Source organism: Ovis canadensis, chromosome 17 (genome assembly GCF_042477335.2).
Source record: "Ovis canadensis isolate MfBH-ARS-UI-01 breed Bighorn chromosome 17, ARS-UI_OviCan_v2, whole genome shotgun sequence".
NCBI lineage: Eukaryota > Metazoa > Chordata > Mammalia > Artiodactyla > Bovidae > Ovis > Ovis canadensis.
Window position 1 is genome coordinate 54,024,785 of NC_091261.1, and position 144,179 is coordinate 54,168,963.

The 144,179-nt window shown below is 41.1% G+C and overlaps 1 protein-coding gene across 6 annotated transcripts; it reads right to left on the bottom strand.

The window, feature by feature from the left end:
* Positions 1-16,704: 16,704 nt before the first annotated feature.
* GUCY1A1 (guanylate cyclase 1 soluble subunit alpha 1) lies at positions 16,705-82,668 on the bottom strand. Of its 6 annotated transcripts, none has more exons than XM_069557325.1 (9): positions 82,389-82,668; positions 51,009-51,400; positions 44,019-44,080; positions 39,688-39,746; positions 37,669-38,378; positions 35,170-35,655; positions 31,330-31,473; positions 26,579-26,733; positions 16,705-20,305 (listed from the first exon to the last, which is right to left on the bottom strand). In XM_069557325.1, exons 2-9 carry the CDS (start codon positions 51,264-51,266, stop codon positions 20,104-20,106), a joined length of 2,076 nt encoding a protein of 691 aa, XP_069413426.1. In that variant the 5' UTR covers positions 51,267-51,400; positions 82,389-82,668; the 3' UTR covers positions 16,705-20,103. The 6 variants fall into 6 exon arrangements, with proteins under 6 accessions (XP_069413426.1, XP_069413431.1, XP_069413427.1 ...); XM_069557330.1 differs by having other exon boundaries at positions 51,009-51,359; positions 82,389-82,639; XM_069557326.1 differs by lacking the exon at positions 82,389-82,668 and adding an exon at positions 81,952-82,352.
* Between the last annotated feature and the right edge of the window lie 61,511 nt (positions 82,669-144,179).

Here is a 144,179-nt window from a genome sequence, read left to right on the forward strand (position 1 = left end):
TTTATGTGTAATTCTACTCATTTCCTCCAAGAAAAGTGACCCAAAAGAGTTAGTTGTGTTGCATCGGTTACATAAGTATGTGAATTTGGTGGGGGGAGGGGGTGACTTCTTTCAAGACATAACCTTATTTAATATTGGGGTCTCTTTGTGTTGCTAAGTGCATTACAGCATCTACAGTATTTTCCTGCCTATCTTTCTACAGTTAGAAACCCTCCTTCCATCACCATCAAAATCCTTGTCTGTTTCCCAACACTAATTTTTTTTCTTTTTTTCTCATCACATTTGAACATCAGGAATATGTAAAGGGAGGTGGTTCATCCCAGGAGTTGAGAATGTGGTCTGAGAATAAGCCAGCGGTGAAGCTCGGAGGCTGGGAAAAAAGAAGAGGAGAATCAGATGAAACTCTTCATCTTAGAGGCAGAGAAAAAACCCAAAGGAAATGAGTCACATTTCAGAGATGAGCCTGGGAATACAAATCAAAACTGTGATTTATCACGGATTGTGCTGAAGATACTGATTGTACAACTGAGCACAAATGCAGGAAAACCCCAGCGGGCCCCTGGGCTGGCATTTCTAGACTGATTCTCCTTCTTCATTTTTGGTTTGTGGCTGAGTGGCCTCTCTATGGCACAGATTCTTAGTGACTGTCATTTTCTGTTCCTGATGGTGCATGGTCCACCATGGACAGTCTATTTCATTTGCTCTAGACTCAGGGGGCTGGAGCAGGAATATCAACTCTCTAACCTATCTAGCCTGGGAGATGGGCCCAGGAAGCTTGAGGTTCTTTTCACTTCTGTGAGTGTGGCTGTGGTCCAAGAAGTAGGGAGCTGTGGGTTTCAACGCTTACCTAGCAATCCACACGGCTGTAGCAGTGTCTGCAGTTAGCAGACTCTGCCATCCAGTGGGGAAACATTAACAGAGTTACCCAGCCTTTCGAAGGGGACTAGAGTAGGCTCCTGGAATTGAAAACTCTGATTAAAACCTCTTGAGGCATTTTTTACAGTGCAGCTTTCTGGGCCTTGACCCTATCATTCTAATTGATGAGTCTGTGGTGGTTTGCAGGAATCTGCAACTTTAACAAGCACCCCCTTCCTCCACTGATTCTACAAAAGGGGGTCCACGTTCAGACACCCCTGTCCAGTCCCCAGGGTAAGTCACATGCTCAGCCCTCCCAGCTCCCCTCCCTTGCTGTCCAGGTTGGAAAATGAACAACAGGAACTCCAGGTGGAAAACTTCAAGAGGTTCTCAAAGCAGACTGCAGCAGCTACAAGGAAGTTCTGCACAGATGACGTCCAGCCCTGGCAGTAATGAGCTTCTGTTAGCAGTCCCTTGGCAGTGTTCTTAGTGCACTTAGTCCCTGCTCTTAGTGCAAAATCCATCTGGGAAGACGCCGCCTTCCATGTGCAGCTGGCAGGTGGGAAGCCCCCAGCAGGCAAGCCCTGATTGTCCAGAGCATCTGGTTACGAGAGACCGCACCCCTCCGGGGTCCCTTTACAACCTGTACTGCAGCAGGTGGACGTGACTGTACACAGCCTGTCCGTGAGAGATGTTTCCTGCCTTTGCAAGGTGATGACAAGCTCTTTGTTTGGTTATGTCCTCCCGAGGGTGCCCTACCCCCAAACTGGGAACCACCAGGCTTATAATAGATGTGTTTCATCTCTCCCTAGAGGGTTCTGGGCTCTGGTCCAGTAGGTTCCAGAGATGATGGACACAGTCCAGAGAGCACCATCTGTGGTTGTCCTAACTCGGAAGAGGCAAAGGGACATCCGACTCCCTTTGGGGAGGATCTGGTGGGTTTTGCCACATCATGATTCTCCCCCACTGTCTCCTACTCCCAAGGTTACACTGCTTCTGGCAGCATGGATGATGAGCCTGATCTGGGCAAATCACTCAATTTCCTGGTTCTTTGGAACTTCCAGATACTATGTGGTGCGGGGTGTGGACAGGTACTGCCTGGTACCCTGGGGGGCCACAGTGAATGCTTGTGCCAGAGCTCACACTGATTACCCAAGGACCCCGCTTCTTCCTAATGTCTCTTGCAGTGAGGCTGGCCACATCCTGGAGTTCCAGCCCCATAAGAGATGTGCTCACCTCCCAGCCTGGACATAACCCACCTCACGGACTTTCCCATTTTCATTCCCATCTCCTCGATGGGAGGAGGGGACCCTCTCCCCAGGGTACATCATGGAGGAGACAGCTTTGTCTGTCAGGCCCTGAATGACTGGTTATGTGAGAAATAAATTGCTCATGTGGGCACCAAAACTCAGAGTCTGTTTGAGGATTAGCTATGTTAACACAGTACCAGCTGGCAGCCTTGCAAATGGCTCACCCTAGTGATGCCACTATTTTCTGTGCCATATACAGCCTTCCCAGGGCAGGAAGCTGAAGAAACTATTTTCCCTGTACCCTGTCCATCCAAACGGAGTGGACCTGTGCTTTGCCCTCTTGTTAGGAATCCAGATTACAAACAAGATGGCTACTCCTTCTGTAAACAGAAAGCAAAGGTGTGAGTTGGAACTTTGTCTGGTCTTACAGTCATCAAGTAGATTACTCACAGTAATCAAGCTGTTGATACAAGTACCTGAGAACTGAACTCAGGGCTGTTAGAGCCTGTACTTCAGCTAGTTTTAGGATGCAAACTGGCCACCACCATGTCATCTCCAAGAGAGATACATGCAGCTATCTCCGACCAATATTATAGCAGAATTGTATCAAAGAAAACCTCACACGCTGGTAAAGCTCAAAATTCTCCAAGCCAGGCTTCAGCAATACGTGAACTGTGAACTTCCAGATGTTCAAGCTGGTTTTAGAAAAGGCAGAGGAACCAGAGATCAAATTGCCAACATCCGCTGGATCATCGAAAAAGCAAGAGAGTTCCAGAAAAACATCTATTTCTGCTTTATTGACTATGCCAAGCATTCAACTGTGTGGATCACAATAAACTGTGGGAAATTCTGAAAGAGATGGGAATACCAGACCACCTGACCTGCCTCTTGGGAAACCTATATGCAGGTCAGGAAGCAACAGTTAGAACTGGACATGGAACAACAGACTGGTTCCAAATAGGAAAAGGAGTACGTCAAGGCTGTATATTGTCACCCTGCTTATTTAGCTTCTATGCAGAGGACATCATGAGAAACGCTGGGCTGGAAGAAGAACAAGCTAGAATTCAGATTGCCAGGAGAAATGTCAATAACCTCAGATATGCAGATGACACCACCCTTATGGCAGAAAGTGAAGAAAAACTAAAAGGCCTCATGATGAAAGTGAAAGAGGAGAGTGAAAAAATTAGCTTAAAGCTCAACATTCAGAAAACGAAGATCATGGCATCTGGTCCCATCACTTCATGGCAAATAGATGGGGAAACAGTGGAAACAGTGTCAGACTTTATTTTGGAGGGGCTCCAAAATCACTGCAGATGGTGATTGCAGCCATAGAATTAAAAGACGCTTACTCTTTGGAAGAAAAGTTATGACCAACCTAGGTAGCATATTAAAAACAGAGACATTGCTTTGCCAACAAAGGTCTGTCTAGTCAAGGCTATGGTTTTTCCAGTAGTCATGTATGGATGTGAGAGTTGGACTGTGAAGAAAGCTGAGAGCCAAAGAATTGATGCTTTTGAACTGTGGTGTTGGAGAAGACTCTTGAGAGTCCCTTGGACTGCAAGGAGATCCAACCAGTCCATTCTAAAGATCAGTCCTGGGTGTTCTTTGGAAGGACTGATGCTAAAGCTGAAACTCTAATACTTCGGCCACCTCACGTGAAGAGTTGACTCATTGGAAAGGACTCTGATGCTGGGAGGGATTGTGGGAAGGAGGAGAAGGGGATGACAGAGGATGAGATGGTTGGATGGCATCATCGACTCGATGGACATGAGTTTGAGTGAACTCCGGGAGTTCGTGATGGACAGGGAGGCCTGGTGTGCTGCAGTTCATGGGGTTGCAAAGAGTCAGACACGACTGAGCGACTGAACTGAACTGAACTGAAACCTCACTTTATAGAACCTGTGTTCTTGACAACTACACACAGTTGTCAAGACCATGAATCAAGTCATATTTAGATGTAACAAGGGAAGAAATTTAATGCAAAAGTCCTATAGTTCATGGTAGGAATGCATTATATTTCATTGTCTTGAGAACTGAGTGTAGTTGTCAAGAACACAGGTTCTGTAAAGTGAGGTTTTCTTTGATACAATTCTGCCATAGTACTGGCCACAGATAGCTGTGTGTGTCTCTCTTGCAGATATAAGAGATGTGAGATCCCCTGGAGTAGAAAATGGCAATCCACTTCAGTATTCTTGCCTGGAAAATTCCATGGACAGAGGAGCCTGGTGGGCTACAGTCCATGGGGTCACAAAGAGTTGACTCTGACTGAGCGACTGAACACACACACATACACAATATGGGAGTCTCTAGAGGAAGACTTTTGACACAGTGAACAATCCTTTTATCATAATTTTCATAGAGCAGGTTTTGCTATACTAAAGAGGTATTCAAGAATCACAGCTCTAAAACCCACAGAGCTGAAGTGATGAGGCAGTTTGGGTAGGTTTGTTACCCAATCTGAGCTCATACTGTTGGTCACATGACAGGCCAATAAATCAAGAGACAAATTGTTGCAGTGAGGAATAGTGACTTTATTTGGAAAGCCAGCAAACCCAAGGAGGTGGTGGACTCATGTCCTAAGAAACATCTTAACCTAAGTTAGAATTCAGGCTTCTTTTATACTAAAATGGTAGGGGGTGTGGTTGGTTGTTGCAAACTTCTTGGTGTGGGAATCCCTTATTCTTGCAGCTGTTCCCTCTAGGTCAGATCACAGTGTTCCTGTAAACCTCCAACAATACAAATGCTATTCTTTGTTTTGCAACATTTAAAATAAAAGGGAGTGTTGGGAAATGCAGTGTACTGGTGAAGATTTATCAGCCCAAATGATACTGTTGTGACTCAGGGACCGACATTCTTTGATGGGACAGTGATGCCAAATGTACCGAAATTCCCTAGTGATAGCTTTGCTCTAGATTATTATGCAAAATAGAAATAAAATAGTCTGATTTTTTAAAGTTAGCATCCTATGCTAACCACATCCACCTTGCAAACCAACAAGTTAGCCTGCTGCCATCTCAAGAATGCTGATGGAAGACATGAGACTCCTGGGATAGTGGTGAGGACCACAGGTTCCTCACATCAATAGCAGTAGCCAGAGTGGCCAGTTACCCAAGTCCCAATTCTCACAGGGGGATACAAGGAGGGCCACACCATGGCTGTGCATGTAGTAAGCTGACTTATACGCAAGAGTCCTGGAGCTGAATCCTTTCTGCTAGATGGTCGGCATGCCTCCCTTTGCTTCAGAGGGAGGTGCTGTCTCTATTTCTAAGGCAGCTAACCATGTATACATCCCTGGAAAGACAGTGTGGACCAAAGGTAGTCAGAGACTCTGGTCATGAGATGGGCACAAATATGAGGGGACATAGAGAATTGTCTCCCAACAAAATCTACCCGTAGTTCTACACTATCCTGGCATTTGGTTTATTTTACAAATGTAGCACTTGGATTAATCTGATTGAAAACTGTGCCCTAATCTTTTCAGTTTGGCTTAAGCTTCAAGTTCATCTCAGTCATGTGCCCCCATGGACTGTAGCCCACCAGTCTCCTCTGTCCATGGGATTTCTCAGGCAAGAATATTGAAGTGGTTTGCCCTTTCCTCCTCCAGGGGATCTTCCCAACCCAGGGATCAAACCAGGGTCTCCTGCCTTGGTAGGCAAATTGTTTACCATCTGACTCCAAGTGGCAGTGAAACCACCCTGCAGGATTGACCCTAACCATGCCTGACCCCCAGGACTCTGGACCCAGCCAGCATTACAAGTCCATCAACCACCAGGCCTGTCTTACAGAGCCCAGCCCTCTTCAAACTGGTCCTGTTAGTGATGGCTCAGTCTCCACCACGACCTCAAGGAGAAAATCCAGGCAATTTTATCATCATTCCTAAGGTCCCTGAACACTGAGCTGAGTCTGAGTGCAGTGTCTTCAGGACCTGGGTGGTGTCTCTGACTTCAGCAGCCAAAGGCATCCATTCTGCACAAGAAAAGGCTAAGGAGCCACTACAGGAGAGAGTGGGAAGACAGGCAGTTGTGCAGGAGTTGCAGGAGCTGGAGCCAGGCCCTGCGGTGCTGATGGAATCAGTCAGTTTAAGGGAAACAGTGATTAGATCACAGTCAGGGTTGTCTGGCAGGAAATGGCAGGCCCAAGAATCAATACAATTTAAGGCATTTAAAACAGTTTGGAGGGCTGCACACACGGGGCCTGTTCCTTCATGAGAAAGGTTCTGGCATCTCTGGTGGACAAAGACCAAGAATATTCTTCCTCTGCTGATCTGTGGTCAAGGTGGCCCCTCCCTAGGGACCAGGATCATGGCCCCCTTCTACCATCATGAACCTATGACCTATTTCAATAGCTATGACTTCAGCCTTTTCCCAGTTCTCTCCTAATTTAGCCCATACCATTCATCTGGAAAACTCAGGTACAGGAAGGACAAAGGTATGTTTTTTAATAAAACTTAGAGACATGAGTTCTATTCCCCACTCAGGCCTGGGTGAGCCACTGAGCAGGGAATGGACCAGAAGATGCTCCACCAAAAGCTCTTCATCCCTGTGATCTGGAACCTGTCACTCTGGCAAGGGGACCCAAGCAGCTGAACCAAAGCTAAAATTGAACTTTCTAGGTCTTCTTGTTAATATCTGGGCTGCCAACAGATTGAAGTATAGTAGATTTACAATGCTGTGTTAGTTTCAGCATTGCGTGTGTACAGCGCAGTGATTCAGATACATACACACATATATTCCTTTTTCAGATTGTTTTCCCTTGTAGTTTACTGCGGAATACTGAGTATAGTTCCCTGTGCTATACAGTTCAGTTCAGTTCAGTCGCTCAGTTGTGTCCGACTCTTTGCGACCCCATGAATCACAGCACGCCAGGCCTCCCTGTCCATCACCAGCTCCCAGAGTTCACTCAGACTCACGTCCATCGAGTCCATGATGCCATCCAGCTATCTCATCCTCTGTCGTCCCCTTCTCCTCCTGCCCTCAATCTCTCCTAGCATCAGAGTCTTTTCCAATGAGTCAACTCTTCGCATGAGGTGGCCAAAGTACTGGAGCTTCAGCTTTAGCATCATTTCTTCCAAAGAAATCCCAGGGCTGATCTCCTTCAGAATGGACTGGTTGGATCTCCTTGCAGTCCAAGGGACTCTCAAGAGTCTTCTCCAACACCACACACAGTAGGTCCTTATTATTTATCTGTTTACATACAGTAGTGTGTATCTGCTAATCCCAATCTCCTCATTTATCCCTCCCCAACCCCCTTTCCCCTTTGGTAACCACAGATCTGTTCTCTAGATCTGTGAGTCAGTTTCTGTTTCATAGGTAAGTTCATTTGTGTCATATTTGAGAATCCATATATAAGTGATATCATATGATATTTGTCATTCTCTTCCTGACTTACTTCACTTAGTATGATAATCTCTTGGTCCATCCATGTTGCCATAAATGACATTATTTCATTCTTTTTGTGGCTGAGTAATATCCCATTGTATAAATATGCCATCTCTTCTTTATTCATTCATTTGTCTATGGACATTTAGGTGGCTTCCATGTCTTGGCTATTGTAAACCATGCTGCTGTGAACATTGGGATGCAGATGCATGTATATTTTTGGAGTATGGTCTTCTCCAGATATATGCCCAGGAGTGGGATTATATGGTAGCTCTACTTTTAGTTATTCTTTTCATCCTATTCATTACCCAGGAAGCAGCCCAGAGGAGGTGATTACTTTCTTTAACCAACTGAAGTCAGTAACATACTTCTTTATTAAGGTGTGTAAATCAGGAGAGGTGATGGGGGTGGAGCCAACAGAAATTTTAGTCTATTTTTGAGAAGCCCGCTCTCATGGTCTGCAGTCCTAGGTGTTTGTGGGTGACAGGAAGCATGGAAAGTCAGCTAAATAACTTGACACAATTCTGCAATAAAACTACACCATTGTTAGATTATAAATGTTCCCCAAGCCTGAAAACAGAATATAGCTTCTTTTCAAGGGCTATAATAACATGACTTCAGTGAGCTGATCTGCTTGGAACTTCAGGATCATGACCTAAAAAGTTGTCAGCACTGGTGGTGTCAAAGTCTGATGTGGCCTGTCTGCCAGGACTGGGGGAGGGGTGATGCTCTGAGCCAGTAGGCAGTCTCACCAGGAGACACGTGGGTCTACCTTTGGCAGGAATCCCAAGCCTAGCAGGTGGGGGGAATCTCTGAATCTGAGCTGTGCTGGGGCCTGACCTACAATAGCGACTATGTTGTGTTCAGTACAATGACACATCCAAGTGGTAATGGTGGGAATCTGAGTGATCCAGACTCATTCATCCCCAGGAGTCCTGTCACTGTCCTTGGAAAGCAGGTCCTTAGTGTAGGCATTTACACGAACATCAACAATTCATTTCCACAGTCAGGAAACAACATCATGATTCATTTCCACAGTCAGGACCCCAAATAAAGGGGTGTATAGCCTGTGGGTGTATAGTTTTTGAAGGACATAGGACATTAGTATAACCCAAGAATAAGCAAAAATAGAGTAGGACCCTGGGTTTCAGCTCGGCCAATCTGTCAGCAAACCAGGCCCAGACAAGTTAGAGGTCTCTGTGCACCAAGGGCTCCGCTGAGCCAGTAGCTTTGGGGGGAATAATGATGCCCCCAATTCTACAGCTGCTGCCTTTTCCTGTGAAGCTGAGATGATGCAGGGTTAGGCAACTGCATTCTTAAACCGTTTCCACTTACTGAGTGAGGCTGTGGGTGCTTCCCACCTCGTTAATCATTGAGACTGAGTCAGGCTGTCCCCAGATGGAAGAGCAGGCTGGAGAGACCAGCACAGTCCTTCTGGTCAGGCATTCGGTTTTGACCAAAGTCTCAGAACAGCCAGTTAGGCTAGACGGTGGTGGGGTAAGGAGGGTGGTGGGAGAAGGTGTTCATCACTGTGAGGGAGGTGACAGGTCTAAACCCCAAGAGGGACCTCTGGTGAAGGCTGATTCCCTCTGCCAGGGGCTCTAGTCACCAAAATGATCAGCCCAGAGTCCTGCAGCCTGAAGACTTCAGCTCCTGGGGTCGTGGGTGCCTGTTTGGTCAGGAGCATCTCCTCAACACCAGGAATCAAGGAAGTGGGAAAACAGAAAGGTCACTTCCAAGTGGACACTCAGTTGTAACAACAGTAGTGAATTAGCCTGCTGCTGCTGCTGCTAAGTCGCTTCAGTCGTGTCCGACTCTGTGTGACCCCATAGACGGCAGCCCACCAGGCTCCCCTGTCCCTGGGATTCTCCAGGCAAGAACATTGGAGTGGGTTGCCATTTCCTTCCCCAATGCATGAAAGTGAAAAGTGAAAGTAAAGTCGCTCAGTCATGTCTGACTCTTAGTGACTCCATGGACTGCAGCCTACCAGGCTCCTCCGTCCATGGGATGTGGATTAGCCTAAAAGGTCCCAAACACATTGCTTCCCTTGTCCACTATGCGCGTGTGTGTGTGCTAAATCGCTCTCATGTCCAACTCTTTGCGACCCTATGGGCTTAGCCCGTCAGGCTCCTCTGGTCATGGGATTTTCCAGGCAAGAATACTGGAGTGGGTTGCCATGCTCTCCTCCAGGGGATCTTCCCGACCCAGGGATCAAACCTATATCTCCCATATCTCCTGCATTGGCAGGCGGGTTCTTTACCACTAGCGCCACCTAGCCTAAATCCCATTAATGTAATTCACATGCCCCATCTCACCAGGGAATGAGCTAGGATGTGACTTGTAAACATAATATTTCAGTTCCCTCCTCCCTTCCCACTCCTCCTACCCAATATTCAGGTGAGTGCTCATGACCTGTGATCCCATCCCAGACAGAGAGACCTTGACCTCATCCCTGTCTTTCTCCTTAAAGCCGCTGAGGCCTGAGTAGGAGCGGTCAGGAAATGCAGGGTAGGGGGCAGGTGAGCACACTCCACTGGCTAAGTGAGGAGCCTTCACATTTAATTTGGAGGCAGCTCATGGCTCAGCAAAGTGAACGTCCAATGTTGGGGCCCAACACCCTGGGGCAGAAGTTGGGGTCCTTGAACTCACACTGTCCATCTCAGCCTGGGGACCGTGGGCTTGGCAGCCTTTGCAACATTGAATTCCAGCTGGGGGTGTGGGGCTCACTCACTCCAGCTGATGAGAGCACCACTTGCAAAGCAGCAACTTCTTTTTAAGGAGATTACTTTAATCTAGGGCATGTGTTGCCCTGTTTCCAAGAAAATGTCCTTAAATTCTTGCCCAGCTGACATGTGAGGCCTAGAGTGTCTTCCAGGGTGTGAGTGCCCCTTCCATCACTTGTCGGCGTCAGTCTCTCCAGTCACATTAATCAGCACTGTAACCCAATTGAGGGCCCCAAAGTTTCAAACACACGCCCAAGGCCACTTGAGTTTTCTGGGGCTGCTGCCAAAACAAGTATCCAGGTGCTTAACAGCAGAGATTTACTGTCTCCCAGCCCAGGAGATGAGAAGTCCAAGACCAAGGTGTCAGCAGCTTGGTTCCTGCTGACAGCTGTGAGAACTACCTGTTCCCGTGCCTCTCACATAGCCTCTGTGATTCTGGCAATAATCTGTAGTCTTTGACTTGTAAAAGCATCACTTCAATCTCTGCTTTCATACTCATATGGGTTCTCCTAGTGTCTCTCTGTCCAGATTTCTCCTTTCTCTAAGAATACCAGTCCTGTTGGATTAGGGGTCTAGTCTATCTGCCCCATGTGACCTCATCACAGCTAGTTACACCTGCTCTGACCCTATTCCCAAATAGGGACCAGGGACTTCAACATATGGATTTTGGGAGGACACAGTTCACCCCACAGCAATGCCTTCTCGGTGGTTTCCATGCGAGTTTGTGTGGTTTCCATGAGATTTCTCAGGGAAATCTCCCCCAAAGAACCAAGCTCACTTGTGGCAGCCAGGACTACTGAAAAATTTCATCAAAACCCTGATTGCCATTTCTGCAAAGATCTGAGGTTCAAGTGAAAGTCTGTCAGGAGAGCTAAGCCTAGGAGTTCCCAGGAGTTGCATTCTTCCCTAACAGGCACGATGCTTCCAACATAGCACAGGCACCTCACAAGTGAAATAGCCAGTGTTTCAGGGATTCATCTGGTTTCCCCTCACAGGGCATGTGGATGGTCTTCCTTTGTGTTGAGTGTGAACGTCCATTTCCATGAATGTGGTCTGAAGAAGCTGGAACCTTGCTCTAGTCCAGCACTGTTCTTAGTACTGGTTATGGTGACCATGTGGATTTGAGCTGGCAGCCTGACTGGGCAGAAAGTTCCCACCCAGAGGACTGTTGCAACAACCAAGTCACTGTTGAGAGAACTGAACTTGAACCTCCTGCCTGGTACTTGACATGAAACTCCCCATGAGCCTTCCTCACTAGCTGACAAAACAAACACTTATCACCTTGTGGGACATACAACTTGGTCACCATCATTGCTACCACATCCCACGGACTCTCCCTTCAACCCCATTGAGCAGCCCATAAGACCCTCATCTACCCTCTTCCAGGAAGCCACATTTTCCATCAGCCTCACTGCCAAACTGTCAAGACTACAAAGAGTGAGATTTTACTCTACTTGTGAGTTAACAGGTTAAACTGCCATAGTTTCATGAATTCTGGAAGAAGACACATGCATTCTCTGGGTCAGGGACAGAAGACTTCATGGCTCACAGCGATGCCAGCAGACAAAGAGAATCAGAGTGTCTTGTACTGGCTTCCTGCCCCCAACCCCATTTCCACAAGACAATGTGATCTCTGCATACAGTGGTTTGAGTTATAGGACAGAAACCGCAGCTTAGGAACACAAATGTTTTATAATGGGTAGTAACTGTGCCTGCCTTTTGCTCTGCAGGAAGGCACTATTGCTATTTTCTAAGGCGCTTGTTGTACAAACATCCTTGAAAAGGTCATGTAGAATGAAGGCAGTCAGTCCTATTTCTCTACAAAATGCAAGAGAGTGATGGAAAAACATCTAGCGGCATGCGGCCAGGACAAACTGACCCAGAGCTGGTGCTACTAACCGTTACATTGCACTTGAATAAGCTGAGCATAGTTCTAGTCTTAAATTTAAGGTTTTTCTCTTTTAAAAAAATATTTTATTTGTGATTTGAAAAACTTGAATATGAGTTTTGTCAGAAATAGGAGTTTTACATACCTAAAGAAATATATTTCAGTCATACTAGTAGTATCGGGGGGGGGGGGGGTTCCTCTGTCTGAAACGGCAAGACCCACAAGAAAACAAAAGTATTAAATATTGTTTTTGCTTAAATCGACAGTTCATTTTCTTTTTAAACAGAACTCATTTAACATTTTAAGATTTTTATTTAACACTTTTATTACAATATTTATGTGGCAGCAATATTTAACAAGCTTCTGAGACACAGGATAAATTTCTGATAGATTTTGCAACTCTGCCAGAAGTAGAACTCAAAATAAATGCGTTATTTAAAACAACTGTGAAAGTAATAATAAAAGAAGTGTTGTTAGTATTAAGGAGGTTTTCAGTGCAAGGCTCAGTGGCTCTCCTATTTCACATAGAGGAACAATGAAAAGAAATACTTAATCCTGAAAAAAATTGCTAGATACTTAGAGCAATGCAGTTACCAAAAGCTTGAGAAAATACACTGAGAGATATGTTTAATATTTGCTAAGAAGAAAACTTTAGTTGCTCATATGTGAAGCCCCACGAATCATTCCACAGAACCAGGAGTGAAAGAACTTATTCCCTTTGTACTTCACAAATCAACTGGTCACATCTAAGCCAAAATTCACAGACTTCTGATTCTTCATTCTCCTCTCATTCCAAATAGGACTTGCTGTTTCCTCCCTTCTAGGTAACAAGTTCTTGGTCTGAGGGTCTCTGCTACCCCACTGGGGTGGCCCAGGAGTAGATTCCAAGGAATCCCCAAACCTCTGGAAATTCGTATCAGTCTTGGGGCATAAGAGCATGCGCATATGCTTGGGAGGGTGATGGTCTTATCTTTTATCTTTTATCCAGTTCTCAAAGTGATCTGCGACTCAAAGTGGAGACCCACCAGTCTGTTTTAACAGTTTCCAGAGTAAAATATAAAGACAATTCACTAGGGTAAGTGAAGAAAATACTATAATTTCTATTTATTTTCATGCTCTCTTAAAGATAAGCTTCTTACTATATTGTAGTATATCAGATTGAAAATAGCATATTATATTAATCATAAATAATAATACATATATGATAACATGTATTTTATGGATTCATAACATATTGTCAGTTTACTAAAAATTTTATTACTACTAATGGTGTGCAGAATCCAGAAGGTTGGAGAACACTGCTTGAAATTAGTGGTTATCAAGCTGTGTCATAGGATTCTGCAGGGCATCTTTAACTTACATGTGGGAGGAGGTGAAGAAACAGAACATTCTCAAATACTAATATATTTTTATCCACTTCAATTTTCCAAGATACAATTTATTTGGGGAAGCAGGCAGCTCACTGTGATTGAACAACTTCACCGGCTACCAGTGCTTCCAGAGGCACAGAATTTCTTGAGCGTCATCTCTGTGACTTCCCAAAAGCCTTCAGCTTTACCTTCTTCTTGGGTATGTAATGTGTTGGAGTGTCCAACTTCTACAACAGCATCTTTGTTTTGCTTTGCTTTGTTTTAGTTTCCCTCAAGACTACCTCACTGCTCTTTCTTCAGTACAGATGGGTTTGGCAACATTTCAGACTAAACAAACATCTTAGCTGCCAGTTTAAGATTTGGGCATTATGCAAAGTCCTTTTTTGCCAAGTGATTTTCTTCCCAATCTATAAGGTTTAGTTGCAATTTAATATTTTCACATGAAATACTTGAAAAAAACTGAAAGGCAGCAGACCTTTATCGCAAATCTTCTACCAAAATTTCTGAGATTAAGTCCTAGACCTGCAACTTAAATGTCATCCCAATTTCTATCCCATCTTCCTGACACTACATTTATTATGATGAAAAAGAATTTGCATTGATAAAAAAAGAAGACTGGCTTTTAGGATATCTTTTTTTTTTTTCTTTTGCTTAGGTTTGTGTTTTTTTTTTTTTAATTTGGAATCTATGGATTTATGAAACCTATTTTTTGCAGGCACTGAATGCAAGAAGAATAGTTTTAGAGGTAAGAGTGTGTGGATTGTGTGAGCTGGTCAAAACAGATGCATGTGTGACAGGTCAAGGGCAAAGCTGCTTCAGGAGAAATATAGGTGGCACGAAAATGTAGAATGTTGCAAGAGTGCACGTCACCAAGTCAGTGCACATCACCAACACCATAAAAGAAGTATTTAAAGGGAGCCACACTTCGCCTACAATCTGGAACCAAACACGCAAAGAGCAGAAGGAAACTGAAGGCAACCGGCCTGCAAAGGGCTAATCACTTCCAGAAGCTGCCTGCCTCTCACACTGGGAGGGATCCTCCCCCTTCTCAGGAGAGAACAGTTTTCCCAGGATTGGAGCCGAATTCCAACAGAGACTGTACACTGCGACACTATAAAGTCTGCTGAATAAAGCAAGCTGTCCCTGCTTTTAGCCTGTGTTTAGACCCAGGGGATTGCACTTCCCTAGCATCTCTGCGGCAGTCTCTGCAGGTTTGGTTTTGCAGGAGATGATAAGTCCTTCTTGACAGGCTTTGCAAGGCCTCTGGCCAGACTCCCCCCATCCACCGCCCTCCCCCTTCACGTGCGCCACATCTGTCATCCTTTACCCTGCGAACCCTCCTTTACCTAACTGTCCCCGAGGGAAACGCACCCAGGCCCACAATCAGACACACAAGCTCCTTGTTTCATGGTTCAGGGAAGGGCAGTGCCCTGTGACGCCACCCTGACAAATACCCCTGAGAGTCCTTTCCTCTGAGGAATAAATAACAACTTATCCAGGTAAAACCCACGCACTTACAGCCAGGATAATCCACTAACCCATTCTCTTTGGGATGGTTACCTGTCACTTTAGCAGAGACGTGAACATGTCTTTCGAGCATTACATAGCCTAGACAGCATTCAGGCTTTGCTCTAGTACTCTCAGGGTGGGGATGGGGGCGTGCGTGCCCCACAGTCACTCCTCCCTTCATTCCCCCTTACCTTGCCCAGCAGCCTACCCTGTGTCCACAACTGCTCCTCACCTCACCATAGCTGCCCCGGAGGGTCTGGCCAAGTCACGGATGGGTAATTTGGAGAAAAGGTTAGTAGTGAAAAAAAACAACTACTGGAGCAACCATTTCTTCTTTCCCACCAAAGGGTGTGAAGGACAAGTGAGTGTGACATGAAATTTCCAGGCCAGGCATCCCAGCTTTGCGTCCATACTTATTGTCCTGCATCATTTTCTTCTGAGACACAGATGGATGCTCATTTAGTCATCTGCACAGGTAAATTCCATCCTCATCCACGCTGCTCTTGGCATGCTTGCACAGACTCACATCTCAGCATCACACTCCTTCCTTTTGCACTTGAAGTGGTTTGAAAACTGTTGGGGAGGGAGGCAGAAGCCAACGGTCTGCTTGTTTTGCTTCTTTCTTTCCTTTTTAAGCCATTTTGAACAAAGGGCTCCATGGAAATGAATAATAACTAATGATAACAATGATTAACAATCATAGTCACTCTGACAAATGGCCTTTCTGTCCTTTTTCTCCTCCCCCCACCACCGCTCATTCCAGGCACCTGAGGATGCAGAGTGCATCCTGCACCCCAAGCCTCTGTGTCTGTGTGCACAGATACACTTGCCTGGCAGTCCTTCCCCTTGGCCTGATGAGCTACTTCCTCGAAGACTAAGACCCTTCTGCAGGCACTCCACCTTCAGGTTCCACGGCATTTTGTGATTATCTTTCTTACGTTCACCTTCCAATTTTCTTTCTTAATAAAAGAGGCCTTACTTAGAATTCCAAAAACAGCATTATATGTTTCTGGCACATAGTAGTCATTCAGTAAAAGATGAACAAACACATGAAATGAGTTTCTTCAGTGCTAGGTCAAAAACTTTGTATTTTCTTACGAAGTCCAGATGGAAGTAGAAAGAGAAGGGAAAACGGGAACAGATCTTTGAACTCTATGCATTTCACTTTGCAGATATCTCTGGGAGACTTCAAGGGAACTCTATGCTCACTTGAGAACTATATGTGACAAGTGAATTTATTCTGTGTACTGGACTCAAAATAATGGGACAAGAAGTCATGGAAACAACAGAACAGAAGAACAGCTTCTGGAATTCTCAGGAGGAATAGGCATCTGGGGACTCAAATTGTATTACAGAACAGCTGACTTGGCGGTAAGATTCAGCCCTCAACCCTGTCAGAGACCTTCTGTGTCCACTCTTTCTCCATTCTCAACTCCACGCCAGTCTCAAGCCTCTGTCTTGGTCCTTCACTTTCCTTGTGAACTTACCCTCAGGCTCTGTCCCTGGGCACCTTCAGTGACCCAGACCTGAATGTGTCTCTGACAAGTACATACTCTAGAATTGATAAGGCAGAGATGAGAAAGGGATTCCTCCAAGTGTTTAGCATCCAAGTTGCAGATTTTGAGTGCATTCCATCATGGAAATGTTGTGTGTCCATCTGGTTATGTAGCATCCCATAGTTAAGAAGCCTTTGCACACTGGGCTAGGTAATCTATAACAAGTGATTGAATATTTTTGAGAAAACATATTTTAATAACTTTTTCTTTGGATAAAACATCAAACTTATGGAAAGATTGCAGGAATAGTACAAGGAATTCCCATGTAGCTTTCACTCAGATTGCTTACATTTCCCTCAGATTGTTTCCAACAGAGTCTGGTCAACAGAAAATGCTGGTCATAGCAAATACCCTCATCCAACAACACAAGAGACAACTCTATACTTGGACATCACCAGATGGTAAATACCGCAATCAGATTGAGTATATTCTTTGCAGCCAAAGATGAAGAAGCTCTGTAACAGTCAGCAAAGACAAGAAAGACCTTGGGCTGTTTGTGGCTCAGATCATGAGCTCCATATTGCAAAATTCAGTCATAAACTGAAGAAAGTAGGGAAAACCACTAGGCCATTCAGGTATGACCTAAATCAAATCCTTTATGATGAAACAGTGGAGGTGATGAATAGATTCAAGAGATTAGACCTGGTAGACAGAGTACCTAAAGAACTGTGGATGGAAGTTTGTAACGTTGTAGAGGAGGCAGTGACCAAAATCATCCCAAAGAAAAGGAAATGCAAGCAGACAAAGTGGTTGTCTGAGGATTCTTTACAAAAATAGCTGAGGAAACAAGAGAAGCAAATAGCAAGGGAGAAAGGGAAAGATATTCCCAATTGAATGCAGAGTTTCAGAGGATAGCAAGGAGAGATAAGAAGGCCTATTTAAATGAACAATGCAAAGAAATAGAGGAAAACAATAGAGTAGGAAAGACTAGAGATCTCTTCAAGAAAATTAGAGATATCAAGGAAACATTTCATGCAAGGATGGGCACAATAAAAGACAGAAACAGTAAGGACCTAACAGAAGCATAAGAGATTAAGAAGAGGTAGCAAAAATACACAGGAAAACTATGCAAAAAAAAAAAAGATCTTAATGACTCAGATAACCATGATGGTGGGGTCACTCACCTAGAGTCAGACATCCTGGAGTGTGAAGTCAAGTGGGACTTAGGAAGTAATAGTACGAACAAAGCTAGTAGAGGTGATGGAATTCCAGCTGAACGTTTCAAATCCTAAAAGATGTTGCTGTGAAAATGCTGCGCTCAATATGTCAGTAAATTTGGAAAACTCAGCAGTAGCCACAGGACTGGAAAAGGTCAGTTCTCATTCCAATCCCAAAGAAAGGCAATGCCAAAGAATGTTCAAAGCTATGATGGTGAAGCTGAAGCTGAAGCTCCAATACTTTGGCCACCTGATGCAATAAGCCGACTCATTGGAAAAGACCCTACTGCTGGGAAAGATTGAAGGCAAAAGGAGAAGAGGGCAGCAGAGGATGAGATGATTGGAGAGCATCACTGACTCAATGAACATGAATTTGAGCAAATTCCAGGAGATAATGGAGGACAGAGGAACGTGGCATGTTGCAGTCCATGGGGCTGTAAAGAGTTGGACATGACTTTGCGACTGAACAACAGATTGTTTATATTTTCCTTCGCTGGTTCTGTGTGTGTACATGTATTTATACACACACAGAGAGAATATTTTTTGAATTCCAATTAACTTACAACTTTTGGAACGTAAATTATTAGCAAATTTGGGTCTGCTTAAACAGATGATAAATAACACACATTTTATGCTTTTTAATTTTCCTTAATTTCTAATATTTTCCTTGTAATAAGGGCTCAGTTCCAGAAAGAAAAATATATTTAAGTCTTTATTTTACTTTTAAATTCTTTTATTAATTTCATATACTTGAAAGATTATAACTATATTTTTCCAAGTCCTGTGGTAGTCCCCAATAATAGGATTGGCATTTAATGAGCCACATCAGTGCTTCAAGACACAGGATCATTATTGAGTAAATAATAATTATTGTAATATATATAGTAATACACAGGGATGCTAAGAGACCTATCAGAAATTACTGGTATTCCTGAGGTCACCATGGACTAGCCTGGGGACCAATGGATGTAATTTTTAAATTTTTAAGCTGAATTACTTCTCAGATCCACAAATAAGAGTTTGCTGTATCTATAACTCTGCTAATAGTGACTTAAACACTTTTATGTTCCTCTTCTCTAGCTTTGAAGCTGTATTCATTTAAAAATCAGATCTTATCTCCAACCAAACTCTGTATGTTATTTAGTTCAGCAGAGATCTTAGACTAACATCACTAAAAATAAAAGTTTATGTTCCAGAAAAATGTTTTGAAAGTTCCAGAATGAAATCACAGCATCATTTTCTTCATCGACATTAACATTCCCTTTAAAAATATCATTGAGTTATTTCACTAGAATAAAATATTCACAGATGTGTACTTAAGACAAAAGCTTGATTCTGAGGACATATATACACACCAAAGTGCTCAACACAAATACTTAAAAATAAGCTATCAGCAAAAAGAACAAGTCTTATTTCCGACTACTGAACTTAGATTTTCCTAATGCAACTTTCTGTGGCTCAGCCTGGCAATGGAGGGTGTCTGCTGAAATAGGTCCAAGTTACTCCTGTGTGTGTAAGCACTTCACTTCTGACTTCAGGGCTCGCTTCCTGAATGCTGCCTTTACTCCATGTTGCTTCAGTTAAAGTAAATCATAATGATATTATTGCATTTTAATATAGGCCATAACCCTCTTTTACCCTGAAGATGACACAAAAATGAATTAATAGAAATGAAATTGCTATTATGAATTAAAAGAGCCTTTACCATGTATAGACTTTTACAAATGTCAAAAAAGGAAATACTTATTTTTATGACATATTATGTTGCAGAGAATATTTTTATAAAATCATCTTGATATTTACAGGAGAACTACTTTAGATTCATATTGCATCTAACCCATAATGGCTTATTTTCTTTAAGAAAAGGAAAGAGAAAAAAGTGCAACAGGAAAAAAAAAACAAAACCTCAGTCTATCTTATTATATAGGCTAACTGTTAAATGAGGAAACGTAACAAAATGTACAGTTGAAAGGTTCAAAGAACTTATGGTTTCAAGACTATCGTTTCTATTCAAAAAGCATTTTTAAGGCAATCAACACTACCACAAGCACTTTGATAACCAGGGCATTCAGCCAGGGCAGAGTACGCAGACAGCTCACCAGGTGGTACAGGTCACTACATTACCTGATTTATGTACAAGGTGCTGAGTTCTGAGTACAGGTAATAAGTGATTCTTATATAACAGAAATATCCCCTCAAAGTCACTTTTTGAGGTTTCTTTGTTTTTCACTGAAAAATTGAATATTGAAGTGAATACATTTTTGTCATGTTAAGTGGAAGAAAAAGTAGATGGTGACTTGGCTCCTGAAATGTTAGTACTGATCCTCAGCTCACCACCATGCCAGTGTGCTCTCAGAGGGTCCACTCACGTTCCAAGGAGTCAAACCCCAAAGGCTAACAATCAGGTGTGTGTTTGGTTAATCTATTCCTGAGGCTTTGCCTAAAAAATTGGCATTGGCTTCCTCAACATCTCTTTTCTGGAACCATGGCTTTGAAGTTGTTCCTTGCTGATACGCTTCCAGAAAATGACAGATCCCAGGAATGTCACTAGGAAAGTTTGGTGGAAGTTCTTCCCTTGATCGAGGTGTAAACACAAAACCAGGACAGTCCTTGAGTAATCTGGAAAGATTAAAAGGCAGATATTGATCATAAAACTCAACATTGACGTAACTGTCTAGTCAAGAAAAGGCAACATAACTAAGGGAACATTCCTGAGAATGTTGATAAACCCACCATCTTCAGTGTGATTGACAGAAAAATCCTAATGATATTTACAAACACATTGTTCTTCACAGAAGAACAATGAAGAATCAATTCACAATAACAGAAAGTTCCACCAGATAAAAGATTTCACTCATATTGGGAAAAATTACTATAAAATATTTTTGTAAAGATATCATCCATAATCTATACAACAGTGCAATTCATAGTAGTGGAAAAAACCCAAATGATGCAAAGTCTAATAATATAAGAAAATAATATTACAGAACTGAAGGAGTTGAAAGATATAAGACACTATATCCATTCATTTTGTAAATATTACCGAGAAATAATCATGGGCAAGAACTTTTGAAAGAAAAGTTCTATATAATATATACACACACATATATATATATGAAAGTGAAAGTCGCTCAGTTGTGTCCACCTCTTTGTGATCCCATGAACTATACAGTTCATGGAATTTTCCAAGCCAGAATAGTGGAGCAGGTAGCTGTTCCCTTCTCCAGGGGATCTTCCCAACCCAAGAATCGAACCAGGATCTCCTGCATTGCAGGCAGATTCTTTACCAGCTTAGCTACCAGGGAAGCCCTATCTATCTATCTATCTATCTATCTATCTATCTATATATATATATATATGTATATATATATATGTATACATACAGACATACAGACATACATACACACACATATAATGTGAGAATGGGGCTTTCCCAGGGACTCAGTGGTAAAGAATCTGCCTGCAATGCAGGAGATGCAGGTTCAGTCCTTGGTCTGGGAAGATCCCTTGGAGGAGGGCATGACAACCCACTCCAGTATTCCTGCCAGAAATACTCCATGGAGAGAGGAGCCTGGTGGCCTACGGTCCACGGAGTCACAAAGAGTCAGGCACAACCAAAGCAACTGAGTGCACACACAAAATGGGGAAATAACTTTGGGATCTCTTTGGATAAAGTTTTTATGAATTCTAGGTTAGTAGGACTAAAGTGCGGTTTAGTTGCATACATGGATACTCTACTTACTATCTGATATTTGCAATATGTTTTCTTCTTAAATTCTTAAGAATTAAATTTCCTCTTAAATTCAGATGTTCTACCAGCTTTTATTATTTGCTTCATTGGTCCATGAGGATAAACTTATTTTAAATTCTAATCACGCTGATTAAGTTACTGGCTCCTCTTCCCATTTGCTTCCCGAGGTCTCTGTCAAATGTAAACTTAATAAGCATCTCTCTGATCTATTATTCAGGCCATGGATGAGAACAAGCTCTAAACCAGCTTCTACAGAAAATTACTCATATCTTCCCTTCCACTCCCTAGCTTGCAATGGGACATCTAAATGAAAAGAGTGATGATATCATGCTAAAGTTCAGAACTGTGATGCTCTATATGTACTGAGGAAACTGCTATATAGACATGAAGATCTCAAGGATTACAGACCTCAGACAGAATACACAAGAGTGTTCAATTAACTAATTTTATAAGCGTATCAATAAATATCTGGTCTGCAAAAGAATAAAACAAGTGAAATGATGTTTTAGTCATGGATTTGTAAATATTTCAAGTACCTATTATTTATAAGGCATAGTAGTTGGTAATATATAGTGAAACATTACAGAATTCCACAGTATTGAAAGTGTAAGCTTCAAAGTGTGGTAGATCTAAGTTTGAATAACAGCAAAGATGTCAGATTTCTAGCCTTTGAAAAGGAACTATAATAATACACAGGGCTTCTCTCGTGGCTCAAATGGTAAAGAATTCGCCTGCAATGCAGGAGACCTGGGTTCAGTCCCTGGGTTGAGAAGATCCCCTGGAGATGGAACCCCATCTCTAGCTTCCTCTCTTCCATCCTTTGGAGAAGGGCATGGCAACCCACTCCAGTATTCTTGCCTGGATAATTCCATGGACAGAGGAGCCTGGCAGGCTACCATCCATGGGGTTGCAAAGAGTCAAACACGACTGAGTGACTAACACTTTCACTTTCACTTTCATAATAATACAGGTCTCTTAGGACAGTTATGAAGATTAAATAAATTGTTTAAACAAGATTCACTAATCATCAATTGGATGTCACATAACACCTGCCATATTGGTAACAATAAATTTGATAATATCAGGCATTGGGAAATAGAAACCTTCAGACACAATGGAACACAGATGGGTTTGGACAGCTGAGTGATGCTGTGTAAAGCTGAAACTGAGTAATGAAGCTCACGATCTGGGAATATCATTCATAGGTATGTTATCTAGAGACATGTATATAAGTATATTTATCAAATCACTTTGCATAATAATGAAAAACTGGCTATCCTGAAATTAACCATGGAGAGAAAACAGAGTGGCTTACTTATATCCTAGAATACATATTATATCACAGTGACATGTTAGATTTATCTCTGACCTGCCTGGGAGAACCAACTGTTAGATACTCAGGAATCTGCAAGCCAATTAAACCATGGATAGGCTGAAACCAGCCACAGTGTAGTGTTTATACTTTAGAAATGGTAAATGCTAGAAGTCAGGGAGTATCTACTTCACTCCCCAAGCTGGTTGACCAGCTTACCACTGCATTTGGAATACTTTAACTAAGTGAACTAGATTTATATGAACTGGATTTACATTTTATCAAGAAAAAAAATCTCAAAAACATAATATTGAATGGATTCAAGGCAAGTGGCCAAAGAATATGGACAGGTTGAGTGGGAGTCTATTTTTCTCTGGTTTTATTTTTGTATCTGGCGCATTTAGAAGTGGCTTTAAAGCAAATCATTAGAACGTATTAAGAGCCTTTCTTAAGATCACACAGCTGGTAAGCCCTGTACTGGGGACCCATAAGACATGTCTTCTGACTACAAATCCCATGCTTTTTGAAGAAACTTACAGATAAACACAGTGTCATGGAATTAGAAATGTTCATTAAATCATCTTTTTTAAAAGATCCAGACTTATAAGAAAAACAGGTTGGAAATATAAAGCCATTTAGACAAAAACTTGAGGGGAGAAAGATCCAAGATTAGCAGCAACAGTCCCAGGGCGGATGCTCACATGCAGAAGGCGGTTTTCTTACTCCCCCAGACTGGACACCATGTCCTCCAAGCGGCTGCATCAACTCTCTTAATTCCGTCATCTGCCTTTTACGCTCCTTGTTCCCTCATGGAATCCAAGTCCTGCTTCCGTGTCACCTCAGGAGTTCCTAGGTCAACCTTTCCACCCACAGGGGTGGCTCCATTATGCCCCATCTGCCAGTTTTGTCTGTAATGATCTTGGATCATCACACACCCTTCTCGTCAATCCACTGAACCAAAACTCAAACAATACCAAACCTAGTCTCTGTGAGTTCTCTGCACTTCCGTAAAAACAAATAAAAATGCAGAATATTGTCCCCGAGAATAAAACTCCGCATGACATTTAAAAGAAAGGAATGTATAACTGCTATTACATTGCTACTTTCTAAATTACTGATTAGAATTTGGAAACAGAAGTTTGAAGGTAGTGGATATTTTGGGCTGTGGGGATGTAGTCTGCATCCTAACTGTACATGTTTCATAAATATTTCAAGGAAGGTAAGCTTCCTAATATTATTGTGTTGAGAAATACCATTCCAGGATTTAACATTCGATCATTAAAGCTCTGCAAAGAAACAATCACCTTTTATATCTGCATAAATTCTCATAAAATCTACCCTTGTCCTGAACTTAACCATTTCAGGCACAGGGATGAGCTGAGATGACCACGCGAGGCTATGTCCAGGGCAGGTGAGGAATGTGTCCCTGAAGAGGAGACATCTGACTTAAGGTCAGATCACGAGAAGGAGGAAAACAGGAGATGACCCAGGAGAGAAAGGGAAAGCAGTCATCCTCCATTCAGGAATCAGTTTAGCAAGTCTGATGGATAAAAATGAGGCTGGGGTTGCAGGATCCATGAAATAAGGAGAAAGTGGAAGAAAATGAGGTGGTAAGAGCTGATGTGACTATGACCAGAGATACCACTTGAGTCTGTGGTTACGAGTCTGATTTTACCCTGGTGGCAGTGGAGGCCACTGGAGGGCTTGTAGGGCAGGGATGACAGATCTGCTTATGCTTTAGGAAGAGAACTTGGCTCTTGTGTGGAGGATGAGCCAAGGAGGAGGCACACGAGATACAAGAGTGAGGGTGATGCTGGGCTGGGGTGGTAGCACTGGAGGAGGTGAGAAAGGCTATGTGCAGGACACACATGTGGAGGCAGGGCTGGGGCATGATGGGGAGAAGGGACGGATCACCAGGTCCCTGGTTTGAGTAACTAGGTAGACACTGCTGCTCTTTAAAGAGACTGATGGAGTTTCGCTGGGTGGAAAGTAGATTTTATCCACATGGAAAGTAGAATTTGAAATCAGTTGTTCTAATATGATCACATTAGCCATCTAATAGGTCAATTAGTCATCCGAGGAGAAATACAGGACAGAGTTATATGAGTCTAGCTCAGTGGAGAATCATGGGTCAGGCTAGAGATAAAAGTGGTAAACCATAAAATTTTGGAAAAGTGAGAATACAGACATGGCCCTGGGCAGGACAATTTTCCAAAGTTTGGTGGTTTTGAGACAGCCTGGGACCTGGGGATCCTTTGCTGCGATGCTTGCACCTGGACAAACTTCTCCTCCAGCAACGAAACACAAAGAAACTGTGGGAGTGGAAATAATTATGTGCATAAGCAGCTGGAGCAAATTTTGGACCAAAAAATACAAAAAGACTAAAAACCCAACTGCCACTTCTGAGGAGCAAAAGCAGGGGATTGGAAGCAAAAGTAGGGTACTGCACAGGCCCCCGCACTCAACACCACCAGAGGGATGGGGAATCCACCTAAGCCACACCTTCAGCCAGACCCCTGGACACACCCTACCCTCACCCCATCAAAGCAACTAGCTTATCCTCCACTCCAGGAGCAAGCAAGGGAAACTTGTTGTTACTTGTTCTCACTCCCTCCTGCTGCAGCAGGGGCCCCAATAAAGCCTTGCCTAAATTTTCTATCTGGCCTCTAGTCAGTTTCTACTGATTAAGGATGCCAATAACCTGGCGGGGAACGGTTTTGTGGAGACAGCAGCAACCAAGACAAGGAGAAGGCGCAGCCACAAGGGAACCTGGTGAATCCATTGTCACAAAAGCCTGAAGAAGAAGATATTCAAAACATCCTGAGATGGTGAGGAAGTAAGGCGAGAGAACTGACCCTGAGTTTAGCAAGAGGTGCCCATGACCCTGCTGGGATCCACTGGAGTGGCCTGTGAGGGACAAACACTGACCAGAGTGAGCTGAAGAGCAAGGGAGGCCCTGAGCATAGACGACCTGTGTGCAGAGTTTTTCTAGAACACAAGGAGACAGCAGAGATAGTATTGGAAACAAAACAAAGATGTTACCTTTAAAGAGGTAAGTAAACAGATATGGCTGTATTTTAATGGGAAGAATCATTTCATTGGAGGAACTGATCATAGAGCAGGCTGATATTTTCAAAAGAAAATGTTTGAAAGGACAGCAAATCCAGAGCAGGGCTGTCGGTCCCCAGGACAAGAACCACACACAGTTAAGGGTGCCAGGGAGCCAGGTGCACTGGATCTGAGCATGAAGCTGGCGTGGTTCTTAGCAGGTTTCAACCTTTCTTGTGCAAAACAAAGCAAGGTTTTCAACTTAGAATCAGGGCTGGAAAGGAAAGTTGTTTGGAGTAGAAAGAAGATGCTATGAAACCATCATAGCAGTTCACTTGCTTAGATCTGGAAAACCTTTTTGTTCTTCAAGGATTTCCATTATAATTTGATTTTTCAAAGCAGATAAAATGTATACACACCTGGCACATGAATTAAGGGCATTCTTTTCAGGGACCATGCCCATCAACTTGTGTGGTCTCTGTAACTCTGGTCAGTGTTAGAATACCTTCCAAGCCCGTGAGAAGGAATACATTATTACCCTTTGCTTAAAGGGTAGTAATGGGGGAGACAGGATATACATTGAGGATGTCAGCCAGGCTACAGGTATCTCAGGAGGGTCATTCCCATAGACTAACAAGTAGTTTAAAAACAGTTAAAATGAGGATGACACAATTATGGCTTTTCTCTAATATTATCTAAGCAAGAAAATGTTACAAAGAATGAGACAAATCAATGAACAAAAATAACAAGAGTACATTTCAGGCGCTCAGTGGGGTCATACCTGTAAGTGGTTGGGCTGACGTTGATTTTCCGGGGGACACTGCACGATTCAAATTTGTTAGCCAGGGTGACATTGTTTCCAAAAAGGCAGTAGCGAGGCATTTTAACTCCAACAACTCCAGCAAAAACTGACCCAGAATGCAGCCCAATGCGCATCTGAAAGCGAAAAGTCAGTCAGTGTTCTCGCCACTGGAAAACCACTCCTGCTTGTCAGTGCTGTTTGTGGACCTGTTGAAATTATTATACTCTTCGCTCTTCCCACACCTCCTCCTTCCTCCAAACCTCCAGCTGATGCTCCTCTACTCCTCCCTTCCAAGGAAGAACCACTAGTGGGGCATCAGTCACCCCTCTTCGCTTCTCCATGGATGCACTTGGGTTTATCACACAATGTGTATTTCACCCGTCTTTCCAATCTGAATCAAAGCCCCCCACGAACCTACCACAGTCGCCACGGTGACCAGACGAAGTCTCTGCAGGCTATGTGAACCTGCTCTGTCCACTGGGTGAGAGAGACAGGACTTCTGGAGCCCAGAAGCTGTTTCCCAAAACATGGTCACTTCTCAGGATATAAAGTGTGGGTGTTTAGGTATTTTGCTCACAAGAACTTTATGCCAGACACTGCCTCACTATTCAAATGACCAACCCGAGGAGACAAAGGATTGTAATATTGAAGCAGAAAATGACAGAGGAAGCAGAAAGCTGGCATTGCTGAGCCTGGATCGCAGCGACTATAAACACTTCAGTCAACAACATCTGGATCCATGGAAAATAAGAGTCGTGCCATATCTGGGTACAAGAGGCAGTCAGCATACACTGAGGTGAATGTTTAGGAATTCTGAAAGCTATCGATAATTTGGAGAGCAGTTAAGACAATGTTTTAAACTGGGATCTTTTAGACTGAAAACTGGCTGATCTTAGAGGAGGCACAGATTTTTAAATCACTGCTACAATGAAGCAAGTGAGAGTAAGGATGTTTAAGATGACAATCAGACACCATGTTTGCTATTTTCAAATTCTATGTTCAGTTGACCATTTAAAACAAGTTCCATTAGATCCCTGTATTGTACACAGAGGCTAAGGACTTAGTCACTTAGACGTAATTTAGAATACAGGAGACTCCAGACTTCCCAAGTTTTATGGCTAATTTCAGACCTCTTCTAGAAACTTCTGAGAATCATTTGTTAAACCATGTATTCTGCAACATTTTTAAACAAAAGCACTACATCATAAATCAGGGGATTTGTATTAGAAACCAAAATTCTGCTAATAGCTAGCAGTCTGACTTTTTTAATCGAAGTATACTTGACTTACGTTATTATTTTCAGATGTACAATATAATTGTTCAAGATTTTACAGATCATGCCCCACACAAAGTTATTATAGAATGTTAGCTCCTTTTCCTGCACTGTACATTACATCCTGTAACTTATTTCATGCCTAGTGGTCTGCATCTCTGACCCCCACTCCCTGCCCTCTCCCTCTACCTGCTTCTCACTGGTGACCACTGGCTTGTTCTCTGCGTCTGGTTGTCTGACTTTCTCTAAATCTCCACATTTCCCTTGAACTCTTTCCTCACCTAAAAAATTCAAGATTGGATTACTTTTAAAGCCTCTTCTTCATCAGTTTTACTTTAAGCACAAAAACAAATTTCTATTGCATCCGGCTCTTTCTTCCTTAGGAGAATATGGTTCTATACATAAACAATTAACAAAGAACAATTTAAACAAACCAAGAAAAGGTGACAAAAGGCTATCTTCTGCTTATAAATACCAGGCATATTTTCATAAGTTTTTATTTTCTTTGGGCACTCTTCTCACTAAACCAGTTTCTCCCTTGTACCTAGTTATTCTAGCTTTTAATAGGACAAGCTCATTATAGGACAAGAAACACACAGCTTCAAATCCAGTAGAGTCTTGACTGCCCTTGTCTATCACTGAATTGTGGATTCCTCAACAATGTGGTTCATGTAACTATACGTTACATATACTATATATATACTAAGCAAAATGTTTAAGTCACAACTGCTCCCGTGACACACATTAGTGTTTTTTTCTCACTACTAAAAACAGTCTGCACTTTTGTTAATTCATGAGTAACCCCTAAGGCCATCAGAAGTTTCCTAGGTCAGTACAAATAAAAAGGCATGTTTAAACTTGAATTTATAGGTCAGTAAAACTTGCCTGGAGAATCCCAGGGACAGAGGAGCCTGATGGGCTACTGTCTATGGGGTCACTCAGAGTCAGACATGACTGAAGCGACTTAGCAGCAGCAGCAGCAGCAGCAAAGCTAAATTATTATCACCTGGGTAACCATCTTTGAAATTAGCTATAAAAAATTCTTGCAATTGCAATACTGTAAAAGTACATTTCTACAAATGTCAAAAATCATGGCATTAAACCCCTTCCCCAAACATACGCATCTTAATTATAGAACCCATTTAAGTGGAGATCACTGGGTTTATTATTAATCCGGATATTTTATGTATTCACTTTGATGCCATGAGATTCCTCATCAAAAAAATGAAACAAAATATAATTATTTTCTAAAAAATTATAGAAATTAACCATCTGGAAAATTCAGACACTGTGATGCTTTTAAAACACTGTGGAGAATTGTTTCACACTCTTCCTGTTGTGACCTGGCATCTATGTCTTCTCCCTTCTGGGCAGGCTTAAGGTTGGTTTGACCAATACAATGGACGTGTCACCATGTATCTCTTAAGGCCAAGGTATAAAAGGCCATGCAGCAGATACCAACTTTTTTCAGTGGACACCCACCCCCAGGAAAGAAGTGTGACTATCCCAAGGCTGTCCAGACGGAGCAGGACGTGTAAGCACTGGGCTGACAATCTCAGCTTGGGTCCACCCTCTGCCATGCCCAACCATAACCAGGCAGGTGAGGCATCTTGAAATGGTGCTCTGGTTCAAGTGATGTAATCCCAGCTACTCTGCATGCCCTCAACCACTGAGATTTCCCAGTGGAGGCACCAGATACTGTGAGAAATGACAAGGTATTCGTGCTACGCCTCATCCAAATTCCACTGCACAGAATCAATGCATCACAAAAGCTCTGTGGTTTTACACCACTAACTTTAGGGAAGCATGTCATACATCACTATATAACTAGGACAACCATTCTCTTAAAAAATAGTTGTGAAGGCTTACACATACAGCTTCTATTAATATTAACATTGGAGAGAAAAAGAAAGTGAAAGTTAATGGCTCAGTCATGTCTGACTCTTTGTGACACCATGGACTGTAGCCTGCCAGGCTCCTCTGTCCTTCACATTCTCCAGGCACGATGCTGGAGTGGGTAGCCGTTCCCTTCTCCAGAGGATCTTTCCAACTGAGGGACTGAACCTGGGTCTCCTGCATTGCAGGCAGGTTCTTTATGGTATAAGCAAGAGCTCTGGCTAAACTTCTTTTTCTTCCTTCTCTCTGTATTTTATACCATGCCAGATAGGATTCCATATTATTTCAAAGGCCCATTTCTGAAGGTCATCAATTGAGGACTGTTCTATAAAAGTTAAGTGACTGATTCACTTCAAGTGGGACAAATAAAGATATCTGTTCATGTGTTATCTATTAAATCTAAGCCAGGCACGTGAATTTTATTTTATCATCTGCAATAAGATATTATTATTCTGGGATCTGGCTTATTTAGAAATTTTGGAATTTTATGTGTCCCGGAAAATATTACTAGATTACCAGTCCACATTCATTCGGGTTAAATTCCTCCCCTGCCAGGCTCAGAAAACCCAAACCTACATTTTTCAAACTCCCTTGAAGTTTCTAGATGTACTGAGGTTTTGGTGAATCAGACGCCCTTGCATGAGCTCTGGGAACCTGGATTTCTGCCTACAACTTCCCTTGTGAGCACAGCAGAAGCCCGCGTGCTCCCTCTCCCAGGCTGAGCAGGGAGCGCGGTTTCCAGTCATTCAATCTGTGAGAGTCATGATGCAGTATTTCCACGTTGCTGATGCAATTACAGTGGGTGCAACTCTGCTGTGCAGCCAGTAGTGGAGACAGCTACTTTCTGAGCACAATGGTTTCCTGCCTGGCTGTGGCTATGTGGTTCTAGAACCAGCTTCCAGATCACAGAGGAAGCCATGGTTCTAAGGCATGGCTTTAGGATCCACTCTTGGAGAGCTCAAGTCATGGATGGCTTTCTTGGTCCTAGTGATCTGTAAGCCACTTACAGATCTTCTGCTGCTTCAACGAGCTGGAGATCTACTCTATGCAACTAAACCCTGATGGATGTACCATTCTACTGAAAACTAACTGTAGGGAAAAAGCTAATTAGCCAAGCTGGTGGTAGCGGTCAGGCTCTCTCACCCCATGGCCTCTCACTCTGGCCCCATGTGTTGTAAATACGTGCTTATGTAACAGCTGAGCTAACTTATAGCACTGTGCATGCATCTCATAATGTACCCACTTGGGCATGGGCCACTTCTGTTCTGTAAACATATAGAAGTCCCACCTGAAAAACCCTTGAGGCCGCATTATGGCTACGGTTATGGCTGCGTCCACTGGGTCAACCATGAGAAAATACAGCTTATCCGCTGCTACGGCTGCTGTGCCAGTCAGGAGAGAATAAACATGTCTGCAGTTCCTACAGCTCCTTGCCTTTTCTTCCAGCTTTCCCGCTGGCACCTTGCCTACCCTGGGTTCGGAGAACACTGAGATACAGCAAGACTAACTAACCAGCATTTACTCTCATGACATCTCCTGAACAACACATAAACAGCCTCACCTTGATGGGTTCTCCGTGGGGAGACACGACTTCATGAGAGAGCTCCATCATCTTGAGGGCCATCAGCGCGATCTGAACAGCGTGGGTGTCACTCTCTTTGTGTAAACCCCCAGCCACACAGTACGCATCGCCAATCGTCTCCACCTATGCACAACAGATTCTCCACATTACACACACACAAAAAAAAACAAAAGCCCAAGAAGCACCACAGTGTACATCATAGAGCAGAAATTACATCATTAAGCAGAAATCTCACCTTCATGGGCCAATGGAACATCAGAGTCAATCACAGACTCTTGGAAAAGGTTTTTCTTTCCAGGAAACTCACAAAGTTTCTAAGCTGAGAGGTAGCACCCTGCTGTGAATAGTGTCAGGAGGGGTGTCTGCTCCCAGACTTGCCACTGATTCCCCCGCATCATTGCACCTCTTTCTTCCTGCACCATGTAAAATGGACTTTGTAGAAGCAAATGACGTACTTTGAATCTATTATAATATGTTTGAGATATTGGGTGATATAATCTCTCAGCATAAAATACAGTGCTTTGAACAAAGTCACTATTGAATCAAGGTCCTATGAATACATTTAAGGTTAAAACTGACATTGCAACTTTTCAAAGAACTTTTGGTGCTGCCATAGCAATGATAAACTGTCTACATGAATATTAACCATAAAGTACAGAGACTAAGATGTCAAGTGGGAGGCAGAGACAATGGTGATTGGAAAGCTATCGGAAATCAGTCTCTTCTGTGAATTTCATGTATTGATCAGTTATTATCATTGTCATGATTGCTGTTGTTACGAGTGATTTTCATTTGTCATGCTGAATATAGAAAGCTAACAGTTCATTTAAATCCACAAATAAGCTACCAAACTGTAATAGGTGCATTTTTCTCCTCCAAATTCTTATTGTAACCTAGATCATATCACTGTTCTGATCCAAAGCTGGCAATCTGGAGGGCTGAAGGTGGGAGAGACGAGAAAGGGGGACAGCATCAGCAATTGCTTATTTCACTCAGAATAAATGCCAGAGCCCTTAAGCTGCCCCAAAGTTCTTGTCCTGCCTTTCTGCTGCCCCTGATCCTAATCCTTCTCCTTATTCTCTTTCTTGCTCACTTTGTCACAAGCTGCTGGCCTCCTGTTTTCCCTCAAACATAGCAAACGTTTGTTATTCCTTTGTCTGGATCAGTATTCCTGCAGGTGACCACTAGGCACGTCCTTGGTTTCCTCAGGCTTTGCTAAAACTCACCTTGCAAGGAAGGTGATTCCGGCCACTTCTGTGAAATCCCCTCACCTGGCTCTCCTGCACCTGCTCTATTTCCTTCCAGAGAGAGCACACCAACTGGGGTGCTGTGAATTCATGCTTTTGTTGTCTGTTTTCCTGGTGGAAAGCAAGCTCCCTGAGTCTGCTGTCTCATTAACTCCTCCATCACTGGGGCCCAGGATATTCACCAGTGAGCGAGCATGGCACCCGACAGCATCACCTCGGCCACGCACACGGAGATGCACTCAGCCTAGGGGCTAACCTGTCACAGGGCTCAAAGAGCTACTCAGTAGGGGGAGAGGCCCCTCAGCCCTGCTGGCAAGCGTGGCATGCCGTCCCCGGTGTCACAGGGAGTCTATCCTGTCCTCTGTCTGTGTGTCCCACCCTTGCCCTCTCCTTGCTCTGGGACGCTTATCACAGGGACTGGACTCCACCCCCCACCATGCTGGCAAACTCTGGAGGACCAGTAAGGATATGCTAAACCACTAGATAAATAATCAAACAAGCAGGAAAATGACCAAAAGAATGAAAGAGAGGAAATGAAACCGAATGGGGTCCTGGTCCAATTGGGGACTGGGATAAACAAGCCATGCTGTTCCCCAGAAGCCAGCTAGGCACAGGTGAGCCGGTGATGGAACACGCTCTGTATCGTAAGTGTATTCTGAGGGGAGGCCCCCTCCCTGTTTATTCACAGAATCTCCAGTGTTTCCACACAGCGTCGATGTGAACAGCAGGTGAAACGAGGACACAGACTCACTGGCTGGGACAGCAGCTGGGTCCCCAGGGGACTCTGCGCCCCATCCTCGCCATGAGGAGTAAGGTTCTAAACGCTAGAGAGGAGTGACATTTTTAAACATTTCAGCAGGGAGCACCGTGCAGCAGTGGGCAGCTTCTGGGAGCCGCTGGGCAGTTTGCAGAGGAGAGCGAGACCTCCTCACAGTTCTGAGAGGAGAACTTCTCAAGACATCAGCTGTCTACAAATAAATACACTGAATTCCACAAGAGGCCATCAGGCTTAACCTAACTGAAGCCAATTATTTTATCTGTAATTATACATGGACCTCTTTTTTCCCAAGGGAAACACAGCTCTGTCTGGAATTTCCTGTTAGAAATGTTTTAAAGAGAAAGTTTCACCATGAGCATCTAGACTGGAACCAAGCAGGGCTTATGTTGTCCCATAAATAATTTTTGTTTCCTCTTTAATCATTTATTTATTTCATGTTAGGTTAAGCTCTGAAATGTCAGTTTTTTTATGTGGCAAATTAAAGCATGATTCAAGCCACATAAATGAGAAGCATGCTTTATTCTTCAAGCCAATGCTGAGAACTATGTAAAAAACATTAAATCAGTAAGAAAATGTTTTACTTCTAAAGAAACAGGCAGAATCTATTCATTGATTCTCTTATTAACAATGCGTGCTAAGTCACTTCAGTCGAGTCCAACTCTGTGAGACCCCATGGACTGTAGCCCGCCAGGCTCCTCTGTCTATGGGATTCTCCAGGCAAGAATACTAGAGTGGGTTGCCATTTCCTCCTCCAGAGGATCTTCCCAACCCAGGGATCAAACCTGCATCTCTTATGTCTCCTGCATTGGCAAGCAGGTTCTTTACCACTAGCGCCATCTGGGAAGCCCTTTATTAACAATAGTTACACTACAAATAGTTTATTATGTTTCAGGGACAATCTCTGTGCATCCCCAGAGCCTAGAATGATGCCTGGTACCCTTCAGGCACTCAGTAAACCCTGCTAACTGATGAATAACAGATATTTTTTTTACCGTAATCTTTATAAGAGCTCCGTTCATGAAGATTACAGGACATAAAGCATGTTATTCATGCATATAAACTCTGTGAATGGATATTATATCCTCTGTTTCAGAAATGGGAAAGATTGTTTAACTTTCTCTGCTTACAAAGCAAACAAGGCAGAAAACGAGATTTGAAGATAGGCCGTCTCCTGCCCTTGGTCACCAGACAAGCAGTTGGGTTTCTATTCCCTGGCCGTTAAAAGCATCCTGTTACTCTATACTGAATGAATCTGTTGTAAGACAATTCATGTAATCCTCCTGCTTCTTTACTTTTGCAGATGGAAAGGCTACATCCTCCCTCTTTGAAACATCTCAGGCTTAACAGTCCGTCTTGGTATTTCCCTGGTGGTCTACTGGCTATGACTCCAAGTTCCCAATCCAGGGGGCTCAGGTTCAATCCCTGATCAGGGAACTAGATCCCGCATGCTGCAAATAAGATCCAGAGCAGCCAAAAAAAAAAAAAAAAAAATCAATACTTAAAAAAAAAAAAAAAAAACAGAAAACAAAACCCAAACCAATTCATCTCAGTTTTCACAGTCCAAGTGTCAGGCTCACTGACTAAAATGTCACCTTTCTGAGGGTCTGGCAGCCCACTCCCTTGCTGTCACCCTGCATTCTGTGAAAAGACACAGTGGCTGTCCTTTCTGGAATAATCATCTCTGAGCAGATTCAGAGCCAGAAGACACCCATACAACGAAGGCAAGATGCCTGCTCCCAGGACAGGCTCCTGGCCCACTGCCCAACTTTTCCCGTCCAAGGCCTGGCCCCCTACCTTGTAGACATCCAGTTCTCCACACTGCCGGTCAAAGCGGGTGTAGAGTGCATTGAGCATGGTGATGACCTGCAGCGGGGAGCACTGGGAACAGATGGCCGTGAACCCCACGATGTCCGAGAAGAGCATGGTGACATTGCCAAAGCGCTTGGCCTGCACGGCATGGCCCTGCCACAGCTGCCGCGCCACCTCGCTGGGGAAAATGGAACAGAGTAGGTCCACCGTCTTCCGCTTCTCCTCCTCCAGGGCCTGGTGGGCCTGCTCCAGCGTGGCCTTCAGCTTGCCCAGCCTCTTCTTCAGGCCGTCCTGGGCCCTGGCCTGCTCCCCGATCAGCACCACATCCCGCAGTGCGTTGTGGATGGGGATGTCAGAGAGGTACAGCCCTCGGCCCGTGAAGTCTTCCAGTCTGTCTACGCAGGGCGAGCCCAGGAACAGGATGGAGCTGGACTCCACCATGTAGATCATCTGGCCTTTGAGGTCCATCACCTGTGTAAAAGGAGGACCAAGCTTTGTGGCTTATTCACGTTCCCAACAGACAAAAAGTGAGGAAACAGGTACAGTGATAATCCTTTTTTTTTTAAACAAGTCACCACCTTGCAGGATCTTAGTCCCCCCACCCCACCTTTGTCTTTAAACTTGAGCTCTTTCTACTTGTCGACGAAAACAATTGGCTCTCTTATGGTTTCAATTTACTATGAGCTCTAAAATGCATGCATACATCTGGCGAATATACTGGAGAATTGTTGCTGTTCAGCTGCTAAGCCGTGTCCAACTCTTTGTGACCCCCTGGACTGCAGCACACCAGGCTTCCTTGTCCTCTACTGTCTCCTAGAGTTTGGTCAAACTCACGTCTACTGAGTTGGTGATGCCTTCCAACCATCTCATCCTCTGTTGCCCCCTTCTTCTCCTGCCCTAAATATTTCCCAGGATCATAGGTTACACAGAAATCATGATTTTTCAATCAACAACACCCCAAATTCTTGCTTCAAGGCTTTCTCACTGCGTGCTACACTGATGCTTCTGCTCCAACATTCTCTCAGCAGCAGCCATCAGCAGAAGGGTGCACAGGACCCCTGGGCGAGGGGGCTTCACATGTTCATTCCGGGTCACAAGCTCACGTGGGTGAAGGAGACAGATATGTACATACGTGTTAACGAAACAGAGCCACAAAAGCAGCCTGGACGTCCTTCAACAGTGAATGGTTAACCAAAGTACAGGACAACCACACAATGGGATATGACATGGCCTTATCCCATCATGAAAGAGACCAGTGTCTAATGACATGGAAGGACACACACAGATATCATTTACTGATAAAAAAGAACTGTAACAAGTAGCTTTTTTGTTTTAAACAAAAATGTACATAATGTTTTTGATTTTGCAATGGACATCTTAAAGTAGCACCTTTTTAAAAACATTTAGTTGTACTGTGTTTATGATAAAAAGTAATAAAGCTGTTTCCATCTGGGAGGACAGATAGTTTGTCTTCTGGGTTAACTTGTCCAGAAGAGAGGTGCATTGTGAGCCTTTCTATGAGGTCAGCTATACTACTGACTGTGGTTTTCAAACTTCTTTTCTCAATCATGCACGGTTCTGTACTATGAGATGAGAGCAGAACACTTTCCCCCACATTTTCCAACAGTTAATCAAACAAGTTATTGATTTTTTCCAAATCTATTAAATATTGACTTAAGAATCCATTTAGTTGCCTCCTCTAAGAAACAAGTCATTTTGTTTCTTTGTTGTATAATTCCTCTTATTATCCAAATTAAGTCAGCTATTTCATGATGATCGAAGCCATATTTTTACATAAGTATTTTTGTAATTCAGCTATAAAATACTCCATAAATATTTTCCAGGTGACGCTAGTGGTAAAAAACCAACCTACCAACACAGGAGATGTAAGAGACGTGGGTTCCATCCCTGGGTCGGGAAGATCCCGTTGGAGGAGGGCACGGCAACCCACTCCAGTACTCTCGCTTGGAGAATCTCATGGAGAGAGGAGCCTGGCAGGGTACAGTCTATAGGGTTGCAAAGAGTCGGACACGACTGAAATGACTTAGCACAGGAAAGCACACAAAGATTTTAAAATGTAGACTGCATTCAAAAAATATTTGTGAAGTAATGCCTTAAGTGAGCAAGCAAATGAATGCACAAAGAATCTTGTTTTAACCCTTCCAAGTATTTTGGAATTATTTTAAACAGAAATATTTTATTAAAAATTCTGGGGACTTCCCTGGCAGTCCAGTGGTTAAGACTCGGCAAATTTGACCCCTGGTCAGGGAACTAAGATCCCACATTCCCTTCACACAAAAAGCCAAAAAACAAAAAGTAGAAGCAACACTGTAACAAATTCAATAAAGACTTTAAAAATGGTCCACATTAAAAAATGTTTAAAATATTCTGAAGTGATACAGTATATTTTTACATTTTTCACACCCAGTCTTTAAAAGTGAAATTATTGATTCCATATCACAACAGGACAACTGTTCTTCTTACCCTGGAAGATTTCTTCGCGGAGTTGTCCCACCTCCTCACTCGCACCAGGAACTGCATGTTCAGCATGGTCATAATGCCGCTGAACGTCTGGCTGATTTTGGGGGTCAGGATCTCAAAGTACTCGTCAAAATGAGGCTTCCCTTGCACGTCTCTCCTGCTCATCAGCCGCCTGATGCCATGGCCGAGCTGCAGGATGCTCATATCTCTGTCCAGCATAAAGTGGAAAGGGAAGGTCTTGCAGAAGAGCGAGGCGGGGATGACCAGCGAGGACACGGGTTTCCCAGGGGGCGGGTGCGGCCGGGCGCTCCTGACGTGGATGGAGTAGAGTTCGCAGGGCTGGTCCACGAACTCACGGCAGTCCTGGTGGAAGCGAGACGGCGTCGAGGAAACCTCCACTTCTGTCTCATACAGTATGCGAGCAGCTGCCTTAATGATGCCAGGGAGAATCAGGGAAGTGATCCTCTTGGGGAAGAAATAGTAAACATATAAGACATCGGGATCTTTATCCAGGCATAGGATGGACGCGTCCTCAAACCTGCCCTTCTTTTCTGCTTCTTGACAGTGGCTGCTCTGTTTCAGGAGGGTGCTGAAGCTATTTAAAAAATCTTTCAGGGTTCCTCCAACCACACCTAGGATGTATTCATCTTCTTCATAACATATTTTAAAAAGCTCCTCACCAAGAGATTCTTTGATGATCTCCACTGGAACACCTGAAAGCACAGAACACATCTTCTGCCGTATCATATGCATCATCTTGGCAGAGCTGTATTTTACCTTATCTGACAATTTAGCTTGCTTTATATCTGCTAATAAGAGTTCCAACCAAAATTAATCATTTTTGTTCAAATTATCTGCATAAATTCATTTCTAAAATTCAAGTAACTCCAAATATAAACCCAAATTAGGTAATTATGAAAGAATGATCAATTGAGTATAAGATGTGACATTTTATCACCCTGAAACTTAACTATAAAAGAGCAATTGGAATCACAGGGTTAAGTCTCTTTCAAAAGAAGTTTTCCCACCTGGTTAACATCAGAAACAGTGGCACATGTTGTGAAGGGGTACTAGCTAGCCCCCTTGGAATATAAGCATCAGATATAGAATTAATTTATATCACTAGCGGTAAAATTCAATTTTGTCATTTTTCCTGAGGTGATATAAAGTAATATAATAGTAGTAAATATTATTTTTTTTGAACAAAATAGCATTCTTGTTGTTTAATGTTACCTGAAGGAAAATGTGTTGGGAATTTATCATTTACTTTCCACAACTTTTCCTTCACTAGTCTCCTTTATTCTTTAAACTCTTTGTAGCACATTCTTCTCATCTATAACTTAGGAGAAAGGTGGATGCCCTGTTCACAGCACTTCTGTGGTGTTTGTGGGCCATGTTAGAATTGTGCCTGACCCAGAGAGAGGGTTCAGTGCAAGTCAGCCAGCAGCAGCAGCAGCAGCAGAAGCAAAGTCTTCAAATCTTCTACTTCAAAAAAAACCTCACCAGTTGGTCCATGTACTCAAACTTTGAAAAGGACAGTATGACAAAGTCACTCATCTGCTTGATTCTTCCAAACTAAGTATTAATATGTGAGCACTGCTCACACATTTCTCATAATTGCTTTCAACCTTTAAAAAATTACTTATGTTACTATGTTGAGTAGAACTTTTCATGCATAAATGAAGGACACTTAGTTACTAAGTTCAAGACCAAAGCATATGAATGTCTATGAATCAGCCTGCCAGGTAGCTTTACCTGCTTCTCAGCAAATAAACATTGTAAGAAGAAACGTTTGAGGTCAAACAAAGGTATAAGTATGAAAAAGAGTTATTCTTTACATTAACAAAAAAACATGGTATTTAACATTTCACATTGGATGTTACCAACAAATAAACATGAATATTTTTAAGAAAATATTAGTTCTCCAGGTAAATATTTTCTAGGAATAGAAAATTTTACTTTACAGGTAAAATAGTTCTATAAGCAAATTATTTTCTAATTTCATATACTTAATTCTATTACCTGCTGCAATTGCTTGGTCTGCAATTATTTTTTCGAAGTCTTCTCTTTCCAAAGATTTCCTGAAATTATTTCAACATCTTAAATTATAAACTGACAAATGAATGCTAAAATTTCAGATTATAACATATAGAAATGATGACAAAAAATAATTTAAATTACCTTCTCTATAGAGGCAAATCTTGACTGTCGAGTTTAAAGGAAAGGAGCAGTGACATGTACAAACCAAATCAATGTTGGAAAACCCCCAAATATACATGACCTAGACTATTTCATCACTTTTCATAAAGTATATCTACCTTTGAAACTAACTTCATATAAGCTAATAGTACAGAGGTTTGTACTGGCAGAAAACCCAATGGTACAAAATGGCCAAGGATGATAATAAATCAGGATGGGCTTTTCTGATAAACCAGCCAAGAAGAAAAACCTACCTACTGATGGATTTCACTTCTAAGTAAGTCCTTATTTATTTTCTAAAGCAAATAAACAGTATATGCTACTTTTAGGTTTTAGGTTCTATATATTTAACTATCAGGCATCATCACATTAAACTTTTATCCTTCATCTAATATAAAATTTATTCCTTATTCAATTACTGAACTGCTTTAAGTAACACATAAGTTTATAATATACTTATATATTAATAATTAACATAATTTAATATATATGATTAATTATATGATAACAGCATACATTTTGACTGATAGAAAGTTGTAATTTCAGCTGGACAACTTGTTGATTCATGTTTGCTTAATTGTTTTTTTGATGATTTCTGATAGTGATAACTGATTAAAATCAAATTTACAAAACTACTAAAGCATATTAAAAGATATCCAAGTTATTTTGTGGTTCAGTTTGCTATTAGACAAGCCAAGATCACAAATAGGCATAAGTTGAAAATACTATATCAAACAGATTTTAATAAAGCATGATACATGTAGAGAAATTTCAAAAGAAAAAATTCTTGACAAGGAAAATCACCCCACTGGCTACTTGATCACATAGAGGCATACTGCTTATAACATGGGACAACAGACTGTTCAAAATTGGGAAACAAGTATCTCAAGGCTGTATGTTGTCACCCTGCTTATTTAACTTATGTGTAGAGTACAACATGTGAAATGCTGGGCTGGATGAATCACAAGCTGGAATCAAGATTGCTGGGAGAAATATCAACAACCTCCAATATGCAAATGATACCACTCCATGGTGGAAAGTAAAGAGGAACTAAAGAGCCTCTTGATTAGGGTGAAAGAGGAAAGTGAAAAATCTGGCTTAAAACTCAACATTCAAAAAACTAATATCATAACATCTAGTTCCATCACTTCATGGCAAATAGATGGGGGAAAAGTGAAAACAATGGCAAATTTTATTTTCTTGGGCTCCAAAATCACTGCAGATAGTGAATGCAGCCATGAAATTAAAAGATGCTTGCTCCTTGAAAGAAAAGTCATGACAAACCTAGACAACATGCTAAAAAGCAGAGACATCACTTTGCCGACAAAGATCCATATGGTCAAAGCTATGGTTTTTCCAGTAGTCATGTTTGGATATGAGAGTTTCACCATAAAGAAGGCTGAGCACCAAAGAATTAATGCATTCAAATTGTGGTGCTGGTGAAGATTCTTGAGAGTCCCTTGGACTACAAGGAGATCAAACCAGTCAATCCTAAAGGAAATCAACCTTAGATATTCATTGGAAGGACTGATGCTGAAGTTGAAGCTCCAATACTTTGGCCACTTGATGCAAAGAGCCAACTCATTGGAATAAGACTCTGATGCTGGGAAAGATTGAGGGCAGGAGGAGAAGGTGGGCAACAGAGGATGAGATGGTTGGATGGCATCACCGACTCAATGGACATGAGTTTGAGCAAAGTCTGGGAGATAGTGAGGGAGAGGGAAGCTTGGAGTGCTTCAGTCCATGGGGTCACAGAGAGTTGGATATGACTTAGCAACTGAACAACAACAGTCAGAAATATACTTATCTAAATAACTTGGAGATCAGGCTATGATATTACACCTAGTTTGAATTAGATACCCTCAACCCCTTGTAATATACTATATTAGTCGGTCTTCAGATTTGTTCCTTCTTCTCATTTAAGCAATTTCTTTTTTTTTTTTTTTGAAGGATTAACCCAAAGCTGCTCAGAGGATTCTTCTGCCACTTCCCACTAAAGCTTAGCTAAATCAAACACCACACAGTGCCATTCAAAATAAGTTCCCTAACTTTACCTTCAAAAAATTTAAAAATAAGGTATATGTCTGCATGTGCACCAGCAAATGTAAGTGTGTTATACACACAGGCACACATACACCAGCCATGAATTCACACATGATGTGATCAAAAGGTCCTAGGAAAAGATAAAAGCAAAAGCTCAAAACCAACCCCAAAGGGTATCATAATGACTGTATAAAACTCATTCACTTAAAAACGGTGGTGGGTATGCTGTATGACTCAGGGAACTCAAATCAGGGCTCTGTAACAACTTAAAGGGGTGGGATAGGGAGGAAGATGGTTCAAGATGGAGGGGACATATGTATACCTATGGCTAATACATGTTGTTTGGCAGAAACCAACACAATTCTGTAAAGCAGTTATTCTTCAATTTAAAGATAAATAAATTTAAAATTTTAAAAATGGTGGTGGGTGGGGAAGTGAAGTTCCCCTCAGCAGTCAGCACACTGACCTCAGTAGAAATGGCAGCTGACCTGCCAGAAAGATGGGGGGAAAGGCCCAGCATAGCCAAGAACTAAAGAAACAAAGCAGAGAAAAGCCATTTGGCAGTATCAGCAGGCAGTCTCATAAGAGAAAAAGTCCCTCTTCTTATTTCAACAGTGGTATAATCATTAGGACAGTTTAACAGTATGATCAGCTCTTTAAGAAGTCAAAGAAGAGGTTAAAAGATTTTTCAAAATTTCAAATAAAATCATTTTTTTAAGTTTTGAGTTTTTGGTTTTTTTTTTAAGAGTTCCATATCTGGGAACACATCCTAATTGAATATCAGCATTGAGCTTAGGCATATTTCAGGACACCAAGCCCTGGGAATAAATTCTGAGTCAACTGGCTGCCAAGGCCTCAGGCAGACAGACACAGTAGCACAGCTCCAGGACTTGCTGGCTATCTTATCAGCCGGACTGAGAATTAAGGTCAGAGGCTTCTGGAATGCTGTCCATATCACTCTGCAAACACAGCTTCTGTCAGACACACAGATTCACACTCTCTTTTTGGACCTGTCTCTGACCCCTTCTTGGCTTGCCTGCTGCCTGCAGCCTGGGACCAGTTAGTCAGCGAGTGAAATTAAGCCCAGAAAACGCACAGAGCAGATGTTCCCCTCCTGAGCAGCAGACAGATGGATGAATGTATAAAATATTCCCGACAAGGGTACTGGTTTGCAAAAGTTGCAAATTCAATTCTGAAATTTGAACGCAAGTGTTTATTGTAGTATTTACACAGCAAATAATCCTTCAATTTCCGGGAAACCAAAACAAAGCCAAATCAAGTTGTCCACCAGCAGTAAATGTGCCAAGATGTATTTGTAAAATGAACTCTAAAAACCAGGGTTTGTTTGGGTTTTTTCAATTCACCTTATATATGAAACTGCTACAGAAAGCTTTCTTAAAGAAAGTTTCAAAGACAGAGTAGAAGAGAAAGTATGAATGGAACAGGTATTTGAATATCAGTATAATCAGTATAACCAAGCTAGTTAGGAAAATACCAAAACACCTCCCTAAGGACTGATCCAGCTGCTGCCCCACTCCTGAGTTGCCCACCTCTTGCTCCCACATCCTTCCTTCCTGATGCGGGAGCTAAAAATTTAACCTGTGCAATATTGTAAAGTAATCAATTTTAAAAAACTGGGGCTCAGGCTGGGGCAAAGGGACAGGCAGGCTGCACTGGGACCTAGCCCCAGATTCTTGGCACTGTTCTTCAAGCAGGAGTTTGCTCTGATCTATGCCTTAACTTTGTTAAGTATTTCAGAAATTACACCCTAGCAGAAAAGAATAGGCCTTTTGGGAGTTTACTAAATGGAGAAGCACAGAGTAATAGGGTTAAAATCATGGGCTCTGAAAACCCAGGCTTGAAACTCCATTCTGCCATTTCCTAAACAGCTATAAAATTCTAGACATTTTATAGAAACCTGAGCTTAGTGACATATGAAATGTGAAAAATGAACACACTTCCTTTCAGATTCGTGGCAGCTAAACTGCTTAGCCCAATTCCTGGCATAGCAAAGTGATTCATATATGCAAGACACCACTAAGCGCTGGTTATTAGTAGCTGTGTCAGTGATCGTAGCAGGAGATTCATGCAACTGAAATGATTCAATTTACCTGTCTTCCTTTATTTTGTGTTTTGCCAATGTTCTCTGAAGGGCAAGGTTCAGACGCTCAAACTGAAAATTGAAAAGAAAAAGTTTTAAACACTCACTTAAATAATCATTTTCTTGAAGATACGTACTTCACAAAAATTTCTTCTGAGTGCTTGTCAGGAAGTAGCAGAAGCATTGCTACTTTAATGACAAGCGTGGTTGAACTACCCCTGGGGAAAAGAGGACTGATTTTCAACGGCTCTCACATTTGGGAAGAAGCCAAGCACTCAGACTGACTTGAATCTGGATGTGGGCTGTGTCCCTGGTGGGTGGCTCCGACAGCCACCAAGCTGGAATCACACAAGAGACTCAGTTTGGTGAAGTCAGGCACCCCTTCCTCCAGGTCAGGAAATCCCTTGAATGTGCAGCCAGGACGTCAGTCTCAACGGGGCTCAAGCCAGGAGACCCTCATTCCTTCCACAGACCCATTGCAGCCCCCTACCCCGCGCTGAGATCCTCCACCCTCCCACAATCTCACATTCTGCTCATGTATCATTTGTCTCTTCCTGCTTTAGAAACTCCGAGCATCTGTCTCTTCCCTTTCTCTTATCCCTTAAATCCAATCTGTCACCGAGTTCAGTTGATTACTGATTGAAACAAATCTTGGATTTCCCCAAACTTGTACTCATTTCTTTTCTTGAACAAACAATCTTCATAAAATACTTACAGTGTACTTCTCTTTTACTGATTTCTGAGTATCTCATGAATCTTCCTAGATTGCAAAATACTTGTATGTAAGCCTGCATAGTTTTAAATATTGGTTGACAATTAATATCTCTTAGCAGCTTGCTCTCCCTAACCAATTAATAAGTGGAAAGTAAATCATTGGTAACTTCTTTACATTCCATAAAAAAAAAAAATTCTATGTATCTGCATGTGTATACAGCCGCCTTCTGTAGTTTATCCAGAGGACAGTGGAGAATTCTCTGGCTCTGTCCCAAGTTGTGAAATTCCTTTTTCCTTAAGAACTATTTATATCCCTCTTGGACTTTCCACTGATCAAGTAAGACAGTAAAGTTAAGCAAAATCGACCAAGCTTCTGTTTTAATGAAATTATGAAAAGAACTTTCAGTTTCTAAAGAGCATATATTAATAGAACTTAAATGTGAAATTTCTTGAAAGACAATACAAGTGCTGAAAAGAAATAAAATAGAACTTAAATTTACCCATATAACAATTTTTCTGATGGTTTAGATAAGGTGAGAGAGAAAGAAGGGCTGGAGGGTGCCGGGCCAGCAGGCAGATTCTGAGCAAGGGCCCAGCACCCTGTGGCAAAGGGTGATTGCCTGGCAGGCAGAGAGCAGGTTTAGGAAAGGAAATGCAGGCATGTTCTTTTAAATCAGGGAAGGAAGAAGGAAACGTTAGACTTGAGACCCTAAAGGAGGCAGGAGAGGACAGCCTAGTGTGCTTAAGAAGGCTTCAATATCTCAAGGGCATTTTTTTGTTGTTTTTTTCTTATTCTTATGTATTGCTTTTTATTTCTACAGGTTATATTCTTTTAAGTGGAATCCTTAAAATCTATGGATTTTCAGTAGCTCAATTTTCAGTAGCTCTTTCGAGATCAATTTCATAAAAGTTTGTAGCCATTGGCACTCCCATCAGTTATATATAAGACTGCCAGTATCAGCTTCACCCCATCAAGGGTCTTTGACTTCATAGAGAGTGACTCTGGAATCACAAACACCAGCAAGTCTTTGTGGATGAAAACCCATGAAACTCTGGGTTGCTGGGAGTTTTGTCCTTCTCTAAAACCTATTCAGACAGAAAGTGCATGCGTGCGTGCTCAGTCGCATCTGACTCTTTGCGACCCGACGGACTGTAGCCGGGCAGGTTCCTCTGTCCATGAGATTTCCCAAGAAAGAATACTGGAGTGGGTTGCCACCTCCTCCTCCAGGGGATCTTCCCCACCCAGGGATAGAAGCTGTGTCTCCCACAACTCTCGCGATGGCAGGCAGATTTTTTACAACCGAGCCACCTAGAAGAGGGGACATCAGTGGCATGATGGCCACCGCCTGCACAGAAGATCTTGATTGTCCTTCAAGCATTTGCATCCTGACATTTTTTTTTCTTTATTTTCTGTCTTCTCCGCTAGAACAGAGACTCCAAAAGGGCAAGGAAGATCTGTTTAGCTCACCACCGCATGTCAGGCACCTAGAAAATACCTGGTCACAGGAGATGCTACCTACATACTGATGGAATGAAGGAAGAAAGGAGCGAAGGCACATCATCTCCCCTGCCAGCCGTTCCAAGTCCTGAAGGCTTAGTCTGTGACATCCGCATCAGTGAAGCAATGCAACTCAGTACAGAGATGCTACCAGTGCAGCTTGCTCAAAAACACAATTTATATTATTTCCAAGTTAAAATAATTCAAATTACATTTGCCTATGTATGGCTCTGACCAGGAACTTGGGATGGGCAACAAGGAAAGAAAATCCATCCATTTCTGCCCCTGAAGACTTTCTCCTTCCTCACCTCGAGTACTGGTGGAAATACCACCATCCTCTCTCCTCTTGACCTTTTGGTTAAACACTAGCTCATGTTTTTACCATTCTCAGTCTGTATTCTTCCTGGTCTTTCATTTCCTTCCCACTGCCACCAGGAGCTTCTTTTTCTTGTCCTTTCCTCCTAACATATATGCTGTCATTGTAAGAAAGGACAAATGGTCCCTCTCTCATTGCTGGAGTTCCTAGAACAGGTGTCTTCCTGACCTTCTATGCTGAATCAGAACTTAGGACCCACTGTAGAGCTTAGGGCCCTCTACTCATATTCTGTAATAGCCTATAAGGGAAAAGAATCTGAAAAAAGAATGAATATGAGTATATGTATAACTGACTCACTTTTCTATACCATCTGAAACTAGCACAACATTGTAAGTCAACTCTACTCCAACAAAACTTTTTTAAAAAAAGAATTTGCTCTTTTTAAGTAAAAAGTTCTGAAGTCCTAGCCAAGCTGTAGCAGCATACGTTAGTGATACTACAGCTTAACAGGCTTTGGTGTCTGCTTTCATCATACACCATTGCTCCTCTGGAAAACTGTTATAAATTCAAAACAAGACAAAACAAAACCCACAAGTTTTTCAGACAAAACATTTATTGGTAAAGGCTGCCGGTGCCTAGAGCTTCCTACCTTGGCGCTAAGGCTTCTCGAACACATCCTGAGCCTACACCCTGAGACGATGCAGATCACAAGAAAGTCAGGAGCAGGACTCAACTTCCCTGAGATCTCACGCCTTATGACACGGAATCAACGACTGCAGGATGGCCCTGGAGGATACCAGTATATTAACACAACTGCCGCTTGATCCAGTATTGCTGGGAACACTCTGAATGGAATTTCATAGGTCTGGTTTATGGATTAGTTGCTATTTCAGATGATTTTTAACTTTTCTGCATTTTTTCTTTTTGCCTAGAGGCTACATTAAGAAAGTTTATTTTTATGTAAGAGCAAAGAAAAGTCATTGAAAGGTTTTAAGTCTGGCAGGACCTGGGATGGGATGTTTTCTATAGTTCTTCATGTTCTTCTAGACCAAGGAAATTTTAGCTCATAAGGATAATGGAATACTACTTCTTTTTTCCTTCTTGCAACCCAATATTCCACAACACATTCAGAGACTTCAGGAGTTCCTTCAGATCCCTTTAATCTCACAAGGTGTTTGATTTGGGATAATATCCTTCATATAAGCGTGTGCTGCTGTGTGTTGTGCTGTTGCTGCAGCCACGTGTCTGACTCTTTGCGACCCTATGAACTGCAGCCCATCAGGCTCCTCTGTCCATGGGATTCTCCAGGCAAGAACACTAGAGTGGGTTAGCCATGTTCTCCTCCAGGGGATCTTCCCAACCCAGGGATCGAACCCGCATCTGTTATGTGTCCTGCACTGGCAGGTGGGTTCTCTATCACTAGTGCCACCTGAGAAGCCCTCATATAAGCAAATGTGACTCGATTTAGTTCAGGAAATGGGTTCTGATTTGCTACAACTATAGCTAAGCATGATGCAGTTATTTTAAAAACACTCTGCTTGAGGAGCTTACAGGATTATTGGGGAGAATTTCCATGAAAAATCAGCTAATAATATAATAGAAGAGCAACAGATTATGAATGAGGTGCAGAGACCTTTCCATCTCCCCTAGTTATCTTAAAGCAAGTGATCTAAATTTTATGTGTCTTAATTTCTTCAAACAAATGAAAAGTTTGCACTGGATGAGCTAGAAGACCTTTGTAACCTACGATTCCACAACTCTGGAATGCCATCTCCCACTCTAAATCTGCTAAGGATAATGAACTATAATACTTGTCCCCCATAAAACAGAACTGGAGTTTACATCTAATTATCAAAAACAAGAATGAGCATGCCATCAAATGTTATCTGGAGTCTCTTCTTTGGGGCTACCGATGGGACTGAAACTGAACAGTAGGCTAAGCATTAAATCTGTCCACTTAAAAAAGATCAGTTTTTTAAAAAGCCCTATTTAATCAAAGACATCTCGATGTTTGAATAGTTGATGAAGTAATCTAGTTTGGTTGCTATTCAGCATGAATGTATCCAGCCCTGGGATGTTCACTAAAATGTGAATGAAAATGGCCTCAGTTGTGGGAAAGAGTCCTGGTTCTTCAGGTCAAGGGCAGCCCTCTTGCCTCCTGGAACTCCTCAGCCTGGCTTTCTCTATTCCGTGACAGCACACTCAAAGCTATGAGCCCACAAACAACCAACACAGATTATCCTAAATAAGGGAAAATAAGAACGCATATATTTGATATTCTGAATGTTTTTAAAAGAGATTCCAATATGTGCATGACTTCCATTGTAGGAATTCAGAATTTATCAAACAAAATAATGAAGCCAACAGGGTAATGACAGGACCTGGGGAAAGCATGGCCGCTCTCCAGCTTCCCAGCCTCACCATCTGCTCATCCATGTGCTCTGCCCTTGGAAATGAGGGTGCCAACCACTTCCCAGATTGACACCAACCAACTGCCTGGGAAGAGTTGCATCCCTCATCCTAGCCAATGCTGGCCACTGGTGACTGGAGCAGGGAGACAGTAATTAAATATTTCCATCTCAAAGGCCACTAGCCAGTCTACTACTGTGCTTATCTTATATTTGAAATAAGTTCCCTCAACTTCCTGCCAATTCTAATTTATCCATTCTTCAAGCTTCAAGTCTCTTCTTTGCCAGTTGAGCCCATATTGCTGGCAGCAGTAATTGCTATATCCTTCAAAAGCTGTGTGACTTTGGCCAAGTCACTTAGCCTCTCAGGTCCTTCTTGGGAATGAAACAAGGTTACCTCTGAAGTTCCTTCCAGTCCTAAAAGTCAGCAGCCTGTGGTCCTTCAGTGTTTCTCACAAGGCAAAGGGTTGGTGTGGAGTCAATTAAAAATCATCAATAAATTATGAGAGCCAGAATCTGATTTTTTCAATGCCCAATCTTCTAGGCTAAGTGAATCTGCATAAAACTGTGAATACTAACAGAAGGAGGAAGACACGCCATGAAGACTTTCAGCGGCTCTTCTCTTAGGCCCATGGGGTGAGGAGCTCTCCACATGCCCTGTCTATTCCAAACATAGTTTACCTAATTAGCTCTATGGCCTGTCCCCAGCGTTCTGTTTTCTCTTTTTCCCCCAGTTTTATTGAGAAATAATTGACATACATCACTGTTTAAGTTTACGCATACAGCATGACACCTTGATTTATATATAGTGTGAAATGATGGCCCCAATCGGCTCAGCTAACATCCATCTTCTCATACAGATGCAGCACAAAGAAAAGAAAGGAAAACAAAAAGCTTTCTCTTTGTGATGAGAACCCAGAGGATGTACCTGGTAACTTTCCTACACACCACACAGGATGGCAGGGTCACCATGAGTTACACCCATGGTACTCATTTATCTTATCTTCCAGCATCTCTGGACCACCTTCCTCTAATCCCCTTCCCCACCCTCTGCCTCTGGGGACCATATGTATGATCTCTTTTTCTATGAGTTGTTATTTTTTAATAATCCACATATGAGACCATACAGTGTTTGTCCTTCCTGAATCCCTTTAAGGGTGGTGCTCCAGATTCCAAAACAGCATTAGGCTGTGCACCCCACAGGCCAAGACATGTCCAAACTGATGACAGGGGTGTCACGAACAGGCCTGTGACCCTGACCAACCCAGCAGAATAAGGAGGAGGGGGTGGTCTTCCCACCTCAGCAAGTTGGCAGGAACAGATGATGCTCTTAGGAACTACATGAGGGAAACCCAGCAGAGAATAAGTTATTCTCCAAGGAACTTAGCTCTAAACAAATAGCTAATGAATCCATAAAAAAAAAAAAATAGCTTGCCATCCATAAGTAACTAATGGGTCCTGGTGGGTGGTGAGAGCTGTGGATTAGTTCACCTAATGCTTGTGCAGAGCTTCCCTGGTGGCTCAGTGGGTAAAGCATCTGCCTCCAATGTGGGAGACCTGGGTTCGATCCCTGGGTTGGGAAGATCCCCTGGAGAAAGAAATGGCACTCCACTCCAGTACTCTTGCCTGGAAAATCCCATGGACTGAGAAGCCTGGTAGGCTATAGTCCGTGGGGTCGCAAAGAGTCGGACACGACTGAGCGACTTCACTTCACTTCACTTCAATGCTTGTGCAAACTCTAGGGACCCAGGACTGTGAGCATGTCTATTTTCAGATAAGGATGCTGAGGCCAAGAGGATGAAACAGCTGCTCAAAGTCATAAAGCTTGTCAGAGTGCAGGATGCTTTGGAAAAGAATGCAAGACTAAACATTTTAAGATTAAACACAATTTAAGAAAATGATTGCTTTTTAAAAATGTTTTTAAACGTTTTCAGAAAATTGTCAAATTGTCTACATCTACTATAGCCTTGAAAGTGAGAAAGCGAGTGTTCACATTTTCCTTAGGAAAACACCCTATTGCCATTTTCAAAATGTCAGTAAGATCTTGAAAGGGCAGGCACTCACCTCTGGGAAAATCAGTTTGCAAATACTCTCTGCCAAAGTGTGAAGATAGACTCGGCTGCGGCTGGTCTTCCTCCGGGGAAGCCTTCCAGGCGGGTTCTTGTCAGGGACACCTGGACAGACGCTCGGCTGCCCTGGGGTAGCTGCTGGCCCACTCCCTGTGGCTTCCCCCAAGGGCTCTCTGGGGACCTGCCCCGGGGCCAGCAGGGAGAAGGGGCAGTCCCCCGTGATCTGCAGGTCCTTCAGCTTCGCGCAGAACATGGTGATCGCTCCTGGGCTTGGTTCTTCTTACCAGGATGGACACACAGAAGCCACTAGTGGACCAGAGATGCTGGTGACCAGGGAGTCCAGGGGCTGCAGAAGGTCAGAGGAGAAAGAGGAGTGACTCCGTATTTCTATGGAAAGAGAAAAATACAGGTATGAGAAAGTGAAGACCATACAGTCCTATGTCATTTTCAAGTAAAAAAAAGAAAATCTGGTGCAAATGTCCATTATAAAATGGATGGAACGTTTAGTAAAGATCTTATTTTCTATGTGTGCATTCTAGTATACTAGAAAAATACTTGCTTTTAGTATTTTAATATTTTTCAAATGGAATATAATTTTCTCCAAAATGTCTTTAGCACAAACTACTGATTCCCATTTTTATAGCCCATTTGGTCTTATTTGATTCCACAAGGGTGAAATATTGTGGTTTTATGACAGAAGCTGGGTCTCAAACTATGTCTCATTAGTCTGTATTTTCTAAAAAATCAGAATAGCATGCATAATGTCTCCTAAACATACCCAAAGAAAAGATATTTATAGAATGGTGCCCAAGTATACGTTGTTAGATCTGCAACATTGTCTTTTACATGAAAAAAATTAATTGAAATGATTATTGCCAAAGAGACTTATCTCTATAAATAGTAAAATATGTTTAAAATATCACCAAAATGAAAAACAAATAATATTTTTTAAAAAGACTCCTGATTCCTAAGAATAGGCCATTGGATTTACTGGAGACTTTGAATCCAAATCCAGATGACACTGGAGTAATCCAAGAAGGCCTCTCTTCCTAGGAGTCCCCAAAGTTAGGAGCATGACCCTTCTGGCCAATTTTCCCCAGCACTTTTGTTTTTGTTGATATTGTAATGGAGTCTTCACACAATTCACAACCCATGTCTCATTAGTTAACTTTTCAGTGGAACCATCTGGTTGTAAATTCAGCTTGTCAGCAATACAATGATGTTGATTAACTGGATCCACCAAGTATTTCCATACTTGGAAAATCAAAAAAGAGGGGAAAAGAACACATGGTCTGGTACAGTGCTAAGAGCCCTGTATTTACATTTAAGCTTCACAGCAACCACTTGAAATAGGTATTCTTATCACCAGTGGGTCAGAGGCTCAACGTTTGTGTCATCTTTGATTTGAAATGCTAAAAGTGCAAGAGCTATGGTTCAAACATAGGTCCATCTGATTCCACAGCCAATGGGTTTCAATTAACTCAAATTCATATATTACCAAATTACACTTGTTTCTAAACAATCAGGCTTAGTTTATACACTGGAATTAATTTATCTTGAAGATATGGTTTATAAGTTTACATTAGAAAGCAAACAAGAATGTAATTATCCTGCTCGCTGGCTGGTGGTACTTGAATCATCCAGGATAAAGGATTATAGTTCAGTCTTTGGAATTGGAGTTCAATTACTTTGTGTCTTTTCTATGCACCTCTGTGCTCTCAGTATGTTTCTAATGTATATAACATCAGCTTATAATTTGTCACAGATAAATTACTGATAGGCTTAGAACAATGGACAGTTCATTTTCCAAACTGGGACAAACAAGGAAGCTGAATTCACACCTGACAGCCCCTGGGGTGTTGCTGGGTTACCAGGTTTGGGGAAGATGATAGATGCTGACACGCCAGAAGAAACTGCTGGAACTCTCTGTTTCTTTTTATTTTTTAATTTTTATTTTATATTGGAGTACAGTTGATTTACAATGTTGTGTTAGTTTCAGGTGTACAGCAAAATAGTTCAGTTTTACATATACATGTATCTATTCTTTTTCAGATTCTTTTCCCTTAGTGTGTATCTTTTTTTTTAATTTTATTTTTTTAATTGAAGCATAGATGCTTTACAGAATTTTGTTGTTTTTTGTCAAATCTCAACATGAATCAGCTATAGGTATACATTTAATCCAAACTCCTAATTTATCCCTCCCCCTTTACCCCTTGGTAACCATAAGTTTGTTTTCTATGTCTGTGAGTCTGTTTCTGTTTTGTAAATAAGTTCATTTGTGTCATTTTCAAAGATTTCACCTACGTGACTCTGTTTCTTAAAGTCAAACCCCAAATCTGTGTTCATACATAATTTATGAATATTTAGGAAGGTACAAAGGGAGATCCTTTCAGCATTAAGGAGCAGAAACCATATTCTGCCAGCAGAGAAGAGGGCACGGTCTGTCTCAGAGGCTGCTGGGTGCCTAGAGGTGATCTGGTGATAGAGGACCGGTTCCTGGATTCTGAAAGACCTGCAGATCTATAGCTCTCCTCCAAGATCTGTTTAAGATTCAGTTCTACAAGTAGCTGTTTCTTAGTCTTTAATGTTTCTCAACAACACTATTGAGCATGCATGCTAAGTCCTGTCCGAGTCTTTGTGACCCTATGGACTGTAGCCTGCCAGGCTTCTTTGTCTTTGAGATTCTCCAGCCAAGAATACTGGAGTCGATTGCCATTTCTTACTTGAGGGGATCTTCCTGTCTAGGGATCAAACCCACGTCTCATATGTTTCCTGCATTGGCAGGAGCGCCACCTATTACTATTTATTAACTCCTGTCCTCTGGCATGGTGTAGATCAGGGGTCCAACCTCCCCATAAAGGCAGAGTGGGTCACTTCAGCATGTGGTCAATGCCTCAACTCTGCCACTGCAGCAGATACACAGAGGAGAGAGCATGGACATGGTCCCATGAAAACAGGCTGCGCAGGCCATAGTACTGACTCGTGTTTGCAAAAAGCTAAGCAAATTAGATGAAGCATTTTAATACAAATATAATTTTAACCATGGGGTTAGAGTTACTTCCTCATCACCTCTTCCCACTCCCAAAATAGAGAACCTCTCTGTATTCGGTTTTGCACAACTTGAAAGTAATTAAGAAGAGTCTAGTAGATAATTCTGAAAAAATATTTATTAATAAAAATCAAAATGCCATTATTTTATGTGAATTTTTAGGAAGAAAAATTGTATTAATTGAATTTCATAGTTTCAGTTACATAAAAATATGATACAATAACTAGAAAAGAGGGCACTTTAAAAAAAGGCCATAAAAATAGAAGATTATATGTTGGAGCTGATGCAGATCTGGAATTTCTTCCTAAAATCAGTTATTCTGGTACATATTATAATTTTAGTATTGAACCACAGGATTCCAATATAATGTAGTTTATGAAAATTCTTCCATTATGCTTAATCTTCTATTTAAATTGGATTTCAACCCTTGTTCTCAAACCCAATATTTTATCCTCTTCTCTTTAATCTCATTAGAGCAGGACACAACTGACCAGTCAGACTTCCTGGAAATTCTTTTTTCTCCAAGATGACACAGTGCTCTAATTTCCAGCCAATGTGCCTAACATGTTTGTTGTTTTTTTTTTTTAATTAAAGTAAAAACAGCAACAGGAAACAAACTCTGCCTACTTCAAGATCAGTTAAGTGTTTAGTCTCATTAAATCACATATGTATCAACAAACTAATTAGCATCCCTCGTCTGTGCAGCTGATGAAATTACACTACGAACAGATGCAGCCGATGCCAACACCTTGGAAACTCGTGTTTGTCAGTCATTTGCCAGGTTGCCAGGAAGAGAGACTATGCTCTTCAAGGGAACCGGCGATGATTCTTTCGTATAACATCAGCAGCAACTTCAGAAATGGTTGGGTCAGTTCCTGAATGCAGAACAGAGCTGGGTGTAGATGTGGTAGTGACATGAGAGGGAAAAAACAAGTGAATTGAAGTGATAAATTTGGTGACAAGGCCTTGGCAGGCAGTGGGAGAGATATTCTCAGAAATTCAAAGAGGTATTTGCCATCCCCCAGGCTGATGATTAAACAGCCTCCAAATCGACTGAATGCTTTCTCCCTTTACTGGTAAGTGATTAATTCCTCTAGAGTGACAATAAAGACTCATCTATTGACCTCATCGGAGAAGGCAATGGCACCTCACTCCAGTACTCTTGCCTGGAAAATCCCATGGACGGAGGAGCCTGGTAGGGTGCAGTCCATGGGGTCGCGAAGAGTTAGACATGACTGAGCAAATTCACTTTCACTTTTTACTTTCATACATTGGAGAAGGAAATGGCAACCCACTCCAGTGTTCTTGCCTGAAGAATCCCAGGGATGGGGGAATCTGGCGGGCTTCCATCTATGGGGTCGCACAGAGTCGGACACGACTGAAGCGACTTAGCAGCAGCAGCAGCAGCACTGACCTCATATCAATAACCAGGATGCAAAAACAGTATATCTATGTATATGCATAACTGTTCACTGGCTGTACACCTGAAACTAACACAGCATTATAAATCAACTATACTCCAATATAAAAAATTTTAAAGTAACCAGGATGCATTGCTGTGTAGTTAATGAGATACTCCATCGTTAATCTCTAAGGAAAGAATTAAGCACAAACCCTTGTTTTCCACATGTGGAAATCCTGGGGAGGGGGGATAGGAAAGCACCTCATACGTACTCTCTCACACAGAAAGCCTGTTTTACAATAGCAGGTCACATGCCAGGCTTAGCACCCAGCCATACCGAAATCTGTGATTCAAGAAATATGTATTTTAAGATTAAATTCCAAAGTCCACATTTAGAAGAGTAGCTGAAAGAAGAGAGAACTTCAAAACAAACTCCATCCATAGGGATAAAGTGTGCATGCCCCACCCAAATTGTAACAATCATCTTCATAAACAAATGTCAAGAAGGCAGCTTAACATTCAGAACATCAAACGTTTTCATTCCTCCAAAGCTGAAAAATTGTTCAATAAAATTTCAAAAATCAGGCCTTGAAGATGTGTTTCTTTTCACTTGGCAGGAAGCAATATTTACAGAACAGTCCCCTGGGACAGACCAGGGAAGCTGGACAAAGTAGTAGAAAAACTGTGCCTCCCTGAGTGGAGGGAAAGGGCAAGGGAGGGCTGGCTTCCTTCATGACGCCCCTGCTCCCAGCTCCAATGCCAGCTCTGCTTCTTTTTGCAGTCACAGCCCCGTGCAGCACTCAGCCCGTTTACACAAGATGTATTCTTTCACCGACCAGGCTCTGGCTTTGCTTTCACAGTGTCACCCAAACCTCCTTGCTAAATTCAGCCATGAGCTCCTGAAAGTTAAAGCTCCAAACACACCTGAACTTCCCCTGGCATTTTGCTTTTCGTAAGCTCCATTCCCACAGATTCTCTGATGCACTGGCTTGCATCTTGCTTCCTGCTTCATCCCTTCATTTGCTCACATTCCAGTCTACTCAACAAGCATTTATGAGTGGCCTACTGTATGTGGGACATTCTTCCAGGTGCAAGGGCAGAGCCATGGGCAAAAGTCATCATAGTCAGGCGGAGCTTACAATCTAACAGGAAGATTAGACTATTTTTAATTTTTTACTCCTAACTTATCCCCCCTCCCATCCTTTTTCCCCTTTGGCAGTGATAAGTCTGTTCTCTATGTCTGTGAGTCTGTTTCTGCTTTGCAAATAAGTTCATGTGTATCATATTGTAGGTTCCACATATAAGTGATATCATATGGTATTTGTCTTTCTCTGACTTACTTCACTTAGTATCATAATATCTAGGTCCATCCATGTTGCTGCGAATGAAATTATCTCATTCCTTTTTATGGCCAAGTAATATGCCATTGTATAAAAGCACATTTCTTTTATCCATTCTTTGGTTGATGGACATTTAGGTTGTTTCCATGTCCTGGCTATTGTAAAGAGTGCTGCTGTGAATAACTGGGAGGCATGATCTTTTTGAATTATGGTTTTCCCCAGATATATGCCCAGAAGTGGGGTTACTAGATCATATGGTACTTCTATTTTTAGTTTTTAAAGGAAGCATCTCTACTCTGTTCATAGTGGCTGTCCATAGTGGCTGTCCCAGTTGAAATTCCTAGCAACAGTGTAAGAGGATTCCTTTAGGAAAACTACTTCTGACACGCAGCTCCAAGTGTGACGTGTGCTATCAAAGGGGGTGCACAGTGCACTCCAAGAGTGACACCAGGGACCCCAATCCAGCCCCAGGAGGAAGAGACAACCAAGCTGAATGGTGACCGTGAGCTGAGAGAAGCCAGCCCCAGAGAAAACAGCAAGTATGCTTGGAGGCGAGGACAGACCAGGGCACATCCCAGGAAATGAACGGGCCCAGCCTGGCTAGAGCATTCGGCCAGCAAGAACCTGGGGAGGGTGATGCAGATGAGCCAGTGGAGGTCAGGACGTACAGATTGGGGGGCATGTAAACCATGCTACCTAAGCCACCACTCTCTTCTAAAGGCTGGGTGACTAAGAAGTGAGAATACCATTGCATTTTCAAGAGATTATCTGAAATGCAGGATGAGGGACAGGTCGGAGTTGGACAGGCGGCTGATCTGGGTTGGGTCAGAGAGTGGCCCTGCGGATAAAAAGCAGATCAATCCTGAAGCATCTCCGAGAGAGAACCCACAGGCTTCGTCTCCTAGTGGGACGTGAGGCTGAAGGAAAGGGAGCCCACAGGCTCCCGACTCACCTTATCAATAAACCATAGCCCAGGGGAGGCCAGGATCCAGAAGAGCACCCTTTAAATTTGTCCACAGCTCACTTTCCAAGACCAGGTTATTCAGTCATAACCAAGCCCAGATGTGGGGTTTGCAATATTACATGACCATTCATGGGGACTGGGCTGCTCCAATTCTCCTCTGAAGCCTTCTTTAAGGCAGCAGCTCCTCCTTATTCCAAAGCCCAGACATGGGCAAGCCGACAGCAGTTCAGATTCCAGGCCGGCTACTGATCTCCACAGTGCAAGGCAGTTTCAGCTCTCTGCACAAGCGGAAGATGCTTAATTTAAATTTTTGTTACTAAGAGCCCATGCTGGTCACCCTCCACAGAACAAGGAAGTTACCTCTAAAGGTCATGGCAACCTCAGTCCTGGGGACCCAAAACACAAGGAACTCTCTCCTTTTCCTGAAAATAACTGCCTTGCTAAAGCTACAGCACAGGGCACAAATGCTTAACACACTACGTTAATTCTTTCTTAAAAAATAAGGTGGGCGTGATCCATACCTTTCTTAGATTCAGCAGGCAATTCAGTGACAACTTTGAAATAAGAGCAATGTTGATACTTTAGAGCTGGGAGATTTTAACTTTAAGAATTATTACTTTTTGATTCTCAATTTTTATAGCAAACTGTTACAGGATGCTTTATGACTAATTAAAGAGCAAAACTTTGGGAACTATAAATTCTAAATATCTGTGCTTTTAAACCTCTCTACCAGGATTATCACTGAAATCTGAGTGCATACAGTTAGTATCTCCTCAAATTAAATATCATTCCCTCTTAATGGCAGGTCACAAGGAAATCAGATAAATATTTCAATATTTTGTTCCAGAAATATGTGGAATACTTTCCAGCTCTTCCTAGAATCCACATCACATTTATACTGCTCAAATAGTTCCTTACAATGACTTCATCTTTTTATGAATATATTTACGGAAAATATGGTGATTCTTCTGCAGAGTTACAAGAGACAAGTGATTCCTTTTTATCCTATAAAAAGCCATTTCATTTTCATCTACTTGCAGATAAATACTGTGTATTTCTGTGATGTGGTTTGGCTCATATTCGCTAATGGAAGATAATGTCAGTGTAAAATAGGGGTCACCTAGACCCCCATTCACCCCTGCAAGTCCGCTCAGCTCAGCATGAATACAAGCCCTGTCTTGTTACAGTTTCCTTGTTTACTTCCCTTTCTCAATAACTCATCAGGCTCTTTACTTTCCTATAGTTCCTTCCCGTCAAGCTACCTCTTCCCCTTAAACCAGTCCTATAATTACTGTAGTGCGGTATTCATCAGAATTCAGCTTGTCTTTTTAACTAAGCTTATATGTTTGTTAGGACTGTTATAGCTTTAGCTAGTGCCGTAAGTGTTGATTGGTTTCACTTCAACACGTTTTCTTCCCATAAGTCCGTTTATTTTTAGTGCATAATTTTGTAGCATACAGAGATTTTTAGGAACACTTGTATCATGTTGTATGAGAAATGCCTGTATTTCAACAGTGTTTGATTGAAATTTACAAGTAAGGTGAAATCCTACTTAATTACTTAGGGAAAAAAACAATAAAGTCACATTCTCTAAGACTATATATAGATTTCATTACTATTTAGGTAGTAAACACTGATGAAACTTTCAAAACGGACCAGGTGTGTGGACCCAAGTCAGGTTCCAGGACCAAAGGCTGAGTTAGGTTCTGGCACCAAAGGCTGTGTGTTTACCTCTTGACTCTACCCTTTATCAATTCTGTGATTTTAGTCAAATTCCTAAGCTAATTCACCCCAACTCTCTCCATATGGAAATAGGAATCCTAATAACTATTTCCTTCATGTGCTGTGAAGTCAACCATCCCAATTACTTCTCAGCAATAGAGTGATATTGAATCATTTTCTTCACTTCACTGAGCTTCTGTCACCTTGCCCCAAAAATGATGAGGAAACAGGGGTATATGAATGATTAGGGAAAAGTTACACAAAGGCATTCCACAGGACAGTCAGGCTCACAGAAGTAACTAAATAAATGATTGACAAATGTATTCTATCTTCTCAGAAAGACAGGTAATATGTTAAACCTATGCCACTTTTAATCATCACTTTTCAAAGCCAAGTAAACTCATTTATAGCAGATGCTTGCTGCTGCTGCTGCTGCTGCTGCTACTAAGTCGCTTCAGTCGTGTCTGACCCTGTGCGACCCCACAGACGGCAGTCCACCAGGATCCCCCCTCCCTGGGATTCTCCAGGCAAGAACGCTGGAGTGGGTTGCCATTTCCTCCTCCAATGCATGAAAGTGAAAAGTGAAAGTGAAGTCGCTCAGTCGTGTCCAACTCTTAGCAACCCCATGGACTGCAGCCTACCAGGCTCCTCCGTCCATGGGATTTTCCAGGCAAGAGTACTGGAGTGGGGTGCCATTGCCTTCTTCATAGCAGGTACTTAGTGTACCACAAATACAGAAAACATTCTCCACTTGAAGAACATTACAGCATACCAAGAAAGTCGTATCTATGTCAATAGTTAGGGTTCTGTTTATTGAATTACAACATAATGGAGTATACAGCATAACCCAGAGCATTAAGATTCTATTTTGGTTTCATCTTATGTAATTCTATTAACTAATAAGTTGCATGCCAAATTTCTTTAATAAAATATTAGAATAAACATTGAAGAACTATGCTAGATTTTAAATCTCTTTTTCCACTCATTAAACCAAACTTGTTATATCAATCAAGCAAATCTTATGTCATTGCAGTGCATACTACTTTCAATAAATCCAAATTATTTCCAATGTGGAACATTTTAAAATTAAAACCAAGCTAAAACAGGAATCCCATGGTATCTGATTTTCTTTTCCTAGAATGCTAGATTGACAAATGGTTCATGTTTATTATACAAAGAATCTTACTATACAAAAGAATCTTATTATACAAAGTCCATCTCCGGCTTTTGCTTTTATAAGTTTACCTGTTCTTCTCAAAATTGATTCAGTGGTAACCCTTTTATCTATTTACCTCTCAAAGTTTGTTTATTTTGTAGAAAGGTTTAGGTGATGAGGAGGGAGAGGTGAGACACTTAGGAAAATGTTTAAGATACTTGTGAAATCAAGATAAGCCACCCAACATCTGACTAAAATGGGTTTCTGAGAAGAGTAAAGTCAATTCTGGTATTGACTGTCACATCTGTGGAGCATCTGATTTAATATTTTGAACAATGAGGAGGCATCCAAGTGACTTCTTGATGGGAAAGAAGAGTGACCTCATGAGCATGGATTCACTCTACAGTGGAAAAAGTCAAATTATCTGAGCTGTAACCTATCACATTTGGAAGGAAGATTCTGGAAGAAGACACAATAGTGAGTCTTGATTCTTCTAGTCCAGCCCTTGGAACTTTTACCAAGATCCTTGAGAAAAAAGGACCACAAACTAACAGTCATAAAAACCTAAGACTTGTACGCTCTGCTGGAGACGGAACCTTCTCCAGCCTAACCAAGAACAAATTAATCAAGACATATAGGCCTGGCCACGTGGAAACCAGCAAAGAGCAAAACAAGGAGACCAGGAAGAAATGCATCATGACAGAGGTGTGCGTGGTGGAGGAGATGCTGGTCCTGGAATAGTGCAAGGGTCAGAGGAAGGTAAACCAGCCCCGAGGAAGACCCGGAAACTCAGGGGGCTGGCAGACCATGGCCTGTGGGTCAAATCCAGCTTGATGCCTGTTTTTGTCCAGCCCTTGTGCTGAGAATGGTCTTCATATGCTGAAGTGAAGGAAAACCAAAAGAATATTTCATGATAAATGAGCACAACATGAAATTCAAATTTCCATGTCCATAAATACAGTCTCACTGGAACACGGCCATGTTGTGCCATAATAAGAAATATATATCTGGTCTCTGCCCACTCTTGCTCTTTTCTGTTTCCTGGCACACAGCTCCCGAAACCCTCGGAATCTCCAGAGTGATGGTCTTTTTTTAATGCTAATGAGGTAGCTGGTGGCCAGGGCCCCTGGGTCGCTTAGGACACAGCAAGCAACCTGGGATTAGAGGGTTGGAACTTTACATCCCACCCAGATCTCTGGTGGGTAGGGGAAGGAGAGGCTGAAGTTTGAGTTAATCACTAATAGCCAATGCTTTTTCTTTTTTTGCGCTTTTATTTTTTGATTAATTTTTATTGGGGTATAGTTGCTTTACAATGTTGTGTTAGTTTCTGCTGTACAGCAAAGTGAATCAGCCATATCTATACGTACATCCTCCATTTTTGGATTTGCTTCCCATTTTGGTCACCACAGAGCACTGAGTTCCCCATGCTATACAGTAGGTTCCAATTTGTTATCTATTCTATACACAGTAGTGTGCATATGTCAATCTCAATCTCCCAGTTCATCCCACCCACCCCTACCCCTTGGTATCCACGTGTGTCTCTCTTTGTGCTTTGCAAACAGGTTGATTTGTACCATTGTTCTAGATCCCATGTATAAGTAATATTACATCGTATTTGTTTTACTCTGACTTATTTCACTCTGTGTGGGTCTCTAAGTCCATCCATGTCTCTGCAAATGATGACCAATGATTTAACCATCATGCCTACATAATGAAGCCTCCATAGAAAACCCCAACTGTGGTGGCAAGCTCCTGGGCTGGGGAACATGTGGAGGTGCTAGGAGGGTGGGGCGCCCAGAGCCCATGAAGTTCCAGGTCCTTCCCCACACCTTCCCTGTGTGTCTCTTCCATCTGACTGTTCTTGAATTGTATCCTTTTATAATAAACGCGTATACAGTAAGCAAGCTATTTTCCTGAATTCTGTGAGCTCATCTAGCTATTATAGAACACAAAGAGGGGAGATGTGAGGACCTTTCATTCATGGTTAGTTGGTCAGAAGCACCAGAGGCATGAATGTGAGATTAGGATCTGAAGCTGGGGCAGTCTTGTGGGACTGTGCCCTCAACCTAAGAGATCTAACACTAACTCTAGGGATATGGTCTCAGAACTGAATTAAACTGTAGGACACCCAGCTGGTGTCACAATTTCTGGGGAGAGGAAACACACACATTCAGTGTTGGAAGTGAAGTACTGATAATACAGGGGAAACAGGGGTTTTCATGTTTACAAGTTCATTCATTTATACATGGCCTAAGGCTGCAACTTTGGAACAACAGTGGCAGAACCAAGTAACTGCAAGAGACCCCCAAGGCCACCAAAGCCTACACTATTTACTGTCTGATCATTTATAGAATCAGTTTGCTGATCTTATAAAACACCATATAAATTGTCTCCTTGAATCATCACTACCATCCTATGGGGAGTGTGCATTTATATCTTTTACATAAAAGGAATCTAAAACAGATTATTTATCCTTGATCATTGCTAGTGAGTGGCAGAAACAGGAAGTGAACCCAGGCCCATCTGATTATAAACCCAATGTGCTAGGGTGCCTTTGATAAATGGGGGACCTTTTCTATACCACAGGGATTATTCCTCAAATTCCTCCACCAGTACATACAGTACATACAGTCTCCACCAGTACATACCTGCCATTGGGCCTCTGGACTGAAGGAATGAAGCCGGGACATCCCAGAAATGCAAGTGTGAGATGCCCTTTCAGGGCCCCGTGAACTCTCATGAGACCCCCTTGTGCAAAATTTTACTCTTATCTCTATGGTTTGGGGAAGCAAGTAGAGTCAGAAGACAACTAGAAAGTCTGTGGGTGTCTCTGACACACTCAAGGGGTCTTTATAGTAAAGCAGAGGAATAAATTATGGGAAAGTATATTTTTCTGAGAAATTTTCCTTTAAAATCCTAAGGAAAAGACTAAAAAAAGGTGAAAAAATAGAGGTGGATTGGAGTAACACTGACACAGAAGAGAGGTTTTGAGTAAGACTCCCTCCCCTTCCCTACCATTCAACCAGGGCTCTGTCCTGGCAACACTGGAGGAGAGTCTCTCTGGTAGGTCCACGGGGCACAGGCCACCGACTGTTTAGAGGCCACTGGGCAGGAAGGGGCCTTCTCAAGTGTTCTGTTCAGCTCTTTCTTAGTCTTGAGACAGAAAACAGTCTTTTGTCATTGACACTGACACGCAGTGCTTGAAGCTTATGCTGGAACCAGGTCAGCCAAAGAAATGCAGCAAATTCCAACCGAAATTCAATTCTTTCTGAATTTTTACATTATGATTGAAAGTGTTAGACAGCTCAGCTGTGTCTGACTCTTTGAGACCCCATGGACTATCACCCACCAGGCTCATCCGTCCATGGGATTCTCCAGGCAAGAATACTGGAGTGGCTTGCCATGCCCTCCTCCAGGAGATCTTCCCGACCCAGGGATCAAACCTGGGTCTCCTGCATTGCAGGGAGATTCTCTGTGACCATCTGAGCCACATTGGTTCAAAAGAAATCATTACCAGAAATGACACTTGGCTTCTGAGCATGGGTTGGCAGGTATATATCTGGATACTGCAAAGGACATGTTGAGAGAGTGAGTCCTTTTCCATTAAATCCAAAACCACAACAACATTGTTCTAAGGCCTTCTCATCTCTAACTGCCTGCAAACAGGGAAAGTTCCAAGAAACTTTCCTGTTCACAGTGAACCCAAACAATGCTTCTCCTTCATTTCTGTATCGTTTACACAAAGACACAGCATTTACATAACACGAGCTCAGAGCCTGAAGAGACATTAGAGATTATTTACTGCAATCCTTCCCACTCACAGATGGCAGAACTGAAATCCAGATTCTTGTGACTTGGCCCAGACCCAAAGCTGCTGAGGGTCAGAGGTTACTCTTAAAGGGAAGCTATTTGACCTGGAGTCCAGAGTTCACTCCCATGCACTCTGATCGCCTCCTCAACTGAAAGGCTGGGAAGCCCCCGCTTTCTGTGGGCCCCCCACCACAGCTGCAATGGCTTCAAGAACTTCACACTTGGTACTCTGAGCTCAAGTTTCACACCTGAAAGTTACTGTACACGCTACACTTCATCTTCATACCACACCAATATGAACGCACACTATAAAACTGTTTTGGCATCTACAGCTTCTAAAACATTTCCCCAGGCTCTTTTTCATGATTTTCTCATCACCTTTTGCACTTTCTCAAGAAGCTATCTTTAGTCTTTCTTTAATTCTCCAAACATATTTTCTAAATAGCCTGACTTATTCATTACCCTGTCTCTGCCACTTAATTGAAAGTTAAGTATGTTTCCAGCCTTAATCTAACAAGCCAGTGCAGGTCACAATTTATCCAGCTGTAGGCTTCTAGTAAGTTATTTTATGCTGAAATTAAAAGACAAGACTATCAGCTTGGAGTCATCTGGTATAAACATGGAAGGGATATAGAGGTATTAAGTCCGTATTATATGGGTGACTCCATCTTTTCCCTTTATTTTCCCTAGGTCCTTCTGGACATGCAACTCAAACACAAATATGTAACAACTGGAGAAGAAATTATTTTGAAAATGTTTTCCTATATATTTTCCTTTCCTATTTTATTGTTTTGTATGAGCTGTCCTATTCATTTTTATTATATTTGTCAATTATCTTCCTTTTCCGTTTTATTATTTAATGTCTACCTTTTGGGGAAGGGAAAAAAATCTCACTGCACATAGAAATGCATGAAGTTCACTAAGGTCATTTGAAACTGACGAGAGATTGGACGTGAAGTCCTGAGCAGAAGGGCATGCTGCGGAAGGACAGTGTGGGTGAACGGAGGGGATACAGGAAGTTGCGGGGAGTGCAGGAAAGGACGGTGCCAGAGATAGTCCAAAATTAAAGTTGGCATCAGTGGCAACTGACTAGGTCCGAGGAGCAGGATGACTCAAGTTCTGCCTGGGAGGATGATGTGCCATGAATAGAAACTGGCAGCAGAAGCCAGGTTGAGAGAAGGATGGTCCACTGTGTTTTGTACACATGGATCGTGAACTGTTAAGTGGGACATATGGATAGAGATACATCTAAAAATTCAAGTCTTTAATTAAATAGCGTAAAACAGATTAAAGATATGAATCTGTGGTTCTCCACACACAGGAAGTCATTCAAATCAGGACTTTAACTCAAACTGTTCAATGTTAAAGGGCAACAAAAGAAATAGAGAAGAGCCAAATGGAAGATTCTAGGGAATATTCATACTTAAGGGTGTTATGGTTCAGATGGAGAAGCAGAAATAAGAAAAGTGTGCTGAGAAGGAAAAAGAAGAGGGCACTATACAAAAAGAGGTGTTGAGTGTCTGAAGACAGTCACAGTATGGTGGTCAGACAGGCTGCCATAACACAGCACCATACTGGGTAACTGGGTGGCCTGAGCAATATTAACACATTTTCTCAGGTTCTACACATGTGAGACCAACGTCATGGCGTGAGCATGGATGAGTTTTGGTGAAAGCTGTCTTTTTGGCTTGCAGATGCCTACCTTCTCACAGTGCCTTCACAAGAAGGGGAGAGAAAGAGAGACAGAGAGAATGATAATTCTTGGGTGTCTCTTGTTAAAAGGGCACCAACCCTATCACAAGTTACTGTAACAGGGAAGAACACATCTGACTCCATATTGGAACTGCTTCTTTTTCTCTACCCTTTGTGTTCTATTGCTTTTGCTACAAATGAATTACTAAAGAGATGGAAGTGTACAGTAGCTGGAATATCTATTCTAATAGCTGGAAGTGTACAAAATGGACTCTCTCTGGGAACAATGCTTCCCATGCCTGAGCATTAAGTTAAAATACCTTTGTTCAACTCACAAGAAACATTCTGAGGAGGCCCACATGTGAATGGCTGCAAGAAAGAAAAAGTTACCCATCTTCTCCAGGGTCTGGCTGGAACCACAAAATATTTGGAATAATTTATTAATCGTGTCCAACTCTTTGCAACCCCATGAATCACAGCACGCGAGGCCTCCCTGTCCATCACCAACTCCCGGAGTTCACTCAGACTCACGGCCATCGAGTCAGTGATGCCATCCAGCCATCTCATCCTCTGTCGTCTCCTTCTTCTCCTGCCCCCAATCCCTCCCAGCATCAGAGTCTTTTCCAATGAGTCAACTCTTCGCATGAGGTGGCCAAAGGACTGGAGTTTCAGCTTTAGCATCATTCCTTCCAAAGAAATCCCAGGACTGATCTCCTTCAGAATGGACTGGTTGGATCTCCTTGCAGTCCATGAAATAGTCGCATCACTTCATGGCAAATAGATGGAGAAACAATGGAAACAGTGACAGACTTTATTTTTTTGGGCTCCAAAATCACTGCGGATGGTGACTGCAGCCATGAAATTAAAAGACACTTGTTTCTTGGAAGAAAAGCTATGACAAATTCAGACAGTGTATTAAAAAACAGAGACATTACTTTGCCAACAAAGGTCCATATAGTCAAAGCTATGGTTTTTCTAGTAATCATGTATGGATATGAGAGTTAGACCACAAAGAAGGCTGAGCACCAAAGAATTGATGCTTTCAAACTGTGGTGTTGGAGAAGACTCTTGAGAGTCCCTTGGACAGCAAGGAGATCAAACCAAACAATCCTAAAGGAAACCAATCCTGAATATTCATTGGAAGGACTGATGATGAAGCTGAAGCTCCAATACTTTGGCCACAGACTTATTCTATTCTATTAGAATAGACCTTGATGCTTGAAAAGATTGAAGGCAGGAAGAGAAGGGGATGACAAGAGGATGAGATGGTTGGATGGCATCATGGACTCAATGGACACATTGGAGCAAACTCCAGGAGATGGTGAAAGATAGGGAAACCTGGCATGCTGCAACCCATGAGGTCGCAAACAGTAGGACATGACTAAGCAACTGAATAACAACAACAACAACAAAAATCACGCTTTATACCTTACTGCCTCACCTCCCTTTCTTTGCTTTACGAAAGAAACTAGAATCCAAACCCAGGGAAGATGGTTCTTTGAATCCACCATCTTCTTGATGTGGTCGCTTTCTGAATAAAGCCAATATTCCTCGTCCCAACAACTCATCACTGGATTTATTGGCCTGTCATGCAGCAAGCTGTATGAGCTTGTACTCCCACACTATGATCTCACCTAAACCTAATACTAACCAATAAACATCTCTTTATGTCAATAATATTAGTCATGAGACAAAAACCCATTAGAATGTATAAAATTTAAAAGTGACAATGTAAAGATTTTATGATGATACGAAATAACTGGAATTTTTCATAAACTGCTGGTGGGAATGAAAAAATGAACAACCACTTTGGAAAGTAGTTTGGTTGTTTCTGAAAATGCTGACATAACCTATCATGCTGCTGCTGCTGCTGCTGCTAAGTCGCTTCAGTCGTGTCCGACTCTGTGCGACCCCATAGATGGCAGCCCGTCAGGCTCCCTCTTTCCTGGGATTCTCCAGGCAAGAACACTGGAGTGGGTTGCCATTTCCTTCTTCAATCATACCACCCAGCTATTCCATTTCTAGGTAATTACTCATGAGGAAGGTAAATATATATACAAACAAAGGCTTGAACACAGATATTCATGAAGCAGCTTTACTTGCAATAGTCAAACACTGGAAACAATTGAGATGTCTTGAAGCACGGGAGTGAATGAAAAAGATGCTGAATAGCCATACAGTGAAAAGGACTACTATCCAGAAGACACATACAACAAAGATAAATCTCAAAACCATTATGTGAGTGAATGGGACTGCACACATGCGTCCACACTGAAATATTACTTTGTATAAAATCTAAGCCCTGCAAGCAAACCTATACCTACAGACAATGATTTCCTGCAAATAGAGGACAGGGTGCTGATTGGAAAAGGACACAGGAGAAATGACAGAAGTGATTTTTATCTGGATTGTGGTGGTGGTTTCATGCGTGTGTACAGCTGTCAAATCTTATCTAATTGTTGTCTGTTTTTTGTATTTGAGGTTGTTTGTATTAATATATGTTGTACCTTAGCCAAGTTTAAGGGAAAAAAAACTCAGTGGAGGACTACAAGAAACCTAAATGAACTAAATTCCAAAGTAAATAGACAAGAAGCCCCAGGAGAGATGAGACCTGTGCTATTTTCATCCCAGAAGAAGTAGTGGAAGATGCAAAATCTCCCAAAGGTCAGAGGCTTTTTATCAGACTTTTAGCAGCTGCAGGAGAGACCAGAACACCAAGAACCCCTCAGCTAAGATGCATATGTGGTATATGACACACACACCTGATACATGACGTGAGGAGAGGAAGAAAAAAGTGACCCACAACCAAGAGAAAACAGTCAACAGAAAGAGACCGAGAAACGGCCCAGATGTTGTTATCAGACAGAACTTTAAAACAATCATGAGAAATATACATTAGAATCCAGTGGTATAGTTGAATAGCAGCCATAAGAGGGGTTTCCATTAAGAAACAGAATGCAAAGAAAAAGAAACAATTGGAAATGCTAAAAATCACAGAAATAAAGAATTCCATTTAACATCAAAGGAAAGGATCAGTGAACATGAAGTCAAGTTAACAGAAATAACTCCAACAAAGCCACAAAGAGAACAAAGAGTGATCAAATAGATCTGAAATCTGTAAGACAACATCTAAAGGCCTAACATATATGCATTTAGAGTCCAGAAAAAAAAGAGAGGAAATGGAAGTAGAAAAAAATTTGAACAAATAATGGCTGGAAACATTCCTTATTTAATGATAGTATCAAACACAGATCCAAGAAGTTCATTAAAACCCACACATGATAAACACAAAGAAAACTACACCTAGACATAATGGTATCAGCCCTCTGAAATTCAAAGATAAAAAGAAAACTTTAAAAAAAAATATCCAGAGGTTAAAAAAGAAACAGAGAGGAAATGATATGATCTGAACTTACTTTTCACTAAAGCAATAAAGACTAGCAGATAGTGCAACAAAAATGTATGGGCTGAAAGAAGAAAAAACTCTTTACCTTAAGTTGTAAATCCAACAAAATATTCTTTAAGAGTTACTATGAAAACAATTTCCTGAACATCACAGTCATAACTTTAGACTGGTGAAGAATTTAATGATACTTTTATTTTAATTAAACAATATTTCTATCATTTGTATTAAATGTATTAATTTTTCTTGTCTTATGTATTTTATTTGGAAGTTCATAAACCATCAAAATCCAACTCTAAAGCTCATTATGCTACAGAGTCTAATCTGACTATTTTAAAAACAAACACTATTGATTATATGCAAGCCATCAGAAACACTTATATGTAAGTAGTTAAGGTGGTAAACATAGTTTTTAAAAGATGCTTGGCTAAAAAGACTGGTTCCACCACTAATTTGATGTATGATATTTAGGCAAATTACTTTTCTGCTCTTGACTTTGCTTCCGCATCTTAAATTAAATGATGAGGGTAGAACAATTCCTGAGGGGTTCAAGAAGGGTAATTCGGTTTTACCAGTGCTTGGAATATAGTATGTACTTAATGAATGTTGACTATTATTGCCTGAAATTAGGTTTACATCTTTCTAGCCCCTTGATGTTTCTTTGTTCAAGGCTTGGTTACCAAAGCAGTAGTTGTCAAAGTGTGCAAAGTTCTGCACACCCTGGGGGAAGTCTCAAGAGTCACTCACAGAACATGCACAGCTGCCTTCATGCCAGCGCTCAGATACCCTGTGTCCTTCTCATTCTCATTCTCTCCCAAGGGCACTGTGCAGCTTCCTGGAAGTCACATGACAGCTGCAATGCCATCATTCTACAACTAATGAAATGCCGCCTGTGTAGACTTTTCTAGGGTAGGAGCTTTAAGGTATGAATGTTATAAATGTATGTATTTGGGGGAGGTAAACTTGGTTTGTTCTCAGAACTTCTACTGTGCTCTTTCTCCCTATCATTGGCTGTACTTGCTCTGATCTCTGTTAACTTCATTATTATCCAATAAATCATTATTCTGAAATTCCCGAGTTGTTCTTACACCTACATGTAAACACAAGAAGTAACCACTCTTGTGGGTTTTGTTTTGCAGTGATGTTAAATTATAGTAACTTTTCTTAATTTGAAATTTTCAGCTTAACAGTTATTATTCTAAAATTTAATAATATTTATTCTAATTTAAAGAATAATTTATTTATAGTTTTCCTCTATTTAAGGACAGATTTTTGGCTTGAAAAGAGAGAACTGGAAAACTTCCTCAACCCACAGCTGCACCGTGTACATCTACCATGGTTGTTGGACAGCTTCCCAATACTTCAAGTTTTCTTGATGAGATCATGGTGATATTAATTAATGTGATTATTCTCCTATTCTATAATAAAGTGTAGTTTGTCAACATCTGGAAGATCTGCAAAACAAGGGACCAGAATTTTCCAGTGACCATGATGTTCCAAACTCATGCAGGAATAAAGGCTCCATTCACAGAAGGATGGATTTTAATGGCTTCAGATCCCATATGACAAGCAACCTTTATGAAATGATCACTCTTCAAATTTCAAAAATTTTATACCAAAAGAGTATCTATAGCTGTATTAAGACACATGAAACCACTCCTCTCTTATCAGTTGTGCTTCAGGGTAAGGCTGGATTTTTTCATACACTTCAACTGGAACAACCTGAATGTGTTAAATATTGAAAATATATTCCTTTTTAGTTCAAACAATTATATACTGATTGTGAGTTATTTTACCAAATGCATAGTTACTGCTCACAGATGAAAAACCTGAAGTCTCACTAACTGTGTGGCTATACCACCACTTTACCCTCATCTTACACTCACTCTCCATCGACCAAGGATGCACGCTTCTCTCCAATCCTGGACGAGACTCTAACTTTCCTCTTAAAGCTCATATTCTGCCCTGGAATTCATCACAAGTGCCTTCTTTGTGTTCAGTCATTCAGTTGTGTCCAACTCTTTGTGGCCCTATGGACTGTAGCCCACCAGGCTCCTCTGTCCATAGCATTTTCCAAGCAAGAATACTGGAGTGGTTGCCTTTTCCTACTCTAGGGGATCTTCCAGACCCAGGGAACAAACCTGCGTCTCTTGCATCTCCTGCTTTGGCAGGCAGATTCTTTACTACTGAGCCCCCTGGGGAGCCCATGCTTTCTTTAAGACCTTTCTTTATAATTATTCTACCTACATAAAATCTTTAATCTTTCTGTCTCTCTGAACTCCTGGATTTACCCATCCATCGAACCATTCATTTATTCATTTGTTCATACATCCTGCAAGTTATTTATTAAGCACCTATTATTGCATTCTAAAGGAATTTCAGGAATTAAAAACAAAACCAAACGAAAACAAGCCAACACTAGATCATAAAGGAGAGCCTCATGTAGGAGTATGGACAGAATAAAAACACAAATTTAGTGAAGTGTGCTCTATTATGAGGTGTTCTGTGCCATGGGGACACAGAAAAGCCTGTTTTAACCCAGACACAGTACTTTGGTAAGTGCTTCCTCAAAGAAATGACTTAAGATGAGCCTTGTTGAGTAAGTAAGAACAAAGCATAGGAAACAAGAAAAAGGATTCCAAGGAGCAGAAAAATTTGTGCAAAGGAAAAAGGCAAGACAAGAAAGAGTCTGGTGACAAACTGCAGCTAAGACAATATAGCTGTAACACAAATTCAAGTAGGAACATGATTGAAGCATGGGACCAGAGTTAGTTGTAAACTGTGCTGTCAGATTATCCACTTGATGCTCTGAGCGCCACGGGGTTTCTACACCACTTAAAAGGGTGTGTGACACCTACCATGCAGCAAAAATTCTTGGTACTCATGCAATGACCAGTGTTTTTTATCAAGGACAGCTACTGCAAAAAAAAAAAAAAAAAAGCCAAATGCCATTTTACTGTGTGTAAAACACATTGACAGCACCCCAGCTCCCAACATCTACCATGCACTGAAACAGAGCCAATATTAAGACAAGAAGAACTAAACAGATTTTACTTGGTTTGATTTAGATAGATAATCAAAGCAGGTGAGCAAAAATGTTCTAGCCACCTCCAGTTAGGACATTCCTTCGCCAGCAAAGAAGAAAACTAATAGGGAAGAAAGATATAGAACAGTTACCCTGTGTCCACTCCAAAGGAATGGATCAATCCAAAAGAGTTGACCGTGGGGCAGGACCAATAGTAGAGAAACTTTTGTAGAGTGTGACCTTATGACACCTGTGATAGCCAGCCTTCTTGTTCCTGGACAAGCCGTCAGGTGAGTTGTAGGGATAATCCAGCCTAAGTAAAATAAACTAGGACAGAGGTGGAGAGAGATAGTGACTTCAGCTAGGATGGCCTGCTACCCTCAGACTCTATCCAAAACTATCACATCTTGCTCCAGTGGGAAAATTCTTTAGCATAAGATGACACAGTAAGAGCTTAAGAACATTATTCTAAACAGTCCCCACAAAAAAGACCCAGAAATAGAGGCTGTGGCATATTAAACTGTTATTTGCTGTGGAGATAAACAAAGAATGTTAATTATCATTAGTGACTGCAAATATTTTAAGACATTGAAAAAAATGAATTTTTCCCCAGAATTTTCATGGTGAGGACTGCCTTTTGCTGATCACACTTGGAAACATACAGTGCTAATCCAGCATAAAAATCTGTTGCCTCAAATCTTGACACATCAAGTCTCAATAGTGTTAGTATATTTATCCAAGTGTCTTCCACATTACATTTGTAATCCATGGTGAAGAATTAACCGAGATGGCTGGATGGCATCACCGACTCGATGGACGTGAGTTTGAGTGAACTACAGGAGTTGGTGATGGACAGGGAGGCCTGGCGTGCTGCAGTTCATGGGATTGTAGAGTCGGACACGACTTAGCGACTGAACTGAACTGAACTGAAGCTTTATATTCACAAACACATCACTTAAAAGTTCATATTATACTAATGAAACAGTGAAATTGTGTCCCATGTTTACTTAATCATATGAGCTACATATCATTTAACTACTTATAATTGAGCATATCTAAAGTTGCAAAATGGTTGAAAATTGAGAATAAGGAGCTAACAATTCCAGTGCATACATATAAAATTAGACTAGTAACACAACAAAGCTAATAAAAATACACAGCACTAGAACTTTGCTGGTGGTCCAGGGGTTAAGAATCCGCCTTGCAATGCAGGGCACACAGGTTTGATCCCTTGTTGGGAAATGAGGAACCCCCATACTAAGCCCATGCGCCAAAGTTAGAGAGTCTGTGCACTGCAACAAAAGATACGATGCAGCCAAGTAAGTAAACAAATCTTTTTAAAAGACAGAGTATTAAAGTTCTAAGCTTTGTCAACCTCATGGATGGAAACACCCGGTGCAAGGTGAGGAGCCACCCAATTTCCTTGTTACGTCTAGAGATGCATTCCAAACTCTGAAGTGTTCAAACTGATATATGAAAGTCTAATTAAAAGTGGTGTCTAAGCCACACAGCCCTTCCTCAAAACTTAAAAAAAAACCCAAAATGGTTTCACATAACCTAAGAAAGAAAGGTTCAGTGTCTATCCTGATCTTGTAACCTAACCCCATTTTACTGTAAATCTTGTTACCAATATTCTCCAACACTCACTGCTCCCAGCTGCCCATTTCACATCATACAACTTCAATCGAATGTTCATGATTTCTGGAGCACTTCTATTACATGTCTGTGAACAGAATGGGAACTAACCTGAGATGGTAACTCCTCCCACTGTAGACAGTTCAGGAAGCCATTGCAGCAGAGGATGAGACAGAGAAACACAAACGCCATATGACATTGTTTATACGTGAGATCTAAAAATGGTGCAAATGAACTTGTTTACAAAACAGAAACAGACCCGCAGACATAGAAAACAAACTTATGGCTACCAAAGGGGAAAGGGAGGGAGAGATAAATCAGGAGTTTGGGATGAACATAAACACACTATTATATATAAAATAGATAAACAAGGACCTACTGTATAGCACAGGGAACTATACTCAATATTTTGTAATAATGTATAAGGGTGAAGAATCTGAAAAGAATAGATATATGTGTATGTATATGTATAACCGATTCGCTTTCCTGTATACCTAAAACTAACACACCATGTAAATCAACTATAGTCTAATAAATAAATTATTGCAGAGAATAATGATAGGATGGGGAGTGAACAGGGAGGTGCAGAGAAACATAACAAGCTCTTGTAGATGTGGAAGAGCAACTAAGGTTCTGGGAAGCAGAGCCCAGACTGAGATGTAAAGGCTGAGTAGGTACCAGCCCCCCTGAAACCCAGAGAGGGGCAGGGAATCTAGAAAAGGATGGGATATCATCCTGTTTCCTGCAAAGGGGCACTACAGAGCTGCAGGGTGTGAAGAACTGCCTATGCAGTTCTCCACCCATAAATGGTTTCACACATTCACATTCACAGCCTCACACACCCTCTCACACTCACACACCTACACTGCCACACACCCGCTCACCCACACACCCTCTCACCCTAACATACTCTCACCCTCGTATATCCTCACACACACACACATACCTTCACACACTCTCATCCACACATACCTCACACACTCACACACACTTGCACACCTCTCACACCTACACACTCAGCTGCATCCTGCATGGCCCCTTCCTTTCGTCTGCCTCCGACGCTCTAAATCCTCCCATATATTTATACTCCACAGGTCCTCCAACATCCAGCAACCTCATCCTGCTGTAAAGCCTCCCCTAAGCACCAGCCCTTGCCCAGAAAGCCTTCTTCAGCACCTCCCTCCTGTGGGACTATGGCTTCTGAGGTTCTTGAGAACTTACACAGCTGCAGCACAAATATCAGTCTCCCGGTCGAGTGCTGCTGTGTAATTCTGGGACTGTTCTGGTGCTGGTATATTCCACACACAGACTTTAATTTCCGGCAGGCAGGACTGCCATAAACTTTGCATCCTCCTCAGTGACATACATACTCCATAATACACTTCATCGTGGGGTACAAAAGAGTGGCTAACCTCTGAAAAGTGTGTCCTAAAACATAAAGTAAGCTGAAGCTTTCGAAAAATCATGTGTTTTGAAAAATCACAAATTCAAAATATGTTCTTTCAATTCTTATTCTTATTGCCAGATACAGAAGTGCTAACCGTGTTCTTTAGCTGTGGGAAGAGCACACTGATTGCTGGTGGCAAAGATATGCAAACGATGCTACCTGACTGGACAGGCAGAACTACCAGACGCTGGTATAGTCTCATCTCAGCTCTTCAAGAAAATAGCATGATCTTGGCAAAAGCAAGACAAAAACCTAAGTAACAAATTTAAGGTCCAAGCAAGAGTATGAAGTTAAATATTCCAAAAGAGTTTAAATCCATTAATTTGGAAAAATCTCACCACAAAGTACTGAGAGCATGTGTGGATGTGTACAGTTAAAATCATCTTTTAAAACATTATGATGAAGAGAGCAAGGAATCTGGCCATGGTCTCAGTTCTCAAAACACAGAAGGTGGATTCCACCAACTTTATAGTCAAGAGCACTTGACACTGATTCCAGGCTCTACTCCCACGAGATTCTCAACATTATGGTCTGTACACACTCAAAATGTGAAGCATCGTTACCTACCAGCTAGGGAGACACAGGAACCCATCATTACAGAGGAGCCTAGGATTATTTCCTTCTGTTTTTACAGGTTTACTTGATAGCTAGTCTGCAGAAAGTGGAAATGCATACAGGAATCTGATCAAGTCTGTCACAGAATATACCCACTCGGGCCACACAAAGGAATGTAAACTCTGAGGAATGAGTTACTTGACCATAACACAACATGAACAGCCTTCTAAAGATGGCTGATTAATTCAGGGACTCGTGAGGGGAGGCATCTGGGGTTAAATGTTCTGCCCATTCTCCATTCTGTACAGGTATTGGAAGAACGTATTAATTGATCCTGATTAAATCTGCTCATGCCTCTAAATGAAGAATAGGTAGCCTGTCTCATTGAATTAAAATCTGAAAATATCCTGACCCTCTGGAACAATAGGCTAACTAAAGGTAAAGATTATATTTAGTTCCAGTAAGTATTTTTTAAAGTCCCACATTTAGTGGCTAAACGTGCAAACTGAGGAAAAGAAGTATACTTGCAGAGGAGAATGCAAAACGATGCCTAATTAAACAGTGTATTATGGATGCAAAACATACAGTGGAATAGAGGGCAGATTTGATTTTAGGATGATTTACCATATGGTATTCAGAGGAGATTAATTATGTTAGTCCTTTCCTCTTGCTTCAGCTCTCAGGACCACACTTTCAGAAAAACAGGAATGCATCCAAAAGAGAAATTCCCTAATGATAATAAGATACTCAAACTATGCCAATTAAGGGTGAGTTGAAGAAAATGAACATTACCATAGAGATCTCATGTCCGATTCTTTGTGACCCCATGGACTATACAATCCATGGAATGCTCCAGGCCAGAATACTGTTCCCTTCTCTAGGGGATCTTCCCAACCCAGGTCTCCCACATTGCAGGTGGATTCTTTTGCCATCTGAGCCACCAGGGAAGCCCAGGAATACTGGAGTGGGTAGCCTATCCCTTCTCCAGCAGATCTTCCTGGCCCATGAATTGAACCAGGGTCTTCTGCATTGCAGGCGGATTCTTTACCAACTGAGTTATCAGAGAAGCCATACATGTCTCAAATATTATACATAAAAGCTTTCTGTATAAGTACTCCAAAAGGTAAAAATTTGGATATGAATATCATAAAGGCAAATAGTATTGCTCAATATAAGAAAAGAATTATTATGCTCAGAACAGGTCACATAAAGGAATGCCTTCCACATTCAAGATAAATTTTGGTAAGTAGCTTACTAAATCAATCTTAATATTCACCTTGAATTTGGAAATAAGGTCACCTGCTAAGAATGGAAAAACTAAAGATAATTTGGACTGGAAAACTCTGCCACATGTCTCATGGAGAAATTGATAGGAATTATCCAAGAAAGAATAAAATAACTGCCTGGAGCTATTAACCACCCCTGAAGCTGAAGTTGGAGGGAATCAGAAACTAAGAGGTTTAGCAGCAAGAGAGCAGAGGGATGGAGCACAGCTGACATTTCTTGCCAAAATCATTGCACTGAGTAAAGACAGGAAAACCTGAGAAAATTGGAAATGGCTAAGGAGTAGTCACCAGAGAGGAGGGTATAAGTGGTTTTGAGTAAAGGTGTTTATTGGAAGGACAAGGGGTTGAGGTCAGAAAGAATCTGAAATGCTCAGCTTCTTCAGCTGGGCAGAAAGGCCCAGTGAGGTGGACTGCAGTCCTGTGGATCCAATGCTTAGATGTTGAATTAAGTTATAGGCGATTACAGTTGGTCAAAGTATAGAAAACAAATCCTTTGTTAGTGTAGATTCCCCAGGCAAGTGGAATGTTCAGGAAGTCAATAAGCACAGATCATGGGGATAGCGTAAATGGTGTAAACTTAGAAAGACAAAAGGTAGCTGGGCAGTGGTGGATGAGCGGTTACAAGCAGCTCTGAACCAGCGGCAAGCCCCACGGGGAAAAAAGCACAGCAGTGTTCTTTCCTGCAGGCTTCTCACAAAACAGATGCTAATCCAGAGACAGTATTCCCAAACCAAATACCCACAGCACCAAGGCATCAAAAAACCTGAATCGATAACTATGAAGAAGAAAAAATTATTATGAAGATAACACAATTAAGCTTATTAGGCACCCACCATGTGCCAGGCATCTTGAATCCAAGGATGAATAGCCTGAGGGTGATTTGAGTTTGGTAGTGATGAAGATACATGAACAGGTATTTTTTTAATTGGAGTATAGTTTATTTGCAAAGCTGTCTCCATTTCAGGTGTATAGCACAGTGATCAGTTACACACACACACACACACACACACACATATAGGTATATTCCTTTTCAGACTCTTTTCCCATTATAATTTATTACAAAACATTGAGTATAATTCCCTGTGCTATACAGTAGGTCCCCACTGTTTACCTACTTTATATATATAAAATATATTATATTATATATATAGTAGTTTTGTATGTTAATCCTAAACTCCTAATTTATCCTTTCCCTTCTCTGCTTTGGTAAACATAAGTTTGTTTTCTGTGTCTGTGGGCCTATTTCTGTTTTGTAAATAAGTTCCTTTGTACCAGTTTTTTAGATTTCATATATAAGTGACATCATATGATAAATGTCTTTCTCTGTCTGGGTTACCTGTCTGAATGGGTATTTTTGATGTAAGGCAGGCAGCATAGCGAAAGGGCAAGCAGAATTACGTCAGACCTGGAAAAAATTCAGAATGAAGAAGCTTTCCCTGGTCTGCCCAGACCCCAGGAGTGCTCGCTCCCAAAGCCATTGTCTTCTTTGGGCTTCTTACTAATTCCTACTGTGGTGAGAAGGAGGAGGTGGTGAGTGAATTAACTTGAGTTGCCTTTGATTTTCTGCAAGGGAGGTTTTATTTTAATAATAATAATAAGATTATTAACAAAGAATTCCAGGAAAGCAACTACAAGCAGTTGATAATCACATTTGTGTGTGGGGGTGGGGGGCAGGGGGTGGGGTATGCCCACAAGGGTATATGGCCCAGAGTCCCTCCAGTTTTATAACCTACTACTGCTGGTGGTGACTGGCCTAAAACCCCTCACTCCTAGCAAATACTTCTGTTCATACTCTATAAGCCTCAAGGCTATAGGAAGCACAAGCCTATTGGCCTACACTCAGGGGACAGAGAAATAAACTAGGTCAGACACTTCCAAACTGTTTGAGAAAAACAGAAGAAGCATATGTAAGTCAGGAAAGCCAAAAAATTACTCTAGTGTCAAATGAGTCAACTAGTCTATGAGTGGCTAAATTTATTCATCTAAAGACCTAAAATTGCCAAAAAACTCTTCTTGTATCAAGAGGGAGAGACCCAACCAAAACTACTGCCCAGCCACCTAACAAATGCTTACTGAAAACATCTAGATGGCTAGAGATGAAAAACCAGTTAAATTACTGATATTTTAGAAATAAAAATGTTTCCACAAATATGCAAAAAGTAATAAATAGTAACATTTAACAAAAGTTGCTTGGGTAAATATTTATAATTAAGTGGTATAAAAATCAATGACATAAAAGTTTTATTTCCTAGCAAATAAAAGGAAGCTAAGCAACTTCCTGGCAAATCTGACATTCATAATGGAAATAACGATTTGAATTCACTTACTTCTTTACTTATTAATCCAATATTGGATTAAATCCAATTTTAATTAATGCAATTAATTCCAATTAATTAATCCAATTTTAATTCAATCTTGATTGATTTAAAGTTTTTCAAAATAATGTCTTAACATAAGATCATAGTTATAAGAGACATGAGGACCAAGCCTTGTGAAGCCGCATCTCCTTCTATGTTCTCAAGAATGACAAAAAGGTGCCTTGAACATGTTATTTTATACCCAGGTACCTTGTAGCAGACCTTTAAGGTGCTTCTTATATTCATACATTACAAAACATTATACCATGCATAAGTACTTTCCATTATATTTATGTTGGATTTCAATGAGAGAAAAATAAAATTCCTTTTTCCTCTGTCATGTACTGAAAAAAAGATCTTACAGCACAAGAAGCAGCAGAAGGTAGCCACCTATTAATTACAAATTTCTATTAAATAAAGTTAAGCTACTTAAGTTTCCTAACAGATACATTTTAAAACATACAAGTGGGTCTGTTTTATGTGAGATGCTTAATTGCTGTAACAATATTTAATTATTCTAGAATTTTCCTACACAGGCTTTATGCAAAAAGCCTGCTATTTTGACATGAAAAGAATAGTTTATTTAACTCTGTGGTTTTTATTTTTCTATTGGGCCAAAAATCATTTTAAATTATCTGAGAACCCTGGATTATCTCCCTTAAAATGCAGTGACCGAAATGTTTAAGTAAAATTTCTAGACCCCTGGAAGCAATCCACAAACCAAGCTGTGTAATAACTGAACAGAGTGCAGACTACACCAGCAAATGCCTAATGCCTAAATCACCAAATGCCTAATAAAGTTTGCATGGCTTTTTGACAAATTAAGATTTGCTTTGACATTTTAGACATTCATATTTTTGTTATATTGTTGCCATTATTTACTTTTACCACTCTTCATAATATAGTACCGGAAATGACAACTCCTTAAGAAACAAAAACAAAAGCCGTTTTAGGAAAAGCAACAGATTAGTATTACACTATGAACCAAGATATAAAAATTTACATCCATCACTTGAAGACTCCAACGCTTACCCATGTGTCATCAGAGGATCAAAGATGTTCCTCCTAAGAGCAGTTCTAGTGAAGAGGTAAACATTTAATAAAATCACCATCATGCAACAGACTCTGATACGTTATAAATGAAGCTCTAATTTAGAACTATGTTTTATGACCTGTTCTTAAAATTCCGAAGGAGTTCAGTATTTTGGAAACCAAGATGCACTAGTCACAATTAAGCGACACGTTCAACCTTCTGGTTTTCTTCGGAAGATACACACTGTTCACCAAGTGTAAAAGGAAGGCACAATCCTGTGAAGTGAGGGAGCAAAAGAAGACGCAGGGAATCCATAGCCTGAAACCACGTGACCACAGTGCAAAGCAGCCTCCACACAAGTGCCCCCGCGAGGCTGCTCAGCCCATCCAAGACGGGCTCCGGGCACAGAGACGCAGACCCCTGCTCACTGCTCCCCCAAATCACAGTGGGAATCACACACCCCAAGCAGCAATTAACACACGCGCGAGCGGGCACCCCGACACAGACACGCGCGCTCACAAACACACGCGAACACACACCCCGACATACATGCACAGACACACACGCGCGCAAGCACATTCACTCCTCGGTAGAGCCCCGGCAACCCCCGTGGAAGTTTGAGGGCGGCCCCGCTAAGCTATACCGGATTGAAGCCGCCCGCCCCGTAGGAGCGCGAACCGAGCACCGGCGCAGCGCGGCCTCCCTCTGCGGGCTCCGACCCCCCGGCGCCCGGGCCGTGGGAGAGCATCGTCCAGCTCCCCGCGTTCTCACGCCAGGGCCCCTGGAGCGCAGCCGCCAGTTCGGCGCGGCCCGGCGCCCACCCACAGCTGGCCTTCCGCCCTCGGCCGCCGCGGGTCCCTCGGGCCCTGAGCTGCCCCGGGCGCCGTCTTCTTTGCGCCCTCGCTCCTCCCTGGCGTGGGAACCCGGCCGGCCCCAGGGCTGGACAGCTGGGAGCTCAGGAAGTCTTCCCGGAGGGGAGGGGGATAGGCCTGGGCAGGGGGCCGCGGAGAGGGCCGCTCCCCTGGCAGCCCTGACCCGCGCGGGCACACGGCGACCACTTACTCGGCTGCGTCCCAGACCTCGGGGCTGCGTTCTGGGATCGCCGGTAGCTCCCGGGCGCACCTAGCAGATCCGCGCTGCCAACGCAGAAGGCGAGGGGGCGGCAGCGGTGGGGGATGAGGGGGCGGTGGGCGGGAGAGGAGACCCGGCGGCGGCACCTGCGGGTCCGTGCACCGGTTTCCCCACAGCCAGCGCTTACTCGGCTCCTGCTCAACAGGCGGGGCAGGCGCAAAGCGCTGCAGACCCGGTTCCCGCGCTGCGCCCACGCTCAGCCAGCTCCAGCCTGGGTCTCTCCCAGCGTCTCCATCTCTTTCTCTCTCTCTCTCCCCCCGCCCCAAGGATCCCTTACAGCCTCTCCCTGCTGCCTTTGACTTCTTTTTGGAACCCCTCCCCTTCCCTGCAACGAAAGACTGAAAAAGAAAGTAGAGGCTGAAACGCACCATGGTGAGGTCACTCGAGGCCTCTGTCGGCTCGCGGCGCGCCCTCCTCGCAGGAGTCGGTCGGTCGCCTTGGGTTGGGGTGGGAGGGTTCCCCAAGGCGACTCCCTGCTTTTTGCCCGGAGTCTAGCAGGCGGAGTGGAGAAAAACTGCAGTGAAACCAGATCGTGGAAAATCAGCTCGGTACTGAGTCCCACCCACCACGACGACCCGACTAGGGCCGGGGAACTGAGTCCTCCAGCCGCCCAATCGCTTTCCCAGCAGTTCCTGTGTGGTGACAGACACCAGGGGACGGGGACAAACGAGGGGAAAGGAAAAAGAGGGAGGGAACGCAAGGAAAATTTGGCCCACTTAAAAATATATATTTTCTGCTGTGCACTGGGCCGGAAAAACTGTAGTTCTCCGTAGTTAGAAACTCCAGCATTTCTGCTGGAAATTGGTGTCTGCGTGGATGGAAGACTCCAGCATTTCTGCTGGAAATTGATGTCTGCGTGGATGGTTTTCGTGCCCTGGTTCTCAGGTTAACGCCAATCTACTTTGTAAATGCAGTTCTACGGTTGCAGAGTATTTACATCTTTCCAGTAAGGTCCTGATTCTGCTTGGTTTGGTACATTTAGCTCTGTTTGGTGGGTGTGCAGGGTGTGTGTGTGTATGTATTCCAGCACAGAAAAATAAAGTCTTATATAAATGTTTTTAGTCACCTTTCTGACTAAGAAAAACTCATTATGCTGTTTCATTTTGAATTCATAATTAATCATGATTATTATGCGATCTTTCTTCAAACCCAGGAACTCTGAGATAGATTGTTTATGGTTATCTCCAGTTCTTATATTAATATTTCTCCCCAAACTTACCCACCTAGTCCGTCCGTTTTAGAGTCATCTCCCAACCTTGACAACTATGCTGTTCTCATGGAAAACATCAGTCAACTAAGAAGACATTTAAATTAGAAAAAAAATGCATTTAACTAAAATTTGTCTTAGTATTGGGGGAAAGTCCAGACCTGTAAGTTTGTGTTTTCTGGTTCTGCTGTCTCTGGAACCTTCTATTTCTCTGCTTGCAACACTTGATAATCTCTTGGGTCAAAATAGCTTTTATCCTCAGAGTACTTAGAATTTAAGACCTAGGAGGAAACATCAGAAGTACCCAGGAACACATAGTTGAAAGGGGAGCTCATGCTATTTTAGGAAAGATAAAGTTAATGATTTGAAAACTCAGGAAGAAGAGAGATCTTCTGACAGGAGAAATACTTTGCAACAGAACACTATTAGAGATAGGCCCTACAGGGTAGGTCATATTCGAGAAAAGATAAACTAAAGAAAGTTTTGTTTTTTGTGTCTTTCAGGCAGAGGCAAACTTGTGAATGAAGGCCTGGAGGTGGGAAGACAGGACCCCGATGTTCAAAAAGAGAACAATGAACACACTGGCCAGAACGGCCATCATTTAAAAAGTCTATAAAAATTAGATGCTGGAGAGGGTGTAAAGAAAAGGGAATCCTCCTACACTGTTGGTGGGAATATAAATTGGTAGAGCCACTTTGAAGAACAAACTCCATATGGAGTTTCCCTAAAAAACTAAAAATAGAACTACTATATGATCCAGCTATTCCATTCCTGGGCATATATCCAAACAAAACTATAATTCAAAAAGATACGTGCACCCCAGTGTTCATTGCAACACTGTTTACAATAGCCAAGACAGGGAAACAACCTAGATGTTCTAGATGAGTGGATAAAGAAGATGTGGTACATATATACAATAGGATATTACTCACCATAAAAAAGAATGAAATAATGCCATCTGCAGCAACATGGAGGCAACTAGCGATTATCATACTAGGTGAAGTAAGTCAAACAGAGAAAGATAAATACCATATGATAGCACTTATATGTAGAATCTAGAATATGACACAAATGAACTTATCTGTAAAACACAAACAGACTCAAGGACGTAGAAAACAGACTTGTGATTGCCAAAGGCGGGGGAGAGGGAAAGGATGGACTAGGAGTTGGGGATTAGCAAGCATATACAAACTATTACATGTATAATGGATAAACAACAAGGTCCAACTCTTTAGCACAGGGAACTATATTCAGTATCCTGTGATAAACCATCATGGAAAATAATATGAAAAAAATATAATATTATATATATATATATGAAAAAAGTCAAAGTGTTAGTTGCTCAGTTGTGTCCAACATTTTGTGACTCTGTGGACTGTAGCTGGCCAGGCTCCTCTGTCTGAGGAATTCTCTAGACAACACCAAAGTGGATTGCCATTCCCTTCTCCAGGGGATCTTCTCCAGGTCTCCCACATTGCAGGCAGATTCTTTACCATCTGAGCCACTATGTACATATAACACTGAATCACTTTGCTGTATAGCAGAAATTAACACAAAATTGTAAACCAACTTCAATTGAAAAAATTTTTTTTAATAAGAAGGAAGTGGGGCCATTTCCAGAGTACACCAAAAAGAAAGAAAGTATAGACAAATGAGGTGGAAGAATAAGTTGAGTCCAGATGGTCTCATTTGTCCACCTCTAGTTGTCATACATTGTAGGGTTGTATAAAACCTGGTTTTCTTGTTGTTTGTTATCTTCTACGGGCATTACTTTTCTCAACATGCCTTCATCTTGGATTCAGTTCAGTTCAGTTGCTCAGTCGTATCCAACTCTTTGCAACCCCATGGACTGCAGCATGCCAGGCTTCCCTGTCCATCACCAACTCCCGAGCTTGCTCAAACTCCATCGAGTCGGTGATGCCATCCAACCATCTCATCCTCTGTCATACCCTTCTTCTCCTGCCTTCAATCTTTCCCAGAACCAGGGTCTTTTCCAATGAGTCAGTTCTTTGCATCAGGCGGCCAAAGATTGGAGTTTCAGCTTTAGCATCAGTCCTTCCAATGAATATTCAGGACTGATTTCCTTTAGGATTGCCTGGTTTAATCTCCTTGCAGTCCAAGGGACTCTCAAGAGTCTTCTCCAACACCACAGTTCAAAAGCATCAATTCTTCAGCACTCAGCTTTCTTTATAGTCCAACTCTCACATCCATACATGAATACTGGAAAAACCATAGCTTTGACTAGAAGGACCTTTATTTGCAAAGCAATGCCTCTGTATCTTGGATTATGACTTGTTTAACTCATTCACTCATGCCTTTACCATCTTAAGACACAAACACTTTAGGAAGGACTACATTTACCTCAGTCCTTTCTACCAGGACCTACTCAGCTTCACCAAGGTTAGCTCTCAGCTAGACAGTGTCCTGTGCAGGCAGTTCCTCAGACATTCTAGATTCAGTTCCAGGCCACCAAAATAAAGCAAATATCACTATAAAGCGAGTCACATGAATTTTGTTCCTAATGTATATAAAATATGATGCTGTTAAAGTGCTGCACTCAGTATGCTAGCAAATTTGAAATATTCAGCAGTTGCCACAGGACTGGAAAATGTCAGTGTTCATTCCAATCCCAGAGAAAAACAATGCCAAAGAATGTTCAAATTACTGTACAGTTGCACTCATTTCACATGCTAGCAAGATTATGCTCAAAATCCCTCAAGCTAGGCTTCAGCAGTACATGAACCAAGAACTTCCAAATAAATATAAAAGCTGGATTTAGAAAAGGCAGAAGAACCAGAGATCAAATTACCAATATCTGTTGGATCATAGAAAAAGCAAAATAATTTTTTTTAATCTACTTCTGCTTCATTGACTAAGCTAAATCCCTTGACTGTGTAGATAACAATAAACTGTGGAATATTCTTAAAGAGATGGGACTACCAGATCACCTTCCCTAATAGCTCAGTTGCTAAAGAATCTGCCTGCAATGCAGGAGACTCCAGTTCGATTCCTGGGTTGGGAAGATCAGCTGGAGAAGGGATAGGCTACCCACTCCAGTATTCTGGCTGGGAGAATTCTACGGACTGTATAGTCCATGGGGTCACAGAGAGTCGGACACGACTGAGTGACTTTCACTTTCACTTTACCTGCCTCCTGATAAAACCTGTATACGGATTAAGAAGCAACAGTTAGAACCAGACACAGAACAACTGGCTGGTTCCAAACTGGGGAAGGAGTATGTCAAGGCTGTATGTTATCATCCTGCGTATTTAATTATATGCAAAGTACATCATGTGAAATGCTGGGTTGGATGAATCACAAGCTGGAATCAAGTTTGCCCAGAGAAATTTCAACAACCTCAGATATGCAGATGATACCATTTTAACAGCAGAAAGTGAAGAGGAACTAAAGAGCCTCTTGATGAAGGTGAAAAAGGAGAGTGAAAAAGCTGGCCTAAAACTCAACATTCAAAAAATGAAAATCGTGACATCCAGTTCCATCACTTTATGGCAAATAGATAGGGAAACAATGGAAACAATGACAGACTTTATTTTCTTGGTCTCCAAAATCACTGCAAATGGTGACCACAGCCATGAAAATTAAAAGATGCTTGCTTCTTGGAAGAAAAGCTATGACAAATTTAGACAGCGTATTAAAAAGTAGAGACATCACTTTGCCAACAAATGTTCTTATAGTCAAAGCTATGGTTTTTCCACTAGTCATGTAGGGACGTGAGAGTTGGACCATAAAGAAGGTTGAGCACTGAAGAACTGATGCTTTCAAATTGTGGTGCTGGAGAAGACTCTTGAGAGTCCCTTGGACTGCAAGATCAAACCAGCCAATCCTAAAGGAAGTCAATCCTGAATATTTATAGGAAGCTGAAGCTGAAGCTCCAATACTTTGGCCACCTGATGCAAAGAGCCGACTTACAGGAAAAGATCCTGATGGTGGAAAAGACTGAGGGCAAAAGGAGAAGGGGGCGTCAAAGGATGAGATGGTTGGATGGTATCACTGACTCAGTGAACGTGAGTTTGAGCAAACTCAGGGAGAATATGAAGAACAGGGAAGCCTGGCATGCTGCATTTCACGGGGTTACAGAGAGTTGGACACAACTGAGTGACTGAACAACAGTGCATATAAACGCTAGGTGTACACTACGCAGTAATCTACGAAGTGTGCAATAGCAATGTGTCTAAACACAATGTATCTGCCTTGACTAAAAAAATGCTTTGTCGCTAAAAAATGCCAACCATCAGTCAGTCTTCTGCAAATCTTAGTAGTAAAATCAAAGATCACTAAGGGACTTCCCTGGCAGCCCAGCTGTTAAGACTTCTTCCAGTGCAGGGGGTAGGGCTTCCATCCTTAGCCAGGGAGCTTTGGGACCAAAATCCCACATGCTTTAGGGCCAAAAGACCAAAACATAAATCAGAAGCAATGTTGTAACAAATTCAATAAAGATTTTCAAAATGGTTCACATAAAAAATATCTTTTAAAAAATCACCATAACAAATAAAATAATCAGGAAAATATTTGAAATCACCAAAATGTGACATAGACATGAAACGAGTAAATACTGTTGGGGAAATGGCTCAGATGGACTTGCCTGATGCAGAGTTGTCACAAACCTTCAAGTTGTAGAAAAAAAGGCAGTAAAGGGAAGTGTAACAAAAGGAAGTCTGCTTGTGGTCCCTATCCACTTTGTGGCCCTATTCTCTGCGGGTTGTGTGAAAAAGCAAAAGGTACAGGAACCACGGAAGGGTGATGAAAGACATTCTCTAATCTGAATGACTGATATGCCCTGGAAACTTACCAAAAATTCCTTGATGTTAAGGAAGACATCTTTTCAGCCTAAGTGCCCAGAAATGAACATGAATTGCAGTAGGGATTCAGTAAAATGATCCTTAAGTGGATAAATGAACACCTGAATATTTCATCATCTTTGAGATCAGTTCTTTCTTATAGATGATGTGTAGTTTAAAACCTACTTGTTTTCACTTTATTGAGCACAGGAAAGTCATCATGACAACTTCATCAAAATAGTAACAAGGGCAAGTATTCGATTTAAAACAACTTCCCTGTAACTTTGTCTCTCAGGCAGAAAAGATCAAAATTTTCTTCTCAAGATGCTTTGTTTCCCCTGTTTGCACAATTGGCAACAGCACACAAGCATTCAACTGTGTATTCTTTTCACACTCGCAAATGACAATGACAGAGATGCCGTCTAACTCCTTGCTACTCAGAGTGTGGTCTGTGAATCAGCAGCCACACCATGACCTGTGATCTTGTCAGAAATAAAGGCTTCAGGGGCTTCCCTGGTGATCCAGAGGCTAAGGCTCCACTCCGTCAATGAAGGGGCCTAGGTTCAATCCCTGGCCAGGGAACTAGATCTCATATGGCACAGCTAAGACTCAATGCAGCCAAATAAATAAATGAATAAATAAATACTCAAAAATAGACAAAATAAAACTTGGCTCAAACAAACAAACAAACAAAAAGAAATATAGTCCCCAGGCCTCACTCCAAACCTGAATCAGAACCTTTATTGAACAAATCCTAGTTAACTCATATGCATATTACAGTTTTGGAAGCATTGGTCTGCAGTCAGCTCATTAAGTGTGCTCGACCTGGAAATGGGTTTCATGAATCTGTTTAAACCTGGGCATTTTTATAACCAATGTCTTTCCTTTTTATCTGGGACATTTTTCAGTTCAAATTAAGAGACTGAAGAAATTCATCTCTTTGGCTTCTTGGTCTAGTTCACAAACCAGAACCACAAGTTCACAAAGCGAGGGAGATTTAGAGAAAAGCAGGTGGGGGCAAGAGGGAGAAATGTGAGGAAACTGGGTACTAGGGCACATGTACTTTTTAAAAATATTTCAGAAGCAGAGCTTCTCTTTATTTTTTAGCAAGCAAAGCACTGGCTGTACTGTTTATCAAGGTAAATTGTCGAACTTCATTATATGTTTTTTCTCTCTATTATTCTTCTTTCCTCCTTAAGGTCCTTTACCTTCAATTTGTTTGAAATGCACCTGGTTAGATACCAGGTAACTTGTGATGGTTGGGACCATGTTAGCATCCATGTCACTTTTGCAATGTGAGGTTTTAATTAAGGAAAGTGGAAGAGCATGAGGTCAGAGTCCCTAAATTTCTGGCCCTGTTATAGACATTCATGAAGCAACGTGGGTTTGGGGATTCCAAAAGTTAAAAAATGAAAGTGTTGATCTCTCAGTTGCGTCCGATTCTTTATGACCCCATGGTCTGTAGAATTCTGTCTATGGAATTCTCCAGGCTAAGATACTGGAGTGGGTTGTCATTTCCTACTCCAGGGGATCTTCAAAGGTGATAGAAATATAGTTCATTCTACTTTTTCAAAACAATGGTGTTTGTAAGCATTAGAGTGATCTGGTCAGCAGAATAATGCACCCCATACCTGCCACTCTGGTCTTGGCCCCAAAACACCACCTCCTGATCCCTGAACCCTGTGAATAGATTATGGCACTTGGCAAAGGGGAGTTTTGTTGCTGTTGTTCAGTCGCTAAGTCATGTCCAACTCTTGTGAACCCATGGACTGCAGCCTGCCAGGCTCCCTTGTCCTTCACTAGCTCCCCAATTTGTTCAGATTCATGTCCATTATGTAGGAGATGCTATCTAACCATCTCATCCTCTGCCGCCCCCTTCTCCCTAAGGTTGCACATAGAATTAGGATTGTAACCAACTGACCTTGAGATGGGAAGATCACACACAAGTGTCCTTACAAATGAAAGATGGAGGCAAATGTGTCAGTGTCCTCATCAGAAAGAGTCAGAGGGAAGCAGTGTGAGAAAGTCTTGACCAGAATGACTGGCTTTGCAGGTGGAGAGGAGTGAGTAGCCAAGAGATGTGTCCAGCCTCTGGACAAGGATGAGGCTGGAAAACCCTTTCTCCCCAAGAGCCTCCAGAGAAGCAGCAGCCACATACGCACTTTGATTCTAGCCCAGTGAGACCCGTTTCAGACTTCTGACTTCCAGAAATATTAGGTAATACATGCCCATTCTTTTCGGAGAAGGCAATGGCACCCCACTCCAGTATTCTTGCCTGGAAAATCTCATGGATGGAGGAGCCTGGTAGGCTGCAGTCCATGGGGTCGCTAAGAGTCGGACACGACTGAGCAACTTCACTTTCACTTTTCACTTTCATGCATTGGAGAAGAAAATGGTAACCCACTCCAGTATTCTTGCCTGGAGAACCCCAGGGACGGGGGATCCTTGTGGGCTGCCGTCTATGGGGTCGCACAGAGTTGGACACGACTGAAGCAGCTTAGCAGCAGCAGCCCATTCTTTTAAATAACTAGATTTGTGGCTTTTCATTATAGCAGCAACAGGAAACTAATACCGAATTGGGATCCTGCTGTAACACATCCCCCAAATGTAAAGTAGCTTTGGAGTGGAGCAAAACTGGAAGAATTTTGTGGAGAATGATTTTTTAAAAAGCCTAGGTTGCTTGGAATGTCTTGAGAAGTGGAATATTACCTGGAATGTCAGTAAACAAAGGTTGTCACAGGACTCAGTGATTGCAGTCACCATAGCTGGTGAGCCCAGAGGAAAGCATAGGATGCAGGCCCCAGATAGCTGAGGTGCCCCAGACAGCTCACTGAATGATTTCAGTGAAGCCAGGCTCTTGCATCTTCCCATACATAGAAAAACACTAAATCCCTTAACTTGGGATATCTGGTTTTCTTTCATTAGCAATAATCTTTTGATGTTCAGACTACCTGCCCTTTCTTGCCAAACCTCTATATAACCTGGTTCCTCCCCTCGCCTCCTCAGAGATGTTCTCTCGGGGTTTCTTGAGATGCTGCTTCCCGGGCTCAAGTCCTAAAAATTTCTGTTGAATATAGTATAGCTCTGTCCTAGGCTGTGAATATTTTTAAGCTTACATTACTGTTAGTAAACATATGACTGTTAACTCTGCTAGTGAGGAGTCAGAAGCAGGGCAGAGAAAGCCTCCATAATCTGAGAGAATTCCTAACACATCATGAATAGTCTGCTGGCAAAAGTACTGCCAGGGAAGGCACAGATGGAAATGAACCCGTTACCAGAAAATGGAGGAAAGGAAATCCTTATACAGTGGCAGACAGCAGCAGCATTGTCGTCTGCAGTTTATGTGGCAACGATGAATTTGGATATTCACCAAAGGCAATTTCTAAGCAATGTGTTGAAGAAACAGGCTGGTTTCTTCTTGCTGCTTATCAGAAAATGTGAAAGGAAAGAGACAACTTGAAGGAAGAAGCATTAAGCAGAAAGGAACCAGGACTTGGTGATTTGGGAAATCCTCAGCTTATCCAGATGCCACGCCATTCTCTTCTAGGTAAACAGTGATGTCCTCGTGCTTTGGCAATCCTGAGAGGTTTTGTTCATTCTCATATTTGAAAAATCTGCTAAATGTATTAACACAACAGATCCCTGTATTTTAATTTTATGTCCCAGAGTATTAATTATATTGACTCTTTTAGCCCTGATATCATTACATAACACTGCTATTCATAAATTGTTTGTGCTCCAAAAGGAGGCCAAAATGTTCTTTTATGGATCTCAACATATTTAATGCTGCTTTTAAAATGCTTCCCTCACAGGAATAACTTACCACTGCTCTGGCTTCAGGAAACTGAGAGGAAAACATAAGATAGAAAGAGTAACAGAAAAAGGTCCTAAGATAAATGGGCTAATGGATACTGCAAAATAAATGTTGCAAACTAGTTCAAAAGTATTTATTGAGCGTAACTATGTTGGATCGCAGAGTCAGACATGACTAAGCGACTAAGCACAGCACATGTTATGTAAAGATATTTGTAAAAAATATGTAAAAGATATTTCATATGAGCAAACTTGTTTAAAAAGAACAGTTCAGTCACACAAAGATATGTTGTCCGTAAAGAAAAAAAAGAGTCCACAGCTAAGGTAAAGCTTTTATTCTAACTTAGTTAAAAAATACACTTAGGGAAATTACAGTGGTTAAGACTCTGCCCTTTCACTGCCAAGAGACTGGGTTCGATCCCTGGTTGGAGAACTAAGATCCCACATGCTGCATGATGTGGCCACATAAATTTAAAAAAAAAAATTTAATACACTTAGTTTTCCATGTTGCTCTTTCTTCCCCAGCTTAGTCCCTCACACCACACCATGCTCTTACAAGTCTTCAAGGTTTCCCAAAGTTGATCATGTGACGACAGACTATTTTCTGAGTCCTTGACTTTAGTCTTTTTTAAATAGAAAAATGAAACCAGCTGCCAACAAAAAGGTTACTTGAGTTCCTTATAGTAACCCCAAATAGGAAACAACTCAAATGCCCAGTAACAAATGGGTGGATGAGCAACTTATCAGTTCAGTTCAGTTCAGTCGCTCAGTCGTGTCCAACTCTTTGCGATCCCATGAATCGCAGCACGCCAGGCCTCCCTGTCCATCACCAACTCCCGGAGTTCATTCAGACTCACGGCCATCAAGTCCGTGATGCCATCCAGCCATCTCATCCTCGGTCGTCCCCTTCTCCTCCTGCCCCCAATCCCTCCCAGCATCAGAGTCTTTTCCAATGAGTCAACTCTTCACATGAGGTGTCCAACCTACTGGAGTTTCAGCTTTAGCATCATTCCTTCAAAAGAAATCCCAGGGCTGATCTCCTTCAGAATGGACTGGTTGGATCTCCTTGCAGTCCAAGGGACTCTCAAGAGTCTTCTCCAACACCACAGTTCAAAAGCATCTTATAGTACATCCATAAATGAAACACAGCTCAGTAGCAGAAAAGAAACGACTAATCTAGACAGCAACACAGATGAATCACAGAAATGATGCTGAGGAAAAAAAGAAGAAAAACAGGCAAAAAAGAGTACACATGTCATGTTTCCATTGATATGAAATTCTAGGAAAGGTAAAAGCAATCTCTAGAGACAGAGAGCAGACCCTGGTTGCCTAGACCCAGGGTTTGGAATTACCAGTAAAGGGGCAGAAGGTACTTTCTGGCTGATGGAAATGTTCCATATCATGATTGTGGTGGGGATGATGAGGGTGTATGTATTTATCAAAATTAATCGAATTTTGCACTAAAAATGGGTGTTTTATTGTAGGTACAGGTGGTGCTAGTAGTAAAGAAACTAGTTGCCAATGCAGGAGATGTAAGAGATGTGGGTTCAGTCTCTGAGTCTGGAAGATTTCCCCGGAGGAGGACACAGCAACCCACTCCAGCATTCTTGCCTGGAGAATCCCACGGACAGAGGAGCATGGGTGGCTACCGTCCCTAGGGTCACAAAGAATTGCGCATGACTGAAGTCACTTAGCATGCACACATACTTATTTCAATAAAGCTGGCTTTAAAATGAGAGCTGAAAACAACATCAACAACTTTCAAAGTTATTTAAAGAGGGATGAATGAATTATTTTCTGAGGTTGTAAATGTTAATTGTCAGGAAAGAATCATAGTAGATTGCACTGTAGGGTGTAATTATATATTAGACACTGTTCCAAGCACTCTGTCTGTTAGGTCATTCCTTTCCTCCAGGAATCCTTTGAGGTGAGTACTATTATTATATCTGCTTTACATACAAGAAAATTGAAGTATAGGGAAATTAACCAATTTCCCCTAAATCCATAGGTAGCAAGTGTCAAAAGCAGGGCTCAGACTCAAGTGGCCTAGTTCTAAAACCAGAGTGTGAATCCTTCTGCCCATCTTGCAAAGAGCTTGCTAATTGTGCCCAGCACAGGCTGATGAAATCTGATTCTCTGGGTACTTGCAGGTCCCAGGAACCTACACTTTAACAAGCACCTATAGATCATTCTGATGTCGAGGGTCACAATCAGAAACACTGAATATTTCATGGTAGTAAAGATGTCTTAGTGAAGAAGTCCCTTGGTGGGTACACATTCCCGACACTGTTATGCAATAGGATTTTCAACATTGGCACTTCAAACTGTTTATTATACTCCCTTAATTTCCTTGACTCTAGTTTAAGCTGCATGTGAGCAGTGGAGACATCTTTAACAAGCTTTATGTCCTAATGGAACAGTTAACTAAATTGATGTAATAATGAGTTTCCATTTATTTATGCACTTATAGAATGAAAGAGAGGAGACACTGATTCAGACACAGAGGGAAGAAAGAAAGGAAGGGAGGGAGGGAGGGAGGAAGGAGAGAAAGGAAGATTCATTGGAAGTATATTAATAAAGCTGCTTATACTAATAAAGCTGCTTATAAAAGAAAATATTAAGGCAATCACACTCAGGTAATCTTATCCCAGTTATTTAAATGTTACCAAAATTTGACTTGTCCCAGCTTCCTTTCATGGCAAGGCATATTAGAAAATAAGCCTTTGACAAAAAGCTGAAAATTCCTTAGCATCTGCCATATCTGGTCAGTGGTCTTTGAAAAAAACCCCAGAACTCCTACAGGTGAAGCATCTTCCTTACCAGGCTGAGCATCTCCCGATTTCAGGGCGTCCTGCAAAGCTGAATTGAAATAGAGCTTTAAAAAAATCACAGCCTTAAAAGAATAACTCTTTTAGAGGAATGCATTTAATCCAAATGAGGAGAGGTTTTTATATGTAAATACGAATACAGGAGAATCTTTGAGCCCTTCAGTTTTTTTAATTTATTTATTTTTAATTGAAGGATAATTGCTTTAGGGTATTGTATTGGTTTCTGCCAAACATCAACATGAATCAGCCGTAGGTATACATATGTCCCCTCCCTCTTACAACTCCCTCCCGCTTCCCTCTCCATCCCATCCCTCTAGGTTGTCACAGAGCCCTGGTTTGAGTTCCCTGAGTCATACAGCAAATTCCCAATGGCTGTCCGTTTTACATATGGTAATGTATATGTTTCCATGCCACTCTCTCCATTCATCCCATCCTCTCCTCCCCACCTCACCCCACATCCATAAGTCTCTTCTCTAAGTCCGCATCTCCATTTGAGCCCTTAAGTTTTAAGAGGAACATTCCAAACCTATATGACATACTGACCTACAGGAAAGAGAGCCATCTATGTAGAAAAACATGTTTTCAACATTGTTTTTTGGTAAAAGGAACAAAAGGAATATTCTAGTCAGTAACATGCCCTGTCTCCTTTCAAATATTGTAACATAAAACTTTCTCTGCTTTCACAGTATGGAGATGCCTTTAAAAACTAGGACTAAAACTATCATATGACCCAGCAATCCCACTCCTAGGCATATACCTTGAGGAACACAAAATTGAAAAAGACACATGTACTCCAACATTCATTACAGCACTTTTTACAATAGCTAGGACATGGAAGCAACCTAGAAGTCCATCAACAGATGAGTGGATAAAGAAGCTGTGGTACATATACACGATGGAGTATTACTCAGCCATGAAAAGGACCACATTTGAGTCAGTTCTGATGAGGTGAATGAACCTAGAGCCTGTTATACAGAGTGAAGTAAGTCAGAAAGAGAAAAATAGCATACACTAACACATACATATGGCATCTAGAAAGATGGTACTGATGAACCTATTTGCAGAGCAGCAATGGAGACACAGACATAGAGAACAGACTTATGGATACGGGTTAGGGGAAGAAAGGAGAGGGTGGGGCAAATGGACAGAATAACATGAAAACATACACACTACCATATGTAAAACAGATGGCCAGTGGGAATTTGCTGTATGACTCAGGGAACTCTAACCGGGACTCTGTGACAACCTAGAGGGGAGGGATGGGGAGGAAGGTGGGAGGGAGGTTAAAGAGGGAGGGGACATATGTATACCTATGGCTAATTCAAGTTGATGTTTGGCAGAAACCAACACAATATTGTAAAGCAATTATCCTTCAATTAAAAATAAATTTAATTTAAAATTTTTTTAAACTTTTTTTGCTTCCTATATTTAATTTTATAATTTAGAACCAGAAAATATGGCATGACAAAAATAATATGCTTCTCCTTGAACAGTCTCATGGGAGTATGCCTTGATCATTATTCCAACACAAGAGCCTCACCCTGAGGATGTATTGAACCAGTGAGCTGATGAGTTTATGCCAGAAATATCTAAGGAATGGATATCACTGTTGCTTTTGGTTTTCACTTTACTTGCAAAGACAAGATGTTTCCTTTGAGTCTCACTCATAAATGTTTGCTTCTTCTTCTGGGAAACAAGAAAGACATAGATCTCAAAGCTACAAAAGGCATCCAAGGATACTAAGATGCTCTTAAGGGATCATCTCGCTGGATGGGGCCCAAAGGCATATCTTGAGCCCTGGTTCAAAACAAGAAAATGATCTGAGTTTCAGAGTAAAGAGAGCTCTGTTTTGACATAAAGAAAAGGCGGATTATGCAGAGGCAGACTTGTTGAAATCTCATTTTATGAAAATGACAGTTATGGCTGCTGCCCTTATATTTATAAAATACAGTGTTTAAACAGTTGACAATATTACCTATGGGAAGTAGTGTCTTACCAGATTCTTCTTCCTTTCTAGAGGATCTATTTTGGTCTGATTATAGGAATAATGCAAGCAATAAAAAGGGCCTCCCCTTTCCAACACGGGAGCAGACATGCAGAGAAGCCCTCCCTGGTAGAGAACCGCTGATGACGCTGAGTAAAATTAAAATGGGATTTTAGGGTTTAAGCAGGCTAGATGTTTAGAAAGGGTAACAAGCTAAAGCAAGGAATAGAGAGGAGGGAAAAGGGCCTCAGTGGTAGCAAGCACAGTAGCAGGAGTTCCTGGGAGCTCATCACCTGAAGCTGTGGGCAAGGGCCTGGGAGCTCGGTCGGGGGACAAGACAGAACCAGCGCAGATAGGAAGTGATGCCACAATAGAAGTCTTGTACGGTGGGGGTGCATTTTCTCCTCAGTGTTGCCTCAGAACCTATAGAAGACAGTCTCTCCTGAGTTTTCCTGATCTGAAGCCTGCAAGTCCGCGGTTTCAGCTCAGAAATTCATGCATATTCAGTGGCTTGAAACTCCGCAGGTGGAACCTTGAATTTAAAAGTGATCCTGTGTTGAGAAGACTGCAGGAGCCTGGCAGAAGCAAACACAAATTCTCTCCGGAATAAAAAGTGTTCCCTCAGAATCACCCATTCATTAAAATATTTTAGCAGAAAAACAATCACACAGCAGGCACTGTTCTAGAAACTGGAGACTTAACAATGTGTAAAACAAAGACCTTTGTTGTCATGGTGCTTCCACAATGAGGGACAATTAAAATTATTAACAAAAAATGTAGGTCATCAGATGGTGGTGTGTAGTGTGAGAAAAATAAAGCAGAGAAAGGTGATGGACACAGGGTGGAGAGGTGGGAGGGAAGAGAAGTCACTGTCTAACCAATGTCATCACTTTAATATCTCAGGTATAAAATATATGTTTCATTATGAACACTATGTCAGATTGTTTCATTTCAGGAAAACAGAAATCTCCTGATGCATTTTAGACAGAGCTGTATGAAGACCTTGGTGAGGAGTGTGGGGATCAGAGGAAGGTGCTGGTGATGCCAGCTGCCTGCACGTGGGGGGCATAAGTCCCTCTGTGTCTGCTGCTGCCCAGGGGACCAGAGATGCTCCTTCTCTCTGCTGGCTAAACCTCCAGTGAACTCAGAATCCAATCTCAAGCCTGTTGAAAAACGATTCTGAGATCCGTAGTTTCCAAGTTCCCTTCTTGTCGTGCTAAAGAGATGGTAGCAAAGGGCAGGACTGATGACAAACCATCTGGCGTAACAACATAGCTTGAAAACATTATTGCAAACACCACACCAGTATGTTTTGGGCCTTTTCCCGCATACAATATATTTTATAGGATATTGACTTTGCTCATCTAAGTTGTAAATAAGTCCACCGGTTCTGAGTTTGGCCATAGAGAGATGGTATTAGAAAAAGAGCAGGTTGCAGAAGAACATGGTGGGGAAGTGAGTGAGAGGAAAGACAGCTCTGCGGGGTCCCCTTTTGGGCTGATTGGTAGACTGAGAAAGCTCAAGATATTGAGAGTGATAGGCACATTAGTTCACCAATTACATTAGTTCAATCAATTACATCTCATATTTATTAATTAAGTTCACATATTTAAACATATAGTCTACCATTTCATGAGGCAACAAATGCCACTTAAAGGTAATGCTTCAATTAATTAGTTAATTATTTCACTTGATTCAATAATATTTTAGTCGCCTAGTAACCCAACTGCTGTGAATTTTAAGAGGTATTATCTAATTATAGTCCCTCCTGGAGTTCACAGTCTATGGGCTGAAAGGACATTGAAAAATAATTGCAAAATAGATATACAGAATATAATAGAAATACTTGGACGGTGTGTAGGAACCCACAGAGGGTCATGAGTCATTTCAGAGAGTTGATGAGCTTAATTTGGGATTTCCAGGTTGCCTAATAATTTTCTGTGGAAGTTAAATTATAATTCCAATTTTATGGACTAGGAAATTGCAGCTCAGAGAGGTTGGGTAACCTTGTAGAGTCATGTGGCACCCAGCACAGTGCCTGACACAGAACAGGGCTCCCAGATGTTTGCTGAGCAGGTGGCTGGGTGAGAGGTGACTTGGTGTTGAGAGAAATGAAGATGAAGATATCATTGCATTCTCTGGTGTTTTCTAAGGTATATATTATCAAATTTCAGAAAATAAAGAGCTTAGTGCTTGATTCAGACTCCTTTTTTGACTCATGATGTTCTTTAAAAGAAAAAGAAGTAAACTTCTTATTGTAATAACAACCAACCAAACAATACTGACAGTGAAAACACACACACAGACACACACACACACAGAAACTGCTTAAAGGGTCACACATAATTGTTAGATAATTATAACAAAGGGAATCAGGAAGGCAAGAAAAAAAGCTTATAAGAAAGTTCACAACTATATTCATACTCTTTAATAATGGTTTTATATTATCTTTACTAATTCAACAAACGCCATAAAGAATACCCAAGTACTTTGTATCTGCTCTTGTTGTGGTTTGTAATCTAATCTAAGATCGAAAGATATAAGAATCTTCTAAGACTGATGGCTTTGCATAACAATACTTTTAGCCTAGAAGCCATATCCAAGCACTTTTAATAAGTTAGTTATCAAGTCAAGTTAATTATTTTCATCATAGTGCAGCAGCAGGAACCTTGTTATATTTACTTATGTGCTTTCTCTCTTCCTTTCTGCACATTATGATTGTAATCTTTGGGGAGTTAAAATGAGTAAATTAAAGCAACTAGAAATGTGATATACTAGAATATTGTTGCTAGATGGGAAAACAGAATCATAATGGTAAAGTTGCTGTGTCTCAATTTTCCTTTCTTCATGCAAGGTGAGACTGGTGCATAGATTGGGCTAATTTTAAAGATGTTAGGCATTGTCAGCTAAAATATGGAAATAATTTACAACGAAAAATAATTTAACATATTTGATATAAACTTAAGTATGGGAAAGTAGTAAAATAAGGCAGGCATCATTAGTAGATGAAAAATCTTGGCTGCATCAAGTTACTCGAAAACTGAGACTTGGTGACTGATCCTAGGCTGACAGAATGATTTATTGTCTAAACTACATCATTTATGAGAAGGGAGAGTGTGCTAATAATAATGATGTTGGGAGAGCAAGCATGGAACAAGAATTCCTTCTGGCAAATTGTCTCTGACTGTTTCGTTCTCCATCAAGACCGCTCCTCCTGCACCCTCCACCCTCCTGCACTCACACATGTGTTCTCAGTAAAAAGAACTGTACTGAACACAGAGCCTCCGCTCACCTCACCCATAGGCTCTTCAGCACTGTCGGTTGCTGCACATCTTTTCTCAATGTGTTTTCCCTCAAGTTTTATCATGAGGGGCCTCTATTCCTCTTTACAAGGTCAGAGTCATGATGTGCAGTGGGAACAGTGGTCTCTGAAGAGCAGACTTTTGTGTGTTTGGAGCCATAATTGTGGGTCAGTGAAAGGAGAGAGAGACATTGAGAGGATATCGGACTTTTCCCTAATATTAAGGAAGGGACGTTATCAATACCAGTCATTTCTATAGATATCAGGGAAGCAATAACAAAGAACATGAGCAACTAACACGGCCGTGTGCTTGAGTAAGTAGAACAGCAGCCACAGTCCTGGTGAATCACATGCAGCAGGTTAACTGTTAACATATGATCAGTGTTTCCAGTTTACATGTTTTACTTGATTGTAATTTTTCCTTTTGTTGAGTCAGTAGTATTTGTTGATGTTTAGTCTCTAAGTCGTGTCCAACTCTTTTGTGACCCCATGGACTGTAGCCTGACAGGCTCCTCTGTCCATAGGATTTCCCAGGCAAGAATACTGGAATACTGGAGTGGGTCACCATTTCCTCTTCCAGGGGATCTTCCTGACTCAGGGATCGAGACCATGTCTCATGTATTGGCAGGCAGATTCCTTACCGTTGAGCCACCAGGGAAGCTTCAGTAGTAAGATTGCTCTAATTTGGAATGCTGCAGGCTATTACCTTTCTCAGAAGCTCATTAGCTTCCAATAAATAATTTGTGCTTGAAGTGAGTTTTCAGAAAACTCTTAATTTTCCTTGTGAGCCCTTATTTACACCTATTTTATGGTTATCAGCTTGACATGCAGCAGTCACACCATTTGTTGAGGAGATTCTGTTTGCAGATTATAAGCTTTCTAACATCTCTTTCTAAGCTTCCCTTCCATATGGGGTGTGGGTGAGGCTAGCTCATCTCTTTCATTCTTGCTGTTATAACCTGAGATCATATTAATGTCATAGGGAGTTCAGAGGGTGGGATAAAATTTAGAAAAGAATCTTCTCTTTCACTTCTTCCATATGTGATAGAAATATTCTTCCATAAACTTAAGGATGGGGTCATCCATTAAGTAGAAATTAAAATTCTAAATTCAAATACTTACTTTTGTATAACTTAACCCTGATTAAAGTTAGGTTGAGAAAAAAGGGTAAAACTCCAGAAACAGACACTTTCAGCACTTGCGCTAGTTCTCTGAGCACAAGTAAAGAAAGCACGGGGTAAACATCGCCTTTTGTTTAGGCTAGAAAATATTTCTATATCTGTGTGCATAAAACAAGTTTAATTTATACTTATTCCATATTTTATGTCAATAACCTATTTTATTTTAATCCTATTTCCTAAAAGAGGCAAAGAACATTCCTATTATGTGAATTTCTTTTCAGTATTTTCAAGGGCTTTGAGCTACACCACTTAAGTCCTTTTCGCTATCTTCATTCTTTCACTCTTTCTTTTTTTTTTCTGCCATTCTGATCGAATGAGTTCCATTGCCCTGTCTTCCAGTTCACTGGCCCTTCCTTCTGTTTTACCTGCTTTGCTGTTGAGCCCTCTACTGCGTTTTCCAGTTCAAATATTGTATTCTCCAGCTCTGTGACTTCAAGTTGGTATTTTCCTTTATTGTCTATCTCTTTGTCGAAGTTCTCACTTTGTTCACCCATTGTTCTCCTGAACTTGGTGACAATCTTTGTAACATTTATATTGTACTCTTTTATTTTTCATTTGAGACATAATTGACATGTAGCAGTGTATTAGTTTCAGGTGTACAACATAATGCGTTTGTTTTCAAACTTTAAACGTTTTATTTTGTATTGGGGTATATTCAATTAACAATGTTGTGGTAGTTTCAGATGAACGGTAAAGAAACTCAATCATACATATTCATGTATTCATTTTCCCACAAGCCCCCTTCCCATCCAAGCTGGCACATAACATTGAGTAGAGTTCCATGTGTTATACAATAGGTCCTTCTTGATTTTCCATTTTGAATATACCAGTGTGTACATGACTTCCCCAAACTCCCTAACCGTCCCTTCCCCTCAGGCAACCATAAGTTCACTTTCTAAGTCTGTGAGTCTCTTTCTGTTTTGTAAGTAAGACCATTTGTATCATTTCTTTTTAGATTCCACATATAAGAGATATCATACAATATGTCTCCTTCTCTAGCTGACTTATTTCACTCAGTACAACACTCTCTAGGTCCATCTATGTTGCTGCAAATTGTATTATTTTATTCTTTTTAATGAATGAGCAATATTCTACTGTATATATGTACAACATCTTCTTTATCCAGTCCTCTGTCGATGGATATTTAGGTTACTTCCATGTCTTGGCTATTGTAAACAGTGCTGCAATGAATACTAGGATGCATGTAAGCTTTCAGATCATATTTTTCTCTGGATATATGTCCAGGAGTGAAATTGCGGGGTTATATGGTATGCTGTGAAAGTGCTGCACTCAATATGCCAGCAAATTTGGAAAACTGAGCAGTGGCCACAGGACTGGAAAAGGTCAGTTTTCATTCCAATCCCAAAGAAAGGCAACGCCAAAGAATGCTCAAACTACCGCACAATTGCACTCATCTCACAAGCTAGTAAAGTAGTGCTCAAAATTCTCCAAGCCAGGCTTCAGCAATATGTGAACCGTGAACTTCCTGATGTTCAAGCTGGTTTTAGAAAAGGCAGAGCAACCAGAGATCAAATGGCCAACATCCACTGGATCATGTAAAAAGCAAGAGAGTTCCAGAAACACATCTATGTCTGCTTTATTGACTATGCCAAAGCCTTTGACTGTGTGGATCACAATAAACTGTGGACAATTTTGAAAGAGATGGGAATCCCAGACCACCTGACCTGCCTCTTGAGAAATCTGTATGCAGGCCAGGAAGCAACAGTTAGAACTGGACGTGAAACAACAGACTGGTTCCAAATAGGAAAAGGAGTACATCAAGGCTGTATATTGTCACCCTGCTTATTTAACTTCTATGCAGAGTACATCATGAGAAACGCTGGACTGGAAGAAACACAAGCTGGAATCAAGATTGCCAGGAGAAATATCAATAACCTCAGATATGCAGATGACACCACCCTTATGGCAGAAAGTGAAGAGGAGCTAAAAAGCCTCTTGATGAAAGTGAAAGAAGAGAGTGAACAAGTTGGCTTAAAGCTCAACATTCAGAAAATGAAGATCATAGCATCTGGTCCCATCACTTCATGGGAAATAGATGGGGGAACAGTGGAAACAGTGTCAGACTTTATTTTTGGGGGCTCCAAAAATCACTGCAAATGGTGACTGAAGCCATGAAATTAAAAGACACTTACTCCTTGGAAGAAAAATTATGACCAACCTAGATATCATATTCAAAAGCAGAGACATTACTTTGCCGACTAAGGTCCTTCTAGTCAAGGCTATGGTTTTTCCTGTGGTCATGTATGGATGTGAGAGTTGGACTGTGAAGAAGGCTGAGTGCTGAAGAATTGATGCTTTTGAAGTGTGGTGTTGGAGAAGACTCTTGAGAGTCCCTTGGACTGCAAGGAGATCCAACCAGTCCATTCTGAAGGAGATCAGCCCTAGGATTTCTTTGGAAGGAATGATGCTAAAGCTGAAACTCCAGTACTCTGGCCACCTTATGTGAAGAGTTGACTCATTGGAAAAGACTCTGAGGCTGAGAGGGATTGGGGGCAGGAGGATAAGGGGACAACAGAAGATGAGATGGCTGGATGGCATCACTGACTTGATGGATGTGAGTCTGAGTGAATTCCGGGAGATGGTGATGGACAGGGAGGCCTGGCGTGCTGCGATTCATGGGGTCACAGAGTCGGACACTATTGAGCAACTGAACTGAACTGATGGTAGCTCTATTTTTAGTTTTTTAAGGAACCTCCATATTGTTCTCCATAGTGGCTGTATCAATTTATACAACATAATATTTTTATAATAATATTTGATATTTGTATATACCTCGAGAGTATCACCACAAGAACTCTAGTTAACATGAATCACCTCACAGTTACACATTTTTTTCTTGTGTTGAGAACTTTTAAATCTTACTCTCTTGAAAGTGAAAGTGAAGTCACTCGGTCGTGTCTGACTCTTTGAGACCCCATGGACTGTAGCCTACCAGGTTCCTCTGTCCATGGGATTTTCCAGGCAATAGTACTGGAGTGGATTGCCATTTCCTTCTCCAGGGGATATTCCCAACCCGGGGATCGAACCCAGTTCTCTCACATTGTAGACAGACACTTAACCATCTGAGCCACCAGGGAAGTCCCACTCTCTTGGCACCTTTCAAATACAAAAGACAGAATTACTAACTATAGTAACTCTGCAATACATTGTGACATTCATTTTGTAAATACTAGATGTTTGCACCTTTTGAACAATTTATCAGGTAAATCACTTATCTCCACTTCAGTAATGTCTTTTTCTGAGGTTTTATCTGTTCTTTCATTTGAAATATATTCCTCTGTTTCTTCATTTTCCTTCACTCTCTGTGTTGAATGTAATTTTTTAAAAAAAGTTTACGTGTTCACTTATAGTTATAAACCATGTTTGTCATAAGAAGTAAATATACTCACCTGTTTACTCTCTTAATATTCTTTTATAGAGTGAAATTTTATTTTTAAATACTTTTATTTTTAAAAACAGTTTTATATTTATAGAAAAATTCAAATTAGAACACAGAGTTTCTATATACTCCACATTCAGTTTCTCCTATGATTTTACATCTTACATTAATATCATACATTTGATATAATTAATAAGCCAATTATGGAATCAGTGACAGGTTTTATTTTCTTAGGCTCTAAAATCACTGTGGACAGAGATTGCAGCCATGAAATTAAAAAAGATGCTCCTTGGAAGAAAAGCTATGACAAACCTAGACTGTGCATTGAAAAGCAGAGACATCACTTTGCCAACAAAGATTCCTCTCATCAAAGCTATGGTTTTTCCAGTAGTCATGTATGGATGTGCGAGTTGGACCATAAAAAAGGCTGAACGCTGAAAATTTGACACTTTCAAACTGTGGTGCTGGAGAAGACTCTTGAGCGTCCCTTGGACAGCAAAGAGATCAAAGCAGTCAAAAACCCCAAAGGAAATCAAGCCTGAATATTCATTGGAAGGACTGATGCTGAAGCTCCAATACTTTGGCCACCTGATGCAAAGAGCCAATTCACTGGAAAAGACCCTGATGCTGGGAAAGATTGAAGGCAGGAGGATAAGGGGATGACAGAGGATGGGATGGTTGTATGGGCATCACCAACTCAATGGATATGATTTTGAGCAAACTTTGGGAGATAGTGAAGGACAGGGAAGGCTGGCATGCTATAGTTCACGGGATTGCAAAGAGTGGGACATGACTGAACAACAACAATGGTAAGTCAACATTGATAAATTATTATGTAATTCCATAGTGTATTCATATTCCCTTAGTTTTTATATCTTATTTTTTCCCCAGGATCCCATCACTCAGCCTCTTCCTTTCCATACTATACACTTTAGTCTGTAGTTTTCCTTTTTTGTAACGTCTACCTGGTTTTAATATTACGTTAATATTGGCTTCATAGGATGAATTAGGAGATGTTCCTTCTCCTCCTATTTTCTGAAAAAGTTATATAGAATATTATCACTTATTCCTTAAATGTTTGGTACAAATCACTAGTGAAACCATCAGGGCCTGCTGATTTATTTTCTCAAAAGTTATTCATTTTTTAATTTGATTTATTTGATACCTATAAGTCTATTCAGCTCATCTATTTTTCCTTGTGTGAATTTTGGTAATTTGTCTTTCAAGGAATTTCACCTAAGTTATCACCTAATTTATGGGCATAGAATTGTTCATAACATTCTTTTATCACTCTTTAATGTCCATGAAAGCAATAATGATAGCCCTTCTCTCATTTCTGATGTGTGTAATATGTGTCTTCTCCATTCTTTTATTTATTAGACTGACTGAGAGACTGATCAATTTTCTTTATATTTTCAAATGACCAGCTTTTGATTTGATTTTCTCTACTTTCCCTCCTTTCAAGTTCATTGCAGTATGCACTACTTTTTGATATTCACTTTCTTACGCTTGTCAAAATCCACCCTAGATACTTGATAGTTTTCCTCATGCTGAAGTCGGCTTGCTCTTAGATTAATTCAGCTGCTGCAGTTTTCTGTTGATTGGTGTTACCATGGTATTTCTTTTCCTCATTACTTTGTTTTTAGCATCAATTTTTTATATTTAAAGTGGGTTTCTCATAGATAATGTATAATTGAGTCTTTTTTAATCCACTATACAATCTGTGTGTTATATCTATACAATTTATACTTAAGGTGTTTATTGATATAGTTGGATTAATATCCACCAAATTTGTAACTGTTTTCTATTCATTGCATGCATTCATTGTTCCTTTCCTTCTCCTGTTTTCTGTCTTCTCTGGCTTAATGAACATTTTTACATGACTTCATTTTATCTCTTATCTTAGTGCATCAGTTATACTTGCCTTTATAAAAATGAGTGCTGTCCTAAAGGTTTTTTTTGTTTGTTTTACTACTTTTAAAGTAATCTATTATCCTTCAAATAATACTACACTGATTCATATGTGGTGTAGGTAACTTATAACAAAATATTTCCAATTCTCCTTCCCATCTCTATGACATTATGTCATTCATGTCACTTACATTATACATGTTATAAATACTCAATATATCCTACTATAGTTCCTTTAAAAAGCAGTGCTATTTTAAATAAATTAAACTAAGAAAAAGAAAAAATGTTTATTCTTTCTCCAGCGAGGGTTGGACTGTGAAGAAAGCTGAGAGCCAAAGAATTGATGCTTTTGAACTGTGGTGTTGGAGAAGACTCTTGAGAGTCCCTTGGACTGCAAGGAGATCCAACCAGTCCATTCTAAAGGAGATCGGCCCTGGGTGTTCTTTGGAAGGAATGATGCTAAAGGTGAAACTCCAGTCCTTTGGCCACCTCATGCTAAGAGTTGACTGATTGGAAAAGACTCTGATGCTGGGAGGGATTGGGGGCAGGAGGAAAGGGAGACAACAGAGGATGAGATGGCTGGATGGCATCACCGACTCGATAGACATGTTTGAGTGAACTCCGGGAGATGGTGATGGACAGGGAGGCCTGGCGTGCTGTGATTCATGGGGTCGCAAAGAGTGGAACATGATTGAGCGACTGAACTGAACTGAACTGAACTGAAGTTTCTGACCTTAGAATTTTCTTTCTTTCTGAAAAATTTCTTTTCACATTTTTTACTGGCCAGGTCTGTTTGCAGTGGATATCTTCAGTTTGTGTTTGTCCTTTTTCCTTCACTTACAAAAGTTAATTTTGCTGGATGTATAATTCTAGCTTAGAGGATTTTGTTTTTCTTTTAACATGTTATCTTGCTCCTGTTTCTTCTTGCAGTTTCTCATGAGAAGTGCAATGTGATTCCTACCCTATTCTTTTTCAGAGAGCATTCCCTCCCTTCCTCCAATGTCTTTAAGATTTTTTCTTTTTCTTTGTATTTTTGTGGCTTGAGTATTATGTGTCTAAGTGGCACCTTTTTGGAATTTCTTCTGCTTGATGTTCTCCAAACTTTCTGTATCAGTGCTTTAGTGTCTGTCATTAATTTTAGGACGTTCTCCCCCATTATTACTTATATATTTATTCTGTTCTGCTCTCTTTTTTTCTCCTTCTGGTATTTCAATTATACATATGTTTTACATTCTTAAATTTCCCCATAGTTCTTAAGTATTCTATTCTTTTTGTTGTTGTTGTTCTTCCTTTGTCTTTGCATTTTGGCTTTAAAGATCCCACTGATATATCTTCATATTTCCTGATTCATTCCTTGACTGAGTCATATTCTACTAAAAAAAATCAATCAATCAAAAGCATTCATTTCTGTTGTACTTTTTTTGACTTCTACAATTTCTTTTTAAAAAAATCTTTACTGGAGTATGATTGATTGCAATGTTGTGCTATATACAGTATACTAGTATGTGCTAGTATACTTTCAGGTGTATAGCAGTGTGAATCAATTATATGTATGCATATATCAACTCTTTTTCTAATTCTTTTCCCATATAGGTCATTACAGAGCACTGAGTTGAGTTCCCTGCACTATACAGCAGGTCTTTATTAGTTATCTATTTTATATATAGTAGTGTGTATATGTCAAGATTTCCCAGGTGGCTCATTGGTAAGGAATTCACCTGCCAATGTGGGAAACCACAGGAGACATGGTTTAGATCCCTGGGTCAGGAAGATCCCTGGGAGGAGGAGATGGCAACCCACTCCAGTATTCTTGCTTGAAAAATCCCATGGACAAAGGAGCCTGGAGGGCTACAGTCCATGGGGTCACCAGAGCCAGACATGACGGAGCAAGCACATGTGTATACGTCAACCCCAGTCTCCCAATTTATCCCTCTCCCTGCTTATCCCTGCTTACCCTTGGTGACCACAGATGTTTTCTACATCCTTGCCTCTATTTCTGTTTTGTAGATAAGTTAATTTGTATCCCTTTTTGACTCTGTCTTAGAGTTCCCATCTTTCTGCTTACATTACCCATCTGTTCTTACACATTGTCCTCTCTTCATTAGAGACCCAAACTTACTAATTTTACTTACTTTAAATTCCTTGCCTGATGATTCCAACATCTGCGTCATATCTGAGTCTGCTTCTGATGCTTCGTTTGTTTCTTCAGATCATGTCTCTTCTTGCCTTTGGCATGCCTTGTAATTTTCTGGAGAAAGATGGACATTTCGTATTGACCAGTAGAAATAGAAAGAAATAGGCCTTTAATCTGAGAAGTTTTGTTATGAGAAGCATTGGGAAGCATTTCTTGATGTTTACTTGAGCTGTAGGGGCAAGAGGCTTCAAATTCCTTCAGAGTTCTTGTTTTTATCTCTTGATTCTGGGCTTCAGAAAGAGTTTGCATTTTGCAGCAAATTTCAGCTATACAAGAGCCCTGTTGGTTTTGTGGTAACATGGAGAGGAGGAGTGCTCTATGACCTCAGGTCCAGGAAGATCCCACATGCTGTGGAACAACTAAGTCCATGTGCTGTAACTACTGAGGCTGCGCAACACAACTGCTGAAGCCTGTGATTCCTACAGCCCGTGCTCTGCAACAAGAGAAGCCACTGCAATGAGAAGCCCAGGCACTGCAGCTAGAGAGTAGTTTCTGCTTGCCACAACTAGAGAAAGCTCACTTGCAGCAACAAAGACCCAGCACAGCCAAAATTAATTAATTAGTTACTTAAAAAAGAAAATGGACATATTTTTTAATGCATGTCTCCATAATATACTACTGCTGTCTTATTTGAAAAAATAAACATGTCAAAAGTTGCATAATTTCAGTTACTTGTAGTATTTTCTGTACTCTCAGAAATTCTGGTTTAGACTATAAGTTACATGGGAAGACTCAGGCAGCTACAGTTTGACTTGGATAAGTGTTTGACTTCAAGGCAGTCATTTCATCTATACAGACTCACTATTATCGTTACAAGATTCAGATATTTGATAAACATAAAATCATGTTCTTACATTACCAGCAAATGGTATTTCCTATCAATAATTAGATTATGCTTATCTGTCTTGTGTACAAACTGCAAATATTCCCATCAAGTTGATGAGAATGTGGTTTGACCTCTGTTTCTCTAGATGAAGCAAATCTGTTTCTGTGATGAGGAATTTTCTTGGATTTATATTAAATTCCTTTTATTCCTAGGTGGGAATAGATGTTAACAATAATAATTTTCTTAGAAGTTGTGGAAAAGGAAACATCTGACTTCCTCTGTTTATAACAGAAATTTCCTATGCCCCACATTAAAAGGGCCAGCAGTTCAGAGCACTTTTCTTTCTCAGAAGAAAATTTTTATAACTGTCAAGTTAGATATATCAAAAGAATAGCAAAGATGAAAAGTGGACACTAAGGGTTTTTCCCTTAAGTCTTACTCTTAAAAAAGCTAAGATTATTTTTCTTTGGATTGCTTGAGACTATGGAAGAGAAGGTGCAATGGAAAATGAATAAAACATCTGGTTGAGAATTTCATGCTGAGGTTCAGATATGGGGGGTATCATAGAAGTAAACACAAGAGGGTAGGGAGGTGTTCTCAAAGAAGACCTTTTCAGATGGATTTAATAATACTTTTATTTATTAAATAGAGTCTAGCTACATATTAACAAAATACCGTGGTGAGCAAAACAGTTTAAGATTTTGCCCACAGCCCCATAGTCAGAAACAAGCCAAGTGCTATAAAAGGAAAGTACAGAGAAATATGAGAACCTGATCTTTGCAGGTGCAGGTGAGAGGGGAGATGTGGTCAGAGGGAGTGAAGCTGGGGTTGAGATATGGAGGGTGCATGGGAGCTGGATGGAGTGTCAGGGAAGGAAGAGGGTTTCCTATAGAAGGAACAATATACGCGAGATCCCTGAGGACAGGAAACAGCAAGTCAGAAGGACTGAAAGCAGATGAGTGTAGCTGATGTGGAGACTGAAAGGAATAAAGAAGAGATTAGAATGAAGTAAAGAATAGATTAAAAAGACCAAGTAGAGAAATGGTGGCCTTGGCAATGCACGAGAACAAATTCCTCTGTCTCTGATCTGTGGTCCAGGGAGAGATCAGAGGCTACATTCTGTTTTCTGTGTATCCGTTCGGGACCCCTGCTGCACTGGACTCTCCTATACATCCATTCTCCCCAGGAGGCATCTCCAGCTCCGGGATGCAGGTAAATTGGCTCTGTTGTGAGCAAGCTCCAGCCTCAGCACCTTGCAGACCCATCCATGGAGATTTTTTCTTACCCTTGATATTAGAGAAGCCAAGAGTGGTCTTGGCACTGTCCTGGATCCCACCCCTCCCCTTGCCTGCTTTCACTCCCTCTCATGTGAGAGGTCTTCCCTTCCCATGCCCAAATGCTGAATGCAATTTGAGTTTTGTCTGTTTTGTTCACATGAATTTTTAGGACTTAGATACTTTATTGTAGTATTTTGTGTACACCTGTCTACTCCTGAGGCTTCCCTGGTGGCTCAGAAGGTAAAAGAATCTGCCTGCAATGCAGGAGACCCAGGTTCAATCCCTGGGTTGGGGAGATTCCCTGGAGAAGGGAATGGCTACCCACTTCAGTATTCTTGCTGGAGAATCCCATGGACAGAAGAGCCTGGGGAGCTACAGTTCATGGGGTCAGAAAGAGTAGGACACAACTGAGTGGCTTAGCATGCACATACTCCTTGACTATAAGTTCTCTGAGGTCTGAGCTTCCTTGACTGGTCTGAAATTGAGGGTCCAATTCATTCTTCAGAGTAAAGATGGTTTTCCTTTTCTGCCCCACACAGAGAATGATGTGCCCCAAGCCACTCATTGTCATGAGTCTAGTAGGAAGGAGGTTCAGACCAGAGAGAGTGCCAGCTCACAGGGCCTTAAGATGCTCACTCTGATGTCATTCTTCACCTCCTACTCAAGGAAACACTGCAATGCTATAGGGAGAAATTTGACTCTAGGATCTACTGCCATATATTTTTCACATTCTTGATTGCTCTGCTGAAAACTAAAATTTTGAAAACACTTCAAAACTGATCTTGACTCGCAAACTATTACGTATAGCATGTATAAACAACAAGGAACTATTGCATGGCACAGGGAACTCTATTCAATACCCTGTAATAAACCATAATGGAAAAGAATGTGAAAAAGAATGTATACATATATGTATAACTGAATCACCTTGCTATACAGTAGAAATCAGCACAGCATTGTAAATCAACTATACATCAAAAAAATTTTTAATTTAAAAATTTTTTAAAAACTGGATCTTGACAAATCATGGCTTGAATAAAACTGAGGAAATCTTAACAAACTGAGGGACAATCTTGACATAAAGTCAAGAGTCATATCATGGTTATACTGTCTCTTTTTCTGTCATCAAAACTACTGATCAAAGCATTGATATCAAGCCTTTTTTTCGGGTGCTCAGAGCTGCTAAGTGTTGTCAAGTTGCAAGACCCCCAGACTCTCAGTCATATGTGCCCTTTAAATGTACATTTTACCTCAAGGTCACAGAGTCTCTGTGACTTCATGGGGGTATTATGTGACATGTCAGTACCAAGTTACTGGTCACTGCTTTGCCAATATTGGATTCCAGATGGTTCTAAGTTCATTCAGGAGATTAGTTTTCTATTATTTTTGATAACAATATTCTTTTTTGAAATTTTCTTTGTTTATTTTTGGCTGTACTACATAGGTTTATCTCTAGTTGTGGCAAGCAGGGATCGCTCCCTAGTTTCAGTGCATGGGCTTCCCCTTGGAGAGGCTTCTATTGGGTTCTAGGGCACGTGGCTCAGTAGTGGCAGCTTCTGGGCTCCAGAGCACAGGCTCAGTAGTTGTGGTGCACAGGCTTACTTGATCTGTGGCATGTGGGATCTTTCTGGATCGGGGACTGAACCTGTGTCTCCTGCAGTGGCAGACAGATTCTTAACCACTGAGCCACCAGGGAAGCCCCTGATGAAAACGTTCTTGAGAGGAACTCAACTTGTCAACTGCGGTCTACTTGTCTATATCTGTGAACATATTAAAACTTTTACATTTTAAATAGCTCTTTGTTTAAATGGACTGACATTTCACTAGTTCTGTTGTCATCTAATAAAATCTTAACAACATATCATATAATTAACTTAGAAAACCTCAAATCATTGATTTCTGGTTCAAAGAGCAGGAATACTCATTTCCCCCCACCTCCCCATCAATATGCTTCAGTCATGGAAATTAGACCTCTTAGGCTCTCTGGTAATTATCAAGGCCACACAATAACAGCATAAGCCATTTTAATTCTCATTTGAGCATGTGGTTATTCAGGGGAGACTGACAATGCTGTGATGTAACCCATGAATTATGAGCCTTTTTGAAGCAACAGAGTACTTTCTATGGTAGAAAATATGATTATCCAGTGTAAGTAGTATGACTAGTGATTTGTGCAGTCTTAAGTATATTTTAATGAGTATACAATCACAATTATACCCCAGCAAAAATACACAATAAAAATCAACAAATAGCAATTTATGTTATTTTTTTTTACATAAAGAACGTTTTATAATTAGCCATCAAAGACTTATTAAGTTGATTCAAAGTGAGTTTTAAGTGTGGGCTGTCTACAAAGAGACATACTATGTGCTGATACCAGACACACTTCTGAAGACAATATTTTTGGATGTGTTTTTACCTGAACTGTATTTTTAAGATCTCTTTGTTGTGCTATAGACAATGATATATTATTGCATTTTCCTTGAGTGAGGTGAGTGAAGTCACTCAGTCGTGTCCGACTCTTTGCGACCCCATGGACTGTAGCCTACCAGGCGCCTCCCTCCATGGGATTCTCCAGGCAAGAGTACTGGAGTGAGTTGCCATTTCCTTCTCCAGGGGATGTTCCCGACCCAGGGATCAAACCCAGGTCTCCCACACTGCAGGCACCAGGGATTATTGCATTTTCCTTAGCACTTGGAAATTGATTTCATGCCATCAGGTAAGAACTGTGCACTACATTCAGTTCAGTTCAGTCGCTCAGTCATGTCTGACTCTTTGCGACCCCATGAATTGCAGCATGCCAGGCCTCCCTGTCCATCACCAACTCCCGGAGTTCACTCAGACTCACGTCCATCAAGTCAAAGATGCCATCATTAAAGTTGCCAAAAGCTCCCCACCAGGGGTACAGGGTAAAACTCATCAACTAGTTTTTTACAAGTCTCATAACAGTACCAAACCAAACAGATGAATGACTAAGATGAATCTGTTGAAGATTTGACTTAAAAAGGGGACAGATAGAAAATGTGGTCCAACAGATGGAATGTATAAAACAGGAACAGCTGCTTACTGTCACTTGTTTTCGTGAACAAATCTCCTTTCCTAGTCATTAAAACACTTTTTTTAAGGCCATGCACAAAGTTTGAAGTAACTATTTTGTCAACACACATCTGCATGATCTCAAGAGCTACATGGTGCAATTTTACAATGCAGTTAGGGGACTTTCATTTGGAAGAGCCCAATGGAATGTGAAAAAGGAAAATGCCTCTCAATAAGAGGCATAGGATGTGCTCTGGAAGAATAATGATAACTTTCCACATTAGTGCACAATAAATGTCCATTTTATTACTGCTTTACAAACAGTAATGAGAAGATTAGCTGAGGTTTGATAAAATAGACTGTAGTCATGGAAGTGATAAAACAAAAGTTTGCATAAGATTTAAAATCAACTTACTCTTTCCTTCCTAAATTCACAGTTTATTTGAAATGAGTGTAGGAATGATTGCTAAATAGTCATTAGTGATTAACAATTAGCAAATACTTCATCATTTTGGGATGGTAGCAAAGAGTGACAGAGACAGTAGTAGTAGGAGAGTCATAATTCATTATTCCATAAGTAGTGTTCAGTTCAGTTCAGTTCAGTTCAGTTGCTCAGTCGTGTTGACTCTTTGCGACCCCATGAATCGCAGCACACCAGGCCTCCCTGTCCATCACCAACTCCTGGAGTTCACTCAGACTCGCATCCATCAAGTCGGTGATGCCATCCAGCCATCTCATCCTCTGTCGTCCCCTTCTTCTCCTGCCACTGATCCCTCCCAGCATCAGAGTCTTTTCCAATCAGTCAACTCTTCGCATGAGGTGGCCAAAGGACTGGAGTTTCAGCTTTAGCATCATTCCTTCCAAAGAAATCCCAGGGCTGATCTCCTTCAGGATGGACTGGTTGGATCTCCTTGCAGTCCAAGGGACTCTCAAGAGTCTTGTCCAATACCACACTTCAAAAGCATCAATTCTTCGGTGCTCAGCCTTCTTCACAGTCCAACTCTCACATCCATACATGACCACTGGAAAAACCATAGCCTTGACTAGATGGACCTTAGTCGGCAAAGTAATGTCTCTGCTTTTCAATATGCTATCTAGGTTGGTCATAACTTTCCTTCCAAGGAGTAAGCGTCTTTTAATTTCATGGCTGCAATCAACCATCTGCAGTGATTTTGGAGCCCCAAAAATAAAGTCTGACACTGTTTCCACTGTTTCCCCATCTATTTCCCATGAAGTGATGGGACTGGATGCCATGATCTTCGTTTTCTGAATGTTGAGCTTTAAGCCAACTTTTTCACTCTCCTCTTCTACTTTCATCAAGAGGCTTTTTAGCTCCTCTTCACTCTCTGCCATAAGAGTGGTGTCATCTGCATATCTGAGGTTATTGTTATTTCTCCCGGCAATCTTGATTCCAGCTTGTGCTTCTTCCAGCCCAGCATTTCTCATGAGGTACTCTGCATAGAAGTTAAATAAGCAGGGTGACAATATACAGCCTTGATGTACTCCTTTTCCTATTTGGAGCCAGTCTGTTGTGCCATGTCCAGGTCTAACTGCTGCTTCCTGGCCTGCATACAGATTTCTCAAGAGGCAGGTCAGGTGGTCTGATATTCCCACCTCTTTCAGAATTTTCCACAGTTTATTATGATCCACACAGTCAAAAGCTTTGGCATACCTGTAAAAAGAAATAGGTAGTTGCCTATAGCTTTAATGCTTATAGCATAGGTTAAGTTCTATGGCAGATTTTTTATATTCAAAGATAAAATTTACATACATGATACATCTACTGTAGATAAAGTAGGATGAAATACCTTTGACTATTGGTATTTATCACCTGTGAAGACTGCTGGCCTCAGGGTGGCAAACAGGTAAGTGACTGGACGTGGCTTCCCAGAGCATTGTGTTGAGAAAAATTCTAAGGACTGACTGAGAACATATAAAATGCTAATGATGTTTGGGGTGAGTGTGGTGATTAATGGTCTGTATACCTAACATTTATTACCCCTCAGGCTTGTATATTATAGCTTAGAAACTGACTCAAGGACAAAACAAATTCTATTATGTATATGCACCAAGAGTGTTTTTAACATTTAACGCTTAAAGAAACTTAATTAAATGTGTAGTGAAGTTCTTTTTCTCTCTAAATTGTGATAGTTCTTGTGGCATATGATGAATTTTATCATGTTTTCACATTTGGAACACTTTTTGGTTGTGAAAATAAAAAAACTATAGTAAGCTGAAGCACAAGTTCCCACTCTTGACAGAGTCTTTAAAATAACACTTGACCTACAACTAAGAGTCCAAAATTTCCCATAACCTGCTTGGATAGAGGGCACTACAGTGATTTAAATGGGAGTTTACAATAACAAAACACATAAGCAATGACAATGAAGGTTACTCTAATCTAAATAAATAAAAAGTGTTGGAAAGGGGATCATAATTACTGTTTGAAAATGTCAGTTACAGAAAACACATTCACTGGACTATTGGCAGTAGAAACACTCTAATTCACATCTCTAGAGAAATCTTCTAGAATTAATCTTCTTTTAAGTATGTGGATATTCAAAGCTTTTGGTTAATACTGAGGGCTCCATAAAAAAGATCACTAAAAATATGGTGACATAATTGGAAAACTTGAATATTTTGCTACCATTTAAATGTATCTGCCTGAGGGGAAAATATAAATATTAGGGTTGGGGTCAGGGCTACAGGCTAAATCATGTGTAAATAATAACAAACACCTCAAAAATGAGCAATGTGAAACAATAGGTATCTCAGTCCAACAAGATTTCTTAAAAGTGCTATTTTTCGTAAATTTCTGTTTGAAAGGAGCCGACCCTTATCTGATAGTTTGTTTTCAAGAGAAGAATGAGTCATGTCAAAAATGTTGTCAATTTTGCTTCTATGAGATTTGGCAAGGGACTTTCAATTTCCTTCATATTTTATGAGATCTCAAAATAGATCTTGGAATTTCCCCTCCTCAGTTGAATGGTATAACGCCAACTTGTGTTTAAATGGCACTTCAAGTTTCAAGGAGCTTTCACCTGTACTATGTAGCTTTCCCAGCCCTGACAAGCTCCTTCAGGAGGGAGCTGAGGTGTTAACACCCTTATTTCAGGATAAGAAAGTTCAGACTCTGCTGATTAAGGTATTTCCCAAGTCAGTCCTCAAGAACATCAACCCTGAATGCTCACTGGAAGGACTGATGCTGAAGCTGAAGCTCCAATACTTTGGCCACCTGATGCGAAGAACTGACTCATTAGAAAAGATTCTGATATTGGAAAAGATTGAGGTCAAGAGGAGAAGGGGGCTACAGAGGATGAGATGGTTGGATGGCATCACTAACTCAATAGGCATGAGTTTGAGCAAACTCTGGGAGTTAGTGAAGGACAGGGAAGCCTGATGTGCTGCAGTTCATAGGGTCTCAAAGAGTCAGACACAACTTATCAACTGAACAACACAGACACATGGTTGCTATGAGCAAAGCTGAAAATTGGAACCCAAGTTGCTTCATTTGTGGTTTAATTGTCCTTCTGATCACGCTATGTTAAGAACAGTGGGAAAACCTGTCCCAAAGTTTTCTTTGGGAATGAGAGCACTTCTTCTAAGACAGAGAAATAGAAGTCTGGAAAGTGTGTGTTTAATAAAGGGCTAGAAAATCTCAGCTGGAAAGGTGTTTGTGTTGTGCTGCCTTCTTCCATCCTTTCCCCTCTTTTTTCACACAGCATCTGGGTGACGCCAGCCATTCAGCTCAGTTTGAGCCTATATCCTGATGAACTCTGTACATCTCTAGCTCAGATTTCCCTTCTTCCATAACCTTAGACCTAAATATGTCCTGACTCACCGATACCTTTGCTGGAATGGCTTCCAAGAGCCAGAATCAAAAGTCCCCAAATGGGCTGGTGCATGGGGATGACCCAGAAAGATGTTATGGGGAGGGAGGTGGGAGGGGGGTTCATGTTTGGGAATGCATGTAAGAATTAAAGATTTTAAAATTTAAAAAAAAAGAAAAGAAAAGAAAAGAAAAGAAAACAAAACAAAACAAAAGTCCCCAAATGGGATTCACCATCTTGTTCCCTAGCCTGACTCCGCTCTGTGTTTCTATGTCGGGCTTGGGACCACTCTTCTGGGAATTGAACAAAACTTGGCTGTCTCCTTTCATGTTCTGGTGTTAATCCCTCATATACAAGAATTCTCCAACCACTGCCGATTCAATTTTCCAAACACCCCTTAAATTCTATTATCTTTTTCCTACTGCCTTTTGTAAATTTTCACCTGGCTTAATGTCCACACTTCCCTCAACCTGACTTCTCTCCAATCCAGTTTCCGTAGTCCAATCAGCCAGCAAAGGCTCCGAGAGCTTTCGTGATGAAATCCTCTCTCTAAGGCAGCCTGTGGAGCCTATCTACGCCAGCTCTTGCCTTGTCTCTTTCCGCTTCACCGTCTAAGATCACCAAGCATGGCAACCATTGAAGTCTGAGACTGCACCACTTCAGTGACCTGTCTGTCCCTTTGTTTACAACATTGATGGAAGGTCTCAGTCTTCTGCTACCAAGTCCAGTTCATAGTACAGTTTCCTGCCATGCCCTTTGGGAATTACCCACCCTGATCTTGTGGACTTGGCCACATGATTTGCTTTGCCCAGTGAAATGTAAGCAGAAGTGGCACATCTCACTTGGGGATAATAGCTCTGTACTTCAACAGGATGTCTGCCTTCTGCCATAAGACAAGTGATGGCCCAGATGAAGGACCTGTCAACTCAGATCTTGGAGAAAGAAGGTAGAGGGCAGACCAGAGCTGATACCAAATGGGATACTTGCCCTTCCCAATCAGTAGAAATTGACTAAAGGCCAGAAAAGAAATTTAGGCAAGGATTTATCAGGGGCCCTGCTGCATTCGGGAGAGCAAGAACAAGTAAAAGGTTCCCTTGCTCACTCCCCAAGAGGGGGCAAACTGGTTCCTTACATGGGGTGAGGGTAGGGGTGTGTCCAGGATTCAGGTGGGAGGAATGGCTTAGTGCAGACAGCTTGTGTCAGTTCAGTTCAGCCACTCAGTCGTGTCCAACTCTTTGCGACCACATGAATCTCAGCACGCCAGGCCTCCCTGTCCATCACCAACTCCTGGAATTCACTCACTCATGGCCATCAAGTCAGGGATGCCATCCAGCCATCTCATCCTCTGTCGTCCCCTTCTTCTCCTGCCCCCAATCCCTCCCAGCATCAGAGTCTTTTCCAATCAGTCAACTCTTCGCATGAGGTGGCCAAAGTACTGGAGTTTCAGCTTTAGCATCATTACTTCCAAAGAAATCCCAGGGATGATCTCCTTCAGAATGGACTGGTTGGATTTCCTTGCAGTCCAAGGGACTCTCAAGAGTCTTCTCAAACACAACAGTTCAAAAGCATCAATTCTTGGGTGCTCTGCCTTCTTCACAGTCCAACTCTCACATCCATACATGACCACAGGAAAAAACATAGCCTTGACTAGACGGACCTTAGTTGGCATTAATGTCTCTGCTTTTGAATATACTATCTAGGATGGTCATAACTTTTCTTCCAAGGAGTACATATCTTTTCATTTCATGGCTTCAGTCACCATCTGCAGTGATTTTGGAGCCTCCAAAAATAATGCCTGACACTGTTTCCACTGTTTCCCCATCTATTTCCCATGAAGTGATGGGACCAGATGCAATGATCTTCATTTTCTGAATGTTGAGCTTTAAGCCAACTTTTTCACTTTCCTCTTTCACTTTCATCAAGAGGCTTTTAGTTCCTCTTCACTTTCTGCCATAAGGGTGGTGTCATCTGCACATCTGAGGTTATTGATATTTCTCCCAGCAATCTTGATTCCAGCTTGTGTTTCTTCCAGTCCAGCATTTCTCATGATGTATTCTGCATAGAAGTTAAATAAGCAGGGTGACAATATACAGCCTTGATGTACTCCTTTCCCTATTTGGAACCAGTCAGTTGTGCCATGTCCAGTTCTAACTGTTGCTTCCTGGCCTGCATACAGATTTCTCAAGAGGCAGGTCAGGTGGTCTGGGATTCCTATCTCTTTCAGCATTGTACACAGTTTATTGTGATCCACACAGTCAAAGGCTTTGGCATAGTCAATAAAGCAGACATAGATGTTTTTCTGGAACTCTCTTGCTTACTCCATGATCCAGTGGATGTTGGCAATTGGATCTCTGGTTCCTCTGCCTTTTCTAAAACCAGCTTGAACATCAGGGAGTTCACGGTTCATGTATTGCTGAAGCCTGGCTTGGAGAATTTTGAACATTACTTTACTAGCATGTGAGATGAGTGCAATTGTGCGGTAGTTTGAGCTTTCTTTGGCATTGCCTTTCTTTGGGATTGGAATGAAAACTGACCTTTTCCAGTCCTGTGGCCACTGCTGGGTTTTCCAAACTTGCTGGCATATTGAGTGCAGCACTTTCACAGCATCATCTTTCAGGATTTGAAATAGCTCAACTGGAATTCCATCACCTCCACTAGCTTTGTTCGTAGTGATGCTTTCTAAGGCCCACTTGACTTCACATTCCAGGATGTCTGGCTCTAGTTGAGTGATCACACCATTGTGATTATCTGGGTTGTGAAGCTCTTTTTTGTACAATTCTTCTGTGTATTCTTGCCACCTCTTCTTAATATCTTCTGCTTCTGTTAGGTCCAGACCATTTCTGTCCTTTATCGAGCCCATCTGTGCATGAAATGTTCCCTTGGTATCTCTAATTTTCTTGAAGAGATCTCTAGTCTTTCCCATTCTGTTCTTTTCCTCTATTTCTTTTCACTGGTCACTGAGGAAGGCTTTCTTATCTCTTCTTGCTATTCTCTGGAACTCTGCATTCAGATGCTTATATCTTTCCTTTTCCCCTTTGCTTTTTGCCTCTCTTCTTTTCACAGCTATTTGTAAGGCCTACCCAGACAGCCATTTTTCTTTTTTGCATTTCTTTTCCATAGGGATGGTCTTGATCCCTGTCTCCTGTACAATGTCACGAACCTCATTCCATAGTTCATCAGGCACTCTGTCTATCAGATCTAGGCCCTTAAATCTATTTCTCACTTCCACTGTATAATCATAGGGATTTGATTTAGGTCATACCTGAATGGTCTAGCAGATTTCCTTACTTTTTTCAATTTGAGTCTGAATTTGGTAAGAAGGAGTTCATGATCTGACCCACAGTCAGCTCCTGGTTTTGTTTTTGTTGACTGTATAGAGCTTCTCCATCTTTGGCTGCAAAAAATATAATCAATCTGATTTCAGTGTTGACCATCTGGTGATGTCCATGTGTAGAGTCTTCTCTTGTGTTGTTGGAAGAGGGTGTTTGGTATGACCAGTGCATTTTCTTGGCAAAACTCTATTAGTCTTTGCACTGCTTCATTCTGCATTCCAAGGCTAAATTTGCCTGTTACTCCAGGTGTTTCTTGACTTCCTACTTTTGTGTTCCAGTCCCCTATAACGAAAAGGACATCTTTTTTGGGTGTTAGTTCTAAAAGGTCTTGTAGGTCTTCATAAAACCACTCAACTTCAGCTTCTTCAGTGTTACAGGTTGGGGCATAGACTTGGATAACTGTGATATTGAATAGTTTGCCTTGGAAACGAACAGAGATCATTCTGTCGTTTTTGAGATTGCATCCAAGTAGTGCATTTCGGACTCTTTGTTGACCATGATGGCTACTCCATTTCTTCTGAGGGATTCCTGCCTGCAGTAGTAGATATAATGGTCATCTGAGTTAAATTCACCCATTCCAGTCCATTTTAGTTTGCTGATTCCTAGAATGTCGATGTTCACACTTGCCGTCTCCTGTTTGACCACTTCCAATTTGCCTTGATTCATGGACCTGACATTCCAGGTTCCTATGCAATATTGCCCTTTACAGCATCGTACCTTGCTTCTATCACCAGTCACATCCACAGCTGGGTATTTTTGTTTTGGTTCCATCCCTTCATTCTTTCTGGAGTTATTTCTCCACTGATCTCCAGTAGCATATTGGGCACCTACTGACCTGGGGAGTTCCTCTTTTAGTATCCTATCATTTTGCCTTTTCATACTGTTCATAGGGTTCTGAAGGCAAGACTACTGAAGTGGTTTGCCATTCCCTTCTCCAGTGGATACATTCTGTCAGACCTCTCCACCATGACCCGTCCATCCCAACTTCCTCCTTTTGCTCCAGGCTCTTCAGAAGCAGCTGTTGCATATTTTTGGTCTTTTTTGTATGTTGCTGTCCATAATTTGCCCCAACTGCCCATGACAGTTATTTTTAGGCCCTTATAGTTTCTTTGTATTTTGTGGCTTGAGGAGATGTTTGTCCAGGTGCAAGCACTGCAGTAAAGGGTCCCAGGTCCCAGCCTGTCTCAGAGTTGCAGCCAACCCATGAGGGGCACATAAACCACTGAGATCTACAGATCTCTTTTGTTCTGTCGGCATGATTTAGCCTTCTTTCACTGATGCATGTTTCTGCAAGAGTCTTCTTCTTGCCTCATCTAACTCATTGTCTCATCTGAAGTGTCATTCTCTTCAAAATCGATTTCTCACTCCTCGGCTGGGTGCACCTTTTGTGTTTCTATAGCACTTCTCGTAATAGTAACATTCACTGCATTGCAATGATTTGGCCATTGTCTGTATCCCCTCCTGGATGGTAGGCTCTGTGAGCCCAGGGCCCCTTTCTTTTTTTTTTAATACTTTATTTCTATTTCTTAGGACCTTGAGCATAAATTTTACACCATAGTTAGGTTGTATGAATGAATGAGAAATAAATAAATGGAGGAAAAGTAGTCAAGAGTAAACTAGACCTGTGGATCTAGTTCTGTTTTGTATATAAGCTCATTTGTATCATTATGATTGCCAAAGGGTAAAAGGGGGAGGGAAAAATTGGGACCTTGGGATTAATATATACACACTACTAAATATAAAACAGAGAAGCAGCCAGGACCTACTGTGTAACACAGGGAACTCTACTCAATTGTACGTAATAACCAACAAGGGAAAAGAATCTGGAAAAAATAGATACATATGTATGTATAGCTGAGTCACTTTGCTGTATACCTAAAACTAACACTAAGGTGTAAACCAACTATAGTTCAATTAAAAATTAAAAAAAAAAAAAAACAGAAAAGAGTAAACCTGTTCTCACATGCAAATTTTGCAGAAGGTTTTCAGCTTCAGAGCTGCCTGAGCACAGTGGTGCTTGGGGATTTTTGCTGCAGTGACAGATGGAAAGCTAAGAGGAAAACTGTCACCTTTGACCTCCAACCTATATTAGCTTCACTTTCTGTCCTCACACATTTGCAAAGAACAGAGCTGGGAGGAATGTTTTATTGGTAGATTATAGCCTCAACTGCATCTTTGTCCCATGAGTCCCCTGAATGTGTTCGTTGTCATTGTGGTCATACCCAGTGACCACTCCACAGCCTGAAAAGGCAAGTTCATCCTCCTCCACCAACGTAAGGTGGGGGTGGGGGGGTCACCAAGTTTCAGGCAAACCTGCAGGAGCTTCCCAGAAGGCTTGGCAAGTCACAGTCTTTCTTAACTCATGTGGTGTACATGCTTTTTTATTAGTCTGCATGGTTTTTAACGAAGACGCTAAGCAGGATAATTTTAGTCTAGCATTGTGGTAATTTTAGTTTTACATTAAAATCATGGCACAGTTTGAGGTCCAGGTTTGTGTAATATGTTGCTGACTCTTTAGAAGCAACATATAGGCATCAGTAGGTTCTCAATAAATATTTATTTTCAATCTATACCCTCTTCTGTTACTTATATTTTTCCTTCATTATCAAATGTCTTGAAAACAATAACAGAACAATTTACATATATTTACATTCATTATATAATATCTCATTCATATTTTAGCCCATTGCTTTTTTATCTTTAACCTTTCATACTCCTTTCAAACTAGCATTCACACATAGACACAAAGAGACATTCACATGCACACACATACACATACAAAAACACACAGAGACAGAGCCAGGTCAAAGATTTAGCCAGAGGACATGATCATCCTTTGACAAAATTCTCCTGAGAGAAAAGTTTCAGAATTTTTCTCTGCTTCATATATTGGGCTGGCCAAAAAGTTCGTTCGGGTTTCCCACAACATCTTGCAGAAAAACCGGAATGAATTTTTTGACCACCCCCAATATGTTTTTCTCCTGTCTGCCTAAGTCCTTTGTTTTTTTAATTACAGTATAGCTGGTTTACTATGTTGTGTCAATTTCTGCTGTACAGTACAATGATTCAGCTATATAAACTTCTTAATATTCATTTCCATTATGATCTATCATAGGATATTGAGTATAGTTCCTTATGCTATACAGTAGGACCTTGTTGTTTATCCACTCTCTATGCAACATGAAACAGTTTACCACTGTTAGCCCCAAACTCCCACTCCACTCCTCACTGACCCCCTCCCCCTTGGCAACCACAAGTTTGTTCTCTGCTTCTGCAAGTCTGTTTCTGTCTCACAGATAAGTTCACCTGTGTCACATTTTAGACTCCACATAAAAGTGATTTCATATGGTATTTACCTTTCTCTGTCTGACTTACTTCATTTAGTGTGATAATCTCCAGTTGCTTCCATGTTGCTGCAAGTGGCCTTATTTCCTTCTTTTCTATGGCTGAGCAATATCCCATTGTACACATGCAGCGCATCATTATTCATTTAACTGCCAATGGGCACTTAGGTTGTTTCCATGTCTTGGATGGATGCCCCAGCCCTTTAGATGGTTTAGATTTGTCTGGTGGTCTGGTTGGCTTTGACTCAGTCTTCCTAAGATGCTGTCCTGGGTTACCCCTCTCTCTGCACCACACCTAGTAGCCATGGACAAGAGATGTCCTATCTTATCCTTGACCAAGCCTCTCAGGTTCTGCAGCTGACCCCGGCTTAGCATCACAGGCCCTGATTTCTTAGGATGGGGACACTGGGGAATTGCATGCTCTCTAGCACCCCTCTAGTAACCTGAGCACTTCTCGAGGCCTGCTGAGGTCTCTACTTGACTCCAGGGCTCTCTCATAATCTAGCTTGAGGATTGCAACCTAGAAAATAGGGATTTCTGAAGAAAAGTCATAAAGTGTCAGGACTGGAAAGATCTCATGCTACACAGACTAATATCCCCATCTCAAGTTACTGAAAACCAACAGTGTTTAGTGGTTTACTGGAGCTAACTAGTACAAAGAGAACCAGTTCTCCCAAGTTTTATTGAGTGCTCTTTTACTTACATTATCTTATCTTTCCTTTTCTTCCCTTGCTTTTCTCCTTCCTTCCTTTCCTTCTCCTTTCCTTCCTTCTTTTTCCCCCTCTCTACTTCCTTTCTTCCCTCTCTCCTTTCTTCCCTCTTTCCTTCCTTCCCTCCCTCTTTCTTTCCCTTTTTTCTATTAACAGTGACTATTTCTCAAATAGGTTCTTAACCTCATTGGACTTACTATTGTTGACATTTTAAGTGAAAATTAGCAGGGGACCTGTTGCAAAGCCCAGGCTTTCTGCACACGAGGTCACTAATGGATAGTAAATTAAATAAACTGATATCTCAGATGGACAAGTTGGAAGAGAACATAGGAACCAGAACAGGAGTGTACTGAGAATTAAAAATAACTAACAGTTTTCAGCCTGGTAAAAGGCTAGCTGTACAGATGTCTTGGGATAATGTGGCATTAGGTTTCTTTGAAAAGAGGAGAGGAAAAAGTATGCATTTAAGTCTAAACATATTGAATTTGGGATGACAGTAATTCATCCAAGTGGAAATATTTGTCAGGCAGTGGAGATTTTTTAAAAAGAGATGAGAAAAAGAAGAACTATTAGGGTTGATAAAAGATGTAGGCCAGGAGAATTTTGCTTTTATGTGAAGAGATGAGACTGACATCTTCCTGGAGAGGCTTGAAGGCTGAGCTATGCAAGGTGTCTGCTGTGTAGGCACAACAGCTCCAGCCACAAGGACATGTTCTCGTCATCTTCCCACAGCCCATGAGGCCCACACTGGCTGGAAACTATTTTTCTTAGGAAAAGAAATTAATAATCTGAGTTTTAACTCATTCGTTCTTTATTTACTTTTCTGTGGTACTTAATATTTTGGTGTGTTTCTGCAACTTCTAAGGTGGATTACGAGTAACATATATGAATGATTTATCTGTTTTTTATCTTATCTTCTTATTTCGTTTTGTCCTTTGATCCCCTTCACCTTTTGTCCTACCCCACCCCTGCCTCTGGCCACCACCAATCTGTTCTCTGTATCTAGGACCTTGGGTTTGGTGTTGATTTTGTTTTGTTTGTTTTTAAATTCCACATGTAAGACAGATCTTATGATGCTGGTGCTTGTCTCTCTCTGTCTGGCTGACTTATTTCATTTAACATAAGGACCTCAGTGTTGTCACCAAGAGCAAGATTTCATTCTTTTTTATATCTGAATAATATTCCATTGTATGTATAAATGTACCACATCTTCTTTATCCATTCTCCATTGATGGACACTTAGGTTGCTTCCATGTCTTGGTTTTGGAAATAGTGCTGCAGTGAACATGGGGATGCAGGTATCTTTTTGAGTTAGTATTTTCATTTTCTTCAGATAAATACCCAGAATTTGAATTGCTAAATCACATGGCAGTTCCATTTGCAATTGTTTGAGGAACCTTCATACTGTTTTCCATAGTGGCTCCACCAATTTACATTTCCAGCAACAGTGCATGAGAGTTACATTTCCTCCATATCCTGGCCAACACTTTTTATTTTTTGTCTTTTTGACAATAGCCATTCCAACATGTGTGAAGTGATATTTCACTGTAGTTTTGATTTGCATTTTCCTGATGATTAATGATGTAGAGCATCTTTTCATGTACCTGTTAGCCATTTCTCTGTTGGCCTTTGGGAAAAGGTCTATTCAGATCTCCTGCCCATTTTAAGATCAAATTGTTTGTTGCTATTGAGTTGTATGAGTTCTTTATGTCTTTTGGCTATTAGGCCCTAATCAGATATACGGTTTGCAAACATTTTCTGCCATGAAGTTGGTTGCCTTTTCATTCTGTTGTTTCCTCTGCAACCCCATTCGTTTATTTTTGCTCTTGTTTCTTTTGATTTTGATGTCAGATTCAAAAACTTATTGTAAGGCTTATGTCAAGGAGCTTTCCTCCTATGTTTTCTTCTAGGAGTTTCATGATTTGGGGGCTTATATTCAGGTCTTTAATCCATTTTGAGTTAATTTTTGTGTATTGTATAAGATAGTGGCTTGAGTTTCATTCTTTTACATGCAGTTGTCCCGTTTTCTCAGCAAGATTTATTGAAGAAACTGTCCTTTCTCCACTGTATATTTCTTTATCATAAATTAATTGACCACTTATGAGTGGGTTTATTTCCAAGGTCTCTTTCTGTTCTGTTGATCTATGTGTCTTTTTTTAATGCCAATAACATACTATGTTAATTACTAAATATTTGTTAATTACTAAATTTGTTAATTTAGTAATTTGTTAAGTAATTAGTAATTTGTTAAGTAATTTAGTAATTTGTCTAGTAAACTTGTTAACTAATTTGTTAATTACTAAATATTTGGATATTTGGTTTTATCCTAATTTTATAATTATTTGTTCTATTTCTATGAAAAATGCTCTTGGAATTTTGATAACAATTGTATTGAGTCTGTAGATTGCTTTGATTAGTATGGACATTTTAACAGTATTAATTCTTTCAACCCATGAACACAAAATTTCTTTCCGTTTATTTGTGTGTTCTTCAATTTCCTTCATTAATGTCTTAAAGTTTTCAATATAAATGTATTTCACTTCCTGGTTAAATTTATTCCTAGGTATTTTGCTTTGCTTTTGTGGATATAATTGTAAAGAGGAATGTTTTCCTTTTTTTCTCTTTTTGTTGTTCAGTTGCTCAGTTGTTTCCAACTCTTTACAACCCCATGAACTGCAACACACCAGGCTTCCCTCTACTTCACCATCTCCCAGAGCTTGCTCAAATTCATATCCATTGAGTCAGTGATGCCATCCAACCATCTCGTCCTCTGTCATCCCCTTCTTCTCCTGCCTTCAATTTTTCCCAGCTTCAGAGTCTTTTCCAATGAGTCAGCTCTTTGCATCAATACTTTGGTGGTCAAAGTATTAGAGCTTCAGCTTCAGCATCAGTCTTTCCAATGAATATTCAGGGTTGATTTCCTTTAGGATTGACTGATTTGATCTCCTTGCTGTCCAAGGGACTCTCAAGAGTCTTCTCCAATACCACAGTTCAAAGGCATCAATTCTTCAGTGCTCAGCCTTGTTTATGGTCCAACTCTCACATCCATACATGAATACTGGAAAAACCATAGCTTAACAGTGGCTCATCATATATGAAGTTTGGACCATATGCCACATGCCTGCAAGCCCAGCCTTGAGACCAAAGAAAGAGTCTGGAGTCAGTGCCAGAGACATCAATGATTTAACGGATGGGGAATCTTTCATGTGTGAAGCAAGGCCCTGGAGCAACACCCCATAGTGTGCTGCAGACACTGGGCAGGACAGAAAATGGCTTCAGTCTTTGCTACTGGGGGAGAAGCAAGTACCCAGTTACAGGGGAAATTGACATCAGGTTGGCTGAGGGGTTTCCAGGGAAACAGCAGAACAAAATGCCCCTCACAGTCCCTCATGTTAAGGACTAACAGGGGAGGATGTTTCTCATTGATCCCCTATCATAGTGGATCAATAACTAGCTGGAGACCAAGGGTTGGGGGCAAGCACATAGACAGTTACTGATTGGGGCTCCATGATTTAAAGGGAAGGTCGGTCATATGAGTGGGTGGATATTGTGCATGGACTGGTCGGGCAGGAGATGCACAGAAATCAAGAAAGCAGTCCTCTTGGGTGGGCTGGCCATCCAATGACTTTACAGTGTGGAGGTACTGCTCTCTACACTTGCTTTATTAGGAGTCTTTATCATCAGTGTATGCTCAATTTTGTTCAATGCTTTTTCTGCATTTCTTGTAATGATCATGATTTTTTTCTCTGTTTCGTTAACTTGGTACATCACATGACTGCTTTGCAGATCCATCCACCACTGTGTCTCTGGGATGAATTCTACTTGATCATGGCACACCACTTCTCTATCCTCCTGGATACAGATGGCCAGCACCAGTTTCTGTTGCAACAAAGCCCCTTGTCTGACACAAAGGGTGACATTATGTTATTTCTGAGAGCCTAGCACTGGGGGTGGCAAGGATGAAGGAAGGGTATGTTTAAAGATGAAGAGTCTTTGATGATCTTGTAGGGGTCAGATTCAATGGTCTGTGGAAGGTTAGTTGTTTCATTCTAGAGGTCAAGGAATGAGTAGCTAGTGAATTAAAGAGGGGCATAATACAGACAAGTTTGAGAAATTTGTAAGCATAGTGGTCTTCAAATGTGGTTATGGAGAGGGAGTGCATATGTGAGTGATGGGGTTCAAACATCACTGTGAGAAAACCAAACACAGCAGAGTTGGGTTAGATCAACAGACACGTAACAGAGTGTTGGTGGAGTGGGTGACTGAGGTGGAAAAGGGAAGCATTACAGCCACTGAAACAAATAGAATAAGTTACAAACATTAAGTTATAATGTAATGGGTTTTTACTACTATCATCCTATCATCTTCCTCATTTGTACAAACACCACAACTGAGATATTAATAAATTACATTTCATCAGGAAAAAATTTTTTTTTAATTCCATTAACTTAGTGTTGAAATTACCCAAACATCAATGAAAGCAGGATAATTATTGCTTAAGAGGGTAATTTTTATCAGTTCTTTTAAAATGGTGAAACACATTTGACATCTAAAAACTCCCTACCTTGCATGAGGAAAATATTCCCACCTAGTGTATGAAAAGTATTATTTAATGTTCTGATTAGATCTCTTGACATATTTTAGCAGACCTCATTTATATTTCCATCAGAAATCATACTTTGGTCACATGGCAATATGATTAAATATAGAATAGCTTTAATTTTTTTCCATTGCTGTTACCATAGATAAACGAGCCATATCACGTGGGAGAGGGTAAGCAAATTTCACAGTTCTCAACAAATTTATAAAACATTGATTTTAGCATTTCCATAAAAAGACTTGTTTGCTTTTATGTTTCAAATATATTTTGAATTAATTTGAAGTAAGGAAACTCTAAAATCCAAGGAATATGAAAAAGAAAGTGATCAAATTGTAGAATCTAAAATAAAGCAAACCCTAAAAGGGGACATTAACTTTTTCAGCTAATTTCTTAACAAATAGGTCAACATACACGGACATGGACACAGAGTGGACTCCATGGCTTTATGGAGCCCCTAGTCTGTCTGATGGGCTCACCATTCTATCCCCAGTACATGTCAACTACTCAACAAATACTGATGAGCAAGGTAATAAATGAATGGATGATGGCATCTTAGAAAATAGCTTCATTATATGACTTATATAACTTATATGACTTACATAACTAGTTTCTATAGTTTCAACTAACTACAAGAAAATTCCAAGGATGGAATCAGTAGTAATCTCTTTATCTCTACAAAATTGTGAACTTTGTTTACTATACCGATTAACATAAAAAAGTCTCTGCATCTAGCATGCAATGCTCACCTTTTAGTAGGATGCTTTTGGCATTAAATTAGTATATATATAAATACTATCATGGAATACAGTCACAGAAAACTAACCAATCTGATCACATGGACCACAGCCTTGTCTGACTCAATGAAACTGTGAGCCATGCCGTGTAGGGACACCTGAGACAATGGGTCATGGTGGAGAGTTCTGATAAAATGTGGTCCACTGGAGAAGGGAATGGTAAACCACTTCAGTATTCCTGCGTTGAGAACCCCATGAACAGTATGAAAAGGCAAAAAGATAGGATGCTGGAAGATGAACTACCCAGATCGATAGGTCCCCAATATGCTACTGGAGATCAGTGGAGAATAAAGAGATGGAGCCAAAGCAAAAACAACACCCAGTTGTGGATGTGACTGGTAATGGAAGTAAAGTCTGATGCTGTAAAGAGCAATATTGCATAGCAACCTGGAATGTTAGGTCCATGAATCAAGGCAAATTGGAAGTGGTCAAACAGGAGATGTCAAGAGTGAATATCAACATTTTAGGAATCAGCGAACTAAAATGGACTGGAATGGGTGAATTTAGCTCAGATGACCATTATATCTACTACTGTGGGCAAGAAGCCCTTAGAAGAAATGGAGTAGCCATCATAGTCAACAGAAGAGTCCAAAATGCAGTACTTGGAGGCAATCTCAAAAACAACACAATGATCTCTGTTCGTTTCCAAGGCAAACCATTCAATATCACAGTATTTCAACTCTATGCCCTGACCAGCAATGCTGAAGAAGCTGAAGTTGAATGGTTCTATTAAGACCTGCAAGACCTTCTAGAACTAATACCCAAAATAGATGTCCTTTTCAGTGAAAAGAAGAAGAAAGTCTTCTTCAGTGATCAATGCAAAGAAATAGAGGGAAACAATATAATGGGAAAGACTAGAGATATCTTCAAGGAAATTAGAGATACCAAGGGAATATTTCATGCAAAGATGGGCACAATAAAGGACAGAAATGGTATGGACTTAACAGAAGCAAAAGATATTAAGAAGAGGTGGCAAGAATACACAGAACTATACAAAAAAGATCTTCATGACCCACATAACCATGATGGTGTGATCACCTATAGCCAAACATCCTGGAATGTGAAGTCAAGTGGGCCTTAGGAGGGATCACTATGAACAAAGCTAGTGGAGGTGATGGAATTCCAGTTGAGCTATTTCAAATCCTAAAAGAAGATGCTGTTAAAGTGTTTCACTCAATATGCCAGAAGATTTGGAAAACTCAGCAGTGGCCACAGGACTGGAAAAGGTCAGTTTTCATTCCAATTCCAAAGAAAGGCAATGCCAAAGAATGCTCAAACTACTGCACAATTTCACTCCTCTCACACGCTAGCAAAGTAATACTCAAAATTCTCCAAGCCAGGCTTCACCAATATGTGAACTTCAGATGTTCAGGCTGTATTTAGGAAAGCGAGGGGAATCAGAGATCAAATTGCCAACATGTGTTGGATCATTGAAAAAGCAAGAGAACACTGGAAAAACATCTACTTCTTCTTTATTGACTATGCCAAAGCCTTTGACTGTGTGGATCACAACAAACTGAAAAATTCTGAAAGAGATGGGAATCCCAGACCATCTGACCTGCCTCTTGAGAAATCTGTATGCAGGTCAAGAAACAACAGTTAGAAGTGGACATGGAACAACAGACTGGTTCCAAATAGGAAAGGAGTACATCAAGGCTGTATATTGTCACCCTGCTTATTTAACTTATATTCAGAGTATATCATGAGAATCGCTGGACTGGATGAAGCGCAAGATTGCTGGGAGAAATATCAATAACTTCAGATATGCTGATGACACCACCCTTATGGCAGAAAGTGAATAAGAACTAAAAAGCCTCTTGATGAAAGTGAAAAAAGAGAGTGAAAAAGTTGGCTTAAAAATCAACATTCAGAAAACTAAGATCATGGCATCTGGTCCCATTATTTCATGGCAAATAGATGAGGAAACAATGGAAATAGTGAGACATTTTTGAGGGGCAGAGGCTCCAAAATCACTGCAGATGATGATTGTAGCCATGAAATTAAAAGATGCTTGCTCCTAGGAAGAAAAGCTGTGACCAACCTAGACAGCATATTAAAAAGCAAAGACATTGCTTTGCCAACAAATGTCCATCTAGTCAAAACTATGGTTTTTCCAGTAGTCATGTATGGATGTGAGAGTTGGACTATAAAGAAAGCTAAGTGCAGAAGAATTGATGCTTTTGAACTGTGTTGTTGGAGAAGACTCTTGAGAGTCCCTTGGACTGCAAGGAGATCCAACCAGTCCATCCTAAAGGAAATCATTGCTGACTATTCATTGGATGGACTGATGCTAAAGCTGAAACTCCAATACTTTGTTCACTGATGTGAAGAACTGACTCCTTGGAAAAGACCCTGATGCTGGGAAAGATAGAAGGCAGGAGAAGGAGATGACAGGATGAGATGGTTGGATACCATCACCAACATGATGGATATGAGTTTGAGTAGGCTCCAGGAGTTGGTGATGGACAGGGAAACCTGGTATGCTGTAGTCCATGGGGTTGCAAAGAGAAAGAAACAACTGAGTGACTGAACTGAACTGAACTGATATTATCATGGGCTTCCCTAGTAGCTCAGCTGCTAAAGAATCTGCCTGACATGCAGGAGATCCCAGTTCAATTCCTGGGTCAGGAAGATCCCCTGAAGAAGGGATAGACTGCCCACTCCAGTATTCTTGGGCTTCCCTGGTGGCTCAGGTGGTAAAGAACCCTCCTGGAATGTGGGAGAATTGGGTTTCATCCCTGGGTTGGGAAGACCCCCTGGAGGAGGGCATGACAACCGACTCCAGAATTCTTGCCTGGAGAATCCCCATGGGCAGAGGAGCCTGGTGGGCTACCGTCCACGGGGTCACAAAGAGTAAGACACTACTGAACAACTAAGCACAGCACAGCAGTGAATACTATCACACACTTAATTGTAAATATATTTGAAACTAAAAGAATTACTTAAGGGTCTTGTATGTGATTTTGAAGAATTTTGAGAGTGAACACAGTTTTTAAAAATTAATTAATTTACTTTAATTGGAGGCTAATTACTTTACAATATTGTGGTGGTTTTTGCCATACATTGACATGAATCAGGCATGGGTGTACATGTGTCCCCCGTATCCTGAACCCCCCTGTCATCACCCCCCATCCCATCCCTCTGGGTTGTCCCAGTGCACCAGCTTCGAGTGGCCTGTCTCATGCATGGACATATTTTGTTTACATCCTTCAAGAGCTTTTATTTTCTGATAACTGAATATTTTTTAAATTGTGCTATTATTTGACCAAATTAAATCAAGGAAATAAAATGTGGATAAAAAGGAAAAATTGCCATTTTGTATGATTCCAAGCTAGTGATTAGCTATGATTTAATAGTCTCTCAGAAATGTAGAGGATTTCCCTATTGGTCTAATTATTAAGAATCTGCCTGTCAATGCGGGGGACATGGGTTCAATCACTGGTCTGGGAAGACTCCACATGCCTTGGGGCAACTGAGGCTGTGTACCACAACTACTGAGCCCACATGCCTAGAGTCTGTGCTCTGCAATAAAAGAAGCCACTGCAATGAGAAACCCTCATACCACAACCAGAGAGTAGGCCCTGCTCACTGCAACTAGAGAAAGCACTCACACAGCAATGAAAACGTAGCACAGCCAAATATAAATAAATAAGTAGGCATTTTTCAAAATATGGTTTCAGTTCAGTTCAGTCTCTCAGTCATGTCCAACTCTTTGCAAACTCATGAACCACAGCATGCCAGGCCTCCCTGTCCATCACCAACTCCCGGAGTCCACCCAGACCCATGTCCATTGAGTCAGTGATGCCATCCAACCATATCATCCTCTGTCGTCCCCTTCTCCCCCTGCCCTCAATCTTTCCCACCATCAGGGTCTTTTCAAATGAGTCAACTCTTCGCATGAGGTAGCCAAAGTATTGGAGTTTCAGCTTCAACATCAGTCCTTCCAATGAACACCCAGGACTGATCTCCTTTAGGATGAACTGGTTGGATCTCCTTGCAGTCAAAGGGACTCTCAAAAGTCTTCTCCAACACCACAGTTCAAAAGCATCAATTCTTCTGCACTCAGCTTCTTTATAGTCCAACTCTCACATCCATACATGACTACTGGAAAAACCATAGCCTTGACTAAACTGACCATTCTTGACAAAGTAATGTCTCTGCTTTTTAATATGCTGTCTAGGTTGGTCAGAACTTTCCTTCCAAGGAGTAAGGGTCTTCTAATTTCATGGCTGCAATCACCATCTGCAGTGATTTTGGAGCCAGAAAAATAAAGTCAGCCACAGTTTCCACTGTTTCCCCATCTATTTGACATGAAGTGATGGGACTGGATGCCATGATCTTAGTTTCTGAATGTTGAGCTTTAAGCCAACTTTTTCACTCTCTTCTTTCACTTTCATCAAGAGGCTCTTTAGTTCTTCTTCACTTTCTGCCATAAGGGTGGTGTCATCTCCATATTTGAGGTTATGGATACTTCTCCCGGCAATCTTGATTCCAGCTTGTGCTTCCTCCAGCCCAGCGTTTCTCTATCATGATGAAATTTCACAAAATCACATGCCCAGAAATGAGTGATATTATTTCTAGTCCAGAAGGAAAATATCAGAATGTCAGAAAGATTAATTGATCTCATATCATATTTGCAGAGCAAATAAATTGGGGGCAAATACCTAGGACTCCTACTAAATGAATGTTCATTGCTGCTGCTATGCTGCTAAGTCGCTTCAGTCGTGTCCGACTCTGTGCGACCCCATAGACGGCAGCCTACCAGGCTCCCCCGTCCCTGGGATTCTCTAGGCAAGAACACTGGAGTGGGTTGCCATTTCCTTCTCCAATGCATGGAAGTGAAAAGTGAAAGTGAAAGTGAAGTCGTGTCCGACCCTCAGCGACCCCCCCATGGACTGCAGCCTACCAGGCTCCTCCATCCATGGGATTTTCCAGGCAAGAGTACTGGAGTTGGGTGCCATTGCCTTATATGCACCTTATTTTCTCATTTTATGCTGTGTAGCCTCCTAGTACCTTCCAGCAATGGAAGTGAGAACTCTCCTATGTTTGACATGAGCACAACTGTAGCAGAATTATTAAGTGACTACTGTATACAGGTCATGATATTACATATAGAAAGACATTTAAATATTTCCCCTGGTTTCCGCCAGCAGCAGTAGGGAGTGGATACTTTTGTTATTAGTAACAGGATTGTCTATTTTTCAGACACATTGTGAATCTTCAGAGTATGGGAGTCACAAAAATAAAATGATCCCAAATGATCACTTGTGAGTGTGTTATTTTATAATTATTGGAAGCTATAGGATTGAGCAATAAAATGTTTTAATTCCAAATCAGAAGAGTCCTTCAACAGATTTCATGGGTTACACTTTTCCTACATCATAATATCTTCAATATCTTTCCAATTCTCCCCTCTTTAGACATTTATCCCTCCTACAGTGTGTAGGATGAGACAAGGCTTATCCAACATATCTTCTATGGCCTGGTTTTCATTTTTATGTACTATATTAAACAAAATACCACTTACATTCATTGCATTCAAGAATATTCATGACTGAAATAAGGGCCAGGTTTTGCTCTTATGGTCCTATCTAAATGGGAAAAACAAATTTTCTATGGGAAAGAAGAGGAACTACGGTTCTAGAAAATATCTAATGCCCTAGAGGAGATCCTAACTTCAATTAACAATGAAAAGCAAGGAAAGAAGGATAAGTCTTTAAATACTGGTCCCCATGTCTACTCAGCCTTGAGTAACAATGCTAGAGAGCTGCTTTGGACACACATACCAAAGGGAATGAGTCCATGTTTCTGTAGATTAGCATTGGTGTGGTTGTTATTGTTGTTGTTGTTTAGTCCCTAAGTCATATCAGAGTCTTTCGACCCCATGGACTGTAGCCCACCAGGCTCCTCTGTCCATGGGATTTCCCAGGCAAGACAACATAGACTTCTCTAAGTAGCTGAAAATTGAGCTCTTATGTGATTCATTTTTAGATCCTTTGAACTTAGCCTTCATGGGTAGTGTTAGACCACTAAATACAGTGTTCCCTCAGTATCCACAGGGAACTGACTCCAGGACCCCTTCAAATACCCAAATCCATGGATGCTCAAGTCACTCCTACAAAATGGTGTTGTATTTGCATGGGAGCTTTGCACATCCCCTATATAATTTAACTCATCTATAGATTATACCAAATGCAATGCAAATCTATCAGTTAATAGTTGCAAAGGCATGCATGCTCAGTCATGTCTGACTCTTGCGACCCCATGGACTATAGCCTGCCAAGCTCCTCTGTCCATGGGATTTTCCTGGCAAAAGTATTGGAATAGGTTGCCACATCCTCCTCCATGGGATCTTCCTGAACCAGGGGTCAAACCCGCATCTCCTGTATTGCACGTGGATTCTTTACCACTGAGCTACTGGGGAAGCCCCAATATTTGCCAGGAGCAAGGCAAATTCAAGTTTTTCTTTTTTGAAACTTTCTGAAGTTTTTTTCCAAACACTTCTGAATTACTGTTGGTTGACTCTGTGGACAAGGAACCTGTGGATAAGAGCCAAATGTGTATCCTGAGAGTTCTAAAGTCCTTAATATTTTCCAACTTTTGCACCAATACATCCAATCTTAGTTTCAGACAACTGACAACAATGAAGACCATCACTGACAACGATGCATTTTTTTAGGACACCTATGTTCTCTGGTTTGTGAAAAATTTGGTGTGTACGTGTGTGTGTGTATGGCAAGGAACAGAGAGGGAAATTCTTTGCTGAAATAAATGTGGGCAGCTCTGGATAAGCAAAGTCAGACATCTGTTTAACACTAAACATTTAAACCATGAATACATTAACAGCATTTCTACATCACGTGTAATCACTAAGGCTGTTGCCCCAACCTTCTGCCCCCACCACTGTGGACATCATTTAAATGCTTTGCAGGACTGCAGCATGCCAATGACCCCCTGGAAAATGCAGGAACAGACCAGCCAGCTCCTGGCCCAGTGTCATGGGCAGCAGTTTTGCAGCCCTTGGACCCCACGTTTGCCTCATGAGTGGAGACTTTTGACATATTTCATGGTTCCTGCTTTTTTGTCAAACGAGCAAAGCTGAAATACTCTGTCCTGATAGTCATGTTCAGCCCCTCACATAGGGTTAAATCATCTTGCTCTCCAGCCCCTAGCTATTTAATTTCCATCAAAAGCATGACAGATATTTTTTCTCTCCTGATTCAGAATACAATTATTTTTCAAATCCATGTATTTTCTCTGTGAAGACTACAAAAAACCAACAAGACATTTGAACATCTCAAATTTGCCCTGGAAAAATGATCATATCAAAGGTTTGTCTGCAGCCCTTTTCCAGCATTCTGTTACTTATTGGTTACTCAGGAAGGGAAAATGTATTTTTCTAAATCATTTGATATCATCCCCCTCAGGTTTTTTTTGTTGTTGTTAAGAGCTCTCCATGTCTGGAAATTTTTGCTCAAAAGCAATGAAAGAGAAAAATCTTGCTCAAAAGCAAAAAAAAAAAAAAAAAGGAAATTCAGTAATAAGAATACAAGTCAATCATAGGTTGAAATTCCTAATTACTTTCTCACCTAAAAAGGAAACAATCTAATGTTGGCCTTTCATCAGGTTAACAGGCAAAACAGTTGAATTAACCATGGTAAGAGTATTGTTAACATTACAATTTGTTTGGAATTAAGCTGTGGGAAAGAGGAGTTTCTACAGAAAGCTAAGCCAAGTTAAACAGAGAAGGAAAAAAACACTGTTATTCCCTTTACTCCAAGTCTGGGTTAAAGAGCTGATTATGTGGGAAGATGCCAAAGGGTCAGATATTCAAAACCCATGGAATCTGGCTTCTTGACAAATACCTAAATATAACTTATGGCTTCAAGTACTTTTTTTCTATTTTGTTCATTTGGAAATTCTGATATAGATTATTATCAAAACACAAAAAGTAGTTTACTCTTTCCTACAAATGGTTTAGATACTTATAAAGTAAATACAAAGTTAATATTATGATACTTTTGCATACAATTATATAGTTTTATAGACATATTTTGCAGATGAAATGTACACTATCTATTTTGCAAAGAACTCCCAAGGCATTTTATACTTGCACAATATCATGGTCTCATCAAATCTTTAAGGACCATTCTTAATGGAATAGACTATATAAAATTATGTAGTATGTTCTCTAGTTGAAATATGAAATTAACTTTATATTCACATGTATTAGGAAATTGACTCAAAATGGAAGCACTTAATATATAAATTATTGAAACCAAACTGTGGAAATCTTATATCTGGTGTCAGTTTGATGATAAGCATGTATATTTTTATTCATGGAGGCTTACACTATAAAATAACTCTTCTGTAGTCAAACATTTGCTGTGTTGCCTTATTTTAGCACAACTTTGGTCCAATATATACATTGTTCCATGTTGCAACATCAATAAATGTATAAATATTATAGGACTGTTGGTATAGTAGATCGCTCAGATGTACTGATTATTTTATTGAAAAAAGTCTTGCTTCTTTTCCAAGAGTCATAATGCTGTTATTTTTAGTTAAACTTTGTGTTCTTTGGTTGCAACTTTTAGACTTGAAAGAAATCTCCTAAACTCTCTTGAAACACAGAACAATTTTTTCTTTTCCTTTTCCTCTTTCCAACCCAATGCCTTACAGCTGCCCCGATTTAAATCTGTTTTGAATTAATTGTTCCTTTGACCAAGAGCAAATAAAATTTCCCCATAGTCCATTCAGCCTCCTTGAGGAAGTTCAGGATGTTTCTGGAAAGGACTGGATATGTTTTGTTTCCTTGCTAAGCAAGGCTTGCTGCTCTTTGTCCCCAGGAGCAAGCAAACAGAAATGTCAGTGTGCACGGAGTTGTGATCCGACCCTAAGTCAACAATTTAATGAATGAACAGGCCACATACTTTCTTACTAAAAATCTTCCTTCAATATATTTCACTTTGGCTTCACGTGTTGCTGCTCTGGAAAAGGTGCAAAAAGATCTGGTCTTTTATAATATGCATTAACCTCATTGAAATAACACGACTTCAGGCTTAACTCACTGACTCATATAAAGATGTTTTTAGGTAAAATTAGTAACTTCAGTTAAGAGAAATGGAAGAAAAAATTTAGTCAGACGGAGAGTAGAAAATTAATAAGTGGTGAATTCTATGGTTAACTGTCTATAATTACTTTTTCTCTTATTAAGTAGAAAATTAGCGAAGGTGGGCCTGTTTTCATTCTAAAGGAGAATGCTCCTTCTGACAGATGTGAAACTCACAAGGGAATCTGATAGGCAATTTCTTTTTTGTGTGATGATTTTGTACAATTCGTTCACATACACTTCATGATAGGACTTAAAAGATAATTGACTTCTTATTTTGCTAATTTTGCAAAGATAGAAAAAATAATAATCCAGTTAGTATAGGAATTTAAGCCTCAGGAGGCAAAGTGTACTTTGAATGACAAAGAAAATTAAATTAGTTTATATGGTTTGCAATCTTTCTTTGTTCTCATGAAAAATATAGTTTCTTTAGAAGGAAACTGCACACTACTCTGCCACCTGAGTAACATCTATTCTTCATTAAAATCTTTGCCAAGAAGAAGACTTAAAAAACACTAACTTTAATTAAAAAAAAAAACTTTATAACAGCACAAAGTAGTTGTTATATTGAGGCAGGAGACAATGCTAAAACAGAAAATTCCTTAAATGGAAAATTTTAGACCAGCATGAAGCTACTAGTTTGTCCTTCTTAAATACACAGAAGCAGATAAAAGAAATTATTTGCTTAATAGCTTTGCCGATCCTCTTCCAACATCAGTGCAAGATGGAACTACCATACAGCTGCCCCTTAGACACACGAGGGATCAGGTGCTCTGACCTTTCTCAGTGGAAAAAGTACAGGCTGCCACCTCTGCCTCAAAAAAATGCCCTCACACCAGGGCAGGAAGCTCAAGCAGTTTGGTTGAAATCAAGATTTGAACCCTTTTGAAATCAAAAGGGTTTGATCTCTAATCAAACACAACCTCCCCCCTACAGTCTGTTAACCTAAATTTTTGTACAAGGAAAATAGAAGCACTGTATCTATGAAAAAATTCGCATATAAGTGGACTCCTGCAGTTCAAGCCCATGTTGTTCAAGGGTGAGTTGTAGTTTAATCTTCTGGTGAATCATTGTTGCAGATACCTAACTTATTAAGCCAAGGTAAGGGAAACAATATGTGATTTAACGTTAACAAGCTACATCACCTCTTCTTCTGACAGATGGGGCTGCAGAAACTGCCTCTTGGTGGAAGCCTCAAGTTCATCAGAAACGGTCATGGCCCATGTCCTTGAGGTTTGCTTCTAAGTTTAAGGTTCCATAGCAAGTGGAGAAACCTTCAATTGCCTTAGTGGAGTAAGAAGGACTAAGCAAATTTCTAGTACAGTAAGTACCTGCATACAAAGTTTCGAGTTGTAAACTTCCAAAGATGCAAATATGCCCCTATATGCCAGCTGTTGTACTGTACTACTGTACTTTTCAAGGTACTGCACTGTAAGATTAAAAAATGTTTTCTTTATTGAGTGTATTTTTTAAAATGTATTATTTGTGTGAAAAAGTATTATAAACCAATTTCAGTGCAGTACTATAGAGTCGATCGTGTTAGTTGGGTACCTGGGCTAACTTTGCTGGACTTAGAAACAAATTGGACTTACTCTCAGAATAGAACTCATTCATGTGTACGGAACTTACTGTGAAACACAGCAGTTACCACCCAACCCTTCACATCCTCTGACATAGCTTTAGTTTTCAGTAACCACATTGAAATATTAGATCACTCCAAATATATCTTTTGAGCATTTCTGTGCCTGCCGGGAAGAACCATCGTTCTATGGAAGGGCACATGCTCCTCTGCAGTGGTTGAAGTCAGAAATGATGAAAAAGAAAAGGAAAGTTCGCAGTGAGGAAGGAAGTTAAGCTGGAGCAGTAGAGAAAGAGGAAATGAGCTTGGGAGATGTGAGGGAGGAAAAGGAAGAACACACTGAAGAAAGGGACCTGTTGGTGAGAGAAGAGGAAGGAAAACAAAAGCAGAAAATGCAGAGAAAGGAGAAAGGCAGAAAGAAGTTTAAAGTGGCAGTGATGAGATGGGAGTGTTATCTGTGTGTGAATGGAAGCTGTGCCCTTTCCCACAGGGGCTGCACCTTTCCTGTGATCTTGACATTGGGGGCATTTCTCACCCTTTTCTGGGGGCCTGTGTCCAGGAAGCTCCTGAGGACCCTTTTGTCCTTGGTCCTGGGGTCTGGGCGCCTTCCTCACAGGGATGTTTTAAACCAAAGTATACAACTGAAAGATTGTGCTCCATCAACAGGAAGCTTGCTGGGCTGAGAAGGAACCTCTCCTGCAGCCAAGGAGGGAGTGAGCAGAGGTCCCAGACCTCAGACCTGCCCTCTCACATCAAATGTTCTCTTCTGAGAAAAAGACAAGCCACCTATTGCAAATGGGGAGCCAAGGTATCTAATTTTTACTGTGCTTTGGAGTAATACCCATAATCATATTGAAAGGATTTAACAGTAAAGAACTAAAGGCAGTTATGAATATCCAGTCTCAACTTCTATGCTGTAGTGTCCATGAAAGGTTTTTCCAAATTTAGGAAAACACTCACATTAGATCCAAAACTCATCATCGGCAAGTTGCCTTTATTCTTGTATGAAGAACTTGACCTTGATCAGTCTTAGAGAAAAAAATAAACAGAATATTTTCAAGCTTTGGCATGAGAACATAATAGTTGTCATGTATCTGTGATCCGGAATTTTGGCACTGGCAAAAAAATGACATTCTCTTTTATCTGATTTACTGGTAGCATTAACAAAATTTTCTCACACTAATTAGGTCTTATCAGGACAAGAATTCTTAAAATGACATTAAATTATAGTCATCACATGGGGCCTTTTCTAAATTAATAAATCTTAAGTAAATAATATGTTGAAAAATTAAACATGTGCATTTTTAAAGGATCTGAAATAGAATATATAACTGAGTCATGCTACTGAACACCTGAAACTAACACAACATTGCAAATCAATTACACTTCAATAAAAAATTAAATTAAAAAAAGAAAAAAGTAACAACTTATGTATGAAGCAGCTGTTGAACTTGGTCTGTGCCCATGTTCAAACTTCAATGAGACAAAGCTATTCACTTCCCTAAGCACAGCTGTCTGGATTGCATGGACAACTCATACCATGCTGAGTTGAGTTTTGTTTGTGCCTCCTAAGTTATTTGATATTTACTGAGGCTTAGAAATATTCCAAAAATCATTTCCCTGCAAATCATCTTCCTGACAAGTGTTGATCTGCCTGCCGATCCTTTCTGCCTATGATCTCCTGTGAGCATCAGCACTCTTTCCGGGCTGGACTTGCAGGCACAGAAAAGTGAGATAAAGTGCCCTTTTCTTTCCAGCTAATGATGCGAGCCCTCTCAGTCTTTCTCATTAATTTTGAGAACAGACCCCATAAATAGACACCTCACATTTCCTTCCCAGTAGTCATTTAAGCCTGGATACAAAATGCAGCTTCTGATAAGCTTTTCATAAGACTATGAAATCTTTCCTGGATCATAGAGTCAATGTTACACTGAATAATATGGATTATCTTTCTTTCTCTTAGAAATGAAGAAAATGAGAACTAACTTAATTCTATGAACCCCTCCATTATTTTGGATTAGGTCCTCAAATTGGATATGATGCTACTAAACATTCAAATAGATTGTTTACCAAAAATATATGCCTGTACATTCTTTTTATTGTTAATAAGATTTCACATCTGAAATTTGTGTTAAAATTAAAAACCTAAGATGATATTTAATAAGTGAATTGCTTCTTTTTATAATATGAAGAAGCAGGTGTTGTTGTTTAGTCACTAACTCTTGTCCGACTCTCTTGCAACCCCATGGACTGTAGCCCACCAGGTTCCTCTGTCCATGGGATTCTCCAGGCAAGAATACTGGAGTAGGTTGCCATTCCCTTCTCCAGGGGATCTTCCCAACCCAGGAGTCAAACCCACGACTCCTGCACTGGCAGATGGATTCTTTATCACTGAGCCACCAGAAAAGCCCACGACGAAGCAGAGCTATGTTCAAAATCATGTCTGGCCAGAAGTGTCGCCCTTGACAATAGACCCACTGTATTAAGTTCATTATTTCACTGTGGCCAGTGGTGGGCAAAAGAAAGGGTGAGAGGAGCAGAACATGGCTTATTAAGGATTCTAATGTTGGTGATGAGACGCTAGCTTTACATTCTCTCCTGTCAGAACCACTACTCAGGAAAAAATGTTATCATCTCAGCAGCAATTCCAGGTCCACAGGAATCAGTGCTTAGGAATGAAAGAGATTGCATCAGAAGGAGAGACTGGGTCCTAATCGGACATAAAGTCTTGCTTTTTCTGACACTCGGGGCTAAGACATGAAAATGTATTTCTGCACACAGGAGACACCTCCACTTCCCACTTCTGTCTGCGTGGAGGTTTTGGAGAAGGTGAAATCATACCCACCAAAATCACTGTGTCCGGTTTGGCTTTCAGGGTTAGATGGATGTGTCCTCCCAAGAGGCACCCTCGGGGTGGGGCTCCTTTGATGGATATGTCACAGAATGTGGGATGGCTCATGAGTGAGTATATTTGAAACCCTCTCTTTACTCATCTCTTCTATGAGCCTCTGCCAAAACCATAATTATATACTCTGTCTTATTTACATAAAATAACAGTGTATCTAGCCATGCCTCAAAACCTGAAATGTTTTTAGGGATAC

Bases quoted from the DNA above. Each gene is read 5' to 3' on its own strand.
- GUCY1A1 (XM_069557325.1), bottom strand. From the start codon at position 51,266: ATGTTCTGCGCGAAGCTGAAGGACCTGCAGATCACGGGGGACTGCCCC. The intron at 44,081-51,008 runs GTGAGTGCCTGC...TTCAATTTTCAG, and splicing joins GCAAACTGATTTTCCCAGAG to TTTGAGCGTCTGAACCTTGC. The intron at 35,656-37,668 runs GTAAGAAGAACA...CCTTTTACACAG, and splicing joins CCGCGAAGAAATCTTCCAGG to GTGATGGACCTCAAAGGCCA.